Source organism: Hibiscus syriacus, unplaced genomic scaffold (genome assembly GCF_006381635.1).
Source record: "Hibiscus syriacus cultivar Baekdansim isolate YM2019G1 unplaced genomic scaffold, ASM638163v2 tig00117011_pilon, whole genome shotgun sequence".
Lineage (NCBI taxonomy): Eukaryota > Viridiplantae > Streptophyta > Magnoliopsida > Malvales > Malvaceae > Hibiscus > Hibiscus syriacus.
Window position 1 is genome coordinate 568,923 of NW_024063523.1, and position 122,049 is coordinate 690,971.

Below are 122,049 nucleotides of genomic sequence, written 5' to 3' on the forward strand. Positions count from 1 at the left end.
CCAGCTTAGCCGGACTCATATCAAGACGTGGAAAGACTTAGCCAAGTCTTTCTTGGAGCAGTATAAGCATATCAACGATATGAGACCAGACCGGGTCATGTTACAAAGCCTAGAGAAGAAACACAATGAGAGTTTCCAACAGTACGCACAGAGATGGAGGGATTTATCTGTGCAAGTTCATCCACCCTTTGATGAAAAGGAAACTAGAAAGTTGTTTGTACAGACCTTGAAGGCACCTTACTTCGAGCACTTGGTAGCAATCACGTCGGGAAGTTTCTCAGATTTAGTCATGGCCGGTGAAATGATCGAGTTGGCCATTAAACAAGGAAAGATTGAGGGAGGAGACTCCAGTAAAAAACCTCCCGTGAAAAATAAAGAGCGAGAGATCAACAATGTAAACACCTACAATGTCAGCAAGGGGGTTACGATCTTAAGCTCAAATTCCACAGCAGTTGTGCCATCCGGTACTTCTAGACAGAATCAAAGAGAACCAAGAAGTGAAAGGGAAAGGGAGCAGTTCGAACCCATTCCCATGACATATAAAGAATTATACCAACAGCTCTTCGACACTCATGCAGTGTCGCCTTATCCTATGAATCCAATAAGTCCCCCTTACCCGAAATGGTATGACGAGAGCGCTCACTGCGAATACCATGGCGGTGTGCAAGTGCATTCGATTGAAAGTTGTCTCGCATTCAAGAGACTTGTGCAACGAATGCGGAACAAGAATTGGATCACTTTCAACTCCGGAGCACCAAACGTCGCCCAGAATCCCTTGCCCAATCATCAGGAGACAGGAATCAATGCCATTACTACTGAAGGGGGCAGGAGAATTAAATCAAGTGTTTCGGAAATTAAATTTCCTTTGGCTTGGGTATGGGGCCAAATGGTAAAGGCAGGATTTCTTGCACCATATCTAGATACGACAGAAAATGAAGATGGTAACCATTGTTGTTACCACAACAAAGAAGGGCATAAAGTGCAAGATTGCCCAGAGTTCAGATTGTTAGTCCAGCTCATGATGGATCGAAAGGAGCTGGAGTTTTACGAAGAAATTCAAGAGTCCTTGGAAGCAGATGTTTTTGCCACTGGAGAATCATCAGACAGAAGATTTGGTAGGGGTAGTCCTTTGATAATTACCCCTAAGGCAAGCATGACAGTAACAACACCAGCTAAGGTAGTAATCTCAGCACCTCGGCCTTTTCAATATAAGGACAATCGGCAAGTGCCATGGAAGTACGAATGTCAGGTGAGTACTTCCGGAGGATGTAATAGTAAAGTGGGGCAAAGACCACTTGAGCCGTTCAAAGAAGATGTGCTAGTTGTCAATGAACCTATAAAGGAGGAAGAAGCTAAAGAGTTCCTCAAGATCTTGAAGCACAGCGAGTACAACATTGTAGAACAGCTCCATAACTTACCTACACGTACTTCAATGCTAGCACTATTTTTAAGCTCGGAAGCATACCGAGAAGCGCTGTTGAATGTCCTTAATCAAACGTTCGTGCCACAAGATATACCAGTCAGCAAGATGGATCGACTGGTGAACAATATTCAAACTGATAATCTCATCTCATTTTCAGATGATGAGATTCCATCAGGAGGAAGAGGCCGAACAAAGGCGTTACACATTACTACCTACTGTAAGGGGCACGCTTTACCAAGTGTCTTAATCGATAATGGTTCGGCCCTGAACGTGATGCCTTCGATTACATTGAAGAGGCTACCAATAGATACCTCTCATATGAGAGCTTGTCAGAATGTGGTCTGAGCATTTGATGGGACCAAAAGAGAGGTAATCGGAAAGATCGAGGTACCATTGACCATCGGACCAGCCACCTATGATGTTGAGTTCCTTGTGATGGATATCATGCCGTCCTATAACTGTCTTTTGGGAAGGCCATGGATTCATCAAGTAGGTGCAGTACCCTCCACGTTGCACCAAAAAGTTAAATTTGTTATTGACGGGGCCTTAGTAATTATCAACGCTGAGGAAGATATCGTGGCAAGCGTGACCACGGAGGCTCCATACATCGAAGTAGACGAGGAAGCGGTAGAATGTTCATTTCGCTCCTTGGAGTTTGTGAATGCCACATTCGTGGCGGAAGGAAAGAGAATCCCAAGACCTCGACTCTCCAAATGCACAAGGATGGAGATCAAGCAAACCCTGGGTCGAGGCGCCAGAACCGGGAGAGGTTTTAGGAAATATTTGCAAGGAATGATTAATCCTGTCCTTCCTATCTCAAAATTAGACCAATTTGGGCTCGGTTTTCAGCCCAGTTATCATGAAAAGAGAAAGGAGATCCAAAAGAACCGGGAGAGAAGGTTGGCCAGATTGACTGGAAACGAACTCCAATGGAAGCCTATGACATTCCCACCGCTTTTCAGAACATTCAAGTCAGGTGGTTATGTGTTTGAGACCACCATATCCGAGTTAGAAACGGCTCTGGAAGATCTGAACATCAATGCCGTGAGCACAGAAGATGTTGACAACGGAGATAGATCCAGGATATGCCCTCTGCCACATGGGTTCGTGCCTAGCAGTTGGTCGGTGGAAGAACTACCTGTGGTTTACAAGAATCTTTCAGAGTAATATTCAAACTATCCCTATTTGCCTATACCCGGGGCAATAGGTGATCTTTTGTAAGAGTGAATAAACATTTTGTTTAAGTTTAATAAAAGATGCATTTTTCTTTTCCATGGCAAACAAATTATTCTTTTATTTTTGAATTCATTATCTATCTCCTTCATTCCAGTACTTCATTTCCAGTTACTCTCAAAGTTAGTTCTTGACCGTTCCGTGTGGGATATTATCCTCTCACACATGCACATCTTCCTCCTTTCAGGTTCCCAGATAACGATAATGTGGGCACTGATGATCCTGATCCGGAGATGGATTTTGAATCAACCATTTGTCTTGGGGAATTTGATGAATGCGATAATGAAGAGGAGTACAACTTACCTACCGAATTGTTGAGAATGATAGAAAGAGAAGAAAAGCAAATACTGCCACATGAGGAGGCGATCGAAATCTTAAATTTGGGCACTGCGGAAGATCGAAAGGAGGTTAAAATCGGCACAACTCTTTCGACTGAAGCAAGAAAAAACCTAATAGTCTTACTTTAGGAGTACGGAGATGTGTTCGCTTGGTCGTATCAAGACATGCCGGGACTAGACACAGATATGGTAGTTCACAAACTGCCAATCAAACCAGAATTCAAACCTGTGCAGCAAAAACTGAGAAGAATGCGACCAGAAATGCTCCTTAAGATCAAGGAAGAAGTCAAGAAGCAATTTGATGCCGGTTTTCTCCAAGTAGCCAAATACCCGGAGTGGGTGGCCAACATAGTGCCTGTGCCGAAGAAGGACGGGAAAGTACGCATGTGTGTCGATTACCGGGACCTTAACAAGGCAAGTCCCAAGGACAACTTTCCTCTGCCACACATAGACACTCTGGTGGATAATACGGCCGGGAACGCCTACTTTTCATTCATGGATGGATTTTCGGGGTACAATCAGATCAAGATGCATCCCAAAGACATGGAAAATACCACTTTCGTCACAATGTGGGGAACTTTCTGTTACAAAGTGATACCTTTCGGATTAAAGAATGCTGGGGCAATATAACAGAGAGAGCTATGGTGACCCTGTTCCACGACATGATGTATAAAGAGATCGAGGTCTATGTCGACGACATGATTGTCAAGGCACAGACAGAGAATGAACATGTCGAGAATCTGAGAAAGCTCTTCCAGAGATTGAGGAAATTCTGGTTACGATTGAACCCTAGCAAGTGTACCTTCGGGGTGACATCCGGGAAACTATTAGGCTTTATAGTCAGCAGAAAAGGTATCGAGGTTGATCCTGATAAGGTTAAGGCTATCCAGAGTCTACCTCCTCCACGAACACAAAAGGAGGTCCGAGGATTTTTAGGAAGATTGAATTACATAGCCCGGCTTATATCTCAGTTAACTGACAAGTGTGATCCAATCTTTTGCCTTCTCCGAAAAAACAGCCCTGGAACATGGGATGAAAACTGTCAGATTGCATTTGAGAAGATAAAAGAGTACATGTCCCACGCTCCTATCCTAATGTCCCCTATCCCAGGAAAACCTTTGTTCTTGTATCTCTACATATTCGAGAGCTCCATGGGGTGTGTCTTGGGTTAACATGACGAGTCCGGGAAGAAGGAAAGAGCCATCTACTACTACTTAAGCAAGAAGTTCACCGATTGCGAGGTCCGATATCCTCCTATGGAGAAGGTTTGTTGTGCCCTGGTCTGGGCTATAAAAAGACTCCGACAATACATGTTGTATCACACCACTTGGCTGATTTCCAAGTCAGACCCACTAAAATACATGATGGGTGTACCTGCTCTATCCGAAAGGTTAGCCCGATGGCAGATGCTTTTGTCTGAATTTGACATCGAATACGTGAGCCAAAAAGCGGTAAAAGGCAGTGCCATATCCGATTTTTTGGCAAGCAGAACTGATGAGAGCTATGAGCTGCTGGACTTTGATTTCCCAGATGAAAACTTGATGGCCATATCTTTAGAAGAAGCAGATACTTCAACAGACAGCTCCTGGAGAATGCATTTTGATGGAGCATCAAATGCATTAGGACATGGCATCGGGGCAATCATGATCTCTCCGGAAGGGAGTCATTACCCATTTACCAGCAGACTAAACTTTGATTGCACCAATAACATGGATGAATATGAAGCATGCGTCTTGGGAATTCGGGCTGCATTGGGGCAAAATATAAAAGACTTTGCGGGTGTATGGTGATTCAGCCTTAGTAATCTATCAGCTCCGAGGAGAATGGGAAACTAAGGATATAAAACTGTTAGAATACCGGAGACTAGTGCTGGATCTACTCGAAGAGTTCGACGAAGTCACCTTCCACTACGTGCCTAGAGAAGAAAATCAGATGGCTGACGCTTTAGCTACATTGGCAGCCGCATTCAGGGCTGGTGGGGAGTCTGAAATGATGCCAATTAACATGCAGTCATTTGAATACCCAGCTCATTGTTACCAAATTGAAGAAGTGAAAGACACTAAGCCTTGGTACTACGACATTCTGCAGTATATCAAGCATCAGAGTTATCCAAAAAAAGCCACCAAAACCGGTAAGAGAACCCTTAGAAGGTTGGCAGCTGGATACGTCCTTGACGGAGAGGTTTTATACAAGAAAAGCTATAACCAAGTTCTGTTAAGGTGCGTCGATGCTGAAGAGGCAAAAATGATAGTGGAAGAAGTACATGATGGAGTTTGTGGAGCACATGCAAATGGGCATATGATGTCAAGACAAATAATGAGATGCGAATATTTTTGGTCCTCGCTGGAAAGCGATTGCATCAACTATGCTAGGAGATGTCATAAATGTCAGATTTATGGAGACAAGATAAATGTTCCACCCCATCCGCTTCATGTAATGACGTCACCATGGCCTTTCTCTGTGTGGGGAATGGACGTTATCGGACAAATCCATCCAAAGGCTTCGAATGGTCACCGTTTCATTCTCGTAGCAATTGACTATTTCATGAAATGGGTAGAGGCTGCGTCATATGCCAGTGTCACTCAATCCACTATTTGCAAGTTTCTGAAGAAAGAAATTATATGTCGGTATGGTCTACCTGAAAGGATTATCACCGATAACGCAACAAACTTGAACACAGATGATGAGTGCTGCTTGCGAACAGTTCAACATAAACATCACAATTCCACTGCTTACAGACCAAAGATGAACGGAGCAGTAGAAGCAGCAAACAAAAACATTAAGAATATAGTGGAGAAAACGACTGAAACTTACAAAGACTGGCATGAGAAGTTGCATTTTGGTTTGTTCGCTTATCGAACCTCGGTACGAACTTCGACTGGTGCAACTCCGTTTTCACTAGCATATGGAATGGAAGCAGTCCTACCCATTGAAGTCGAGATTCCGTCTCTTCGGGTCTTGACAGAAGTCAAACTAGACGATGCAGAGTGGGTACAATCCAGATATGATCAGCTTAATCTGATAGAGGAAAAAAGACTGAAAGCCATTCATCATGGTCAAATCTATCAGAAACGAATGATTCGGGCACATGAGAAAAAGGTGCGCCCGAGAATATTCCACGAAGGGGATCTAGTGTTAAAAAAAATTTGGCCAGTCCAGAAGGATTTCCGAGGAAAATGGACGCCAAATTGGGAAGGACCTTATGTCGTGAAAAAGGCTTTCTCCGGAGGAGCCCTCGTCCTGGCTGAAATGGACGGACCTGAATTGTCACATCCCATCAACTCGGATGCAGTCAAGAAATATTTCGCTTAGGATGAAAACCCGAGAGGGCGCCCTAAATTGAAAAAAAATGTTTAGGGTGAAAACCCGAAAGGGCGCCCTAAATTGAAAAGAAAAAAAAAATAGAAAAACAAACAAAAGAAGAGAAAATAAGGTGGGTTCAAGATGAAAACCCGCAAAGGGCGTCTTGCAACCAATGATGGGTCCAAGTTGAAAACCCGGAAAGGGCGATTTGGATATTAATGGTGGAAACATCCCGGCACATGAATCTTCTACGAACTCAACAAATCGGAGAAATGTTGCACCCTCCCAAACGTTGTCGCATTTTCAAAGATCCTTTGGCAAAGGCTGCATTCAAGGTCACCAAACGGCTTTTCAACTCAGAAGTGCCCACATTATCGAGATCTAAGACATTCATTTACACATCATCGTGTATTCGTTTTCTAGAATGTTTGCCATGTATTATTTGTTCTTCTCCTCCCTTATGAATAAAGGCAATCTTTCCTCTAATTCCTTCTGAGTATCTTGAATTAGATTTAAACCTAATGATTTATTTATTTTTTGTGAAAGATAATCGCATATTACTGTACAAAGATTCATTGAAAAGTACAGGTACCCAGAAGCCGATCAAGGCTCATGCACATGCTTGAGATGGTTGAGGAGCATCTCCCAAATAAAAAAAAAACAGAATGTGCACATCAGATTTAAACATTTGAAGAATTCAAGATCAGAGATCGAAACTTCAAGCTTTCAAAATCAAGAGTCAACAACGACAGGCCACCGGAGATCGAGATTTCTCTCCAGAGCCCAGAATAACATATGTTGCATATACATTTTAGGCATACCTAAGAGCATGACATTCATAACATCGCATATATGCATATCTTTGCAGGTTTTACCCAGAGTCAATTTCAACTTCACAACGAAGGATATTGGACTCCAGACAACGCAAGTTCAACTTCACGGCGAAGGGACCGCTGGTTGTCAACAGACATTTCTCAATTTCAGAGCCAATTTCAACTTCACAATGAAGGATATTGGACTCCAGACAACGCAAGTTCAACTTCACGACGAAGGGATCGCTGGTTGTTAATAAACAATTTCAGGGCCAATTTCAACTTCACAACGAAGGATATTGGACTCCAGACAACGCAAGTTCAACTTCACAATGAAGGGACCGCTGGTTGTCAATAAACAATTTCAGAGCCAATTTCAACTTCACAACGAAGGATATTGGACTCCAGACAACGCAAGTTCAACTTCACGACGAAGGGACCGCTGGTTGTCAATAAACAATTTCCCAATTTCAACTTCACAACGAAGGATATTGGACTCCAGACAACGCAAGTTCAACTTCTCGACGAAGGGACCGCTGGTTGTCAATAAACAACTTCCCAATTTCAGAGCCAATTTCAACTTCACAACGAAGGAGATTGGGCCCCAGAAAACACAAGTTCAACTTCACAACGAAGGGACCGCTGGTTGTCAACAAGTAATTTCCCGGTTTTAGAGCCAATTTCAACTTCACAGCGAAGGATATTGGCCTCGAAACAACGCATCTTGCATTGGATTTCAACTTCACGACGAAGGATATCCAATTCTCATGCTCAAATTCACGACGAATGAGCCATATACAATTCCAACTTCACAAACAGATTGACTCAACTTCACGACGAGAAAGTCATCTGTAACACATCAACACCAAAGTTTTCAGGTTAAGTTCCACCTTCACGACGAAGTATCTTGAGCCAGAAGATGATTCAGAGGCCACCCACCAAAAGCTTTGAGTTCGATTTCAACTTCACGACAAAGGATATCATGCTCATAAACTCCCAGTTCAACTCGACCTCGCGACGAGGGAGTCATTTCGCGATTCAAATTGACAAACCAGTTTCAACATCAGATTTCAACTCTACAACAGAGGACATTCAATATGGATGAAATTTGTGTCTATTAGTCTTTGCTCCATTTTCGTTACACGATAATAAGCAAAGAGGGGCAGCTGTAGACACGTTATTTCATCCCATCTCACATTCATTCATATATTACATTTATTTATTTTTTTTTATTATATGTTTCAGGCCTAAACAGATGGCCCAGGCCCAATACCAATGAGTCCAGCAAATTCATGTGTGACCCAGCCAAGACCCAAACCCGTGCAGACTTAGGGTTTTCAAAAAACCTAGTGTTGCATGCCAAGCCCCGTCCATCAGCGCCGTAACTGTCCCCGTGCAAGAATTTTCGTGTCCCACGTCTCACCAGGAGCCTATCCCCGGTTATCTCGACACTAGTTCCCGATCCCCTCGGCGCAAGGAAAGCACACGTAAGCACATGAGATACAAGCAAAGAAACGTGCATTAGTGGGACTCCAAACAACCAAACCGAGTCTTACTCGGATTCAATCTCTAAGGACAGTTTATTTCTTATACTATAAATAAGATGTAATCCCCATTGTATTTGGGTACACGGTGGATATACAAAATAACAACCAAAAATACGCAGACAAGCTGAACCAAATCGTTTTGTACCAACTTCAAGATTGAATAAAAAGGTAAGAATACTCTACCTCGTTCGTTACTATCGATCTCGCATGAGTGTTGTGATTTCCTACTTTTGCATGTTGTCTCTCTCAGATTTAAACATTGAAAGCCAATGACCGGAGTAGGGGTGTACGAAAATTTCTTTTCTAGATCTACACCCCTACGAGGCTTATTTTAGAAAATGGTGGTGTTTTTCGTGATGAGGGTGTTGTGGGCTTTCAGAAAAGTCAAAAAAAAATTCGAGGTTTGCCACCGATGAATGGCGGCCGACGAGGCGGCGCGGGGCGGCCAACGGACGGGTTCTGGAAATAGACAGCCTGTGTTCATCCACTGGGATGAACACGCGAGAGAAAAGGATGAAAAGGGGGAGTCTTTGGTTTCAAATGAGGATGAAATGAATTTTAAAACGTTTTGTTGGCTTAAATACTGAACCCATTAGAAGATCCACGCACGACCCGACCCATTATGAGGGGATCCGAGTGTTTCTGTTGTATAAAGGGTAAACTGTGCTTTTTGACCCTCCGGTTTCTAAAACTTCCAGTTTACCCCCCTAAATCCGATTTTTTTTAAACCCCATTTTCTTTTGAATTCGACCTTCAATCAGGGTTTTCTTTCAATTTAGTCATGTTACTTTGCTTTTTATTTATTTATTATAATAATTATTATTATTTTTAATATTACTTTATATATATATGTATTTCATATTTTACTTTTATTATTACTTTTTGTTTTTTACAAATTAATATATTATTTATTATTATATTACTATTACTATTTTTTTTATTTTATTTATTATTTTTCTAACTATATAATTATATATATATATATATATGTATATTTTATAGTATTATATGTTATTATTATTATGTACATTTCATCATTTTTATTCGATACCTTTTCTTTGCTTTGTTTTTATTTCTTTGATGATCATTTTTTTATTCATTGTATTTATTTATCATTGGTTGTATATAGATTATTAATATTTATTTATTTATTTATTTACTCTGCTTAGCTATATTCTAATATATATATATATATATATATGTATACTTTTAATAGTAATTTATATGTCTATTATTATTATGTGTACATTTCAATCATTTTATTCGATTACCTTTTTCTTTGCTTTGTTTTTATTCTTTGATGATCATTTTTTTATTCATTGTATTTATTTTCATTGGTTGTATATAGATTATTAATATTTCATTTATTTATTTATTTACTCTGCTTATTAACTTTTTTTTCTATTTTATCTTCATTCTTGTTTCCTTTATTTTTATTTTTTTCATTTTCGTTCTTTAACGTCTTTATTTTTAAGGGAATTTCAATCAATCAAGGGTAAGTAATTCGGATCGATGTTTTACCTTTTAATTTAACTTTCAATTTTCTTAATTAAAGACAACTAGAAATTACACAGTACCGAAAGGGCAGTTTAAGGGTGCTAACCCTTCCTTGACTGTAACCGACTCCCGAATCCGACACATCTTTGGTAAGACGCGGATCAGGTAAGAAATAAGGTATCCGATCAACCTATTTTGTTTAAAATAAATGATCGGTGGCGACTCCAATCCACATTTTTCAAGTCGAAGCCGAATTCCGGGCCCAACCGAAAGACGTTTCCGACATATAGTATTTATATTAAATGGGGTTTTTAAGTTATTAGTATTTAAAGATTATTTTTCTTAATTTTTTTATCTGAATTTAAGTTTCATATATTATTACAGTATTTTCATATTTTTTATAAATTTTATTTAAAAATACATTATATTATCATCATTGACACATGATATAATATTACGTTGTCGTTTAAGTATTAACTTGGAATATAAATTTTGTAGATATCAACTTATAAAACAAATATGCCCAATTCAGGCACAAAATATACATTGAAACCTGTTTTATTATTTTTCCTCCTGTGAATAAATATGGTTTTTGTTGTTATGTGAATAGATGAAATTATAAATAAATAAAATTCTAATTATTTAAAAATAAAAATAAAAACAGGTCAATTAAAATGAGTTATTCAATATTTTTAAATCAACCCAAATAGTTTTTTCAATTTAAATTGAGTTGAATTTTATAATTTGATTATCTAAAAAATAAATTAACAAATTGACATAAATATTTTTTAATTTATATTAATTTTAAAATTAAACATATTGACCTATCCTAAAAAATTAAAATACAAAATTTTCAAAGTAATCTTCAAATCAATTTTATCGTGCTAAAATTTCTTATTTTTCTTTTATATATATATATATATATATATATTGATATCAAATACATTTGTTCTAACATTTATTTAAGTTAGGGGCTGTTTGTTTACTTCAGAATGATTAAGCGCTGAATGATTCAAATGTTGAATGATTCAGAGGTTCTGTATGAATTAACTCTGAATGTGACATGTTGTTTGATAATGGCTCTGAATCATTCAGAATATACTTCTGTGTTGAATCATTCAGCATTGTTTTGTTGAATTAGTCAACACTGAATCATTCAGAGGTGCGAAACAAACGCGTTGAATACTGAACGGTTCAACATTCAGCGCTGAATAGTTCCATTAAGAAGCAAACAAACAACCCCTTAGATAATAAATAACGTTTAAATTTAATACATTTGTATTCTTTGAATTTAATTTGAATGAGTTTATTTAAGTTAAAAAAATAAATAAAATTTAGTTGGTAAAATAAAATTCATAAACTTAATTAATTTTATTGACTTTATGCACTTTTTTATTCGATTTGAATAGATCTCGTTATTCATTGCCAAAAAGAAAAGAAAAGGGGGGAAAGTCTTGTTATGCTTTTGGGTCCTAAAAAAAAGAAATGGAAAATTCAAAAAAGAAGGGGGAAAACAGATAAAATAAGTACAGAAATGTTGTTAGGTTATATGGTTGAGTTTATGGCTGATTTAGCCTGTTTTTTTATGTAGTTAATTAGGGTAAGTTAAAATTTATTTTGATATTTACGATATTTTTTACAATGTTATTAGAACTCGTCATGTTAAGGTGATGAATTTTAATAAAAAAATATTTTTTATTTAAATTTGTCACGTCGGAGTGGCGAGTTCGAATAAAATAAATTTTTTTTATTAAAATTTATCACATCGAAATAAAAAGTTAGAATAAAAAATATTTTTTATTAAAATTTATCATCTCAACGTAACGAGTTTCATATCATTATAGAAAAGATCATAAATCCCTAAATAAATTTTGACTTAGTCTAATGGACTAAATAAAAACCCATATAACTTATTGGTCCAATTTTGCCTCAGTTTATTACATCTACACGTGTAAATGATGAAATGAAGTTGTCCATTTTTCAAACAACTGTCAGATAACACAATTCTTTCTCTTTGGTCATTGGATTGTCACAAAGCCACAACTCACCGCTGTATATTTTGGAAATAAAATATATAAAAAATATATATTCCCTTTATTCTCTCTTTCTCGCTTGATTGGATTCCAAATAACTTACAAGTTTAACCAACTGTATACTAAAGATTACGATAAACTACAGCAATAGTCATCAAAGTTTTATTTATTTTATTTTAGACACTAAACTATTTTTTAATAAAAATGACACTAGTATTCTTATTTTTATTTTAGTCATTGAACGTTAAAAATTTAATGATAATGTTAATATAGTATTTTTACATTAATGGCATGTGTCATCACTTTATTAGTAAAATAAAATAAATAACTATAATTTATGGGAAGGATAATCAAATATTTAGGGACGGAGCTAGGATACCAATTCAAGGGGTAAAGTATAATTAATCATATTTATGGGAAGTATAATCAAATATTTAGGGACGGAGCTAGTATAATTAACCAATTCAAATAATTAGTATATCTAAGTAAAAAAGAAAATTACTTTTTTTTTAAACTAATAACAAATAAGACCTGATTTATAATGAATTATTATTAGTAACGTTTTATTTTTATTTGTGTAATTAAAATTCTCGCCATAGTCAAAAGACTAAAATGCGGTTCCTGACAAACCTATGTCATGATAGTATTTTAAATGGTTTTCGAACTGATGTTGTAACAAATATAATTAGATCATGTTAGCCCTAATTTAAAATAAGATTTAAGAAATTTATTTTTTTTAATATTTATAAATTATATCAATTTAACCTTATTTTAATTCTAGATAATGGGAAGACATGATAATTTTAAAATTTATACAATAACACATTTAGTTTTCATATTTATATATTTAATCAGGTTAGTCCTAATTTAAAATATGATTTTATAAATTTATTTTTTAATATTTATAAATTATATCAATTTAATATTATTTTAATTCTAAACAGTTTAATAAATGTAACCATCTAATAAAATAGCAATAAATATCATTGTATTGAAATTTTTTAAAATTTAGTGACTAAAATAAAAGAGAAAATAATAATTGAGTGGCGAAAGTTGTGATTTACCCATTTAATAACAACAGGAATTAACACAATCTTGATCAATGACGAAAACGTTGGTAAAATAAACACATTGTTCGCCCACTTCTATTATAAAAGTAGGACTTGCTTAGTTGTATTATTTATATCTATAGGGACACTTGTTTGCCCACTCCTTAATAGTAGAATTACAGCGCAATTACGCAAATTACTTCTACCTTTTTTATTTACATTCAATCTATTATTAATATGGGTAAACTACTGGTTCAGTATCTATATTATTAGTTTTAGTCTATTTTAATATATAAACTTTTAATTTTTTTCAAAATCATACATGTGTTTAGTTTTTGTTTTCTTTTAGTACCCGTCAAAAACTTAACATTAAGTTTTGATTTTTTTTTGAAAGTTTAGGTACTAAAACGGACCAAATTGATAGTTTAAATACTAAACGCGATAAGTTTTTTAACGATAATATACTAAAATGAAATAAAAACTAAATATTATATATAATTTTAAAAATTTTAAAAATTTAAATACTAAAACAAATCAAAACTAATAATTAAATGCGTAGTTTACCAATTAGCATTGACACTTTAAAATTGTCTTGACAGACATATGTTGCACTGTTACTTTAAATAATTTTCGTTATTGTCATTGCTAATTTTATTAATTTGATTCCGTTCTAAAAACAATACTTATATAACATAATTACTATACCCTTAATATATTGTTAGTTGTATAAATTATACCTCAAATTGATTTTTTGTGTTCAAAGAATTTTTTGTTAAAAATATGTGTCTATCGTTTTCAACGTTACACTTTTAGATGTCTTGACCGTAATAGCCGTTAAATTTGATCATTATCTGACATGTGTCACGTATATAAAATTTCAAATAAAAAAGATACACTTTTAGCTGACTAAATTATATCTCAATTTGACTTTTGGTACCGAAAGATTTTTTTCATTAAAAAATGTCTAATGTTTTCTCCGTTGCATTTTTAGGTATTTACCTTTACATTTTATTTTAATTTTAAATAATAAAATATTATTTTAAAAAAAAATCAGACCCTCCCTCGCGTCGTTCCTCTCCCTCCCATCCTCCACCTCCAATTACGACGAAGGGTCACCACTGGTTGACTTTTGTTCAGAGCAAGGCGATTAACTCAATGGTGACGGTCGTGTAACGTGCGGTCAGCTATAGTTATTGGAATTGTCAAAAAATAATGAAGGAAAACTTAGAAAACTGATGACCCTTGGGAACACTTTCCATGATGATTGGTGTAGTTTCACGGTGGGTGGGGACTAAGTTCTGGTCATGGTGGCAAGACAATTATGATGGTGTCAACAGTGATAATCACGAATCGATCATGACCACGAACCGAGCATGACCAATTGACAGTGAAATTTTGAGTTTTTTTAATTATAATATTAAATTTTAAAAAATATTTTTTGAAATTTTATATTCGTGACACGTGTCAGATAACAGTTAAATTTAATGGTCGTTATGCTCCAGACACCTAAAAGTGTGATGTTGGAAATGTTAAACACCTATATTTAGCTAAAATTTTTATAGGCATCGAAAGTTAATTTGAGGTGTAATTTAGGCACCTAAAAGTGTATTAAGCCTTAAAAAGCAAAAAAAAAAAATATTACGTCAAACACCTAACAATGTGATAGAGAAAACGTTATAAACATATTTTTAACGAAAAATTCTTTAGGTATTAAATGTCAATTTGAGGTATATTTTCGTCACCTAAAAGTGTATTAATCCTTATTAAAATAAGAATATAATTATTTTTTTTACATTTTTTAGTTGTCCTCTTGGTTTCAATGCTTTACCTTAATTAATTCGGACCAACCCACATCGCACACACATGACTTTGGCAGGTGAGTCTCCCAATAAAGATTTTTTTGTATATACAATGACTCGAACCTAAAACCTTACTTAAATAATATCAAGTTGTTTAGCACTTGAAGCAACCCGTTAGTAAATAATTTTTTACATTTTATATATTTAGAAAATCATATCTTATATTTTCTGCACATAAACATTCATGCATAAAATATTATTAAAAAAATTAAATAACATAAACCACAACAAATTGAAAAGAAATTGACTATACACATACATTGATGGTGACAACAATTACTTTATTATTATTTTTAAATCTTTGACAAATTTATCAATGGACAAGTTTACTTATGTAACAAGACATGTCGAAGTTGTGTTCCAATTTTAATAGAAAAAGGTAAAGGGAATTTCGGTGAGTGGTCGGGTTTAATTGTTGTAATCGTTTTCATGCAGTTGTAAATCTAAGAAGAAGAAAAAAGAGTTATTGACTGGAGCCGACGAGAGAGTTTATCCGTATAATTGCTTGATGATCAAGAAAAAAAAAAAGATTCCATCGATATAACGACACGTTGATTCTTTTCTTTTTTCTGATGCATGAGGTTAAAATTTTAGTCCTTATATTATATTAATTTTTTAATTTCAATCCTTCTATTTTAATTTAGCATGATGTGGTCATCATTTTAATTATAACAATTGATAGTGCTGTAATTTTGAACATAAAAATTATATTATAAAATCTAATTATACTACTACAATATTGAGAAGCGACAGCAACGTGTTAAGTTAATTAAATATTACAATTTTTTCTGTAGTTTCAAACGAGTCCTCCCATTTTGTGTGAGAATCTTCCTCACTGTGATCCCTTTGCCTTGAAGTACAACTACTGTCTTTGTTTTATATTTATAGCGTTGGTTTTGTAGTTATTTAAGGTATGACATGTCCAAATATTATTCTTATTTTATACATAATAATTATAAAAAAACATAATCTAGCTCATTTTGGTTAACTTAATTGATTAACTTAAGAGAGAAAACTCAATAAATTCAAGGTTTAAATTTCACCATTTTCAATCTCTTTTCTTAATCCATGTCAAATAATATTATGCAACCTTTGGAAAGAAATAGTCTATGTAATTATCTAAATTACTTGTTGGATTTCTCTAAGCCATGTTGTTGTGACGGTGAATTTAATACTATTCTTTTTAAGACCACAACAGCAATTAATTTATTTGATACATTTGCTAAGTACTATAGTTAATAATAATAATAATAATAAGGGAAAACTATATATTTAGTACTTAAATTATCAGTTTTGATCCGTTTTACTACTTAAACTTTTAATTTTTTTTTTTCAAAATTATACATAATGTTTAGTTTTTGTTTATTTTTAGAACCTCACTGTTAAAAACTTAATGCGTTTAGTACCTAAACTATCAGTTTTGATATGTTTTAGTACCTAAATTACTTTAAAAAATAAAAAAATTAATGCTAAATTTTGAATACGTGTACTAAAATGAAACAAAAATTAAACTTTAAGTATAGTTTTGAAAAATTAAAATTTAGATATTAAAACGAACTAAAATTAATAATTTAAGTATTAAAAGGATAACTTACTCTGAAAATAATAATAATAAGTACTAGTAGTAGTTGCTAAAAGAATACAAATTAGGCAGACCTGAATATAATATATACATTTTAAAAATTATTCAAATACAAAGCTGTACCCAAATCTTAATTGTATTTAAAATCAATTAGACACAACTTAAATTACTTAACCCCTATAATACACTAATTTAACCTACAATCTTATACTTATATTTGGATATTTGATATATATAAAATTTAATAAGTTAAAGAAAAGGATCAGCAAAAAGATGAAAAACCAGCGGAAGTGAAAAGGAGGCACAGAACTGTCCAATCAGATACAACAGCGTAAGCTGCAACCACCATTTCAGCGAGAATGAGTGGCTTTTGGATAAATATATTGTATCAATTACTTAATTTAAATTTAATAAATATATTTTAATCTCTTATAATAACAGCAGCATCGATTTATTAAATTGTTTTCTGGAACGACAATTGTATTAAATTATAAATGACAGAGTTAATACATGTGCATATACACATAGAAGCTTCCTCAATATAGGGTTTGATGATATAATTCCCCAAGCGGGACAGACTAGAATTCATGGTATCACGTGTCCACCCTTCGACTTGGTCTTAAATAATCACTCATTCCCTTCAAAATAATTGTTTTTTCCTTCAATCTCCCATCTTGATGATCAAATGGCAAACTTTTATTTCATTTCAGTGGCTCCTTTGTACTAGATTCCCGGATAACACACTCTCGGGAAAGTCTAAGGTGCGACAGTCATAATATATGACTAAGAAAATGTACTATTAGAAATGTTATTATTTTTTAATATTTCGGGTAAAAATTTACCTAAAACATTATTATTTCTACCGGAAATGTTTTTTTTTCGAAAATTTTAATATTGGGCACTTTACCGGAAATGTTAAAAAACATTAATGTTTTAGGTAAAAAAAAATATTTAGGTAAGTTTTTTACCGAAAATGTTAAAAAATATTAATATTTTCGATAACACATTTCTTTAGCCATATATTAAGGTTACCGTACGGTAGAACTACCCCAGCCTCTCCCTCTCTCATTCTCTCATAGGGCCTGTTTTCATTGTCAAACATAATATTTGCCCCAAAAATCATTATATAATTATTACTCCCTATACGAGTCACATTAAAATATATATGTACTACACATAATCTCGAGCTTGTGGGATATTATGTGATGGATATATAGAGGGGTTGATGAGAGCGATTCTCTCCTTATAAATTTTAAATTTTCATAAATTTTATATATATTTTATATTTAGAATTTAAATATATATATATTTTTTAAAATTTTATAAATTCTATCTTCTTTAAAATTTTATAATTTACCTTAAAATCTCGTATTCGTCCTTAAAAATATAAACATTTAGGAGTATTATAAAAGGACAAGGTTATGTGAAAGATAATCTTATGTTCCTCTCCCAAAAATTATTGATACATTCATTGTCCCATCGTATCACATACTAGTATATATATATATCAATTTAAATTCAATATTAACTTAGTATATATATATATTTGAGAAAAAGTAGATGTCAGTCACATGACTCCACCTGTGGAAGTTTACAAAGATAATCCACATAATTAACCCATAACAAGAGTTGGATTTGACCCATAGACTTTAGTTATCAACTATACGAAAGTTTCATTAGCATTAAGTTTTAATTTTGTAAGCAAAAACAATTCATTAATTTAATTTTTATCGACTAAATTTTACTTTATTGATGTTATTGTAATCACAATATCTTAAAGTCTATGAATTAAATAGTGTGTAACTTATTTTTGGAATTAATATTTTGATTTTAATCATCTTAAATATTTAAAATATTAAAACACAAATAAGAAAAATGTCTAAAGATAGAATTAGCTTTAAAAACACTGAATGTACATGGACGCAGTCATGTGAAAAGACAGATTGTATAAAGCGAGGGGGAGAACAAAAATTGTTGGGTTTTTTTTTGCAAAATTCTATATTGGTTGTGTATAAGAAGGAGGAGAAATTCTTTTGTTATAAATAAAGCTCTCTTCCTCCTTAGTTTAATATCCCACAAATATAAGTCTTTTTCACTATTAAAGGTTATTTGTACTCTTTTTCTCTTTGTAATATTTTCATCTACTAGTGAAATATTATTTTAGTAGTGTTCGAGGAGGTAGGCATAATTTTGGCCTAACCTCGTTAAATTTTAGTGTTCTCTTTATGTCTATTTAATAGCTATTGTCGGGTATAGTTGTTGTTAATTATTGTCCTATTAAAATTATTTGTCTTGGTTGTTCTGTCTAAGGAAAGTGGGTTTTAAGAGGGACCATCATCTTTCCTATGAATCTACCTTGGTGTGATTTTTAATACAATCGTTTTCACACTAGCCACCTAGATAATAGTTTTCAAGGTGAATTTGTTATTATTGGTGGAAATTAACCCGAATTCCACAACAATTGGTATCAACGCTCTTGGTTTATTTTAGTATGCTATGTGGTTGTGGCTTAGGCTGATCTTCCACATCAGAAAAAATTTCCTTGGGATAATTGGCATTTCGCATTGACAACTATTAAATATAATTTGTAGCAGAAATGGCAGACGCAACAAAAATATCCACATCATCATCAACAATTGTGACAAATGTTAGATTTGCAGTGTAGATTTTTTATGGCACCTGTCATTTCGGCATGTGACAAAGTGAGGTTCTAGATGCCCTATTTCAGCAGGGTCTAGATATTGCTATTGAAGGAGAGAAACCAGATGATGTTGAGGAGAAAAGAATGGAAGAGGATCAATAGATTGACATGTAGTACTATTCGATCGTGTCTTTCTAGAGAGCAGAAGTATGCATTTTCTAAGGAAACTTCTGCAAGTAAATTGTGGAAGGAACTGGAGGAGAAATTTTTGAAGAAAAGCGGTCAGAACAAACTCTACATGAAAAAGAGATTATTTCGCTTCAACTATGTACCAGGTACCACTATAAATGATCACATTACTAGCTTTAATCAGCTGGTAACTGATCTGATGAATATGGACATGACTTTTGAAGACGAAGATCTAGCTCTGATGTTGATGGGATCACTTCCTGATGAGTTTGAGTATCTTGAAAATACTCTACTTCATGGGAAAGTTGATGTGTCTCTCAGTGAAGTAATTGTTGCCTTGTATAGTTATGAATTGAGAAAGAAAGACAAACAAGAAAACACAAGTGTCGAAGTAGAAGCTCTAGTTGTTAGAGGTCGTTCAAAGAGTAAGAATAAAGGAAGGAGAGGGAGATCGAACTCAAAGTTAAGATTGAGCAAAGATGAATGTGCCTTTTGTCGAGAAAAAGGGTACGGGAAGAAAGAATGTCCCAGGCTAAAGAACAAAGGCAAACCTGAAAGGGGAAAGACTGTCTCAGAATCAAATGTGGTCGAGTATGATGATGTAGATTCAGATTTCGCATTCGCTGCTACGCCATCAACCAGCTGTTCCAGTTCATGGCTGTTAGATTCAGCTTGTAGCCACCATATGACCCCCAATAGAGAATGGTTCTTTGATTTTAAAGAACTAAAAGGTGGAATTGTCTACACAATAAATAATTCCCCTCTTGACACACTTGGGATTGGTTCAATTCGCTTGAGGAATCATGTTGAGTTAATCGATTGACGGAATTGGCCAAGAGGGGGGTGAATTGGCAATAAAAAATTTAGTTGAAGCTTTTGCAGAAAATTGAAAGAAATTGCACAGCGATTTAGAGTGGTTCGACTTTCTCAACCAAAGTCTACGTCCACTACCTTAGCTATCCACACTAAGGATTTTCCACAAATTCACTAATTTGTCTTTCTTTTGAGGACAAAGAGTAACCTTACAAACCCTCAAGAATTATACCCCAAATTCTTGAGAACACTCTCTCCCAAAGAGAACAATACAAATTTGCAAACTTACAAGGAAATCCTCACAAGGTAGATTGTTTGCACAATTCTATAACAAAGAAAAGAACACTCAAGAATGAATACAATTGAGCACAATAAGTGTTCTTGAAAGCAAAATGAATATTGAATGAAAAATAGGCTTGAAATGCTCAAACTTGAGGTTTGATGCGTTCTCTTTGATTTTCTCTTGATTCTAGTTGCTTGATGTTTCTTATTCTTGATCAATGGCTCCTAAGCTTGCTTAAATACACCTTGAATCACTTCTGAACGTTGGGGATGATTAGTGAAGATAATATAGCCGTTTTAGTGTGAAAACAATTAATAAAACAGCTTGGAGCGTGGGGGGAATCGGTACCCCCTACGGGGAATCGGTTCCCTAAGTGTAAAATTCAAATATTTCGACCGTTATACAAGGGGGAATCGATTCCCTCCGAGCATATTGGAATTCTCGGAGCCAAACCATTCAGGGGGGAATCGGTACCCCCTTGGGGGGGAATCGGTTCCCTCTGAGCAATCTGGAATTTTTGGCTTTGAAATGGTTCGAAATACTTTGTAAAATTATTTTGAAATTGTTTTAAGATTAAAACTTAATTTTACACTCGAGTAAGGATTAAAAATGATTTTTGAAAGATTTAGAGTAATGTTTTGATATTCGAATAATTATATCGAATATACTTAGAAAACCTTTTTGACAATCTTAAAATTCATTTAACTTAATTTGTTATATCGAAATATCAAAATGTTTTCAACAAATCAGGATGGATCAATCAGAACCTTAACAGGTGTCCATTATGTACCAGATTTAATGAGAAATCTCATCTCTATAGGAACCTTAGAGTCAAAAGGTTTAGAAGTGAAAGCAAAAGATGGGATTATAAGGATTATCTCTGGTGCACTGGTGATAATGAAGGGAATCCGGAAAAGAAACAATGTGTATTACTTTCTGGGTAGTAAAATTGTTGGGACAACATCAGTGGCAGCTTCTACTGATGAACATGAGTCAGAAGCAACTAGGTTATAGCATATGCGCTTGGGGCATGTTGGTGAAAAATCCTTGAAATTGCTGATAGATCAAGGATTATTGAAGGGTGCTCGGGCTTGCAAATTAGCTTTTTGTGAGCATTGCATCCAAGGGAAGAAGACAAGGGTGAAATTTGGAACAACAATCCATGATACTAAAGGCATTTTGGATTATGTTCATTCAGATGTATGGGGGCATTCCAAGACAACTTCATTGGGAGGAACACACTATTATGTCACCTTTGTTGATGATTTTTCCCGGAGAGTTTGGGTGTATACAATGAAGACAGAGGATGATGTGCTAGGATTGTTCCTTAAATGGAAAAAGATGGTGGAGACTCAAACAGGCAGAAAAATCAAACGTCTTCGTACAGACAATGGTGGAGAGTACAAAAATGATCCATTTCTGAAAGTCTATGAAGAAGAAGGTATTGTCAGACACTTCACTGTCAGAAGTACACCACAACAGAATAGGGTGACAGAGCGTATGAACCGAACATTAGTGGAGAAAGTTCGGTGTATGTTGTCTAATTCTGGGATAGTCAAACAATTTTGGGCTGAGGCTTTGGTCTATGATTGTCACCTTGTCAACCACTTACCATCGACTGCTATTGGTGGTAAAACACCATTAGAGAAATGGTTTGGAGTACCTGCTACAGATTATGATTCCTTACATGTGTTTGGTTCTACTGTATACCATGTTAAGGAGTCAAAGCTGGATCCAAGAGCAAAGAAGGCGATCTTTATGGGGATCACCTCTGGTGTGAAAGGCTATCGTCTTTGGTGTCCAGAAACAAAGAAAATAATCTTTAGTAAGGATGTTACCTTTGATGAATCTACCATGTTGAGAAAGGTGACTTTAGAAAAATTAGAGCAGACAGATAGAACTCCCAAACAGGTGGAGTTTGAAGGAAGCAGAATTGATCCAGCCAGTAAAGAAACTGATGTTGACTCTTCTATGGTAGAAGAAGAGTCATATGAAGAAGAGGTTCAGACCCAAGAACCTCCACAGCAACATGAATCAATTGCACTCAGAAAAGGAAAGAGGACCATTAGACAACATGCTCGTTATGCTGATATGGTCTCTTTTTCATCACCAATTGTAATTGATGACGTTCCTGCAACTTTTAATGAAGCAGTCCAAAGTTCAGAACATAAAAAGTGGAGGATCGCCATGAATGAAGAAATGCAATCCCTTCAAAAGAATCAGATGTGAAAACTAGCTAGTCTTCTGAAGGGAAAGAAGGAAATTGGGTACAAGTGGGTATATGCAAAGAAAGATGGATTTCCTGACAAGAATAACATCCGCTACAAAGCAAGATTGGTGGCTAAAGGCTACGCTCAAATGGAGGGAGTTGATTATAATGAAGTATTTTCTCCAGTTGTAAAACATTCCTCCATCAAAATTTTGTTGGCTTTGGTAGCACAGTTGGATTTGGAACTAGTTCAGATGGATGTAAAAACTGTATTTTTACATGAAGAGTTGGATGAGGAAATCTACATGACTCAGCCAGATGGATTCAAAGTTGCTGAAAAAGAAGAGATGGTGTGCAAATTAGAAAAATTGCTATACGAATTGAAGCAATCTCCAAGGTAATGGTACAAGCGATTTGACAAGTTTATGATAGGACAGAAGTACACAAGAAGCAAATATGATCATTGTGTGTATTTACGCAAGCTACAAGACGAATCCTATATATATCTTCTTCTTTATGTTGATGATATGCTGCTTCCAGGAGTCAGACAGAAATTGTGAAACTAAAGACTCAATTGAACAGGGAGTTTGAGATGAAGGATCTTGGTGAAGCAAAGAAGATTCTAGGCATGGAGATATCAAGGGATAAGAAATTGGGGAGGCTTTGTTTGTCTCAGAAAGAATATCTGAGGAAGGTACTAAAACGTTTTGGCATGAATGAGAAGTCAAAACCAGTTAGTACACCTCTTGCTCCTCATTTCAAGCTCGGTGCATCCATGTCACCTAAGGATGATGCAAAACGGGAATACATGTCAAAGGTTCCATATGCAAGTGCTGTTGGTAGCTTGATGTATGCAATGGTGTGTACGAGACCCGATATTTCATAGGTAGTTGGGGTTGTGAGCAGGTATATGCATGATACTGGAAAGGAGCATTGGCAAGTTGTGAAATGGATTCTGCGGTATATTCTGAACACTGTAGATGTTGGTTTGGTCTTTCAGCAGGACAAAAAAGATAGTCAATGTGTAGTTGCGTATTGTGATTCAGACTATGCAGGTGATTTGGACAAGCGTCGATCAACTACTGGTTATGTGTTTACATTTGCAAAGGCACCAGTCAGTTGGAAGTCCACCTTACAGTCAACAGTGGCTTTGTCTACTACAGAGGCAGAGTATATGGCAGTTACAGAGGCTGTGAATGAGGCAATTTGGCTTCATGGGTTGCTTGGTGAATTGGGAATGGAACAGAAGCACATCAAAGTGCATTGTGACAGTCAGAGTGTTATTCATTTAGCAAAGAATCATGTTTACCATGCAAGGACGAACCCCATCGATGTTCGATATCACTTTGTACGAGAGATTCTAGAAGAAGGTGGAGTCATAATCCAGAAGATTCGGACCACTGAGAATCCTGCTGATATGTTGACAAAAGTGGTAACTGCAGTCAAGTTTAAACATTGTTTAGACTTGGTCAATATTGTTACAAATTGAAAGATGAATTTGTAGACACTACTGAAGATTGGATTTTTGAGAGATGTATGTGAAATTTGCCAAGGTGGAGATTTATTGGTTTTTTGGCAAAATCCCACATTGGTTGTGTATAAGGAGGAGGAGAAATTCTTTTGTTATAAATAGAGCCCTCCTCCTTAGTTTAGTATCTCACAAATATAAGCCTTCTTCACTATTAAAAGCTATTTGTACTCTTTCTCTCTTTGTAATATTTCCTCTACTAGTGAAATATTATTTTATTAGTGTTCGAGGAGGTATGCATAATTTTGGCTTAACCTCGTTAAATTTTGGTGTTCTCTTTATGTCTATTTAATAGCTATTGTCGGGTATAGTTGTTGTTAATTATTGTCCTATTAAAATTACTTGTCTTGGTAGTTCTGTCTAAGGAAAATGAGTTTTAAGAGGGACCATTGTGACCCCTCCTCTTTTCTGGGAATCTACCTTGGTGTGATTTTTAGTACAATCGTTTTCACACTAGTAACCTAGATAATAGTTTTTAAGGTGAATTTATTATTATTGATGGAAATTAACCCGAATTCCACAACAAAAAGGATATGAGGATTTAACTTTAGCATTTAATGGTAGTTGAAATAAGATCATCTTAGATACGTGTGTAAATCTCAGAGAATGTTTCGTGAATTGAGGCGTATTTGAATCCAGAAAACAAGGAGAAAGAAAGAGGGATTAGATTGCAAAACAAAAGAGAGTATATTCCTCAAACTCAGCCTGCTACAGTGATGACGATGAAGCTGAGAGAGACGTGCGTGATGTGTTGGATTGTGGGGCATTTCTGATTTTATATAAAAAGGACAACAATCCCACCATTTTCCCCCATCATCTCTCTCCTTCCTCCTTAACTTTTGAGCCTCAGAGATATCTGAGCATTTGGAGCAAAAGCCAACCGTTTCAAGCCTTCCCTATTATGGGAAACCACCAACGTCAAATGAATTCAAGATTCAAACGTGTGTGTGTTTTGCGGTAGTAGTCCCGGCAAGAATCCTAGCTACCAGCTTGCCAAACAACTGGTATTTATCAACCTTCTTCTAAAAAATCTTCTTTGCCTGTTAAATTCTGGAGTGGGTTCTTTCCTTTTTACATGGACGCCCAAACTGAAGACCAAAGGAATTCAGCCTTCTTCATCCTTGAGTTACTCAAAGCAAAGCTGTTTTCGCTGTTCAAAGTCATCCTTTGATTTGATTTTTTTTAAAACTCTTTTTGTAATAAAATAGCAGCGGGGAAGGAGTAATTGCAGAGATTATATAATTTAAATTAGACACGTAAAGTTTTAATAACATGGATAAAATAAAACGTGTAGATTGAAAGGAACATTGACTTGATTTATGGAGGAGGAATAATCGGTTTGATGGGCCTCGTTTCTCAAGCTGTCTTTGATGGCGGCCGCCACGTGTTGGGGTAAATCCCATTTTTTTATTTTTATTTTTACAGTTTCAAAAAATTGTATCTAATTTTCTGAAACCCCTTTCTTCCAGGGTAATTCCCAAGACTCTGATGCCAAGAGAGGTAAAATCTGGGTTTCGGGTTTCCATTTGGTTATTAAGAAAACATACAGTATGTCTCCTCAAGATGTCTTGGTCGTTTGTCTTCCAGAATATAAAATGACATAGTAAGCGCACTTAACACAACTTACGAGACCACGAACTTTAGCAAACAAAAACAAAAATTAACCAATCTAGACATTGGCATCACTCCAATTCCAATGGATTTAATAGACTTCAATTTACACCCTTGCTTTGTTACATGAGGCACAATTTCAACATAAGTCATTTATTTATTAGCAAGTTGATTTGTGTATATAAACTATTTCATTGCTTAATATCTCATTAATGTGGGATATGTATTTTCTCATTTTCCTTACAAATGTAATTCACATGTACCCTACTTCGAGCATCAATTTCTAATTCATTACTCAATCGTTTTTAACATATGATATATCTTTGTAAATATCTCACGTAATAAAACATGAATCAATAAATTCATTATTCAATTCTTTATATTTACACTTAGAAAATATACCTCAAAAATTTTAATTAGAAAATATACCTCAAAAATTTTGATTTATCATGTTTTTTCAACAATAAACACACACAACAACAATTTCAAGCACGATATGATTATATAATATAGCTCAAATTCTGGTTTGTCCCTCTAAGATATTAAAATCTATGAGCATTTTCATTATGAGGGGTGACGGTTTGCTCTTTTTAAAATCCGATATCATATGTCGATTAAAGTTGATAATAAGATAGGTTATTTTCCATTACACTATTGACTAGTTGATTGGTTATATGCTTAAATTTAACTTTTTATTTTATTTTGATAATATCATTAGTTTTTCTAAAGCGCTGACATCTCTAATTGTTCGACATAAAATAATATTGGAATACACACATATATAGTGTGCTCAATGATATTTTAGAAAAAGTAAATTACAAGTTTATATATTGAATTTTACTCTCCGTATTTTTAATTTTTTCAATTTACTCAGTAAACATTATACATTGAACTGTTTTCTTCGATACAGCATGCATGATGGTGTGACTTATTTTAATATTTTTCAGACACAGGATTTATATTTAAAATAAAAGCTGCTTTTATTTGCATTTAAAATAAAAGTTGCTTTTGCTTCGGTCTTACTGCTTTGGTTTTTCTTCCATCGTTATATAGCTTGGTTTTCTCCAGCAACACTCACTCCCATTACTACCTACAGAACTTGAGCTTTCTCCTCTTGGGGAGGGGCTGCTTCTGCGGGTTTTGCTGTAGGAGCCTAGGAGGCCCATCATCAAATTCAGCGAGAATTTTATCCAAATCTTCCTCCTATTGAGCAGTCCTTCCACACTCATTCTTCTTCTTGTTCTTTGAAGTTTCAGCTGCCTTTCACTATTGTTGTTAGTTTTAGAATCACCAGCTTCGACATTACTGATTCCAAAACTCGACTGTTTAGTTTCCACCATGTCTGAAACTTCACTTTGCAGCTCTGCCAAGGCTGCAAATGCAGCACTGCTTTTCTTCTTATATGACTTCTTACCAGAAAATGCGATCATGGAAGAATCATCATCGTTATCATCAACAACAACAGTGGTGAATTCAGGTACAGGAAGGTCTCTTTCATCCTCTTCATCAAGCAATACTGCACTGAAGGAATTTCCAATCTTCTTAGAAGACTTTGATTTTTTCTCTGTCTTATTTGATAAAGAGAATGAAGGGACATCTTCTTCCTCATCTTCTTTTACACCCTTTTCGTTTTCAAGCTCGTCATCCAAGGCTACAAATGCAACTACGTTTTTCTTTTAAGATGACTTCTTCTTACCTGAAAATCCAAATGAATGAGCATCTTCTTCCTCATCATCTTTCACACCCTCTTCGTCTTCAAGCTCATCACCCAAGACAACAAATAAAACAATGTTTTTCTTCTTAGATGACTTTTTCTTCTTACCTGAAAATGCAACCATAGAATCATCATCATCACCCAAGTCTGAAAATGAACAAGCAGTGTTTTTCTTCTTAGATGCCACTTTCAAGCTCGAGAAATTGATATCTTCCTTGTTACCAATCCCAAATCGAGAACAACATGATTCAAGGTTATTGCTTTTGCCTAGATGAACACCGATATCCATTCACCGATGACAATCACCCTTTGCTCTCGAAGAATCCTCACGTTCTTGATTTTGTTCATTCTTCCTGGTCAAGGTTCACGTCGATGGTCAAGTTTCTAATTTCACCGATTCTACATCTCCAAGAATAATTGCTACTCACTTACCCACTTTTTATTGCCAGACCCCAAAAAGAACTCACTTTGAAAGCTTGTGTATTTATGTAGGAACCCAAATGGCCAGATGATACTTTCGTCTCGTTTTGGCATTTCACACACAAGCTAAGAGAACAAATACTGAAAGACAAAGTAAAGGTGCAGTTGCAGGTAGGGGACGTGGATTTGAACTTGTCCAAGGTGGTGTAGGTTTGCTGCCTCAAGAGCACTTCATTTGCTTGCCACATAGAAATGATTGAGTGTTCCTCGTATGGTCAAAATGACCATTGACTGATCAAAATGACTGTAAAGAATAGAGAGTTTAATATCACGTCATAACGCTGTTATAAGATTAACGATAGAGTGACCAAAAAAAGCTTAATGTTTAAAGTTTAGTGAACAAACTAAAAAAATTGAAATAACGGTGAGTAAAATAGGAGAGAGATAGTAAAATTCAGTGAATAATCATATAATTTACTCTAAAAAAACATTGCATTCAAAACAATTTATTTTTTAAAAAAAGTTTATATACCAATTAAACGTTTAAAGATATTTAAAATAAAAATAAATAATTATTTTAACTAGAATAGTCGACTATATTAATGGTTTGGAGTAATTGATAAACAAGTAGATGATCAAATTTCACTAGAATTAAAAAAGGAGGACCAAATTAAGTTAAGCTAAAGTATAGTGACTAATTATTCAATATAGTGACTAAATATTAAAATTTTAAAATAATAAGAGGACGACAGTAAGAATATGACCTAAAAGTAAATGTTATGCTTTTCTGTTGAAGTGTTATATTCCCCCTAAAAGGAACTAAAAAACCATTTTCTGTGTACAAAGTTGAATTAAGGCTCGAGACTTGGAGTATTAATTTTCAGCCGTTGACTTCTTTAGCACCAATGTGAGATTATAAACACGTGTATAATAGACTAACAATTCAACCACTGAAATCGTAACTAGAACACAAGAAATTTACATCAATCTTAATACCATTTATTCAATACCATTCCATGCCTACTGATTTAAATACTAATTCAGTAACATGAAAGAACATGCACTAATACCATTATTTCATTGGCCTGCAGATCGAGTTTTCCTTAATCTACCGCGCGTGAGTCGAATGCTTTCTTCCATGAGAGTTTCTTTTGGGGGAGGTTCCGTGCATTCATTCTCCGGAGGTGGCAGCAATTCAGTTTCCGTTGCTTCTGCTTCAGTTTCCACAGGCTGGCTGGTTGTTTCGGATGCAGTATCTGCTTTCTGACAATTTAAGGATGCTGAACGTGCAGGTGTTTTAGCCAACTGTGAAGGAACTTTTGAAGGTCCCACATCTTCAGCTACTTCCTTTTGGTGTTGGCTTGAAGATGTGCTCGATGCCGGTGATAGCGGTTGTTTAGCCCCAGATTGTGCTGATTGTGCTTTACTAGATGTTTGACGGTTCGGCCCACCAGAGGGTTGGGAAGCCCTAGCACCCTGTGCCTGAGAAATCCGAAGTTACGGAGGAAAGAAATAATCAGTACAAAAATAAAGTTCAGTAAAGGTTAATCAATTTTCAACTGATATACATCAATTACACCCATACCTAACAGTTTAATGCATGATGATGAGAGGCCATTTTCACAAAACAAACAATTTCTGGTTGCACATAACCAAATAAGATTGGTTTTAATTAGATAAATACCTGAGCATGGTGAGGTCTTGGAGTTGACTGTGAAGCAACATACTGCAGGATCTCGAAAATTCTAGTCTGGCCATAGCTTGCAGCTCTTTGCCAGTAAAGAACCGCCATATCTCCAGCTCTAGTCCTTAATTCCAACAAATTACGGTCGATTTCGTTTTCGTGTTTAGCAACATATGGTCTAACGAAAGAGTCATACACATAGGTGGTTCCCTGACATAAATGAAAACAGAGGGCCAATTTAAAAGAAGAATCAACACTTAGATGGCGGAGTAAATGTTATTAGTATTTCTTTAAAAGATAGTGCACCTACCCTAGTTTTAGGGTACCACAGATATATGTAGAATGCCAACTTAGTTTCACTGTACATTGGAACCCTTCAAAAAAGCAAAGAAGGAACACAGTGAGAAAAAATAAATTACATGGGCACATACATCCTTGTCGTTTTTTATACCTTACCATGAAATGAAAGTATCACCAATTCGCTCACAAACGGTTAAAACAGCCACCAATATCCTGAAACCAGAAAAAATGGGAAGAGAGGACAAAAGAAAAGTTACAACATAAATAACATTTGCAGCATCTTCACAAAAAAAAAAAAAAACAATAGCACGGTAAAACCAACCAGTACTGGCACCAAAACCTCAGTTGATCAATATCAGGCTTGTTCATTTCCACAGCTTTATAACACTCATATGCTGGATAAGCATAGCCAAAAACCATCCTGCCAAAGTATTTAACGGTGAAAAGGGAAACAATTCAAGTAAAAGAATAAATTAAAACTAAAATGTGAAAGAGAATCAATTGTAAGATGGCACATACACGAGTCCTCTGGTAAGAAGGGATCCAATCATTTTGTTGACTTCCTGATGAAAGAAAAAATTTCCTGAAGTTAAAAGTCAGTAAAAAAGATCAGCATTATAAATCCCAGAAAACATGAACAGTCTATGGAATGTAGTCAATTAAGCAAATATTGCACAAGTCTCTACCATAAGCTTGCAAAACACAAAACTAAGAAAATGATAACTGAGAATTGCTAATGGATTGCCAAATAGGAGGGATTATTCCAGTTCTCACAACCCAAATATGCAATAAATCCTAGCCAAACAAGGCCTGATCAAAGTTGAAACTTAAAAATGTCTTGCCCCCCATAAATCAAAGCGGTAAAAATAAACAAAAGATCTATAAAACTTCAGTCCACAAGCTAATGGTCGAGATCCTCTTAACTGCTTAAGGAAATACTCTTAAAAACTTAGTTTATAAAGAATTTTCAGATACTAGAAATGAAAACAACATAAAGCTGCTAGAAATGTCCATTGCCCTCTGTTTTCTGAGGAACCAACAGAGACGTAAGACTAACGTAATGCTACAAAGTTCAAAAACCACAATGATTCAACTAATCAACTCCACTAAATCTAGCTACAGCACGGAACGATCAAGTGTTAAAAATTTATCCAACGGATCGCGCGGAGAAGCATTGCAAGCGAACAAATCGTAGGAGCGAAATGCTACAATGTCGAGTTCATTAAATAAATTAAACGAAAAAGACGAAATTCGTATCCAGGGAAACTAGAAAATGATAATAAAAACGGGGGTGTAAAGAACCAAAAAAACTCCCAATAAAATATAATTATCCACAATGTATCACGAGATGAAATGCTGATCTCGGTACTAAAGATTCAATCACCCAGATATAGAGGGAAAATAACAGTGCGATTGGTACCTTTAAAGAGATTTTTCAACAGGGAACGAAGCTAAACAACAGCACAACTCTACTAAAATCTGCAAATGGGAGTCAATCCAAAGCACTGGAATAGAGCAAAGGATTCCAAGTAAATCACAAATGCGGTTTTGAGCAGATCTCCGGCGAACTGTAAAAGCACCGCCGCAAGAACCCGACGACTAACCGTTAAGAAGTCGGCGGAAGAGGACAGAGAGAGAAAAGACTTTTGGGCAACACCTAATTGCGTATCTCGGGTCGCAGTCGTTATTTTTCAAATTTTATCCCACCGGACTTGACAGGAATTTATATTTGATTTACAAAATTATTTCATTTAAAATTTAAAATTTATGTCCATATTAAAATGATCTACACTTTTTACTTTTCAGCTCATTGCATTAATCATATTCATAATGCTAATCTCCCCTCCTTTTCATTATAGTGCAAGGTACCAAAAAAAACTAAGATTTTGATATTTTATAATTTCTTGTATTTTATCAATAATATTTTATAATTTCTTATATTTTATCAATAATTTTGTTAGAAATCAAATCTAAGATAATTGTAAATTAAAGTCTAAATATAAAATTTTGGAATTAAAATACACACTTACCATCTCTTATATAATTTGAGATATCTAAGATTAAAACTTCAATATTTATAATCTAAATTTCGACGTCTTCATAAAATAAAAAATAATCATGATTGTTCTAATAACGAGTTACTTTTATGTTATAATATATAGATATACGTAGGCAATCTTTACTCTGAATCCAAGGGTTAAGAAGAAGATGTTGGGGAAAGGAAAGGGTTTTGGTCTATTTCGATGTGGGGGTTACTTTTATGTTATAATATATAGATATACGTATGTGATGATATTGAGCAATTGATCCGTAATTTCATTTGCGGTCACTCTGAAAACAAATACGGTATTAGTTTAGTTCGATGGGAAGATGTGTGTCAACCTGTGGATGATGGAGGACTTGGGATAAAAAAGATTCACACACTGAAAACACTGCCTTCCTCACGAAATTAGGCTATAAACTTATTGCTCATCCTTATCAACTCCGGAGTAGGGTTATTCGTACGAAATACAAAATGTTGGAGTTCGTTCCGCATTCAATATCACGGCAAGCTTGCTCCCGCCATTGGAAGGAATTTCGTTGGTTTGGCCGGATGTTTGTATTGACTTGGTCTGGACTTTGGGTAATGGAAAAACTATTGATTTTTGGAAAGATTCCTGGCTTAGGGAATTCATGTTTGAATGCACCATTTAGGCAATTGGCTCCTGTCTCAGTTGATTCAATGTTTTCGTCGCAGGGTGACTAGAAGTGGGAGGAAATTAATACATATTTATCTTCTCCGCTTCTTTTACATCTTACGGCAATTCAAGCTCCGGTAACTTATGGAGGGGACGATCAACCGAGCTGGATTTGGGAGAAGAAATAACATTTCTCGATCTCTAGTGCATATCAAAGTAGAAGGTCAACTACTGTAACTCATGATAAGCGGACTTGGAACTCCATTAAGAACTTCCAAGGATTGTTGCGGGTCCGTCTCCTACTTTGGTTAATCTGTAAAGGCAAATTGTTGACTAATGAGGAAAGACTGAGAAGGCATATAACGGATGATGGAAGCTGTATGCTGTGCAGTGCAGGGATGGAATCGCTGTCTCACGTCTTTAGAGATTGCATTGTGGCAAGGACTACTTGTTCGTCTTTGATCAAACCGGACCGAGTGAGTATGTTTTTCAGTATACCTATTACAGATTGGATCATGACTAATATCAATCAACCAAATTTCTTTCCGTTGGCTTCGGATGATTGGAGTTGTTGTTTGGTTTCATCTTGTGTAGCTTATGGACGAGAAGGAATCTTGAAATCTTTAGTCTAGAGATGATGGGGTTGTAAAGCGTGGTGCAGCGAGTCGAAGGCTACTGTTGGAAGCAGGACAAGCTCGTCAGTTAATGCCTAGTCCGTCTATGACAAGCATGAGGCAGCATCAGAATGTCCGATGGAGTCCTCCGCCGCAAGGTTGGGTTAAGTTGAACACGAATGGTACACATAGATCCGAGTCTGGCTTCTCTACTTGTGGTGGGGTTATTCGTGATGCTACAGGTTTATGGGTAAGTGGATTTTCGAAGGATGTTGGTCTATGCTTGGTTATGGACGCAGAGATTTAGGGAGCTTTCCAAGGACTTCGAATGGCTTGGGAGATGGGTGTCAACCGTGTTATAATTGAAGTCGATAGCAAGGATATAAGCTCACTGCTTAAGCAGGGTGGAAGAATGGAATTGCATTCACATTTAAAATCACACATTGTTGATCTGTTGAATAGAGATTGGCAATTGAAGTTCATTCATGTCCTTCGTGAAGAAACCAAGTCGCTGATGGTATGGCTAAACTAGTTTGGCTGTTCAGGCTTTGTATCAAGCCGAAGTAGGACATAATTAAGCATGTTGTTTTAGCTCTTTAGTTTGCGTTTTATTCACTTTATTATTCAAGAAAAAAAGCAAAAAGAAAACATCATCTTAGGAAAGACAATACAATAATAAAGCAAGAAATCATACAAGCACAATTAACTACACACCTACTATTTGTATTTTGTAGAAGAAATGTATATCGGCAGGGAAGGTTTTTATTCTCAAACTTTCAATTGGCTTCGTCACAATTTCTTTCAGTTCTCATAGTTCTCCTCCATACCTTCATCCTCGTACTCTCCCTCATCGTCCTCCACGGTCGCATCCTGGTATTGCTGATACTCTGCAACCAAGTCATTCATGTTGCTCTCTGCTTCAGTGAACTCCATCTCATCCATCCCTTCACCAGTGTACCAATGCAAAAAGGCCTTGCGACGGAACATTGCGGTGAATTGTTCGCTTACCCTCCTAAACATCTCCTGGACTGATGTCGAGTTCCCAACAAATGTCGATGACATCGTCAGGCTCCTTGGTGGAATATCACATACACTGGACTTCACGTTATTGGGTATCCACTCCACGAAGTATGAAGAATTCTTGTTCTGAACGTTAATCATCTGTTCATCAACCTCTTTGGTGCTCATCTTGCCTAGCTGAGGCTGTCAAGTAGCGACCGTGGCGAGGGTCAGCGGCACACATCATGTTCTTGGCATCCCACATCTGCTGAGTCAACTCCGGGACTGTGAGAGAAATGTAGTGCTGAGAACCACGGGATGTGAGGGGTGCAAACCCAACCATAAAGAAATGAAGACGTGGGAATGGGATCAGGTTCACAGCCAACTTTCGGAGGTCGGAGTTCAGCTGTCCGGGGAACCTAAGGCAGCATGTTACACCACTCATAGTTGAGGAAATCAAGTGGTTCAGATCTCCAACTGCAGGATAAAAAAGGAAGAGTTAGTTTCACGTTTATTGCAAACCATCCATCAAGATTAATATTTTTTCACTCACAACTCGGATTAGTGAGCTTCAATGTCCGGAAGCAAATATCATAAAGTGCCTCATTGTCAAGAACCATGCATTCATCAGCGTTCTCAACCAACTGGTGCACAGAAAGGGTGGCATTATACGGCTCCACAACTGTGTCCGAGACTTTTGGCGAAGGGAAAACAGAGAATGTCATCATCATCCTGTCTGGATATTCTTCTCTGATTTTTGAAATAAGGAGAGTTCCCATGCCAGAGCCAGTGCCTCCTCCAAGTGAATGGCATATCTGGAAGCCTGGTCCAGGAATAACATAAACAAGTGAGCTTCATCAGAATATTCAAAGGCGTATGACCATATTATTTAACCATTAAGATTTCACCATCACTAAAATGCAAATAATTAAAGTAACTTTTTAAGCTAACCCTTCTCTAAAACAACAGATCGCCCAATAGATAAGATTAACATGCTCCAACATATACTTAATACTACAATCAACAAAAGGAATTCATATCAACTTGAGCCAGATCCAACTGTTACGGATTATATATTTTGGGCACTGACCACAGAGTTACTATAATTATAATAGCAACAAACCAAATCTTTCACAGCAGTCATACCATTATAAGATGACGATGATAGTATTTGTCTTTTTCATATAGATCTGGATCCAGAAATATGGCTCTCTTTTCTTTTCGTACTTGCTACTTTTAATATTTTGCATCAAACAAGCCAATGTTACAATTTACCTTTTGATTACTGTTCTTATAGATTGATACAAAGTCACATGGTGTATGCATATATGGATGTTAGTTATGATTTCCCATGCTCATTTAGAGATCATTGTTGCTTCAAGATTAGATGTTAAATATTGGCCAATCCATAATAATAATGCAAAGACTGCATTCATATGACGATGAGCTGGTAAGGGTCCCCAATGCTCTAAATTCATTAAAAAAGGTTAACAAGGCTCCAAAAGTTTTGTCGATAGAATCAAAAACAAAATGATTTGCTGTTGGGCAATCAAAATCATACAGTGAAGATAAAAAAAGGAAAGTAAAAATCATATAGATAAACAAATCTGCTTATTTAACTATATATATAAAAGGTAGATAAAGACCCGTGGCCACTATAGCCTCCACACCATACAAAAAGATCTTACTAATAACAGCGCAGTCTAAACCGTCAGCCAACCAAAGAAAAGGTGGATCATGGAACAAAGCAGCAGTCATTTCATGTAATTTGCACAGTGAATAATCAATTATAATTTTGAAGATCTAGCTATTGTTTACAGATTGTAAGATAGGTAAAATTGAGATGATTTCACCTTGAAATGCTCACCGCCTAAAGTAAGGAAACCAAACGATCAAGAGAAGGAGCAGCTATGTCGTTATCATGAAAGTGCTATTGCAACTCAAACAGAGATAAGAGTTACGAACTTCGAGGCGAAAACAAAAATGTAAAACGGCACTAAAAAACACTTCTAGAAACAATTCTAAGAAAATCACCGCAGAATTACCGAAATCTAAATATCTAGGACAATAAACACTAGAAATAAGTTCGATTACTATGAAAATACAAAAACAGGGAAATAATGTGTATACCTTGCAAGCAATCACAGTTCTCTGCCTCTTTACGAACAACATCAAGAACAACATCAATCAACTCAGCACCTTCAGTGTAATGACCTTTGGCCCAGTTGTTTCCGGCACCAGATTGTCCAAACACGAAATTATCAGGCCTAAAGATCTGGCCGTAAGGACCAGATCTGATACTATCCATAGTACCGGGTTCGAGATCCATGAGAACCGCACGAGGGACGTACCTTCCACCGGAAGCCTCATTGTAATACACATTGATCCGCTCCAGTTGGTTTTCGGATGATTTGCCATCCGTATTGAACCTCCCACTAGGATCAATGCCGTGCTCATCGCAAATCACTTCCCAAAACTTGGAACCGATTTGGTTTCCGCATTGACCTCCTTGAACGTGAAGGATTTCTCTCATCGTCGATTGTTTTCGAAAAAGAAAATAAGGAGAATTAGAGGTACTAGGGTTGGGAGAGGAAATAGAGCGAATTGGTGAGGAAAAATTGAAGAAGGAAATGGTGATGATATAAGGAGATGAGATGATATTTTTTAAGTATTGTCTGTCTGTCTCTGAGTGGGACGTTTGATATATTTTGAGAGAGATGGTACGGACATCAACTAACCGCCCGCTCCCGCCCATCCAAAGGAAGGGGCAGCGTTTTACTCAAAAAAAAAAAAAGAAGGGGCAGCGTTGCGTTCATTAGGGACGTTAAGCGCAATTTCCCAAATTCGGCTTTTGAAGGATAAATCGTATATATGGTCCTCGTACTATATACATTTTACAAAATTAACAGAAAAATCGAGGATCTATGTTGATAATATATTTTTCATAAAAATAGTCTAGAAATAAACAAACAATAAGAGGACTAAATACACAAATCGGACAGTACTCATTTAATTCGAGCTTTTATCTAAGCTTGTTGATCATATTGTTTATATAAATGTGATTTCCGTTTATATCAATTGGTAAGTCGCGTTGGACCGAACTTCCTTTGGACGGAAGTATGATTTAAAAGTTACAAAAAGCTTTGCGTTTCCTTTCTGCAAAATTAAACACCATTTCCGAAAATGTATGAAATAAAGCTACCAAATAATGTTTCATTAAGCATTTTTTTACACAGCTTCGATGAATAAAACATAATCCATAATCCTTGCGAAACTTCAGCATCTTCATGTTGGTCTAGTGTTGAGGTTGAGACTCATTACAGAACCACTTGAAGTTCAAAGCCTCATCTGCCAAGAAGTCACTGGAGAAATCGATTCACATGAGCAAAACACGCAGAAACCCCAATTCTGAATCTATATAGACAGTAACGAAACTCACAATATTTGCACAGCCATTCGTGATGCTTCCCATCTTGGACTCCAGGGATATTCCGACAGAAGGGGTGACTTTTTCGGTATTCCTTGCGGTGATATATGCTGCAGTATTTCACAATGATAACACATGTAATTATCAAATTTGCAAAAGAACCGTTTAATCAGCCAAGAAAATAGTGAAAATGAAGAACTTCTTCAATAAGTAGAGGAACTGATACTGTGAAGAACCATAAAAGCCAGTTGGTCCATACAACTTATTCAGAAATATCATCACAAGTATAATTAACACAATTGTATCGCTATTCCAGACCCCTCAACACGATGAATTCAAAAATCTTGGATCAATCTGTCTTAAAATAGTATCTAAATACTCTACTCAAGAACCTGAGGACTTTACATTAGGAAAAGCAATTAGTATTACCTGAGAACTTTGAAGCATAAGAGCTGGCTGCTGCTTAGGAAACTGAGTTGAAATAAAAAAATGTACCTACAACAACAGTACTATCAAAAGTTAAATTTTGGAGGCCAAGTTCAGTAAAAAAATGTACGTGTACAACAAGCAAGATACAAAAACTAATTGTTCTAAAATAAAATGCAATCATAATGTCACTAAAACATTCTACATGATCTAGAACTTATTCAAGCTTAGTAAAAGTAATCCTTTATTAAGCTTAACCATCGCAAACACCAAAACAGAAAATGCTATAATCAGGAATTATCTAATGGTACCAGGAAAACAAAGGATCCAGAAGAAGCAAGAAATGTGGCCTTTCTGCAAAAGAGCTGCCACAGAAAGCAATGACGATCAAACAATCAAAGTTCAAGGATTTAAGACTTAATATATCAAGATAAATGGCACATTTAGTGCACACCGGATCAGCTTCCAAAGGTTTTCCAAACAATGGGGCTAATGACTCTATAAAGTGTCTTCTTATATGAATTAATGGAAAAGCTTCCACAACCAGGAGAACAAAGAAGATTGCAGATCATTCCTGCTCCTAACCACTCAACGTAAAGCCTAGAAGATGAAAAGGTGACCTGTTTCTGAAGAGATTCTTCTAGATGAGGAAGATATTCTTCTAGATGAGGAAGATATTCAGCCATGCACCTTCAAATGAGAAGGCAAAAAACAACTGAAATTTGTCAGCACAAATTGTTTTCCCTTTTAAGATATGCAACACATAAAGGTAGAATAATGCACATCACTCACATTGCATCCAAGCAAGAAGGAAGCTTGACATCCTCTATGGAAAACAGAGCTCTAAGCTCAGTAGTTGACATCAATTTCAGACGAGCTGGTAAGAGAGTAGATGCATTCTTTTTTCCAACAGGTATATTACCTGTAAGATTACAAAGCTTAATAGAGGTGGGAAAGAAATAGAGGGAAAAAGGGAAGAAAGAAGTAGAACAACAAATCAAATACATACAAATTACTTTTAAGAATTAAATTGCACATAAATGAGAAGGAAAAGAAGGAAAGGTAAACCTGTAAGTAAATCTTTTGTGGATGTCTCCAGGGGCATCCATGCACCATTTTGTTTATGTTCATATCCATGAGAGGCACAGCAAATTTGTCCTCCTCTGGCTAAGCTAAGATCCAAAGGCATAAGATCATGGATTTAATTAAAAATAAATTATTTTTAAGCACAAAAAAATTACTTATAAACCATACCATCAAAGGAATACCTTTTCAGCACCTGAACTAATTTGCATTTCAATTCCCTGCAGTACAGTTAAGGAATATGAAAAGAGGAAGAAGTTAAGGCACTAATCAATTATTCGTTTACAAATGCAAGTGTCTCATAAAATTGAAGAGCTTCAACAGTGGCAAACTGTAAACTAAGTTAAATAGAAAAAAAGAAGATGGGATAGGGGGATATATATTCAGATTCATATAATTACATTAAATATCAATGGCTTAGTGGAGTCTAAATATACTAAAATGTTCAATATGCAATTATGTGATGGGCAAATTTGTATCTTTCAGTTCCTACAAATGGCAATAGACATGCACAATAACTGAAAACCGAAGAATAAAGACATGTAAATTATGATTATATATGTGATGTTAATGGTCTTCAATGACAGACTTCCTGTGACAAGATAAACAAATATTGAGAAAAAAGGGTATTATAAAGGATATGGCTCTGTATTTGCACATTTATCTCCTCATTCATTACTCTTAACCTTGATGGGAATTATATAAAACTGCAAATTAGGTTGAGAAAACAACACAGTATGATCTTCTCTTTCTCCATCAGAAACCAAAGTTAAATGCCAAGAGATTACCTCTCGTGAACAAGTAGTGCTTATCTCAAATTTCAACCTATCATCATCCACTTCTCCAACACGTTTCTTCCGGTAAGCCGTATATTGGTTGGTCCCTATTTAACAAGAAAAAAACATGAACTTTTAGGGCTCCCCCCCCCCCCCCCCGCAAACCATAAAATTTTTTGCTTTCCATTACAATAGCAAGTTCCAGTAAACATCAAGCCTAAACTCAATTCTAGCATGGTCTTTATGGTTCCAATCAGACAACATGTTTAGAAACTTCAAGTCCCCCTCTCCTACACTGCCAGACATGTGTAATGTGTGAAAATCCTCGTCTTCGGGTCCAAATATTATATCCGGCGGAGCCAATGGGAATATATAGTACCCCCTGGATCAATGTAAACAAATTATCTATATAAGATCATCTAAATAGAAAGCAATTTCCTAACAAATCTTGCATTTCACAATTAAAAATCTTACAGACATTTAATATAGTCTAAGCAATATGGAATAAGCAATGTGAATCGATCGAGACCCCCCGAGTAGGTTTTGCCACCAGATAACACCTGCTCAACCCGCAAATCAAAACTACAAAGAGAAATTGAAATGTCCGTTACTGTTAAAATGGAACCCTAGTTCTTAATCGAAGTAATTCCGTTCATTGAAATTTGAAGGAAATATGGGAATGGGGTTAGATGGAATTACCTTGATTTTTTCGGGGAAGTAATTGACGAGATAATGGAGCTGAGCTGAAATGAATGGAGGGAAGCCATTGAAAGACATGCCTATATACTATAACCCGCTCAAAGAGATCACTTTATGATGATTCTCGCTTTGATGAAGCTCAAAGGCGATGATTTTGCGGCGCCGGATTTTGAATTATTCGCCGGCGATGATCTGGTTGACCAAAAAAGATAAAAGGGTGAGTGACCAGTGTAAATTGAAGAATAGGATGACAATGGGTACCCTATAATCGCCACCCGGATCCGGTATTACCCGACTATGGCGATCGGTGAAGCCGAGATGGAAGTTAAGAAAGTTACTTTACAGTAATTATTTTCCCATAATCTTATCATCTACACTTGTATATGTATATAGTGTATGTAAAATTTTCTTCGAGTGAATTTGGTTGATCAAATTTAATGTAGTTTTTTTTAAGGATTTGTGTTCGTAATGAATATATTATCGATGATTAAAAAAATTTAAATAAATAATATATATACTAAAGATAATATTAAATTAAAAATATTTTGATAAAAATCTAGCAGCAAGGCTTTTTTGTTTCTAAAAATATAAAATTTATTCTCTTACGAATAGATACATATTCCTAATGGACGTATGGACTCCTATAAACTAGAATTAAATCTGTCACAATATTCAATGAATTTTAATTAATCGAATGTATAACGGAGAAACCAAATCAACCAGAAAATTTGGAGCAATGTCTGAATCATTTGTTCATCAACAGTAATTGCTGGATCTCAGAACTTGTTATATGATTTATCTTATCTTTCATGGAGTTTATTTTCTCTAATTTCCAACCATCCTTAAGCCTCGCGATAAAGGTCTCAGCTTTAGCATTAACATCAGGGTCGTCCATCATGCTGTCCGTTCCCACATCATCTTTGCTTGATGAAACATCGATATCAGTTTTCTCAAATTCCGGTATTTTAAATGGCAGTGACGGAGGCGGCGGCGGCATCGGAATTGACGGTAACTGTCCACCGTTGCTCATTTTCTCTTGACAATAACTATTATTTACATTTATCGGCGATGGCGGCATGCCACTGTCGGTTGGGGCTCTTCTCCTCGAAGATTCAGGTGGCGGTGCTGATGGTGGTGGGGTTTGATTATTTTGGTTTGATAATCTTTTAGTAGAAACAAGTACCTGTGGCAGTGTAGGTGTTGGTGGTGGTGGGATCTCAGTGTTTTGTTTCGATAATCGTATTGATATAGAAAACGTTGACGTTGGAACTGAACGAATTTGTTTGCTTTTACCGCACTTTCTGAAGAGATCGTATTTTTGAAAGACCGAAGATGGAAACGGCGGTGGTGGTGGAGGTGGAGGAGGTATAATAGAATAATAGGAGGGTGGCTCGTGTGGCGAATGCAAGGGGCATTCTTGTTGATGCTTGTGATCCTTTAGCTTAAGCTTCTTCTTTCTCTTTCTTAACGAAGCAAGAACCATCTTTATTTCTTTGCTTGGATTACTTCTTCGTCCTTCCAATTTCGCATGCTTTACCTCTGCTATATTTCCCATTTCAACTAACGGCGGCGGAAGCGGCGGTATTACGGGCTTTGAAGACTTGATTTGCTTGAATCGATCAGCTTGATCTTTCTTATCCATCACATTCTCCCCTCCATCGTTTTGATAAGTTCGTCTTGGCTTATGGCGGGAAGCTGGAGGTGGAGACGGCGCCGAAAGCGGCGGAGACACGGAAGTGTCAACAGGACTGATCTTGGTTTCACATTCTTCAAAGTCACTTCTACACGTCCTACGAAGCTCATGAACTTGATCACTACAATTCGTCCAAGATCGATACCTGTTTAATTCGAAATCATCATAAAAACGAAACCGATCTTCATCATCATTCTTCCACACATCCTGTCTCAGATTCGGGTACGATCTGCTGCTTCTCTTTAAAGTTGTAACGCCGGTATCCGGTGCCGACATCAATCTTTCCGAATACTTAAACCATTGCTGCGAAACAATGTGGCTTGGCTTGTCAATTTCATTATCATTATTATCATTTCTGTTGATGTTGTCGTCGTTGGTATCTTCATCGTCGTTTCTTCTAGCAAAAACACCGCAAAGAATCGCAAACGAGACCAGAACAACGTTGAGCGAATCCCAGTTTTTCTTTTCTCCGACGGGTCTTAAAATGTGAGTTGCCGTGGAGAGAAAATGAGGGACGGCAAAGAGAGAGACGAGCAATGCGGTGATGGGTAAGAGAATGAGAACTGATGGGGTGAAAGAAATAGGAGATGGTGGCTGACGCCGGCGCGTTGTCGGCTGTGACCATGACGGCGGAGGATCTCCGGTTATTTCCATGGGAAGACTATTGCAGTATTGATTAATGAGATTTCCCCCCCCCCCTGTATTTTTCGTTTTAGCTTTGTCTTAGCTTGGGAGACCACCAAAATTACCTTTATAAACTACAAGGAGAATGCTTCACTTTTGAGGATATATAGATATTTTAGCAATGTATTATGTATAGGGAATTAGGTTGGATTGAAATTTTAATAATATATAGTTATTATGTTTACGAAATATTTTATAAAATTTAAGATTTTGTTCAATCGAGGATCTTTTATTGTTTAGATTTTTCATCAATTCACTCTCTTTACTCTATATATTTTTTAATTATTCTTCATGTTCCCAAGATTTCGTTTAAATTAATCCGAATCAATCCGAGTCGTACATCTAATTTTGATAAATAATTTTATTCTATAATTTTATTCTTTAAGTCTACGTACCCTTTAATTAGATCATTTTGACTCTTTATCTAAATCAATCAAAATAAATTATATAATATTTTGACATATCATATTATTTACGATAAGTATGATACGATCTAGTGATCATATTCTTTAGAATTTTTTTATAGAGTAGGGATAAAAAAATCTTGATTTAAAATTATCTAGAAGCTTCGTAAAAAATAATATAATTTTATTATTAAAGATTTCGACCGAACAATCAATAAATCTTTTAATAACCTCATCTTTAGACGATGATAAACTCAATGTTATTTAGAAAATATTTTATATTAAAGTTCAACGTATGAAAAATAATTATCAGTCTTAATTAGTCACCCACATAGACGAAGTCAAAAATTAGATATTGACAAAGGTCGAAATATTAAATTTTTTAAGAAAAATGCAATGACTTATTAGATATTTAAACTTAAAATTCAGAAGATAATTGTCTAATTTATCTAATATTTAAACTTATAATGACATAAATTGTTATTAGATGAAAAATTAAAGAACATTGGATTATCATTTTTTATTTGACCCCTACTTGATTAAATATTTAATAAATTCTTATATATTTTTTAATTTAAATATTTATTTTTATATAAACTAAAATACTATTAGATCAAAATCTATCGAATATAATTTTTTATAGGGGTTGGGGCCCGTTTGGGTCTTAAGAGAACTCCACCCCCGGCCACCCACCAAAATCAGGTGTGTAATCCGAATCGGTCATAATTAGTCAAAGTGAAATAGAGAAAAAAAATTAATTAAATTCTAAATATAATCTATATATGTATATTGATTTGTGGTTTAGAAAGAGTTGTCTTCACAAAAATTCCTGACTTCCTGCATGGGAGAACGAAAGCTAAGCAAATGCCTGGGGAATGAAAAATCTATAATCCATCCATTAAGTCAGACATGTTGGGCAATGCCCAAGTTAGAGGAAAACTCTTGCAGGAAGACATTTCTAGTTTCTTTGGAAGCCCGAGTGAAATGATATTTTATTTGTCAAATTTTTAGTGTATAATTATCACAAGTACATTAGTTAAATTTAGGATGAGTCTACATCGCATGTCATGCACCGATATACACATTATAAATTTATAAATAATCATTAAATTATATTAAAATATTCCTTTTGATCATTCGAATTTTAAAAAATTATAAAATGAGTATTAAAATTTGTATTTTGTTAAAAAGAAGTATTGACACTTAACCATGTTAAGGGCTAATGTAACATATTAAATTAATTAAAAAATATCTTATTTGCTCTATCAATTGTGACTAAAATTTTATTTTTGATATTTTTAAGTAATAATTCTAAAAAATAGAAAAATATTTGTAAAATATATGAATTTTTAAAATTTATTTTTGAAATTATAAATATATTTTTAAAATTGTATTTAAAATTATAAAACAAAAGTTAAAGAATTGAATCACATTGTTTAACCTGAAATGGTTGGACCTCAAAAATTACAAATTATAATTTTCAAATATAATCAAAACTAAATAAAAAAAATTATAAAAAATTTATGATTTAACGAATTCATATTTTCTAAAAATATAATTATTATTTTATGATTTAAAATATTAATTATAAAGTTATATTTAAAAAAATATTTTTATTATTTTAAAAATTTATTGTTTAATGACCATTTAAAAAATTTACCCTACAAAATTAGTGCTACATTTCAGTGTGTGATGTGTATTGTAGAATTTTCCTTAAATTTAGAGTTAAATTGAATTTAATTTTATTTAAAAAAATTAAAATTGTGCTATTTGATTTAACGAGTATTGGGCAAATAAAATGAATTGTTGGACAAATATATTTGAAATGATGATAATTTTTTTTAGAATTTTGAATATTGAAAGATAATATTTATCATCATTTTAAGATATTTATGAGAAATTTTCTCACATGAATACAAATTATGCAATGCACCAATCAATATTTCTAAGCTAAACCTTTTTTTTTTGTAAATAAAGAAGTAAAACTTAACAATTATCCTAAATTATTAAAACTGCAACCTTCCTCATCCAGCAACTCCTGAAAGCTTTCTGGGGGTGTTGACAGAGTATATAGTCGTCTCCACTTCTTTTCCCAGTTTGGCCATGTCATCTGTTAATCGGTTCCCTTCTCGGTATACATGAGACTTTAATCTCTCATTCCCTGTTAATTAACTGTTTTATGTAATGACCCACTGTAGTTTCAAGTAATGTCTATGTTTTCTCCTTCAAGTGTCTCAAAACTACCAAATTATCTACTTCTACTATCAGTCTCCTTACTCCATGATCCCAAGCACATTTAAGCCCTTCTAGGACTCCCCACAGTTCCGCCTCTATCGTTGAACGTACACCTATGAATTAATGGAACCCTTGTTAGTAATGCGGAAAAACATTATCTCATATTGGGTGGGAAATATTATTTGACTTTGATATTTATAGTGTTCATTCTTCTATTTTGTCGCGCTGCCGTCTGTCTCGTCTCGTGTTCCTGGCTTGTGACAATACGTGTCAAAGATAAAAGAAATTGTAAAAGAATTTGTCTGATATTTATAGGCCACTGTAAGATTTAATTTTCAGAGGGTAACAACTAGTTAATCAGCTATCGTTTTGATTTCTGAAAATTAAAATTTTAAATTGTCAGTTTATGAATTTATGTCTGTAAAACGTTGAATGAATCTGGATAATTTTGTAACTTTGTTCAGTGTGTTTATTGTGTCAGTTACAGAGTAATTACAAGAGTTACAGAGTTAATTACCTGGAGTTACAAACGACTGAGTGTTGAAACACGAACCTGGACTGAATTGAGGTTAAATTCATCCTTTTATTACAACAGTTTCAGACATTATTTTAATTTAAAAATTAATCAGATTTTATATATGATTTACGTTAGACAATTTTACCACTAAAGCTTAGCCTATAAATAGAGAGCTTCATATCACTCTCAATTCACTAAGCATTCTCATATCCTCTCATTTAAAAATATTTCGAATTATTCTCTTAGTTGCTATCAAAAGAGCAGTACCACCGGCAATCCACTCTGATTTTTGGTGTATAGAATTTGGAGCGATCTTGTTAAGCTCGGGAGACAATCCGCCTAAAGCAACGATTACATACATCGGAGCGAATTTTCCCAGCAATTCGAACCGTCAGCACCCCCTTAAAATTCGATCGCCAGGGTATTGCTTGTTTCATCCTTATTGTTCCTAGTGTCTTATAAGTTGCCAGGGTATCAGCTGTGGCCCATTGAATCGTCATTTCCTATTGGATCTTTATCTCTAAGAATGTGATCACCTTTTTACCTCTTGTATATTTGTTGGTTTCACAGAGTTCATTTCTCGGAAGTGCTGGCACCGATGGCCTCGAAAGAGCAGTCAACGTTCTCGATTCACTCGGGAGTTCCGTGGAGAGCTTGAACTCAGCAAGTAGCTTTGTTACCGGACTATCTTCAAAGGGAAATAAAATATCTATAGCGAAAGGAGCAAATCTTTTGCTGTCACTTTCAGAAGAAAACATTCAATTCCTCAGAAATGATGTCTTAAATTCTGAAGCAGTACAAAAGCTAGTTTCTACAGAGATGAACAAGTTGCTAAGCATTGTAGCAGCTGACAAGAGGTAAGTTACTTGATAGTTACTCTTTCTTTGTGCTTTTAATCATTGTTACTCATATTCGAGTATATGACAATTTCTGCATTGGCATTTCTAAGGATGAATTGGATGTTTTTTCGAGAGAAGTAATAAGGTTCGGAGATTTATGTAAAGATCCACAATGGCACAACCTCGGTCGATACTTTTCGAAGTAAGAACTTTTTTTGGTAGTAGCATTACTTTCAGTCTTACATTGCTGTTGCTGATGTTCACTGACTAGTACAACCTATCAGACTCGATGGACAATTCGCCAGACAATGAAAGAACAAACTTCTCTGGCTCAGCATACCTCTGTAAGTTAATACTCTTTTAGTTTGGGGTTTTGACCCTTTATCCGATATCGTCTCCCTACCTCGTACATTTGAATTTATGTAATATATGTTTACATGCATTGTACCATGAATTGAATGCATTAGACAGATTTGACCAGGATTGTCGGCGAAGGCTGGGAGATATGGAGTCAAATCTCCCTAAAATAGGTTAGCCATGGAGGATGTTACATTCATCTTTACCGATCTTTCTTCTCGTTTTGTGTGTGCAGAAATTCGATCCATTTTCGATTATATCTCCACCACATTTGTTAGAGACTGCTAACCTCAAATGCAGCATCCTATTAACATCTTTCTCTTTTCTTTTATTTTCTTATTGAAGAAGTGTTGAGCGCAAACCTGTATCTGCTACTCACATTTAAGTCTGTGTACAAGTAAACAATAGCAATGACTGTAATTCTGTTGTATTGCAGATTGTGGAGAAGTTCGTCGATATTGTTACTTATATGCATCAATTAATCTCTGAAGCCTTTAGAGGTAATCATATAGATTCAACCCTTAATCTCTCATGCAACTGTAAGCATGAAGAACATCATTTCATGTCGTTTCATGGCATACTCAAACATCAGTTAGAAAGGAGACTACGGAAAATCCTCGAGAACTCGGTGTTGCTGGACTTTCTTTAGAGTATGCTAATCTTATTAATCAGATTGATAACATTGTAAGTTTGTCTTTCTATTTGTTCCTTTTACTTCTACCAGATATCTTGGCCTACCATATTGGATTAAACTGAAGTTATATGCCGTAGGCAGCTCGCCTGGCCTCGCTTCCCCCTAATGTAAGGGACACATTATACCACGGACTGCCACCCGCTGTTAAGGAAGGTTTAAGGTCCCGAATACAGTCCATTGACACCGAGGAAGAGGTATTGTTTTCGTTTGTTCTACAATAACTTCGTCCCGAGTTATTTTTCTGCAGTGTTCGATTTCAGAGGTCAAGGATGAGATGGAAAAGACACTGTAGTGGCTTGTTCCAGTTGCTACAAACGCAAGTTACGCAACCAAGCAGACTAAAACTAGTTTTTCTAAAGTTAATATGTTATGTGTTTGATGTCATTTTGTAAGTAATTTGTTTCATTGTTTTCCATTTTCTGCATTGTACAACACATCACATCAAGGCTTTGGATGCGTTGGAGAATGGGAAAATACTAGTTTAGTGAAGCTTTCTCTATTTCTTTCAATTTATGTGCATATCAATGAATTGGTATAACATCGTAACGATGTTATCATGGTGTGTGTTTTTCTCCTCTGACAACATCAAATTCGGAAGGAATGCAGCCCCAAATATTACCCTCACTCGGCTACGAACACTTCATCTTGCAGATAAACATAAAACGGACGAATACATCCTCGAATTGGTGGTATGACTTCATCATTTCTTACTCTAAGATGCAGCGAATTCTATCGCTAAAAGGCATTATAAAATCTCAGAGGACCAAACTCTCTGAAGAAGAAAACTTATTAAATGAGACAACCGCGATGAAATCTCAGAGGACCAAACTCTCTGAAGAAGTTTACTTATTAAAAGGGACAATCGCGACTTATTAAACGAGACAATCGCGAGGAAATCGATCCCGATGATCAGTATAAGTCAGGAACTTCCTTTAGACAAAAGCAAAGGCATCAGAGCTTTGGCATCAAGTAGGAGTGTTGGTAACTCTCCTCTGAGGAGTTTTAGGGAAAGAAAGACCCTGAAAGTTTCACACACGAATATATTGGACGTCTTGGATGGCTTACTCAAGCAACATAAAGGGTGTCATTCAAAGAATTTCACTTTAACCATTTTGTACAAATCGTTAAATTATTTGGAATTTCAAGAATTTTTGTAATTATTATTAGTCCATGTACTACTACTAATTTATTTGTTTTAAACCCTAAATGCCAAGCAGGCATAGAGGCGTAAATGGCAAACGTGCTACTGTTTCAATCTGATTTTCCTTCAAGATTGGGATCAGGTGGAAACAGAGGGAGTGCCCGAGTGTCGTAACCAGGCGATGGGGCGAACACTCATCCCACATATATTGTGAGTATAGACCACTCATCATATCCCGTTTACTGCCTGAAGGATCATGCTTTTCTTCGGTGTCGCACATCTATTTTATACGAGATATCGGTTCATATCTTGTCTCAGTAGGCGGTGTGGGATTATCTGTCCAACGTGAATTATAAAACCAGCGTGAAATAAATAAAGGCTTCCCTTCATATATATGGAGAATCGTGTGACCCAAAGGTGGGACACACCACAGTCCAAGAATTAGAAGCCTAGTTGTAATCAAATTCGTGTAGACTTATTAATATTAAGTTTTTTTTATTAATATAATATACTTATAAGTTATAGTACTTGTTCGAAATATTATTACTCATTTGACAATAAATGTTTAAATACTTTACAATCTCTAGTATTCGAACATAAAACCTTTAAGAATACAACAATTTTTTTTACAATAAAGATAATTTAATTTGGGCTATTATTATTAAGTTTTAGTTAATTTTTTTTGAAAAATTACATGATTATATATATATATATATATGATGCGCAAGTTTTAATATTCATATGATTTGATATAAATACGGTGTAAATTTTAGTTTATACAGTTTTATCCATTTTAATGCCACGTGTACATTTAGAATTTAAACTTTATTATCTATAATTTAAAATTTAAAACTTTTAAATAATATATATATATATAACACATTTAAACTTGGGCTTAGAGGAGTTGTCCTCTAGCTTAAATCATAATATTTTTATATAAATAATATAAAGTAATTCAAGTTATGAATGACTTAATATCTCTTATTACATTGCATCAAATACAGCTAGATTTAGGGGTGAACATTAAATAAGGCGAGTAAATTTTTTTTGAGTTATTCGAGTTGATGAATTATACTTTATAATTCGAATTTGACTTGAAATCTTTTTGAGAAGTTATAAAATTCGAGTTGAATCGAGTCGATTAATTTGAGTTTTTGTTTAAATCCAATTATAAATTGACATAATCTAACATATGAGAGGTAAAAAAAACTTAATACTACAAAAGTGTGCATTTACAAATCCAATCTCACCTCTTTATACAAAGAGTTAGTAGGTTATAACCATCTAACTAATCCCAAGATAGTCATATAATATTAACACCCTAATACACTTCTTGCTACTTGTCTATTATAGAATTTAGTTTGATTAAAATTTTCCTTTGTTTGATGCGTTAATATTACAACTTAATACACTTCATGTTACTTGTCTCTTCTAATCTTTAATTTGATTAATATTTCTTCTTGTCTATTTTATTAGGTAATTTGCAGCTTTCAAGCGTTATCCTTGACTTCTTCGAGAGAGAAGACTCTCAACTTATATCTTAAATATTTTAAATTTTTGACGAGTCTTAAATATTTGAAAAAAATTGATGAGAGTGGTTTGGTGAGAACATCTGGAACTTGATCAATAACAGGCACATAATTGATTTGAATGGAGTCATTCATCATTTTTTCCTCGAACAAAACACAAATCTAGTTTAGCATATTTCATTTTTGCATCATGTACTGGATTGGCTAACTGAGCGAAGACATTAGTTTCATCACATCAAATAATTTGAGAAGAAATAAGATTTTGTTCCAAGTGCAATGAATAGAAAATATGTTGCAAATGACTCTGATACCATGACAGAATCTAAGATATGAGAAGTAAAATCTTAATACTACAAAAACATTTCCTTACAAATTCAATCACACCTCTTTATACAAAGAGTTGACAAGTAAAAACCACCTAACTAATAACAAATTAGTTATATAATATTAACGGTTTAATACATTTCCTATTACATCTCTCTTCTAAAATTTAGTTTAACTAACATTTTTTATCTGGTTCATTAATATTACAACCTAGTATGTTTCTTGCTACTTACCTCTTTTAGAATTTAATCTGATTAATATTTTCCTTTGTCTGTTGCATTAAGTAGTTTGCAACTTTCAAGCGTTGTCCTTAATTTCTTCAAGAGAGAAGACTCTCAACTTATATCTTAAGTATTTAAAAATACTGATGAAAGTAGTTTGGTGAGAACATCTTCAACTTGATCAATGACATACATAATTGACTTGAATGAAGTTTTCATGATTTTTTTCTCGAATAAAAGACAAATCTAGTTCAGTGTGTTCTATTTTTACATGGTGTACTAGACTGATTGCATGAATGATGACACTAATTTATCGCACCAAATAACTGAAGAAGAAGGAAGATTTATTTCAAGTTCAGTGAGTTAATAATAGGTTGTAAATGACTCTGATACCATATAGAATTTAATATATGAGAAGTAAAAAAATTAATATTACAAAAATGTGTCTTTATAAATCCAATCACACCTCTTTATACAAAGAGTTGGTAGGTTATAATCATCTAATTAATAACAAATTAGTTATACAATATTAAAGATCTAATACAGATCCTACTACATGTCTCCTCTAGAATTTAGTTTGATTAACATTTTTCTTTGTTTATTACATTAGTATTACGACCTAATATGTTTCCTACCACTTTTATCTTCTAAGATTTAGTTTAATTAATATTTTCCTTGTTTGTTGCATTAGGTAATTCTCAACTTTCAAGCGTTGTCCTTAACTTCTTCAGGAGAGAATACTATCTCAATTTTTGTCTTAAGTGTTTGAAAAAAAATCGATGAGAGTGGTTTGATGAGAACATACGTAACTTGATAAATGATAGACACATAATTATTGAATGAAGTCATTCATGATTTTTTCTCGAACAAAACACAAATTTAATTCAATAGATTCTATTTTTGCATGATATATTAAATTGATTGCATATGACACTATGGTTGTTCCACCAAATAACTAGAAATGAAGAAATATTTATTCCAAATTCAATGAGTAAAGAATAAGTTGTAGATGCTCTCATACCATGACAGAATCTAAGATATGAGAAGTAAAATACTTAATACTAGAAAAGTGTGTCTTTGCATAACCAATCACACCTTTTTTATACAGAGAATTGATAGGTTAGAACCATATAATTATACCAAGTTAGTTATAGATATTAACAACCTAATACACTTCTTACTACCCTTCTCTTCTAGAATTTAATTTGATTAACATTTTTCTTTATCGATTGCATTAGTTTACAACATAATATGCTTCATGCTACCTGTCTCTTTTAAGATTTAATTTGAATAACACTTTCCTTGTCTACTGCATTAGGCAATTTAGAATTTCCAAGCGTTGTGCTTGCCTTCTTCACAAGAGAAGACTCTCAACTTCTACCTCAAGTGTTTGAAAAAATAACCACTGAGAGTGATTTAGTGAGAACATCTGGAACTTAATCAATAGTAGGCACATAATTGACTTGAATGGGTTCATTCGTCATTTCCCCCCAAAACACCACAAATCAAGTTTAGCATGTTTAATTTTTTGCATGATGTACTGGACTGGTTGCATGAGTGATGATACTAGCTTTATCGCATCAAATAATTGAAGAAAAAGGAAGACTTATTTAATGTTCAGTGAACGGAGAATAGGTTGCAAATGAATCTGATACCATGACAGAATCTAAGATATGAGAGGTAAAAAAAATTAATATTACAAAAAAAGTTTCTTTACAAATTCAATCACACCTCTTTATACAAAAAGTTGGCATGCTATAACTACCTAACTAATACCAAAATTAATTATACAATATTAACGACCTAATACATTTCCTGCTACATGGTTGGTTGTCCCTTGTTCCCATATGTAATGGGGTAAGGGGAGGTAAGATAGTAGGTTGGCCCAACACCAGGTTGAGAGCAACTTCCGTAGAAGACCTCCGAATTATGAAATGTCATCCGTGGGACTCGATCCATAACATTTCTTTGTCTGCTGCATTAATATTACAATTTAATACGTTTCTTGCTACTTACCTCTTCTAGAATTTAGTTTGATTAATATTTTTCCTTGTTTGTTGCTTTAGGTAGTTTATAATCTTCAAGCGTTGTCCTTGACTTCTTCAAGAGAGAAGACTCTCAACTTCTATCTTAAGTGTTTAAAAAAACAATGAAAGTAATTTGGTGAGAACATTTTTGATCAATAATAGACGCATAATGGACTCGAATGAAGTCATTCATGACTTTTTTCTCGAATAAAAGATAAATCTAGTTCAACATGTTTTATTTTTACATGATCTACTAGATTGACTGCATGAACGATGACACTAGTGTTATCGCGCCAAATAACTGAAGAAGAAGGAAGATTTATTTCATATTAATTGAGTAGATAATAGGTTGTAAATGAATGTGATACCATGATAGAATTTAAGATATGAGAAGAAAAAAATTTAATATTACAGAAGTGTGTCATTACAAATCCAATCATGCCTCTTTATATAAAGGGTTGGTACGTTATAATCATCCAACTAATAATAAATTAGTTATACAATATTAAGGATCTAATATATTTTTTACTACTTGTCTCTTCAAGGATTTAGTTTAATCATCCGCCTAATGCACTTCTTACTACTCTTTTTCTAGAATTTAATTTGATTAGCATTTTTCTTTATTTATTGCATTAGTATTACAACATAATGCACTTCCTGTTACTTGTCTCTTTTAAGATTTAATTTGATTAATATTTTCTTTGTCTGTTGCATTACGTAATTTATAGTTTTCAAGTGTTATGCTTACTTTTTCAGAAGAGAAGACTATCAACTTCTTTCTTTAAGTGTTTGAAAAAGAACTAATGAGAGTAGTTTGGTGAGAACATCTGGAACTTGATCAATAACAAGCACATAATTGACTAGAATGGAGTCATTCGTCATTTTTTCTCGAACAAAACACAAATCTAGTTTAGAATATTTCATTTTTTGCATGATGTACTGGATTGGTTGTATGAAGATGATGTTGTCGCACCAAATAACTAGAGAAGAATAATTTTTTCCCATCCTCATTGAGTATAAAATTAATTGCAAATGAATCTGATGCCATATCAGAATCTAAGATGTGAGAGGTAAAAATTTGTACCTTTACAAATTCAATCACACCTCTTTATACAAAGAGTTGGCATGTTATAACCACCTAACTAATACCAAATTAGTTATACAATATTAATAGCCTAATACACTTCCTGCTACCCGTTTCTTTTAGAATTTAGTTTGATTATCATTTTTTTGTCTACTGCTGTAGTATTACAATCTAATGTAAATATTTATAATATTATAGTACTATTTGATTCTAAATTAAATATTTTTTTTATTGTAATACACAATACATTTATATTTATTCATATTTTATATGTGACATATATATATCATGCAAAGTTAAGAGATTCAACTCAAACTTGAAAATCAATATGCTAATTACTAAAATTTTCAAGTTATTCGAGTTAATCGAGTTTTATTTCATAACTCGACTTGAATTTAAAATTTTATTTAGTCGAGTTTATGCAATTACAACTCGAAATCAATTCGAGACGAGTTTGATCGAATCGAAATAACCGTTAATGTGGCTGGGCGGGGGACCAACCCTCCCTTCACTCATATCTCAACACCTGTCCCCGACGTTAAACGGTGTCACTCGACCTTCACATATCAACGGTCAATTCTTCAAATGATTTTGACATTATCCAATTCCCTGTCATTCCTCTGGATCATTGATGACCAAACGGTTGATTTATATACGTGTAATGTTAAAACTTTTCTCATAAGTATCCGTGAAAATTTAGTTTATCAAATTAATTATAATAGTTTTTAAAAATAAATTATATTCTTTTTACAAATGAACTTCTAATTATATCAGATTTTCTTTTTAAATATGATCATTATTAAGAAAAAAACTGAACGCGGGGTGAAATGAATGACACAATAACAGAAAAGAAATAAACACTGACGTGGAGCCGGAAGAGATGCTGATAATGCCACAAACAGATTTAAGATATGGTGGGAATAGATAAGGCTTATCCATCCAAATTCAATGACCCAAACCCAACCTTATCCTGAAACAATTAACATGTCATGTTTGTTGCTTGAAGTTAATGCACCCATTGTTTCCCCAATTTCCTCGTCTTCTCCACCAATTGAAAAAAAAAATTGTGGACCGATAACGCTGCTGTAGTGTAACCCTTTCAACAAGCAAAATTGGACACGATGTGACCAGCTAGCTATAAAAATAGCCGCTTAATATATCTCCAAAAAATTGAATTATTTTTTTATTCAGGTAAATATATATGGAAAATATAATATATATATATATAATTGAATTATCATGCCAAAATTCCTATTGATATTTAACATTTTTTTCTAACTTAACTTATAATTTAATAATAACCATAGAAATAATTTTCTATAAAATAAAAATATTTCAAAACTTTTCATCCGGATTTATCATACAAAGAGGAGCCAGTAAATATTCTAGCACATGGAGTCAAAAAACTTAGAAATAAGACGATTCCACTTGTAAAAGTTTTTTTACGGAACCATAAAGTTAAGGAAGTAACTTGGGAACGAGAATAAGATATGAAGAAAGGGTTTCCTCATCAGCTTATTTCAGGTATGTAGATACATATGGAAAATTCAATGACGAATTTTCTTTAAGGGGGAGGAATTGTAATACCCAAAATTTTGTCTAGTGACTACAATCTAAGTTTTAAAAGTTTAGTGACTAAAGTGTAAACTTTAAAAAAATTCATGGACCAAAAATGAAATTTTGAAAAGTTATATATTTTAGCATGTAAATGAACATTTTGGCCTAAAACAAGAATTTTTGTGGGAATCAGATTTTCGGTTCGAAATTTGTGTTAAAAGCGATAAAGTTCAATATTGAAATCAGAATTTTACGAAAATTTTGAAGAATGTTAGAAAATGATTGGAAATATTATTTTTCATATTTTAGATCAGATAAATTTAGCACATAATAGTGTAATTTTTTAGTTTGGGCCGAACATTGAAATTTTAGTAACTAAAATGCAATTTTTAAATTTTGTATGGCCAAATTAGAAATTCAAAGCCAAGTTAATTCATCTTTGACTAATGAATATTTGAATACCATGGCATTTGGAAATTTTCAAGATTCATTAATGGTATTTTTGCAATTTATCATTAATTGAATTTTAAATTCAATTAAATTATATAAATACCATGTGTATTATTTATTAAATACTATAATAATCAAGACAATTAGCATATTTTCAGTTTCGTTTTTGCTCTTGGCTGAAACTACAAGCTCTCCTAAGGTAAGAATTTTATTTTGATTTTTCAAGTTACATGATTAGTTTTTGGATTAAGCTATTAGATAGAGAATTAACCTACATGAAATTCTCTATCATTTGGTACCAATATAGTTTGGTGAAGATGCTTGTGTGTTGAGATTTGATTATTAGGATTTAATGAGGGTTTGGTGATCTTGAAGAATTGATGAAATATTTTTATGTTTTTGATGTTGGTGATTATTTTTAAAGCATGTATAATGATTAAATTTATTTGTACATGCACATATAAGGTTTGAATATACTAGGGTTTGTAAAAATGATGGGATTTTGATTCAATTTGATGTTGAGATGATTGGAAATGCATGAAATAAATCATAGGAGGTTGAATTTATGCTTGAAATTGAACAAAAAGTCCCTCTTAGGTGACCTGAAGCATTCAAACATAGGGAAGAAATTGGGGGCGGGGGGGATGTTGAAAATTTTCCTATGGTTTAGAAATGATATTAGAAGTATTCTATGTGAATTGGAGATTGATATGAATCAATTTGGAACCTTGAAAGTGTAAAAATGTAACACCCCAACCCGTACCCGACTCGGATACGAGTCCGAGATGTCACATTAACTTTTAAAAACGATATTCTTACAAAATATCAAAACATTTGAACTCATTTTAAGAAAATACCACAAGATTCTATTAAATTATACTTCAGTATAAAAATTCAAGTCAAAAACGTATCTATAAACAGTAAAATACGATATGAACAGTAACGTGAATAGTACCATGAACAGTGAAAATTTTCGAATATAAATTGTGTATCGATGCACTACTACAATGCATCGATGTATTGCTATAGTAACTTTCGTAAAAATATGTATAATCTCGTAAAAATCTAAACTTTCATCAGTATAAAATTTATCAATTACATATATGCATTTAAAACATTACAAAACTCAATCAGAGCATATCCAATACAAATCCTTTTTATTACATGCCAACTAAATTCTTTCTAACAAAATACATGTAATTCAATCTACATTTCTGATCTGATCTTTAGTAAGGAGAACTAGCATGTCTTGTTCCTCTTTACTTCTCTTTTCGCTTTCCAAACCTACGTGTGAAACAATCACACGCTAAGTCGATGACTTAGTGAGACATATAAAACATATAATAAAAACCATAAAACATTTCATAAAGAAATGCACTTAGCATCATATAATTTATATCAAATGCATGAACAATTATTACGATAATATCATATAAAAGCATATATCATTTTTGTAACATATACCCACATGTACATATATCCTTATCAACATGTTTAACATTTCACATTCATTATCATTAATTCTTATAACTTAACGGCCTTACATAAATCCTGTGATCTATTCCATATAACAAATCACATATAAATATAATGTTCAATATACTTATTAAATCTCTTTATTATCCCATGTACACTATTGAGAACTTAAGGTATGTGAGTGCATTGAGGTTGTGCACCATTATGCTGTCACCACAGCTCATATAAATATCCCGAAGGACCTATCCAGAGATCATACAGAACCTCGGCAACTGTCCATAGGTCCCGAAGAACCTAGGTAAACTGTCTATATGATCCTTAGAACATAGGTATATTGTCCATATGTCTCGAAAGACATAGGTAATTCTGTCCATATGTCCCGAAAAACATAAGTAATTATGTCCATATGTCCCGAAAGACATAGGTAATTCTCGACTCTTGGCATGCCAACTATACCACTAGCTCTCATATCACATAACATGGGCATTATCATTTATATCATTTCACATATTCACATGCACATACAATCACGTAGTTTACTTTCATGTAATTCATATCACTTATGTTCACATAGCTCGTATCACTTTGCATGGTTTCACATAAACATATATATACATCACATAACACCTATAAGCTCATATATTTCATAGTTCTTTCACATAGCTCACTATCATATTTTCATATCATATATCTTATAATAGATTCTTATATCATCTCTTGTTTCCTTTCTACCTATTCACAATCACACTAGCCTATACTCGTACAAATCATGTCACACATACAATAACATAAGTACAATTTAAATTGCACTCACCTTAGCCTTGCTTGCTTTGAATAAATCCTAATCCTTCGATTGTTCCGGAATTTGTTTAGGCTCTGTATCTACATAAATATAATTTCCGAGATGATTATCAGAAGCCTAAATCTTATAACTTGGTGTTAATAACTTAAGCTAATTTAATGAACCAAAATTCCATTTTTCCTATAGGGAGTATCGGTACCTCCCCCTAGGGTATCAGTACCCCTATTGAAATCTATAAATTTTGCCCAAAAAATCACAGTTCATGCACGAAAATTCACTATTCAAACCGGAAAATCATCAACTCTTCATTCAATTCTTCTATTTTAAACTCCTATCATGTTATTAAACCAAACTACCAATACATAAACCAACTTATATCCATATAAACCATCTTTAACCTCACAATTCCTTTCTCCATATAGAATCGAGAATCATACCCAAATTTTCAATATATTCTAATTTCAATTCTATCACTTCATATCTCTTAATTCCACTTATGACAAGTCAAATTTGACTTCCACTTCTAATTATGAACTATATTCCAAGATTTCATTCAAGAACTCAAAATCTTTAATCTTCTCTAACTAACTCCTTTATCATTTGATTTTAAGATAACTTAAGTTTTCCTTAAGCTTAGTTATCATCTAATGATCAAAACCCAAACTTTAAATTAACAAATAATCAACAAACAAAGAAACTCTTACATTTGCCTAGCTTCCACGGGGGGAAGAAGATGAAGAAAAGAAAGAAGAAGATAACTTTTCCCCCCCACGTGAATCATTCATATAAAAGAGGGGAAAATATCTTTCTTGCTAAATGACCATTTTGCCCTCTCATTCTTTTAATAATTACTAATAACTCTTCAGGAATTATTTTTAAATAATTCATTGAACTATTCAACTTTTCCACTTAAATCACCAAATTTTGAAATTTTACAATTTAGTCACTAACATGTAGTTTGGGATGTTACAAAAAAGGCTAGTTTACAAGTTTTAAGAATTGTGGGACATTGTTGTTTAAATGTGAGTTTTGGGGTGTTTAATGTTAATTTTTAATATTGAGATGATGGAAAATTAAGATTGGAAAGTTGTTTGGAACCAAATTTCAAAATTTGGTAAAATTTGGGGTGAAATTTAAAAGTCCAAGAAAATAGGGGACTTTTTTGCAAGTTATTAAATGTAAGAGTATCATTTGGGTAAATTATGGTAATGGTGGAAATTTGTATTGGTTTGCTGAATTTTTGGAATTTAATATTGAATTGGGGTTGAATTGCAAGTTTATTAAATTGGATGGTTAAAGTTGAAAAGTCTAAGACAGTTTAGGATGAATTTGTAAGCTTTTGAATGTTTTATGAAAGTGCTGGAATTTCATCTGAATAATTTGATATGATCATACTAGTGAAGAGCTATTATGAATTTAATGGAAAAATTGAGGTGAATTTTAGAAAGAATTCAAAATTTGTGGTTTAAATGTGTAATTGGAAAAAGTCGAGGGATTAAAAGTTGGAATAAGTATTTATGGAAGTTAAAGAGTGTTTGAGAATTTTGAAATTTTGGTGAAAGCGTGACCTAAGTTTGTATCGATTTAGTATCGATTTTTATTTTTTATACTTTTATATTTTAAGTTTAAATTATGTTAGTATGATACTAACATATAGTTGAATATTTTATATTATTATGTTATGTTGTCAGACTACGATAAACCTAGATAAACGAACGACCCGAAAGGAAAGGAAAAAATACACGAATAAAGAATTAACATATAAAGGTTCGGTAGTGAGACAAAGGTGAGTGTAATTTATTTATTTATTTATTTATTGAAACATTTTTAGTCGATTGAAATCAATAATCTTCTAACATTTTTCTTATATTATACGACCTTTAAGAAAAGAGCAATCAATTGAGTGTCAACTTCCTATAAGAAAATGGACTACCATGACGCAATAATAATTTTTTCTTATTCGTTTGATTATAACCTAATTGTTAATGTTAATTATTTATTTTGCATTACTTAGTTTTTATATCAAGTATTTATTTTTACGAATAAAATATGCAAGATTTGAGCTATATTCTATTATTGTTTGTCTATAACTAGACTTGAAAATTGTTAAGTAGAAACAAGGGAAAGAATCTTTACGTTTTTATGATGTGGATGGCGTCAATTAATTGTTTTTAAGCATAGACGACGTCTGTGTTCTTGTTCTGGTAAACATCGACAAAGATCTCTTTCAGACAAATCCGAAGCATTCAAACTTTTTCGTTAATATATCTACTTTGATCAAACATTAATTTTTTTTCTTTTAAAGTGTTTTAAAGTTTGAGGTAATCTTAATATCTTATACCATCCCAAGATCATTTCCATTTATGCTGATGCAAGGAAATCGAAAATCAATAACCAATTCCCACTAACTGGCAAATGGAAAAGGCTGTTAGCCAACTTAATTATTTGTTTAATTAATTTAACCAGAGCATCCGTTATATCAAATAATTTACTGTACGTATGATCATGAAATAATATTTAATTTTAGGATAAACTACACGAGAGATCACCAAACTATGGTCAATAATCAATCTGACTACCGATTTTTTTTTGTCTCAATTAGACACCAAACTTTTTAATTGATTCAATCAGACCATTATCCGTTAAAAAAATAACGGCGCGTCCAACGTGGTTGTTATAAACTAATGGAAATGTTTTTATATTATTATTAATGCCAACTGAGAAGACACATTTTTCCACACAAAACCCATTAGGTTCGGGCCAGAGACATGTGACCAAATCACTGAGGCAATTCACTGTGAGAGTGACTAACTCACCCATGTTTATACATTTTTGGCCGGCATACTCTGCCGCACCATCCTCGCCGCCACCTTTGTTCCTTCCACCGCTTTCTCGGTGGTAAAATGTGCCGCAGTCCACCCGGCTACTATGGCTTTGTCCTTCATATCCACAACCACTTTCCCCGCCAATCCAGCTGCCTCCTTACCGTAACATCTTTGGCAGCAACTTCCTTTTCTTCGGTATAACTGGTGACGATTTTAGTAACATCAACTGCGGTGTTTTCGCTTTCACCGCCGTTTGCAATGTGTAATCTTTGGTCTGTTCCATTTTCGGCACCGTATAGTCCGCTGTAGTCCTGCCTGCACTCGATAGAGTTCTGTCTTTGGTCTCGGTTCCTTTCTCCGCAATGTATTGTGAAGTCTTTTTGCACCTTCGACGATCGTGTCCTTCGTTTGTCCACCCATCTCCGTCGTCTGCTGAGCAGCTCGACGAACAGTATCCGTCGCTTGTCAACCCTTCTTCGCCACATACTGAGCGCTTTGACGAGCGGTTTCCCTTGCTTGTTGACCCTTATCTTTGGTGTACTCGGCTGCGGTATTAAGCGCTTGGGCGGCTGATTCCTTGGCCTTGTTATACCGTTCTTCGGCAGCGCATAAAGTCTCCATCGAATTCTGTTGATCTGTTCCTCTTAGCTTAGATATCTCTTCTAGAGATAGTTTCTCTTGTTTCTCGCCACCCTCTTCTTTATCCATGTTCATCGATGTTTCCATGCTATGCCTTGTCTCTTTATCGCTCTAGCATTTTCCCATAGACTCCATTGAAGCACCTGCACTCTGCTCACGTTTGGCCTTGGACTCCATTGAAGCACCTCTCTCTTGTCTATTTCCATCGATCTTCTCGTGTTTGAAGCCCTGAGACTTCATTGAAGCACCTCTGATCTGTTGTCCAGGCCCACCTCTCACTTCGAATTTCCCAATGGCGTAATTAGGCTCTCTCGCCCTCTCTTCACCATGTTTTCTTCTTTCGGTTCCGACGTCATCTCCCTCCGTTTCCGCCACTATCATGGTAGAAACATTAATGTCACAGACTTTCCCTCTGAATTCATGTCACTCCCTGTGAGGGGCTTGCCTCGCAATGCCGTCATCCGACTGTTTCAATTTCTCGGCAAGGGAGTCGAAGTGAGTTGCCATCTTAGGGACTCAGTTTTCCTCCAAGTGAACCTCTCTCTCGCGTGTGGTGTTCTCTCTACGACTCAGTTGATCGGGCGCCATTATCTCACTGATTGGAAATCTTTTTGCTGATTTGATGTTGGATTTGTGTTGTGAGGCTGAAACGTCGATTGGGGCTTGAAATATAAAGAGAAAAGGTTGTGGAGAATATAGAGATACGTGCTTGAAATTATCTATTCTTCTTCCTTCACTCTTTGTTTTAATTGACGTGGCGTAGCGCATGTCCATGACGTGGTGTGGTGCATGTCCAACCTGGAAACAATATGCTTATGGAGCAGCCACGTCGGACGCGCCGTTATTTTTTTAATGGAGAGTGGTTTGATTGAGACAAAAAATATTCGGTGGTCAGATTGATTATTAACCATAGTTTGGTGGTCTCCCGTGTAATTTACCCTTAATTTTAATGATTTTATAAAAAATAAAAAATATAAATTAAGAGTAATATTTTATACACGAGTTCGAGACGGATGAGTGAGTTATTGACAGCTTGACAACTCCTGGTCGTGTATTAAAAGATTCTGAAACGCCGACGATTCTCTGAGTCAGCATTTGATATAACGGATAAACTAATACCTAGTAGTAATTTGTTAACCCAACCGATCTAGCCCGTGTTCACTCGGCTCCATAAATACCCCTTGATCAATCCCCTACTTAAAAAAGTCTCCAACCAAACAACAAATAACAAACAAACAAACAACGAGAATGGCTTCCTTCACCTCTTCCTCTGCTCATTTTCTGTGCTCCAAAGTTTCCATCAAGGAACAAGCCTTCATGCCTACACGTGTCCATTTCCGACAACTACGCATATCCGCCGCCTGTTCGTCAACGGCCGAGAGACCGGTTTCCCACATTGCTTGTCCGTCATCGCTGTACGAGGTATTGGGGATTCCGATTGGTGCCACGTGTGACGAAATCAAGGCTGCTTACCGGAGACTGGCGCGGGTTCTACACCCTGATGTCTCGGCTAATGGTCGAAAAGCCGCCGCCGCCAACGAGTTCATCAAAGTACACGAAGCTTACTCTACGCTGTCGGATCCTGAGAAACGGGCCGATTATGACCGAACGTTGTTGTTCAGGTCAAGGCAGTCTTTTTCTCTTTCTGTCGAACCGATGACCGGTTCAACGTCTTCTCAGTCTTCTGGTTATACGAAGCGAACATGGGAAACTGATCAATGTTGGTGACATTTTGGATGGACTTTGAAATTCAGAGATGGCTTTCTCTAATTTTTCATTCTCTTGGGAATTTTGGCTTTTGGGAATTACTAATTTTGCCTGTAAATACTAAATATATATAGGAACTAAAACAGGCCGATTTTTTAATAGCCTGAGTTAATAACGGTTGGATTCTTGTGATATGATTTTAGTCTTCTGTTTCTTATTCTTCAAAACCCCAATAAGAATCCCAATTTTTCAGATTGTAATTGATTTCTAAGCCTAAATTGCATAGATTCTCGAAATCAAACAATTCAGACCGGTAATGGGATATCAGAATCAAACGTATAAAAAAAGATCTAATCAGATATCTGAACTTTTAACTTTAATCATCTGGAGTTAAGTTTCTGATAAACAAAGAAGAAACGAACGATTCAATCTGTGAGGTAGATCAGAATGCAGTTTCTTAGCTTCATACCTAAGCCCAACTGTAAACATCGTCCAGTAAAAAAATACCCATTCTCAAGATTGGGCCAACAGGGAATTATCTGTACGAAATGATAATAGGAGGATGCGTGTCGTAACTTTAATGCTTTTACCATATAAACGTTGTCTTCCATCAGGCCGCCTGGCAACTGTCAACGGAGCTGAACTCGTGCGTTGGTCGAACAGAGCATGGCACGGCTTATACGGTCTCTAAGGCAATGGCCTCCATTGCAGCTGCAGCAGCAGTGGCAGTACCTCTGCTTCTCTCGGATACTATCAGTGTCAACTAAACCCCCTTCCCATTGTTTCTATTTCGCCACTTCAACTTCCTCCCTTGGGAACGCTCGTCATCGCACACGCGGAATCAGATTGTCCAATGCCCAATCTCCATCTAATGTACAAGAAAGCGAAACCATCGACGACTTGGAATCCGATGTAAAGAAGAGCCGCAACCAGAAGAAGCGCGAGGCTCGTCGCGCCGTCCGTTGGGGCATGGACCTCGCTTCCTTCTCCAACCCTCAAATCAAAGGTATCCTCAGGTACAATTCAATCCCAAAAAAAACATATATCTGTTTGAGCTTTTGAAATGGTATATACCGAGAGCTAACATCTTTTATTTTTTTAGAGTGGCTTCTCTTGAACAAGATGTTTTCGATGCTTTAATGCTAGTTAAGGTGCTTAGAACATTGCAATTTTTTTGTAATTTCAAACGTCTTCTGTGTTTCGTTGCAAAGTATGTTAATGAACACAAGGTGTTTGCATTTTTGTTGCAGAGACTCGGCCCTGATGTTCGAGAGGGAAAGCGAAGGCAGTTCAGTTATATTGGTAAGAGAATTTTATTCGACGTTAATTGATTTGCATTCCTTTAACTTATACGCAGCTTTGTTCTTGTGTTTTGTGTTAGGGAAACTGCTTCGAGAAGCAGAACCCGAATTGATGGAAGCTTTGATTCAAGCTACAAAAGTAGGTGACCAGAAAACATTGCAGGCTTTAGCTGCTTCAAAGACACAAATCACTGAAGAAGAAGAAGAAGAAGATGATGATGATCCATTCGAATATACTGTAATTTAAGTTTGATTTTAAGGCTTATAACAAGCTTAAGCTGATTACACTCGCATAAACCTTTGTCTTACCTATTTCTTTTACGTGTGGTAGTCACAGGAGTTTGTCAATATTACAAATAGATGGTTTGAGGGGTTGATCAGCAAGGACATTGAAATTACAAATGAAGTGTTTTCGGTTAGCAGTGTCGATTTTGATCGTCAGGTAAGCAAACCAAGTTAAATGTTGCTCATTTGTTGCCAAATCTCTATTAGAAAAAACTGTTTTGATCAGTATGTGTACCGTAGGAGGTTTGGGGCTTGTTAGGCTTGCAATTTCGTCTAAATTATTTGCCTTTAAATCACTTGAACGACTGCCCTGCACGAACAACTTATATTTCTCTGTTCAACTGTTGCATCGCGCAAAACTGAAATTGATGCTCATTTTTCGTTTTGCTTTTATGTCCATTCATCAAGTTATGTCTTTTTCTCTTTCTTTTGGATGAGTAAAAGATTTTATCTAAGAAGCTATTAAACTGCTACTGGTTCAGAGTCCTCTACATACAAAACTCAAAGCATCCCAACTTAAACGTAGAGGAATCTAAACCCTGAATTGGAAAGATTTGATTGAATCATTTACAGCGCTCCTTAGTCCTGCTAGCCATAATTATACTGCAGCCTCAATATAGCCAAGTAATACTCACTTGTTGTCGGTTCTGACCCAATTATTGTACATATAGGCCAAAAGTCTGATATATATAGGGAATTCTCAGCTGTCCTTTAAATAATTGAATTAAGAGCCTTTCTTTTGAGCCTGGCAACAGCCGAGTGCAGTTCATCATCCAATCTATTGCTCGTCTGTTTGTCAAACAAAGCTGCCTGATATATCGTGAAATGGATTATTTTATCGAGTGGTGTTGCTTTGACAGGAATTGCGTAAACTTGTTCGAAAAGTGCAGACGAGTCAAGAACGAAGCTGCAATTCGACTGAAGAAGACAAGGCAAAAATAGAAGCAGCGGTAAAGAGAGCCAAGAAGTCCCTCACTCGTTTTCTTCGTACCCTCGCCAAGCATATGGCAACAGAAGATGATTTTGATTAATTTGTTCTGTAATATCATTATTATTATTTTTGGTTTGAAATGTAATATCTTTATTTTGTACCATAACTGATAATTTAATAACTGTAGTTGTAGTTCAACTTTAAAAAATATGATATTCGAAAGCATATTATTAAGAGCCATTCTAAAATATTCACAGAAGGACCAGATGAAGCTACAAGGGATCTAGCCAGCCAACACTAGACTTGGTTTTCGGCATCATTGATTACCAGTAATGGTATTTGGGTTCTTTTTGGCAGTGCCTATATGTGGCAGTGTTGAAAAATAACACTATATTTGTTATAGCGCCTTTTATTTCTAATCCACCATACTATTCACAAAATTTTAAATGCAAACAAATAGTAAAATAAAAATCAAATGGATCTGAATTTAAAAAATAGTTTTAATATAAAGGATGATATGTTATTTTAAATAATTTAAATTTCAATAATATTATTTGAACGATATGTATGATTTTTTTTCCAAATACACAATAAAATAAAAAAAAACAAAAAAGATATTAAAGACTTTAATTGGATCTCTTTAAAAAAAATCTCAACCAAACACCGCAATTCGTCTCAAAATCCGGTCGAGTAGACACCAGAGCGACTCCAAGTTTGGCCCACGTTGACGTTAGTTTCCGAAAAGCTCAATTTCCCTTATAAAATCCCATGTATCGCCATTGAAGAATCTCACACTTCCCCAACATCCATTTCTGGACAAGGAGGAGACGACTGTTGGATTTTGCCCATACTTAACTTCTCTTCTTCTTTCTCGCTGTATAATAGGATTCTTCTTACAAAACATTAACTTTAATGGCTCAAATTACACTTGTTGCCGCTCTCTGTGTTCTTGTTCTGTCACATTCCTTCTTACCGGGTATTTTCATTTTGGAAAATATTGAGCACGTTCAATCATTTCTATCTTTAGTATTAGAATTTGGTTTCATTTTTCTTTTTTTGATTACATTGTAAACAGGAGTGAAAGGAACAACCTTTACCATAGTAAACAAATGCGATTATGTGGTATGGCCTGGAATTCTCTCGAACGCCGGCGTTCTGACGCTCCCCACGACGGGTTTTACTCTCGAAAGAGGCGAAACCAAAACCATTAACGCGCCGACATCATGGGGCGGTCGTTTTTGGGGAAGAACCCATTGTTCCCAAGATTCCTCCGGTAAATTTTCATGTCTTACCGGCGATTGTGGATCCGGGAAGCTTGAATGTTCGGGGAACGGCGCTGCTCCGCCTGCCACTTTGGCCGAATTTACTTTGGACGGCGCCGATGGTCTTGATTTCTTCGATGTCAGTTTGGTCGACGGTTACAACATTCCTTTGTTGGTGGTTCCCCACGGCGGCACGGGGCAAAACTGTACCTACACCGGCTGCGTAGGGGATCTCAATGACTCGTGTCCATCGGAGCTTAAGGTAATGAACATAGAAAACGGAGCAGGCAGCGTCGCATGCAAGAGCGCTTGCGAGGCCTTCCGCCAGCCTCAGTACTGTTGCAGCGGCGCGTATGGAACACCCGATACCTGCAAACCGTCTTCGTACTCGGAGGTGTTTAAGAGAGCTTGCCCACGCGCCTACAGTTACGCCTATGATGATAAAACCAGTACCTTCACATGCGCTAAAGCTGATTACACGATTACTTTATGTCCTTCGCCCAACACTAGGTAAAACTTTTTAAACTTTTCGCAGTTCTAAACGTTAATGTCTTAAAAGGGAAATCATCGTCATGAAAACAACGTGTTCCGTCGGGGAAAAAAAAGGTGTTCATTATAAACGTTGGAGTAAACTTTTCACGTGGCTCTGGATAAGTCAATAATTTGCCATCATCTTATGTCGGTCGGCTCTTTTTACATTTAACAAGTTTTCGTGCCGACCCATCTAGCTTATTTTGTCGACATATTTTGCTGTTACGTTAGTGTTCGTATCATTATTTTTTTTTTGTCGGGCCTTTTAACGGTTAGTTTTGGTACGTAAATTTGCAGCCAGAAATCATCAGAAGGGCAGAACACGGAAACAAGTGCAGCGACGACTTCACCTCTAATATTCAACAGCACAATGGTGTACGAAGGTGCGTTCGAGGGAAGCGCGGCATCATCGTGCATATTCGGCCACGCGGTTGTAGGAGTCATCGGAATCACAATGGCGATGCGTTGGGTCTTCTAAGTTTATGTGTAGGATAGGGACCATGAGATAGAGCCCAAGGACAGGCTAGACCTAGGCCTCAGCTAACGCTATCCCGTTGCGGATGTGGATGTCCGTATCATCATGGGCCATGGCCCACGTTGATCTGGCTATTACGTCGGTTGAGTTTGAAGTAAAAAACATACGGTTGAAGAGGCTCTTAGTTTTAAGAAATATGTTCTAGCTTCTCTTTTTAGGTTGATAAACATAGGAGGGATGGGATTGGGATTCATTTCATTGCAGGTTTTTTACTTTTCTCTAATATATAAATTATTTACTAATATTTAATAAAATAATTATTTTAGTCATTACTTTTTAAGTATGTTTGATTCTTGATTATTTATTTTGAGATAAAATATTCTTATGATTGGATATAAATCGTTATTTGACTAATGATCAATGCTTATGTGCACGTTAACGATATTAGTTACCTATTTTTCAACTAACGATTAAATCAAACCACGAGAATATTTTATCCTAAAACAAAAGAAATAGGATTGAAATCGATTAATTTTAGGAATTTTTTTTATAATTATATCTATATATTTTATGAATTAATACTTACACGAATTAGAAAGTTCTAAAAGTATTAAATTATTATCAATTATTCTAATATAATATTAACAAATAAAAAAATAATCAAAAACAAATCCGTAACATCATTTAACAGTGTATTTTTTTATAGTGCTTGCTGGATTTCATAGTCAACTTGATAGGATATTCCAACGAACAAGTGTTATCAATTTCATTATTGATAAACCATTTTTATCAACGGCATGCTGCGTGCAACATTTTTCTGTGACGGCGATAGATTTGAAAATAAGACGAATTGTTACTATTATTGAATTTACAAGAGGCTAATCAATTGATCGCACCTGTGACGTTTCAAGACTATGAGCTCAACTATTTCCAATAAATGTTTTCTTAGATTTTAGGGTTATTAGCTTGGTCCATGGTTAAGAATTTTGCTGCTTTGATTGTCAATAGTTTGAAAGTAAAATAAAATACATAGAGAATATTAATTTGTTCAACCAATAGGGTGGTTACAATCAATACATAGAGAATATTGCATGTTGGCACATTTTTGATTGAATGGAGAACAAAACGGTCAATATTGTCAATGGCAGCGACATGCTGATAACTTTACAATAATTGATGCATTATTGATTCATGCGTAATTTGGGGAGGTGATAGAATGAGACGTCTAGATTTTGTCAGTTGTAACTTCACTTTATATTTGATACGTTTCAACTGTGGATGTATTGTTTTAAAATTTTGTAAACTATCATCTCCACCCTAATTTGAGTTTTACTAATTATTTCTTGATCTCAAAGGTTGCATCGTGGCTTCGAACCACCAAATCAGCCTTAGCTTTGCCGTATTGGAATGGAACCGGAGGATCGACCCTTAAGTATTCATAAACCACTGATTTGGTCAAAGGCATCTTGTTCAGGGTAGATAACGTGACCCCACCGGCTCCGGCTTCGACTACGGCCCGGATTTGATAGGCTAATTGCTTGTGTAACTTTGGTCCCGCCAATGCAACCCACTTGATCAGCCCCGGGAAGAGGACTTTCATGCCACCGTAAGCATTAAAACCAGCAACGAAAACCAGGTTATGGCAAGTTTCGCCTCTTTCGATCCCGAACTTATTTTCTGCTTGCCCCAAGGCGTATAGCTACGCGTATGATGATGCTACGAGTACGTTTACATGTACGGCAGCTGATTATACGATTACATTCTGCCCTTCATCAACAAGGTATAAACTAATTATTTCATATAAATTTATTTTTAATGTCTTTTCTGATGGAGACATGAGAATCCATGAAAAAAGGTGTTGAAATGAAGCAACTTTATTCCCTCAGAATCTCCTTTTCTGATCAATGATGAAAAGCTTTCAATTTGCTGCAACTTTATTCTTACACAGTCAAAAATCTGCAAAGCAATACGGTCGTGACTACGACGACGACTGGCACAGCAGAGACAGCGACGACATCGGGGGCGGTATAAATAAAAGAAGAAAGTTAAAGATTCAAAACAGAGAGCTGAATATTATTTATGTGATTTTATTCTTAGGATAAATAAAAGAAGTAAGTTATAAATTTAGTAGTGTTCTAGTGAGCTTTGTTCTACTATATTATCTACAACTTTGAAATTTCCATGGAAGTTTTGTTGTATTTTATAAATGCTGTCAAGATTAGGGTTTAATGTAGTACAATGTAGGCAGATCAAGTATAACAAGATCTCTTTAACATTTAATTTGAACTTTATTCCATTATAATTAAAACTAAGATAGGGGCACACAATGTGCTGCGTTAGGTTTATGTGATCTTGGATACTGATTTTCTTGTAACTCATTTCTTTGCAACTCTTGTGGTATCAGGACTATGTCCCAACTGTTTTCGACAATTTCAGTGCAAATTTTGTCGTGAATGGAAGCACAGTCAACTTAGGTTTATGGGATACTGCAGGTAATTTGGGATGGCTTCTAAATGCATACAATCCGTTCGTAAATATATATACACACATGTTCTGCTACTGATCATGAGTGCTATCTTGCCTTTTTTTTTCCCTGATGAAATTATTGTCTTGGAACAGGTCAGGAGGATTACAATAGATTAAGACCACTGAGCTACCGCGGGCCAGATGTCTGTATTCTTGCATTTTCTCTCATCAGCAAGGCCAGTTATGAAAATGTTGCCAAGAAGGTTTAACGATTGAATTGCATTCTGTGAGACAATAACTCCCTGCAGTATGAGTTGTCTGTAATGTCATTTTATACTGATCATGTGTTTTCTTACTTTCCTTTTCAGTGGATTCCTGAACTAAAGCATTATGCACCTGGTGTTCCGATAATTCTTGTTGGAACTAAACTCGGTATGATTCTTATCTCCCGGGATATTGACATCCTTACATGTGCTTGCCATGGCTAGGGATGCACAAAGTCGGATTTAAATCCGATCCGGATCGGATAAAAACCGATCCGGTTTTTTCACCTAGCCAAAAAACCGGATTTTAAAAAAACCGGTTCGGATTCTAACCGGTTTGGAGGGCCGGATGGTGTAACCGGTTTCGGTTTGAAAAAAAAACGATCTTTTAAAAAAACCGGTTTTTAATCCGGTAAAAATTTTACTCCATCCAAATAATCCTTCAAAGCTAATTTTTTAAACCCATACCGGATTTTTTCCGGATAAAAACCGATTTTTTATCCTGTTTTTTTCAAACCGGTTTTTAATCCGGTAAAAAATCTGGTCATCCAATTTTTTCCCAAACCGGTTATACTATCAGGTTTTAAAATATCCGATCCGGTTTTAAAAAAAATCGGTTTTTCCCAAATCCAGTTTCGGATGTTTTTTTCACAAAATCGAATATTCGGATTTTTTGTGCACCTCTAGCCATAGCCATGTTTGTGAATTGCGGTTGTTTCGATCCCTTAAGCAACTGAAAACTTTCTCAGATTAATACACTGGAGATTCTGAAATTCTTTCTGCTTCATGAAATGTTCTTATGTTTTATACGCTTTAACGCTATAGATCTCCGAGATGATCAACAATTCTTTCAAAAACTATTAGTCATGCATTGCTTCATTTTGAAGGGAGAGGAATTAAGTAAACAGATAGGGTCTCCTGCCTACATTGAGTGTAGTTCAAAAACACAGCAGGTTAAGTGCTCTTTATACATCTCTATTTTTGAGCTTAAGATTTGGGTTTGAAGTCGGTTCCTGATGAAATCCCGTGGGACAACTTTAATGGAGAACGTGTAGGCAGTGTCCGAAGAAAAAAAGAAGAAAAAGGCACGTGGTGGTTGCTCAATATTATGATCGATGGAAGCTTTGAATCTGACAAATATAGATCTGACTTGACAGCTTCTTGCTGCTTGCATATCAACTACTGTCAGCTTGACATTCAAATAAGTAGAAAAGCCATTATGTTAGTCTCTCAGTTTAAGGTTACATTGTTGGGGTTCCTTCATGAAGAAGAAAAAGGATCAGGTGTTTTTCCTGTTTTCGTTTTGTGATTTACTTACTGTTAGATTTAATAAGATTGATGATGACAAAGTATTGTTAATGGCGTGGGTCGTAGAATTTCCATTCAGTTGATAAGCCATGTTTCTGATATAGGGATTAAGATTTTGCTGCTTAGTTATGAGGGTTTTTTTGCTCTGATTAGTGTTAAAATTTAGTTATGATATAAAGATATCTGAAGTAAAATTCAAAACAAGATCTTAAAATAAGTAAGAATCCTGCAAATATGTATAACGAGGTGTTTCTTTATGGCTTTATTCTAATTTGCAATTTAAAAAAAGTGTTATTTGAAAAACGATTTGGCTCATTTCCAGCACCTCAATCAGATAACTTAGCAACGGTTGGATATAAAAAAGAACAAACGTGAATTCCGACCCCAGAATAACTCGAGGATTTAAAGTTTAATGGATTCGAATTTCTCGCCCGTTATACCGCCTTTTTGTTTCTGGAACTGAATGTAACGCAACGTGCTGGCAAGGAAAGCATCCGAAATGCTATCAGGGTTTGTTGAATCACTCTGTGTCTCGGTATTAATTAATTCTATCAGGCCTTGGATAGCGGAGCTGGTGATTTGCCGATTCCCTTTTTCAAAGAAATAGAGGTACCTAAAAGAAATCTCGACACAAAATTCTTGTTTATAATCTAAAAGCTTAAGTTGTGTAGTATGAGCAAAGGTTTAATCTGGTACAGTTATAAGCACTGACTTGTTCAAAATCTCAACGAAGAGTGTAACAGGCCCACCGCTACCTCGAGCGGCATTCGCCATTTGCTGAGCGGCATTTGCAATTCTCAAAGCTCGCTTTAGGCAAAGCAGAACCCTGCAACATCGCCCACCATTTTTTAGTTCCTTACTTTTGGAAGGAATTTAGTCTATAAATGGAAAGATAACAAAAAAAGGTATCAAAGAGAATGAGATTTGAGGTCACACCTCTCCCCATCCTTTATGCCGTCTTGATCGTCAACCCAGAAAAGATGGGAACATGCATAAACAGCTCTGCACTGATCGGCCTTCTTCAATAGCCGAGCTGAATACTGATCATAGTAAGACATTTTAGTTGTATAAACAGTTCAATGAACCACGATGAATAAGAGAAGAGGCACACACAAAAACAAAAGAAAAACAGTACTCCTGTGGCTTTGTGTGTCAAAGTATCTCGGTTCTCAACACCAAATACATTCATCCTCTGGAGTGTCCCAATTATCAGATGAATAGCGGTCACTTGGGCTTTGGAGTCCTATGAGCAATAAACATTTAGGAAATATGAGCAATAAACATTTAGCAATAAACATTTTGGAGTCCTATGGGCTTTGGAGTGTACATTAGACTGACTTCAACATTAGCTGATCAGAGTAATACAATTACCGCAATTTCTTCTTCATATAATACAAACGCCTGAGTGAAGAATTCATATGCAAGATGTTCAAGATCACAGCAATTAGCCGCCTGATAGAAGGAAACAGAGATTAGGAATTTCAACATAAAATCCAAGGCTCCCTTCACAAAAAAGGATTATAGCCAAATACAGTCTTGCAATACTGTTCATGATGCTTGTGTTGTCAATGTCATAATGGTGGAATGCCAACAAGCTGTCATAATGATGAGATATTTTTTATGACAATGACCTCTTCGCATCATCTAAAGCAAAAATATTGATCGCAAATGGAATTATATAAAAACTTTGTGAAATAATTAGTCATGGCCACAAGATTATCATGAATAAAGCTGATTGTTCTTAAAGCGAACTGTTCATCAGAAATCTCTTACTCTTGTGAGCGGCATTATTTATTTCAGTATGTATTTTCCCTACTACAAATTAGAAAAATATCATCGTGCTCTTAAAGTTCAACAAAACTTGTTTTTATCCAAAAGAATTTCTGGGGTTTAATAGTTAACAAATGACTTTATGCAGTAGTTGGTATAAATCAAGAATCAAGATTACCTCAGCACATTGCAGGTACAACCTTAATGCAAGTTCAGGTGATGGAACAGCTGATAGAGAGTCAATCATCTGAAAGAACCATTAGAGTCATCTTTTGCATATTGTGATATACATGCATAAGAGTATGAACACTGCAGAAGAAACAGTTACAAATCCATTTAAATAGAGAAACCTGCGTCAAGAGCTGAAAAATTTTCTTAGGTGTCACTGGCATATCTTCTCCCACTATATCCCCCTCCAGACCTTGCAATTGCCTAACCAACTGTACATGAGCACAGTACAATAAGTCTGAACTATATATGCTACTACTATAATGTGTTTATGCACATCTTTTTCATTTTTTTAGGAATTCGTTTTAATAATTCTAAATTTAATAACTGTGTATAAAAAAAAATAAACCATGCTTTTCATGAGAAAGTGGGTAGGCGAATGAGGTGAAAGGATCTAATAAGAAATAATGATTACACCTCAAAACCCAACTGCCTGCATGTATAATCTTGTAGATTTTGACAAATAAGCATTAAATACTTCATCGTAGTAGATGGAAAAATGATGAGACAGAAGTACATAACAATATGTAAAAGGAGAAACATACCCTAAGTGCTGAAAAAACAAGTGAAGAAACTGTAAAGGGTAGGCGTTTTGGTCCACCGGCCATAGTATGCTTCCTTACAATACATATAATCTGAAGGCAGTTGATTATAATATATGTTCAGATGGGAAATAATTTGGATCATTCATAAACAACATAACTAAAAGAAAAACATTGAAATTAAACAAGAAACTATCCTAAATATGTCACAGCTATGATATTTTATGGGAATTGAAGAGGCATGAAACCTGTCACAACTCACAATTAGAAGATAATGAAGTTCCATCTTCACATCCTATAATACTATTGCATTTATACATTGTAGTCAGGATCTTGTCCTGGTAATGAGCAGAAAAATAGCATAAAAAGAAACATTGGAAAAACTTACCTTGAACATTTCCTCTGGTTCATCATTATAAAGCATGTGTATGAGTCGAGCAACTGAATTTTGTTCCTCTTTAAAATCCTCCTCATCAAGCTATTGCAAGATACATAAAAAATGAAGATCACAAGAAAGGAATGAAGATAACTTATGTACATCTACAAAAACATGATAAGGAAACTGAGCAACAGGAGAAAGAAAAAATATAACATGGATTATCAGGAAAGGGGGTAGTGAAAAGTACTGAACTCAAATCTATCAAATTTTAATAGAATAGCAGGAAAATTCTAGATTTGATATGCACCTCTTCCACATCAGCACCATCAATGTCCTTAATGAGTCCTTTTATTAATTCAAACAAAACCTCAACCTACAAAGACAATTATCAGTTTATTCAATAAAAGAAGTTGATACAATTAGATGAATAAAGAAGACCGAAGATGCACACCTTGTCTGCAGTTGAAATGCAAGAGTAGTTCTTCATGATGCTTTGAATGATAACCATTGCCATGACTTTATTTGTTCCAATATCAAGATGGTCCATTACACGTGGATAATTAGAAAGTGTTAAGGCTGTTACTATATCATTGTATTTCTCCAGTGGAGCACTCAAAAGTGCAACCACTTGTTTCATTGCCCACCTATCTTCAAGTTTTGGTATGTTAGAGAGCTTCTTAACACAGGCTCCCTGTTAGAAAATATCAAGAATAAGAACAATCAATATTATTCTGATACATTTGCCAATGGTCAATTCCATAAAATAGCACAGCCATAGTTGCAATACTATAGGAGATATTATGTAAATAGAGTCCTCGTCTGAAACATACCAGCACTTGATCCACATGATCAAGTCGATCAGGATGAACACGAAGTGTAAATGTAAGAAGAGATACATACAAAGTTATAGCTCCAACAGCAGGCATGTCTACCTGAGCTTCTATGACCTGCCATTGAATCATACCCAATCATCTAGAAGAAAACAACTCATGATTACACATTAAAGAAATCAAAAATAAAAACACTAGTGTACTGGCGGGGAAGTAAAGGAGGGGGTAAGATAAGGAGTCATCATCTACAAAAACATTGGTAGTAAGTTCAGGGGCCGTCACCTGACTTGATTATGTAAAACCATTCACATTTTCAATTGATTAATTCCTTTATTACGTTGAAACAATCATCAAGGTAATTTGCAACTTCAGCATGGGAGTACTAGCTGATTTACCTTCCCAATCGCATTGCTCAACTTAGAGAAGGCTTCCACTTGTAGAAATTCAGGTAATACCTGGCATTGAAAAGTTCACTCAACCTCTTGCAAAAGCATGCTGAATAGAAGTTGTTATGCTTATAACTTACATCTGCACTTGAGGCAGCATAATTTGAAAGCCTGTCCATTAGTCGAGACAAAACAGTCTTGACATCCACTGTTGGCTGTTAAAAATAAGGAAATTGTATTTGTTGAGGTTAGTGCCCTAAAATATTAAAGACAATAAAAAAATAAAATTTACTTAAGCACTGAACCAAAAAATTGGTTTCAATGAACAAGATTCACCCAAACATTAGGAGAGTGTTGCATACAGCAGAAGACCCTGTCCTACTAGGCTATTTATACCACAATGCATGCTCAACGTATGAAACATACAGTAGGTTTATGAATTTAGGCTTGTAGAGAAAATTAGGTAGTGAAAACGCCAACTGGAACAACATTTTAGCTAGCAAATGATAAATAAAGCAGCCAGAGGAAGTGCAATTCTGTTCTCTTGATAACAGGAAAATAGTAGCCAGTCACTATATTTTCTAGTTACACATACTGATATAAAGATCATGTAAATATTGAGAAACGGAAAGCATGATAGCAAAACCTTGAGGTGGGACACTCATTGTAAAGATGCCATAATGGGACAACTAGAATAAAGCCTAAAGCTAACAATTGTGTTAAGAGGTATGTGTTAGGTGCCCAGGAAGGGAGGGAAAGACACTCGATACAATAAGAAGATCAATATGCATCACCCACCTGGAGCTGGGGGCAAGCACTCATCAATGTCTCAAGTGTCTGCAAGTGATATTCATCAGGGAACACCTGAATTATGCAATCCATCAGATAATATTGGGCAAGATCATCTTTGCAATTGACAACCTGTAAAAGAACCATATAAAATCTTTTAATGCTACAGACCTCTGACTTGTTACATTAAGAGGGGGGAGGGGGAGTGGAGAAAGAAGTAAAATTACCTGCTCTAAGACTCTGGGAAGAACTGTTTCTTTGTACATCTCAAGGTCCACCCCTTCTATCTGACTGAGAACATGGAGGTTTTTCCCTACCTAACAAGAAAGTTCAGAACAGAAGGATTAATTCCCCTCAATGGGCATCAAACACACAGCATCAGAGTTTAGCAAATCAGAAATTTTAGATTATTGATATTACAAGATCTTGAAGTTCGCTCCTTTCCTTTTCCCGCTTCTCTCTAACTCTACCAGGTCCCTGCAGACCAGAAATAGCAATTGAAGGCTTCAACTCAGGATGACCAAAGAGTATGAATGATTCACAAACACCATGACACCTGCATGGCCAAAATTTATGCTCTCACAATTTATTTTCACTTGTATGGCATGCATGTTCTGTGGTGCATTGCGTATCTTAAGAAAATAATATCAGATATTTAACAAACCTGATGCTGCATTCGCCCCCAAAGTTTATTCATCTCAGTGAAATTCTGCAGCACAAATTCCACAGCATCCATCACAGAGTCAGCATCACTGCAGGAAGACAGAACCATGTCCTAGCAATTGGTTAATTACAAATGTTTCCAAATTCTTTTGCACGTCTAAATGCATAATCTAATTTAGACATACCAATTATAATTCACTGATCAGCATGTACTCTCTTCTAAGAAAATTATACATCAGCTCCTATAGAGATTCAGCAATATTTTATGATAGATAAAAATAGAACAGAATCATAAGTTTAACAGAGCAGGCATACAGGAACAGTGTAAAAGCTACTGCTTATTAACTGTTTTATTCTCTTCAAATATTTAAAGAGAGAGAACTAAAAGTTTTACCTATCGACTCCAAATAAAATAGCCATGAAATTTGAATTGGACAGCTTTTGAAATGAAAATTTCTATTCAAGTGGGAAAAGAAAAACTAAGCAAGAGATCTCACCCCTCGTACTCGGAACCAATATCTGGTAACTTATCTCGACTTATTTGAGCAAGGTAACTCCTTAAAAAGAGTCCACGTATAGGATGTTGAACTCCACGACACATTTCCACAAGGTCTTTAAGAATTTCCTTAGCAGGGGCTTCCTTGGATTTGATATAGATAGATCCTACCGTACATAGAAGATACCTGGTAGATTGCCAACTAGAACTTCATATACAATGACAATGAAGGTCTAAAATTCGAGAATATTCACATTGACATTACAATTTAACTATTTGGAGCTTATCTAGTACCGAAGCTGAAATTCCAGCACAAAGCACATTTGCAGTTTTCCACTTCGTTTTCCTTAACAAAAACTAGAGTCCCGTTTTGATGACTGGTCCAAAAATTATTGGGAAAAGAACCATAGCCAAATAGAATGAGAATGGATGCCCATAAATGTTTGGAATTTGAAAATGATACAAAAAAAGGCATAAATATACTAAAAACGTCCATAAAGTAAAATTAAATAATTAGCCATGTCTTTTTTATTGCAATGGAATTCAATACTCTAATATATATATTTTCACTCAGTTGAACCTTGATAGATTGGTTAACACCGTCATCAACTTTTCATCTAAGACTGGGAGGGATCAATTAGCTGAAAGTACAAATGTTCAAGGGTTTAATTTGAAAAAGGCTCAATGCAATAAAATCACAAGTATTGGGATGACTATTTATTTTTGTTTAATGCTTTTCATATTAAGAAAATATATACAGAGAATTATGCTATTAATTATTAAATTTGAAGGAGAAAAATCGCTTACAATCTAGGCAAAATATTGCCGGCATGTTGAACTAGCTCGTACAGATCAACCACAGAGACACCATGTTTGCTATCGTCTTTGAAGAACAACTCCAATCTCTTCAATTCATCAAAAGCTCGCATATCTGAATTCCAATCATAGACACGTTATTAAAACAAATCAATCACAATTTAAAAAATTTCAAACACGGCCGACTCAAGTGATGAATCAAAAGAAAAAGGAACAAATGAGAATTACAAAGCTCATAGTATTTGTGAGGAGGGAGTTTGGAGGTCCGGAGCTCCGATAGCATCTGAGCCGAGTACTTGAGAGCTTCCCTAAGATTATTAGAATCCTGAGATAAGAGATACCCAAAATCAGCACCAGTGAAAGAGGATAGGCTATCTTGATCCTCTCAAATTCAAGGAAAGACGGGAAAGATTTTGGAGATACCAAAGCTCGATGCATAAAAAAAGCGTAGTGTTGAATACCGGCAATGCCTTCCGCCAGCCATTTCTCTTCGTCCTCTATTCCGTTCAACATCCCTGTTCTCTCCCTCTCTCTCTCTCTCTCTCTCTCGCTAAAGGTTTTCCAATTTTATTTTATTCTTTTCTAATATGTAATTTATATTCTTTCTTTAATGGAGTGTAATTTACATACAGTCGGACTTGGATAGTTGAGCACTTGGATGTGATATTATAAGGGTTAAATTCATCCAGTCGTACCCGTACTATTCATATTGTGAGGATTTAGTCCCTATATTATGAGAGCTAGAAACTAACTTATCAAGTGTAAACTGCTGCATTACACTCCTCTTGAAGGCTCGATAGTATTTATTTCGGGGGCCTGCTGAAGATTTTATTCTCTATGGTTCCCAGTTTTGCAATTTCTATCATTTTTTCAATTGTTTTGTTGATATGTCTGAATATGTATTGTAATCGTTTAGTCTCTATTTAAGAGGTCAAAAATGTGATCAAGAAGTGGACTAGACAGGTTTGGATTTTCCCCTGATGTGATCAAGATGCAGAGCCTTTTGCCTCTTTTATCTCCGTTCCTTGCAGCTGATTATGCTGACTGCAATGCCTAGTACCTCTACTTCATAAGCCTCATGCTACGTTTAATAACTGTCTGGATGCTCAGGTTGTCTGGTTCAAAGCTATGGTTGTTTCAATTGAGCCATATATATATAATATAAATATAATTTTAATTTTAATTTTTTGATTAGGTTAAACATCTTAATTCTATATTTTATTTTATTTTAATTATAATTATATGAAGTAATAAAATTAATTATTTTATTTTAATTGGATTGAAAATTAAAAAGAGATAAATTCGTTAACAACCAACCATTTGATCTAGTAGGATGATGCCCTTTAAGTAAGATGAGGAGTCTGAATCATTACATTGTACATTGAGTTGGAATGATAGCTTTCATAATGGATTTTATAATATTTTTGATCTGGAATAATCGATCAATAAATTAAATATTAATGTGTTTAGCAAAAAAAATCAATATATAAAATCAAATTAACATTAAGAATAACAATTTGGACATTTTAATGATGTCGATAAGTAGTAATGAATTCAAAATTTCAAAAAATATGATTTAAAATTTTAATATATTTTTTAAAAAAATTCTAAATATATAATTTTTTTTTCATTTTCTTAATATATTAAACTAACTTTTATAATTTTTTTCAAAATAGTAAGATATACTTACTGAATTTTTTTACAAAAATTCTAAATATATAATTTTTTTTCATTTTCTTAATATATTAAACTATCCATTAAGGTAGCCAATTCACTTGGCATCTCTTGGTAAAGAAGTGTTCCTATTGGACATCCTCTAGCCATTGCAGCAAGTTTATCCGCCACCATATTGGCTTCTCTTCTAATGTGGTGGAAGTTCAAGTCCCAATCTCTATCCATGAGATCATATATCAACAGAACGATTGTGTTGTCCTCAGTTCCGTTAGGCAGTCCATCGAGTGTGTTAATCGACGTCTCACTATAAGAATTCACTACCAATCTTCGAATACCTAAGCTTCAAGCATAAACCAAGACATCATGAATCGCTCAGAGTTCTGCAGTTAGTACCGAGCAAATGCCTAAGCTTCGAGAGAAGCCAAACATCCATTCCCATTAAGCGTTCCGCAACACCCCCCCTGCGACAGCCATATTCTCTTTACCTCCCACCGCTCCGTCAGCATTTGCTTTCACCCAATCTGAATCAGATTTGTTCCATCTATCAATGGATCTGTAAGCAATTTTATTAACAATATTAGTTTTATTTGCAGCCACAATCGCATTCTTAAGTTTCACACTTGAAGAAACCAAGTCTTCACGTTCAATGTAATCAGATTGGAGTACCATATTGCATTGACACTTCCAAATTTTCCATGTAACAATAGGAAATAATAAGTTTCAGTGTAATTTATTTATAGGGAAATCAACCTGCCCCTTCATGTTATGTAGGATCCAGGAGTCACTGGGCATGTTCATAAACACCTCAAATTTGTTTGCATCAATCAGTCTCTTCCATATTGTAATAGCATGAGGACATCGACAGAGAACATGGGTCATATCTTCAACATCATTTTGGCATAACAAGCATCTGGCATTAGGGGCTATATGGCGTCGGCATCGTTCCTCATTCGTTAATAATTTGTCATGTAAAGCAAGCCATAGGAAAACCTTCACTCTTTGCAGGATTTGTAAATTCCAAACATTCTTCCACACATCTATGCCAGCATTTTGCGTTGGAGAGGATAGGAATTTATAAGTTGACTCCACCGAAAAGGTATCCATACCAAGAGATGGATTTGGAGGAGAAATAGTATCAATCTTATGGAATAGTTGTTTAGGAATAACAGCATGTAATCGATCCTAGTCCCAAGCTCCTAAGACAGTGACCATCGAACTAACCGACATTGGAGGAGGGGGAATTATGCAAGCAATAGTTAACCAGCAGATCATATTTATCAACCCAGTTGTACCAAAAATCAATTTACACACCATTGCGGATATTTCAGCCCACACTATTGCAAATATCATCCCAAACACAAGTCAAACCTTTCCACAATCTAGAGCAGTTTGGTCGCTCGATGCTAGCAGGAATTACATTATTCCATCGGTATTTACTATTAAGGACTTTGACCCATAGTTTATCAGCTCCTTGCACCAAAAGAATTCTAATTTTCATTAGGAAAGCCTTATTTTGGTGATCCAGGTCCTTAATTCCCAAGCCGTCTTCTTCAACTGGTAGCTTCATTGTGTCCCATTTATTTAACGCAAGGCTATTAGATCCTCCATTTGCATTCCACACAAATCTACGAATAAGCTTTTCCAAAGTATCACAAACCCCTTTCGGGAGCCAAGTGGACTGCATAGCGTAACTTGGTATTGCTTGCAAAACTGCTTTTGCCAGAGTTATACGGCCAGCTAAAGATAGAGTCTTGGCTGCCCAACTCGAAAACCTTTGCTCCACTTTCTCAATAAGATACTGGTAGCGGCGGTCACCCTGTTATGTAAAAGTTGCACTCCCAAGTATTTCCTCGAATTTGGAACTTCTTCAAATCCAAATCCTTGGCTTATCAAATCCTTCACATTTACGTCACAGTTCTTGGAGAAAAAATTGTCTTTGGTGTACTAACCCGATGACCAGAGCAAGCACAGAAATTTGCCATAATTTCTTTTATAACCATCACTTGATCCATGGACATTCCGCAAAGAGAATAAGATCGTCGGCAAAGAAAAGGAGAAGGATCCAAGGTCCATTGCGAGAAAGCTGAATCTATCGCGAAGTATTAGAGTGGACTCGTCGATTAATAGCATGAGAAAAACGTTTCATGCATAGAATAAAGAGGTACGGGATAAAGGGTCGCCTTGACGTATAGGTTTGAAGCTCTCCGAAACATCTCTATTCCATAAAAAATGTGTAGAAACCATCGTAACATAGAGCATAATCCATCTGATGAAGGTAGATGGCAGTCCCACATCCATAAGGGTTTCCTCTATGAAGTCCCACCCCAAGCAATCGTATGTTTTCTCAAGGTCCACCTTTATTGTCATCTATGTCTTAGAACCTTTCTTTCGGTTCATGGAGTGAATTACTTCTTGCGCCAGAATAATATTATTTGTTATGTTTCTTCTAGGAACGAAGCTCGATTGGTTTTGCGAGATCCAAGCTGGTAACAATGGTTTAAGACGGTTTACAAGAAGCTTGGTTATTATTTTATAGGGGACAGTGCAAAAACTAATAGGTCAGAATTGTGATATTCTTTCAGGAGCCTCAACCTTAGGAATGACCACCAGCAAGGTTTATTCGCCCATTCCGAAAGGACACCTCATTGAAGAAAATCATGAACAAATTGGTATAAGTTGTCGCCCAAGACAGACCAATTTTTCTGGGAAAAAAATTATGCATGATACCCATTAACCCCAGGAACTTTAAATGGATCCATCATAAACAGGGTTTGTCGCAATTCCTCCAAATTAATGGTACTTATCAACTTGTTTAGCCAATACATGTCCACTTGTTTGAAGCCCCCAAAGAAATCATTATGTGTTGGTTGTCTTGTTTCTGAGGTGAAAAGTTTCCCAAAGAATTCTGTCAGATGTTTCTGCTAAACATTACAGTCATCACACCACACACCGTTCCCCAATTTCAACATCTGGATGGTGTTACGTCTTCGCCTACTTATAGTTGTTGCATGAAAAAATCGTGTATTAGGGTCGCCTTTCATGATCCACCTATTTCTCGCTTTTTGATACCACAAACTCTCCTCTTGTTCAAGGACTGTATTGAGATCCTTCTTAAGAGAATCATTTAGCTCCATGAGAAATAGAGAATCCGAATGTTCCAAGGCCCTTTCGATTCCCCTTATCCGAGCAAGGAGGAGCGTCTTCCTTTTTCCCATATGACCAAAGACATCACTGTTCCATTTACGGCACTGACCTTCAAAAGATAAAAGATTTTTAAAGATTGGGGTACTCGTGTTCTACGCACCAACCAGGAATTCACCAAAGTTTGGATGCTCGTTCCATGCTGAAAGAAAACGAAAAGGGCGGTTGTTCTGCTTTGCTTGGGGCTCCTTGGTATTGAGTAAAAATGGCCTATGGTCAGATCCAATATTTTGCAAATGCATAATCTCCGTCATAGAAAAAATCTCATACCAACAACCGTTGCACAAGCACCTATCTAGTCATTGTTTGAGATCCCCACGTTGCTAAGTAAAAAGGGGCCATTGAAGCCCATATCAAGTAATCCTGACTGAAATAAGAAATTACAAAACTTTGGACAAATTACGGTTCTTCTGTCTGAGCCACCCTACCTTTCCTAAGTACTGCAAATAGCATTGAAGTCACCACCAAGAACCCAAGGAGTATTAGTATCAGGTTCTAAATCTCTCAGTTGGTCCCAAACCTAACTACGCAAACGGGTTATTCGGGCTAGCATAAATGAAAGAAATAAAACAGTTTCTCTTATTCACTGTGTCAACACAATGACTATGAAGAAATTGTTTCGTGGCTGTGAGAAAATCCATAGACATCTTATATCATCCAAAGAACCCAAATTCCACCAGAAAACCCATTAGCCCCCACTCTAAAAGATGAGTCAAAACCCGACCTTCGAATAAAATCATAAGCACAAGTTCCACTAACACGAGGTTCTATTAAGGCAACAATATCAGGGTTGTAAAGCTTCACCAAAAGTCTCTAGTAACGTTTGAAGATAAGGCCCAAAATGCCTTGGGTATTCCAGAAAATAACTTTAACCATAGAATAAAATATGGAAATAAAGCCAAACCACACAGCATCAAGCTAACTTGGTTCCCGATGATCCACCCTCAAAAGACGTGTTCGCTCGCCATCGAACAGAATTATGAGTAGCAATCTGTTCTTGTGTAGTGGTGCCCCTCATCATCGAGCTAGCACTGGCTTTGGTAAGCTCATTATCCATCGCAACAACCCAATCTAAGAGCACAAGTTTGGAGGGAATTTTATCTTCTTTTTTCTTTGTTTTAAGGCCTTTCTTAGTTAACGCCTTTGTTGCCGACATCGATTTTACCTCGTTATTTGATCTACCTACCTGGGATAACTTTAAAGGAGCTCTTCCATTATTATGCTTTAGCGCTCTCGTACGTTCCTCAGCACTAATTTGGATAGCAGTATGATTACCCTCATTCACAAAGGAACTAACTTGTACAAGCTTCTCTTTCGATGCAAGAACAGCCAACTCCAGTTTTCCGGTGTGAGAATTTTCCTCGGTTTCCATGGTTGAGGTCATACTCTGAACATGGTTTGTTTTATCGCTCTCAACTGGAATGTTTGAGACCGCCCTATCATCCATAATAGTTGCCTCAATATCTCTACTTCGGTCTTTGGTGCTTGTTACTGTAGCAACTTGCTCAATAGCTTTCCTTTTGTCCTCTAGTTGATTTCTATGACCATTAAAATCTCCCAGCTATTTGTTATTCGTGCTCTTATCATTATGCGGCAAGTTCTCTTCACTCTCAAGTGAAGCTAACGCCTCAAAACGAGAGCCTCCTGCTTGGTTCGTCATCACATTAGTACTTCTGTCCATATTAATAGGCTTTTTCGCCTGCGATAATCTTTTGTTACGTTGCATCACTTGCATCCACGACCCATAGGGTACCTCTGGAACGTTAGATTCTCCATTTAATTTCGAGTTTCCAGCATCTTCATCGTTCACATCGATTTTACCTCGTTATTTGATCATGATGTTAATATACATACACTTTTTCATATAATTATATTAAATTGTGTATATTAAATAGAAATATATATGTAATTTTAGAGATGAGTAATCAACTTTGATCACCCAAGCATTATAGCTGGTAGGGTGATTATTACAGGCTGCTAAAGTCTGAGGTAAAATCTAATTTGGGTCAAAGTGGATGGCCTATTGCCTTCCTAGAAGCAATACGATTCCACGCTTGATTTCAGTCGCATTCTGATTAATCACATTACGTTGGCGGCAATTGCTTATTGTTAAAACTTGGTTGGTGAAATTTGGTACACTTTGTTTATTAAATTCTTAAAAAAAAAAGTCAAACGTGATATCGTTTGAATTTTACTTGGAAATATAGATGATTGATTAGATTGATCAGTAAGATAACATTTTTTTCAAATATTTATTAAAAATATTCATTGTTTCTTTATCAGCTTATTTACCCACATTGCCAAATTTTTTTTTTAATTTTTATGAATGAATTATCACTTCACATGTTGCCCGTTCCTTTCTCTTCTCGATGAAATAAGGAAGTATCTTAGAAATTTCTTTGAGATTATATAAACTTTAGTGTTTGCTCGACTCTTTGAATGGGAAAAAAAGAATCAGTCAATAAATAAGAAGGTTTGAAGAACAGCGAATTTGGACGACGATGGTGATTAAAACGGAAATTACAGCAAACAGAGAGATTGGCGGGCTTTTAAATTCTGCACTTTCTCGAAATGATTTGGTTTCAATCTATGTATTTCCAGATTCAGGTATTTTTCGACTGCTTTGATTTATACAATAAACTGTATAAATGCAGTCATCTTCTTCCACTTTTGTTCTTTCTAATTGAAAATAGCTTTTTAGACCATCATTTGCTTGGAGCCTGGATGACAAAAGAGTACAGGAAAACTCACAGGGAAGTCGATAGAATGAAAACGGTATTTCCTTTACCATTGATTTGTCCTTTTAGCACTGTTTTCTTCAAAGAAATTAATCCTTTAATTGTTTTATTGATTGAATTTCAGAATGATCTTAGCTCTTCAAATTCACAAACAAGTTCAAAGCGAAAGGTTATAAAAAAGATCGCTGAGCGTTGCGCCGCCATGGCTGTATTTACAGGAACAAATCCAGAGGAGACCTCGTGGTAAGTTGACTTATTATTGATGAAAGTTAATCCTGGAGTTCTTTCCTTTGATGCTAAAGCACAAAAAAAATCTGTTTTTGTGTATGTTTTTAGGAAGTGGATATTGCTGCAAATTACTGCTCTTCTTAGTGTTGAAAAGGGAAAGACCATCTTCGAAATGCTTCCATTTCACCGTTTACAAGGTTTGAACCAAAGGGATATGTCGATTTCGTTTTGATTCCTAGAGTACTTTTCTTATTTCTATTGGTTTTTGTAGGTTTCAGGTTCAATTTGACACCTGAGTTGCATCTCGATAAAAGCAGTGCTATATTAAGACACGTAGATCAGGAATCAGAGTCTGAAGAAGTTGAACCTCCTCCTTTTCCGCCCATCTCCACAGTAGCAAGTGATGATAATCATAGTGACAAGGCCGTTTTGTTGAATTCCATATCTACAATCCGAAGAGAACTGTCAGAACCATGCCTTGGTTGGCCTCTACTTCGAAGAAAATCTCCTGCAATCCAGGAGTTTAAGAAACATGAAGGTAGGGATACATCTGTTGTGGAATGGATAATGAGCCTACCTGATCGAGTTACCTTGGCTGTCAACCAGATTTCTTTGCATTCGAATCAAACTAGCTTCAATGACAATCGCAAGAATGAATATGGTGCAGATGATTCAGTTTCTTCGAATGCAGAACCAAATCCAAAGCCTGGTTGGCCTCTTCTCCGCATTACAGCTTCCACTACTTCTGATTCTTGTTTATCAGAATCTGAATCTACAAAGATTCCATTTCCGATGGTTGAGAGGGTGATGAACACTGCTATTGAATCACAGGAAGACGACTATGGTGTACAAATAGAAAATTCGTTGCCAGCACTAAGAAAGATGCCGAACAACTTGGCGCTTCGTTGCAAGCAGTTCACACTCAGGGAGCTTAAGCAAGCAACTTCTGGCTTCTCTCCAGGTTATCTTTCAACACAAGCTTCTTTTGGAATTAAGCATATACATATAATTCTAAAGGCTTACAGACAGACAGCTTTTGTTCTTATTTTTTTTAAGTGTTATCTCATTTTCAATTCTCTTACAGAAAACTTGATCGGAGAGGGAGGATGCAGCAATGTATACAAAGGGTTTCTTCCCGGTGGCAAGCCAGTGGCTGCTAAAATTATAAAATCGTACAAAGAAGCTTGGAGTGACTTCTCCTTAGAAGTTTATATTGTTTCTTCATTGAAAAATAAGCATATAACGCCCCTAATTGGAGTTTGTGTTGAAAATGATTATCTCATCTCTGTCTATGACTTCTTTCCAAGAGGGAGTTTAGAGGAAATTCTCCATGGTAATTACATAAATCTCAAGGTTTTTTTACATTTTTCAAAAGATCAAAAATACAATGAAGTTACAAGTTTTTCATTGTACTTCTTTATCCAAAACAGGTCAAAGCAGGAAATATGTGTTGCCATGGGAGGTCAGGTATAAAATAGCTATAGCAATTGCTGAGGCTCTAAATTACCTGCATAATGAATGCTCACCGCCTGTTATCCACAGAGACGTAAAATCATCCAACATTCTTCTCTCTGATGATTTTCAGCCACAGGTTCACCCCCCTCCCTTTTTTCGTATGCCAATGATAATATTCGAATTCAACATAATGTTCTGTATGAACTCGTCATTTTGGGATCCCGTCACAAGATTTAAGACAAGATTAATTGATTAAGTAGCAAGCTTATTGACCACGAATGCTTTTTTCACTTTATCCTTGCAGTTATCTGATTTCGGACTTGCCATCCGGGGAACAATGGATTCAACCAACATGATTGATAGCAATGTGGTGGGAACTTTTGGATATATAGCTCCCGAGTATTTCATGGAAGGAAGGGTAAGTAACAAGATCGATGTGTACTCCTTCGGCGTTGTGCTTCTAGAATTACTATCAGGAAGGAGACCGGTTAGTTCAAAAGATGTGGACCAACAAGAGAGCTTGATCCAATGGGTAAGAGTTCCTACTTTGTACTCATTTTTCACTAGTTGAAGATATTAGAAACCTCATATCCTTTAATAGTTAAATAACAAAATTATGATCTTAACACAGGCCAATGCATTATTAGAGAGAAGGGATCTCCAAGGATTTGTTGATCCAGTATTAGACGGAGATTTCGACGTTGCTCAATCGCATAGAATGCTTCTCGCAGCCACCCTCTGCCTGAATCAGTTAGATATACATCGTCCAGAAGTGAGCCAGGTAAACACTCATGCCATCTGTATCTAAGCCTCCTATTGATCGGAATATCACTTAGGTGCCTTCCAAGCTAATACCAATTTTTTCAGAGGGTTGAGGTCGACAATACCCCATACTAAAGACCAAACCCTGCTTAATTACTGAATTCCAGTAACCAAAAGCCCATATATTTTCAATCATTTCTTAATGTTGTCCTAGTTAAGGGCTAAATCTCCTGCTTGAGTTATATTTTCACTCATTTCTCATCACCATCTTGGTTAAGAGCAAGATCTCTTGGAAATACAGTACTTTAACTCAGTCGCTCTGTTTTGTGCTTAAAACAGTTCACTGATTCAAACATGTTAACTATTCAGATACTGCAAGTATTACAAGGGAACAAGGAACCAACAGAGGGCTCTGATTTCCATGCCGCTTACATGAAAGTGTCAAAAAACCAGGAAAATGATGGACTTCGCAAACTACAAAGCTATCTTTCAGTTCCATTAAGTGACGATGATTCAACATCAGAATGCAAAAAGCATACGGGAAGATGCAAAACTGGAAAAAAACGACGTTTAATGCTCAAGGAATATCTTAAAAGAGAACAATGATGTAAATGAAAATAGAGAAACAATCAAATGTCAAACAAAAAATGCAGAATATCTTGTTTCTATTAGTAAATCCTCATACTGTACATGTTAGAGTTGGCCGACAAAAAAGGTGTACAACTTGGCCATTGTAAGTTTGTAACCTCAATCCCACCAAGGACATGGATCATCATCGCCACCAGATCTTTTGGCCGCAAGTTTCCTGAACTTTCAAAAAGAAGCCAATTGTCATCATTATCATCATCATTCAGCACAGATCTTTCCTCAAGCAAGTTTTTATATTGCATCACCGCCTTGAGAAACTTTTTGCCTTCAGCCGAGGTCCTAGAATAAGTGGGACCTTGATCCTTCCTTGCAACAACTTGCCACAGTTTCTGTTCAGACACTAGCGCAACAGAACAATATGGATCAGGAGAGGGACCTTGCTCGTTCCTTGCAAAACAATGCCACAGTTTCTGTTCAGACACTACAACAACAGAACAATATGGAACTGGAGAGGGACCTTGCTCCTTTCTTGCAACACCATGCCGGTTTCTGTTCAGACACTAGCGCAACAGAACAATATGAAAGGGACCTTGCTCCTTCCTTCAATCATCATGATCAGGTTTCTGATCAGGCACCAAAGCAACCAACTAATCAGAACATGATTAGAATCCAGCCTTCCATTGCTAGAAGATAGTTTTTCACCAATCAATGCATCAGAGGGGAATCAAAATGGAATTGTATTAGGCAATGCATATATCTCAGCCTTAGGAAGATACTGTGACTGAGGCCATGAAATCAAAGTAGCACGACATGAAACATCATTGCCATCAGATCTTTTGGCTGCAGGTTTCCAAAGCTGCTTTTTGGGAAGAAGCCAATTGTCACCATTATCATCATCATTCAGCTCAGGTTGGAGAACAGGAGGCAACCAATCCTCAAGCAAGGTTTTATATTGCAATGCAACCCTAAGAATCTTATTGTCTTTGGCCAATGTTCTAGAAGAAGAGGGACCCTGCTCCTTCATTGCAACATCGGGCCTCAGTTTCTGTTCAGACAAAAGAGCAACGGAACAACTTGGAAAAGGGAAGGGACCTTGTTCCTTCCTTCCATCATCATGACACAATTTCTGTTCAGGCACAGGAGGAACCAAACCAATCGGATCTTGATTAGAAACTACCCTTCCAGGTTTTTCACCAATCAATGCTTCAGATTGATGAGGTTTTTTCAAAGAAAATTTTATCTTTATTTCCTTCCCTGTTCATTGAACAATACACAAATCAACATCCCAATATATTTATGTACACATTACTCTAAGAAGCCTAGAGCAGCAAGTATATTTAGCCAATCGAATAACAGTGATAAACACAACTTACCATCAACCTTTCATTTACTACAGGACACCATTTCCCTCTTCCTCTTATGGCTGCTTAGTCTGCCATCAGATATGTAGCAAACTGGTGGCTCGTTTTCTACAGTAAGGTCACTTCTCTCCAATTGGTCTTCATCGTTATAACCATTTTGAAAATCATCAAGCTTCTTAAATTTCTTGGCGGGACATTGAGTTTTATCAATTCCCTTCCTATCCTTCTTTTTATCATCTTCTCCCTCTTATGTAATTTCTGTTCTGTTTTTGGTAGAACCTTTTCTCTATTGCACAGCACAATATGAAATTTAGATTGGAACACAATGGAAGACCAAAGAACAACAGTTCTTACTATAAAACTGAAGTTTAGGGTCTAATTTCATTTTGTTATAGGGCTTTATCAAAGATCAATCACACAATAACAATCGAAAGGATTTTCAATCATATAAAAATCAAACCTCGATGTTTAAAATAGGACAAATTCTTTCAATAAAAAACCCTAAACATACGAGCTTCATTGACATGTTTGATCTACAGCACATTTTTTTGTTATCCCAAACTCTAAACTAAAATATTTCAATTAATAAAATTAAACTACAATAGATTTTCTGTACAGATCTTCCTCATTCAAAAAACCCTAAACACAAAGCGTTTCAGAGAACTTATCTGAACGACTACCATGGTTCCATGTACAGATCTTTGCTGTTCTTGATTACAGAGCATAATAAATCGAATACGATTAACTCTGCAATTACATAAACACAAACCATAATCAAGTATCACAATCGCATGCAGTTGAGCATCACAAGTGAAACTCACAAAAACACTTGCTCAACGAACCTAAATCGATTCGACAGATCCCCGCTTTAAATGGCCGGGACGAGGGTAAGGGAAACAGCGTGAAATTATTGGCTTTTTCTTTTCGAAAATCCAAAGAACTTTTTCAACAAAACTATGAAGCAGTAAAGCCAAGATAGTTCAATACCAAGAAAACTTATAGATCTAGAAGCCTTAAGAAAACGCGTAATGGAGGCGGCTACAAACTAGGTTTTTTCCCTCCGATCTTATGAAACGAGCTTGGCCTTATATAGCGTTAGAAAGTTAGAGTTCGACCGACTTTACTGCGCTAGTTGTTAGAGGTTTCCAATTGTTTATCGATATTACCCTCCCTCGTTGCCGATTTATAAAAAATGTCCCTTGGCCTTTTCGTAACTTCAATGTCAAGTTGCGTAAACAACTTGCATTCCGTTTTTTATTCGTTTTTATGACTGTTTGAATTTTGAACTTTTCGAAGTAAATTTGCTAACCTCTCGTTATTTTTGTGGATGAGATCTCGAAATTTCGTTCTGATTCGTGGGCGTAGAAAATGCCACGTGGACGATGCTTAATATTTCACCAAGAACAGGGGGAAATCCTGGATGTTATAAAACCTGCAACAGAATTAGAGATTCGGGTCAAATAACTAGAGATTCCCGGCAGCACAGCTATATCCCGCGGCGGCGCCACCATGCTGCGGTTTTCTCGATTTGCGTTGATGAATATAGTAGATAGTCTTTTCGTCTTCAAATTCTTTCATTTTCTTGCAGAAACTCACCTAACCGATTGCAATTTCCACTAACAGATTTGCATGAGCCACTGTAAGCATAAAATGACAATAAGTAAGAAGAAAGATTGAATATAAATTTTTTTAGTAATTGTTTGAATTGAATTGAATATAAAAAATTAACATGTGATTGTATTATCATTGAATATGTTAAAACTATCATTAATCACTTCAAAATATCTATATGTTCAATTTAAAAAATATCATTTTCTTAAGGGTAAAGTATAGAAATGGTGAATGAACTTTTTTAAAGTTTTCATTTAGGTCCCCCGACTTTTAAAACTTGCAATACAGTCCCCTAACATTTAGTCCGTTTACAATATGGTCCCTAACGTTACACTACCGTTAGTACGTTTGCAATATGATCACTGAACTTTTTAGGCGCTTGCATTTAGGTCCTCCAACTTTTAAAACTTTCAACACAGTCCTCAATTTTATTCTATACCCCAAATTCCTTTTCAATCTCGAATTTCCTTTTTTGCTTCTCTCTTCTCATTTCCAGTGTCAAATTTTAGTTGGGATGCATGGGAAATTCTAATCTAACTTTCAATTATGTGGAGGTGTTGACTTGAATAAGAGTCCATTGAGAGAAGACCCGACCAATGGACTATCGGAACCATCAACGATTCAAGGTGTAATGTTAGATACAAGTCATCTCAGGTGAAGCATAGATGTTCGATGAAATGCTTGTAAGAAAAAAATAGGGTTAGAAATGCAGAGTTGACAAATACTACTAAGATGAACTAAGTATCATTGTTGAAAGTCACCAACAAAGCTGGAATTATTTTGTATAAATGACATATAATAATTTCTTCGTTTAATCCTTGTGGTTAAAGATTTTCCAACATATGATCAAATATAATGAACTCTCAAACAGCGCATTCACCTCTTAGTCTCTTTCTCAACTCAAAAGGCATCATGACAGGGTCAAGTATCTGCTCCAAATATACTACCCTGTCATGATGTCTTTCGAGTTGCATGCATGCAGAATTGTCTTCTAAAGCTTAATTCAATACAATTTAATTGTAAAATTTCCAAAACATGTAAAAAAATCCAATTCGTTCACGATATATCAGTCTCATAATCAACATGAACTTATTAAAAAGAATACGAGCTCACATGATGCCAAAAACCACAAGTTGAATCAATACAATTCCCAGTAGACTAGTACCAGCAGTCTCACGGATTGAGCATGGCGATTTCACTATGTCGATACTCACAACCAATTGCATGATTTAAAGAAAAACCAAACAAGAAGATCAAAAAAATTTAGCCTATGACCATATTTCACTTCTATTCTGATGGACTGAATATCTTTCATAAGGAGTACTAAAAGTTTTGATTAAGAAGAAAGAAAGAAAATTAGATGGCTTTGGTTCAAAACTAACACTGAATATCCAAAAACATAAAAATTTCAACAAAAAACACATAATGCGAGCTGAAAATGAGAAAGAGGAAATCTTACTTCTGGATAGCCCAAAAGAGAAAATAAATACCTTATTGCAAGTGAGAGGAGAGGCTAAGAAATAAACGCAATCGGTGTTGCGTTCCAACAATTCTTCCTCCATTTTTTCTTTCTAAATAACAAGCTGAAAGACAGATCACTGCTTGGGTTTACAATTTAAATGGCGGAAAATTGAAGAACAAAAACCAAACGAGAGTGCATGTGAGCGAAATAGACTGAGAGGTGAATGCTCTGTTTGGGATTTCATTATATTTGATCATCTGTTGGAAAATCTTTAAACACAAGGATTAAACAAAGAAATTATTATGTGTCATTTATACAAAATAATTCCAGTTTTGTTGGTAATTTTCAACAATGATACTTAGTTCATCTTAGTAGTATTTTTCAACTCTGCATTTCTAACCCCATTTTTTTTCTCACAAGCATTTCATCGAACATCTATGTTTCACCTGAGATGACATGTATCTAACATTACACCTTAAATTGTTGATAGTCCCGATAGTCCCTTGGCCGAGTCTTCTCTCAATGGAACCTTATTCAAGTCAATACCTCCACATAATTCAAAGTTATATTAGAATTTTCCATGCATCTCCAACTAAAAAGTTATGCTGGAAATGAGAAGAGGGAAGCGAAAAATGAAATTCATGATCGAAAAGGAATTTGGGGTTTAGAATGAAATTGAGGGCTATGTTGTAAATTTTAAAAAGTTGGGGGACCCAAATGCAAGGGCTTGAAAAGTTCAGTGACGAAATTGCAAACGTATTAACGGCAGTGTAGCGTCGGGGACCATATTGCAAATGGACTAAATGTTAGGGGATTGTATTGCAAGTTTTAAAAGTTGAGGGACCTAAATGAAAGCTTTAGAAAAATTCAATATCTATTACTATACTTTACCCTTTTCTTAAATACTTAAAATCTTATTATATAGAATATTTTTTTTGCATGAATCAAATTATCTATGCGATTAAAAAAATCATTATTATCCTTGAAAATTACGAGTTCGAACACTAACGACAGAAAGGATGATTGAGCGATAAGTCAAATGGTTATAATCACCTTATCTAGCTTAATCGAAAAATAAAAATGAAATTTTAAACCGCTAACGATAAAATTAGTTTGTAATTTTTGGTGCTTACGAATCTTTGGTTCTCTAACTTTATTTTATTGTGATGGTTCCCTCGTAAAAAAAACACCAAAAAATACACATAAATGGTCTCAGCATGTGAATATGATATCAAATGAAAATCTCTCTCGATCATTCACAAAACCATGAACCAAACAAGAGTTTCACAACACGGTTCTGTTTCTGCAGTTCCACTAAATCCATCAATCTTTTTAAACTTTGAAGATGATGGATGCGGAGATGAGATCTTTAGAGAAATATTTTAACCTTTTAATTTTTTTGTTTAAATTAAAATTAAATAAATTGTTAAAATTTGTGATTAATTTAAAAATTAATCAAAATTGATTAAAATTAATCCAAAATATATTAATTTTTTATTGGATCTAAACTCTAGCAAATTATTGTGGTTGAGCCAAAATCAACGATTTAATTGTATACTATTGGGATCAAAATTTGTTCGCCAACCTGCCAAAAAATGACAAAACTCACCAAACATCTGATTCCTTCGTCGCTATAACGTCCGGCTCTTTCACGTCCCGATCCAGTGCATTTCTCTTTCAAACTTTCTCTTGGTGAAAAGTCTCTTAGTACAGCCTATAGTTGTATAACCTGCTGTCACAAAATATGTATGCCTACGTCGGCTTTCTATCTCTCTCATAAGTTTTCTGTCCATTTCCCCCGCTGTATGTATAACCATCCACGGCTTTCTTTCACTATTGTCTGCTTATTTCCAGTTAAACAAAGATGAATGCCTGACGATAGTTATTATGGCCGCTCAACCACAGTTTTGCGACGAAAACACGGGTTCGCCTTTGCCTATTCTTCCTTCATCTGAAACTGGTTTCAGTCTCCAAGAGCTTCCTTTTCAACAAAACGCTTCCATGGCAGTTTCTCAACCATTAGATGTTCAACTAGAGATTCAAAGGAAGGAACTTGATTTCTTTCTTCAGTTACATGTAAGAAATTAATCCATCATTTATGTCAGCTTGTCAACTGAATCATATAGTTTTATTGAAAATTCTCTTTTCCCGTCTCAGAATGAGAGGTTAAGCGGCTTGCTTCAGAGTATCGAAACAAAGGCCTTGTATTTGATGCAGCAAAGAGAAGAAGACTTGGCACGAGCCATAAAGAAAAGAATGGAGCTTGAAGAACGCTTGAGAAGAGTGGAAATGGAAAGCTAGTCATGGCAAAGACTTGCGGAAGCCAATGAATCAATGGTTATGGATCTAAGCAAAAGACTAGTTATGGAAAGGAGTTCAGCTGAAGATGAAGGAACCATTTTCCGTGGCTCGTTCAACAAAGACCGACAAGAAGAAGAAGAAGAAGAAAGGGACAATAAGATGGCTTGTAAACACTGCAACTCCAGGAGCTCGTGCGTTGTCTTTTTGCCTTGCAGACACCTTTGCTCGTGCAAATCTTGCGAACCATTGCTTGTTTCTTGTAATGTCTGTAAATCTGTAAAGGAGGGGAGCATTAGGGTCTTTTGAGTTTAACAAAGGAAAAAGAAACTCGTTCATACTTGAACTGTCATCGTGTGTTTTCGTTTATAGTTACCTTTTCTGGGTTAATTACTCTTCCTGATTTGGAATGCTCCCGAAAAGAGAAAAACAGTGTTTTAAAAGCTTAGATTTCTTTAATGAGATTGATTTCGATTCACGAGAAATGGATGACAGCTCTGTTTAGGTTTTAACAGTACTTTTTGTTCAGCTGGCGAACGAAACTATAAGGCATTTTTACTCAAAAATGACTCAAATATTTTAATATTATTTGTTATGTATAATTTATTTAAGAGAAAATAACTTCAGTGACCAAAAATGTCTTATAATATACGATTTTAATCAATTTTTTTTGATTTGTCAAAATGACCAACAAAATCGCAATGCGAAATAAAAATCGCAACGCGATCTCCAGAATCGCAAATCAGTTCCCAGAATCGCAACGCGATTATGAAGAATCACAATGCGATAGTACAAATTCGCATTGCAATTTTCCAGAATCGCAACGCGAATATGAAAATCGCAACGCGAACATATAAATCGCAACGCGATTCTGACTATCGCAACGAGTATCTGTAAAATCGCAACGCGTATCCGTAAATCGCAACGACAATACGTAAAATCGCAATGGGTATCCGTAAATCGCAACGAGAATACGTAAATCGCAACGCGTATCTGTAAATCACAACGAGAATACGTAAATCGCAATGCGTATCCATAAATCGCAATGCGAATACGTAAATCACAATGCGAATACGTAAATCGCAATGCGAATCTGTAAATCGCAACGAGATTCTGACTATCGCAATACTGAATTTCAAATTCGCAACTCGATTTCTGAATTCGCAACAAGTTTTAATTTCGCAACACAAATGTTTTGGGTATATAACTACGCAGCAGCAACAACTCATAACCTAAATCCCTAAATCGCAACTCATTTAATCTCCATCTATCACTCTCTCCGGCGACATCCGTTCTTATATCCAACGACATACTTCCCCATCCGGCAACAGGTTTTAGTTTCGCAGCTAGTTTGTTTAGTAAATTAATTTACAATAATGAAATCATCTAATGTTGATCATGTTTAGATAGATTTGTGTTTTGGAGGGTCATGTGAGAATGTTCATGGTGTTTTACAATATATGCATTTACCCATGAATCTTCAACTAAAATTGTCATTAAAAAAGTTAACTTATAAAAGTCTAATGTTATGTGTTGCAAATAAATTGAATTTAGAGCCCCTAAGTGGATTTAGGCTATCTTATCAGAGAAATGGTAAAGTTTATTTGTTAACCGACAATGAAGATGTTGAACGATTCATTGCTTACATTAGTGTTTCAAGTGATGATGTTACATTGTATGTTGTTGAACCTAGAAGTAGTGAAGTTTGGTCAGTAGCGGGTAATAATCAACTAAGTTTTTCAACCCCAGTTTATGGTGCTCAAAATTTAAAGGTTCCACCACAATTTCATCACCAAGCAAATATTGTTTCACCACATTTCCAATACCAAACACAATCTCAAAACCCACAACCTTTCCCTAATCCAAATCCCAATCAACTTTCAGCACCAAATTCCGGTTTTCGTATTGACCAGTTAGACGATGATGAGCCAACAGAAAAAATTGTGAGTACTAGTCAGTATTCGAAATTTGATCTTGGTCAATACCCGGACTTTGATCTTGGTCAATACTCGGATTTTGATGATTTTTCAGAAGAAGAAACAGATCTTGTGTGTAATGATTTTGATATTGGTCAATACCCGAATTTTGATGATGAAACAGACGTTGTCGAGGAAGATGTTGTTGATGATAATGAGGAGGAAGTTACGACTGTAAATGAACATGTTGAACATCCATTCTGTAATTCATATAACACTGAAGAAGAAGAAGAAGAAGAAATCCCCAAAGAAAAGTCCCCGAAGAAAATGCCACGGGAGTATAACTGAAATATGCCAGAATTACTTCAGATACCGGAAGAAGAGTTGGTAAAGATAGCAGTTGATTGTTACACAAAAATTATTCGTATCAAGAAAGATGATTGTTTTGATACAAAGGAAGACTTGAAGATAGCTTTGTATACGAAATGTGTGGAAGATGGCTATCAACTAAAAGTTAACAAATCAAGAAAAGATCGTTTCGAAACAAGGTGTATGATTGACAAAAAACTGTATGTGGCGTATGATTGCAAAGAGGATAAAAGATTGCGAAATGTTTCAAGTTAGGACTTTTATTGATAAACATACATGTTCAAGAACCCAAGTTTTTCCTCACCATAGACAGGCAAACAAAAAGGTGTTGGGTGGTTTTCTGGCTGAGTTAATGTTTTTGAATGGTAGGGTATATCGGGGACATGAAATTATGACTGACATGAATGCTCGGTTCAAGATTAGTATCTCATATTCTCAAGCTTGGAGAGCCAAATGTTATGCCTTGGAATTGTTGAGGGGGTCGCCAGAAGCATCGTTTGCCCAACTGCCGGCTTATTGTCACAATTTAAAGCTGAAAAATCCTGGGTCGGTAACTCATATCAAAACAGATAAAGATGGACGCTTTGAGTTGCTGTTTATCGCCATTGGTGCTGCGGTTAGTAAATCAATATAATTTTGTTGACTCATTTTTTGTTAGTTACATGCATTTCACATTTAAATGATTATATTTCTTGTGTATATGATTTTGTAGATTCGTTCGTTTATTAATTGCATGCGCCCAGTTATTATAGTTGACGAAGCACATTTAAAAGGTCGATACCTTGGAGTAAACTTATTAGCAGTAGCCATAGATGCTAACAATGGGATACTACCAACAGCTTACAGGGTTGGCAAATCTGAAACCTCTGATTCATGGACATGGTTTATGGGGCATCTTAGGGATTGCATAGGTCCTATTAGCAATCTGATAATCATATCCGATAGGGCAAACTCAATTGACAACGCTGTTAGAAGGGGTTTCCCAGATGCTTTTCATGGACTTTGTGGTGTTCATTTGTATAGAAATCTAAAATCAATGTTTGTTGGTATAAAAAAATCACAAATGGACATATTGGAATGCTGTAAAAGCTTATCGGGAAGTGGATTTTAATAAGCATATAAACTGTTTAAGACGTGTTTTACCTCAGTGTGCTCAAACACTAGAAGATGTCGGGTTTGAAAGATGGTCAAGAGTATATCAACTTGGAGAAAGATATGGTTTCATGACGTCTAATAGTGCAGAATCAATCAACGCTCTAAGTCGTCATTCCCAGAAATTACCCATTACTATGTTAATGGAGTTTTTTCGAGCCTGTATTCAACAGTGGTACTACAAGAAAAGAAACCATGCAGGTATTATTTCTTTAAATTCGTAACTTATCATATATTTTACTAAGTATTATTTATTTAAATTTACAGGAACATTGGAACATCGTGTTACACCATGGACAGAAAAAAAGATAACGAAACGTGTTGTGAAGTCAACATCATGGAGAGTTGAACCATGTTCAAACACTTTGTTTGAAGTACTGGATAATAACTTAAATGGGCTTGTCGATCTAAATGCAAAGACGTGTAGTTGTATGAAATGGCAAACATCTGGTTATCCGTGTGGCCATGTTATAAAAGTTTCTCTTCATCTAAACCAAGAAGATTCAAGCGCATACGCTATGGATTGCTACACTACATAAGTATATCAACAGACTTATGGCGAGATTGTCTACCCTATTCCACATCCTTCTGAGTGGGACATACCAGATGACTTACAAACAGTTTTGCCACCAGCCATGGACAGAAGGCTACCTGGCCGACCAAAAAGTCACGATCGCATACCGTCTAAGGGTGAAGAGAAGAAGAGATCAACATGTAGTCGGTGCAAGGAAAGTGGTCATACAAGGTTGACATATGGATCACCAGTGCCATCACAATCATCTTTTCCTCTACCAAAATATGGATCCTCATCAAAATCCAAAGCTCATATGGTGTCAAGCAAAAGGCAATCAAAATCGCAATCATCTTTAAAATCCCAATCACAACCGGCTTTACCTTTTGAGACTGTTAACTTAGGTGATTTTTAAATGCAAACGTTGTATTATGTGGATTTTATGTGTGAACTTTTAACATTTTCAGTTAGGCATGTATTAGTAACTTGAGTTTGAAAATTGCTATGATTTGTTCAGTTGTTATCACTTATTAGGCATTCATTTGACTATCGCAACACGGAAATGACGTTCGCAATCATCTTAATGTCTATCACAACGCGGAAATTACTATCGCAACGAGAGAATCGCAATGCGAAATGAAAATCGCAACGCGGAAATGACTATCGCAATGCGAAATGAAAATCGCAACGAAAGAATCGTAATGAGAAATGAAAATCGCAATTAGGGAATCGCAATGCGAAATGAAAATCGCAACGCGAATTTAGTTTCGCGTTGCGATTTTAATTTCGCATTGCGATTCTCTCGTTGCGATTTTCATTTCGCATTGCGATAGTCATTTTTGCCTTCAACATAATGCAGATTGAAATCAACAAAATCAACCATTACATTTCAATCAATTAAACAAGCACAAATAAGAATTATGTTCACATCAATTAAACAAATCAACTTTTACAAATCATCTTTTACAAATCAATTAAACAATAAAAAAATAAGCAATAATTCTTATTTCCTCATCTACTATTGAATCAACTTTTGCAGCCATACATCATTTTCACGCAGCTCACTTCTGAGATTAACCTGCAGAAACCAAACATTTGCTCAAACAACACTTTTTACACATCTCAAACCTACAAACAACAAATTATTGAATTCTAGGTACTTAACCAAACATTTTCAAACCAAAAGCCTATAAACTTACCAATTGTTTATGGACACTTTCATAACGCGGATGCATGTAGGCAGCGTCTCGCATATATCGATCTAGCCATAAAATGCCGAAACCACAAGCCTACTGCAATTCTATCTCTATCGGTGGGAGGTAGAAAATGTGTACTTCCTGTCGTCAAACGCTCCAAGCACATGCATACGAGAGGACCACAATCCCCTCTGGCTTCCTTTGTTTATTGTGGTGCGGTCTCGTCTCTTCTAACTGTAATATTGAGCTTCTTTGGCTTCTTGTTTCCAGAACGAGTCCAATAATTTATTGCATCCAAGAATTTAGCCAAATGAGAGCTCCATCCCTTAATAATATCTCTTAAATCAGCCAATGATATGTAATTTATCATGCTGTCATATACTATTGCCTTAAGGGATGGGAGCTGAAGCTCGACGAGAAGCCAATGTTTACTTTCCAAAACAGGGATAAACACCTGCAATCATAAGTAATAATTCATTCATTTGTGCACTTATTTATGAATACCTTTAAACTCAATCTAAAATAAATACTAACCTTATCGACCTCCCACCATGCAGGATAAAGTTTAGCTTGTCCATTGCCCAACGCAAATGATTCATCTCGTTGATTCTTCAAGTGAACGGCGTTAAAAGACGTCGGCATAATTGTATATCATGTATTTCTTTTATTTTTCTTAAGTTTCCTAATTATTAGAAGACGTGACACCCACGCATCGATTTGTTGTTTTACAAAAAAAGACATATATTAGTGACTTACATAAATTTAAAAAAAATAATCAAATTGAAATATAAGAAAAATATAAGACTTACCCCTCCATCGAAATAGCCATTATCTTCGACCCCTAATAATTCGCCCCACCAAGACCGATCAAGCAACAAATAGATATCATCGTTGAGCTTGCATATGTCAGTGAAACACCCCTGGCTCCGCTCATGTAGATAAAAATCAACTGCGGTCTTAGCCCAAAGGATGTTATCCAGAATTGTGTCCGGTAGTTGTCTCCTCTCCACTTCAGATACCGGAATGGTACTGGCCGGTAACTCATACGAGAGCCAACTCTCATCCATCATGTCCGGCATGTCAGAGGGTTTCTCAAGAATCTTACATATGACGCCATGTGAATCGGGCTCTTGAATGGTGGGAGGGACCTCTTCAACGATGACTGTGGCCTCTTGAACGGTAGGAGGGGACTCTCGAGGAATGATAGGGGCCTCTTCAATGATAAGAGTAAACTCTTGAGGGATGACAGGCGAGTCGGGCTTCTTCTTGCGGTGTCTTTGCACTATTGGGGTGTACGGAGACTTAATAGCACGTGCACGCCGTCTGATGCGTGAACTCCATCGTGCAAGAAAAACCCGACGTAAAGCATCCACCTTATCGGGCCGCTAAATAATTAAATACAAAAATCAGTAAATAAACAGACATGATATTTAAACAGTGAAAACAAAGACAAATATGTTTCAAACTTGCATTGTATTCACACAAGTCATTATTCTATCATAGTTCACAAAATGCATCAGATAACAAAGACAAATATGTTTCAAACTTGCAACACTGTCAAGTTAGTATTTGTCTTTGTCTATTGGTTGAAGTAATGCAATTCATTCAAGTTTCAATTTGCAGAAGAAGAATAGTTTCTGGAACTTAAAATCGCAACGTGAAAAATGACTATCGCAACGCGAAATGAAAATCGCAACGAGAGAATCGCAACGCGAAATGAAAATCGCAAAGAGAGAATCGCAATGCGAAATGAAAATTGCAACGCGATTATAGTTTCGCGTTGCGATTTTGGTTTCGCGTTGCGATTTTCATTTCGTGTTGCGATTTTCATTTCGCGTTGCGATTCTCTCGTTGCGAATTTCATTTCGCGTTGCGATAGTCATTTTTCACGTTGTGATTTTAAGTTTCGTGTTGCGAAAGTAAACTATTTCTTCTTCTGGAAATTGAAACTTGAATGGATTGCATTACTTCAACCAAAAGACAAAACAAAGACAAATACTAACTTCAGAGTATTAAAGAATACACAGTTTAGCAGAATTGGCAGCAACCGAACAAATTTACTTTCAACCAAAAGACAAAACAAAGACAAATACTAACTTCACAGTGTTAAAGAATATACAATTTAGCAGAATTGGTAGCAACCGAACAAATTTACTTTCAACCAAAAGACAAAACAAAGACAAATACTAACTTCACAGTGTTAAAGAATACACAGTTTAGCAGAATTGACAGCAACCGAATAAATTTACTTCAACCAAAACACAAAACAAAAGACAAATACTAACTTCACAGTGTTAAAGAATAAACAGTTTAGCAGTATTGACAGCAACCGAATAAATTTACTAAGCAATCTAAGTGAAATGGTTAATCTAAGTGAAATTACGAGTAAATTTATCATCAAGTTAAATATGAAAAATCTTAAACTTACCTCGTTGCGTAGAGTATGAACCTTATTCTGCAACGATACTACCATCTCACGTAGAGCGGCAACCTCACGACGTAAAGTAGACACCTCCACACGCCATACACCATCGTTATCGCGTAGAGTACCGATCTCCTCACGCAAGGCATTGACCTCATCACGTAACTCCCTTGACTCATCCCGTAGAGGTGGAGGTGGAGAACAGGGAGATAGAAGTCGTGGCATCTTTGCCGGTCGCCTATCATGAGGTGATGGTGGAGAAGAGGCTCGATGATGTGACGGGATAGGTGATGGCTCTCGTTGTAGAGGTGTATAGTCGGGTCGATCAGGTGATGGCTCTGGGTGAGGTGATGGCTCTCGAAGTGGAAGAAATGGAGGTTGCTCATCATTCGTGCCATAAAAAAAATGCTGACTAGCTTGCCACCAATCAGTGGCAAGCTCAGCCTCCGTGGGTGTCAGTCTCTGTAATGGAGTGTTGGCCTCCTAAAAATATAAAAACTCAAACAAAGTTAAACGTCTACTATTAATAACTTGTTTATATATGATAGTATTTGTGTTAAGTTACATTATTTATTGTCGCATATGGTATTAAGTCTTCCCAATCCTCTTCCAGGAAATAGCCCTAGGAATATCATTTGATGTTTTTAATGCATATGTCCGCATGCTGGGGAAAGCCTCGAATATCCAAATCTACAAACAATATAATAACAAACATTAGTAATTGTTAAATAATTAATTATAATTTTGAAAACATTATATAGAAATTCTTACCTTAAAGGCCCAAACAAAGCCTGACAAAGTGTATTTCGACCCATCGCCACGCAAACTTTTGCGGTCATCAAAGGCAGACGACAACTTAGTCCATGTAGCTTTCTATATATACGAACACCACGGAAACAGATTCCTTGCATTTAGGTCCTCTACCAATAATATTAGCTCCTGAGGAATAGGTTGTCTGGCCTCTCTGCCTAAAAAACCGGCATACAAAAGTACTAGAAGGCATACTCGGACAACATCGACGTCATTCATCCGAGTAAAACCATCTTTCTTATTAAACAATTTCTTCATGTCTTCGACGTGTAAGTTCGGCTTCTCTATTGACTCATCAGGAAAAACCCGAGATAACCATGATGGGCGGGTGATATGACGAGTGTACCGGCCTACATCATCGTGTCCGAATCGTAGACCAATGATTAAGCAGAACTCCTTCCGCCCAAAACAAGTATACGCCGGTGGAAAATGAAATCATATCTCTTCCTCACCACGTTGTATACTTTCGGGTAGATCGCTAGTCATGGTCTGAAGCCACAAATGGGTCAAATTAGCATCTCCACCCAGATGTTGTACTCTCAACCAAGGCCCGAAGCAGGTTTCCTTAAACAATTTTCTTTGTGCAGGTGAAAGCTTCGAAGCAATTGTAGTGGCTAGGCTAACTTTATTCCTTAATGTCAATGAAGCCGAAAAAAATTTCTACAAAAACAATAAACATACCAAGTTAGATGTAGCAAAAACTACACTGTGAAGATATACTAAAAATAATAAACATAAAGAGTAGTAGTTTATTCTTGAAACTAAAATTTGCAGCACTGTTTTGTCTTTTGGTTGAAATGAAAATCGCAACGAGAGAATGAAAATCGCAACGCGGAAATGACTATCGCAACGAGAGAATCGCAACGATAAATGAAAATCGCAACAAGAGAATCGCAACGCGAAATGAAAATCGCAATGCGATTTTGGTTTCGCGTTGCGATTCTCTCGTTGCGATTTTCATTTCTCTCGTTGCGATAGTCCTTTTCGTGTTGCGATTTTCATTTTCATGTTGCAATTTTAAGTTTAGAAACTATTCTTCTTCTGCAAATTGAAACTTTAATGGATTGCATTACTTCAACCAAAAGACAAAACAAAGACAAATACTAACTTCACAGGGTTAAAGACTAAACAATTTAACAGTATTGGCAGCAATCGAATGAATTTAATAAGAAATCTAAGTGAAATGGTTAGTCTATTATTGAAATTACCAGTAAACTTATCATCAATTTCAATATGAAAAACCTAAAATAATGCAAAAATTTCAAAATAAAAATAATTAAAAAAACTAACCATCGAAGGTTGATTTTCCATTTCTGAATGATTGTGAGGGATTTCTGACCGTGAATGGTTGTGAGGGATTTCGCCGGAGATGGGGACTGAAATCTTCGGAGATGGGGACGGATTTCGCCGTAGAGAGTGAGAGATGGAGATGAGACTGAGTTGTGATTTTTTTAGGTTTTAGGTTATGAGTTGCGATTACGGGATATACTGTGGACGGTTCAGTGTTCCGATAATTAATATTCGTGTTTGGAATTTGAAAATAAAATACACGTAGCGATTATAATGGCGCTTTAAAAATCGCGTTGCGATTTACGGATACGCGTTGCGATTTTACGTATTGTCGTTGCGATTTACGGATACGCACTGCGATTTACGTATTCTCGTTGCGATTTACAGATACGCGTTGCGATTTACGTATTCTCGTTGCGATTTACGGATACGTGTTGCGATAGTCAGAATCGCGTTGCGATTTATATGTTCGCGTTGCGATTCTGGAAAATTGCAATGCGAATTTATACTATCGTATTGCGATTCTGGGAACTGATTTGCGATTCTGGAGATCGCGTTGCGATTTTTATTTCGCATTGCGATTTTGTTGGTCATTTTGGCAAATCCAAAAAAAGTTGGTTAAAATCGTATATTATAAGGCATTTTTTGTCACTGAGGTTATTTTCTCTTTATTTAAAGAGAAAATAACCTCAGGGACTAAAAATGCCTTATAATATACGAATTTAACTAACTTTTTTTGGATTTTTCAAAATGACCAACAAATTCGCAACGCGAATTCCAATTTCGTAACTCAGTTCCAATTTCGCAACGCGAATATGTAAATCGCATTGCGATTTTCCAAATTCGCAACGCGAAAGTCAATTTCGCAACGCGAATTTGTAAATCGCAATACAGAATTCAAATTCGCAATGCGATAGTTAAATTCGCAACGCGAAAGTTAAATGTTTTTATGCGAAACACAATATTAATTTCGCAATACAAATGTAAGCAATATTATCGCAAATCATCTCTAACCTAAAACCCTAAAGCACAACTCAGTCTTATCTCTCACTCTCTACGGCGACATCCATCCCCATCTCCGATAAAATCCATCCCCATTTCCGACGAAATCCGTCTATCTCCATCTCTTAGAGCAACCCTCACAACCATTCACGGTCAGAAATGGAAAATCAACAACCGAGGGTTAGTTTTTTAATTATTTGTCTTTTTGATCTAACACCCTTTACAAAAATGACTCAAAAGTGTGTCATAGAGTGAAAACACATTTCTGAAGCACGTCTTCGATGATAAATGTTGACATGGCATGAAGTGGGAAGACACATTTCAAGAGGCACGTTTTCTAGGTTTTTCTTGTCACATCAGGTTCTCTAAAAGCATATTAAAAAATATATATTTAAAAAACTTGAAAAAAAATTATAGGGATTAATATCATAATTTAATACATATTAGTTTCATGAGTTGAAGAGTATAACGTGGTTATTTTATATAGACATATTGGAGTGTTTATGTTATGTTTCTTGATAATGTGAGATAAATACTAAAAGGTTTATTCCTTAACTTTTTTATCTGAATCTACTTGTACACTATTGTTAAATTACATTAGGTTAATATTTATTATTAAGGTTTATTAATTAAGATTATATATTTTTTATATGTTAATATATTTAAATACTTATTTTTTATTTATGAATTCAAAAAATTTATGTAACACAAATTTAAAATATTTCCTTGACATATAAATGTATTATTTATTAAATATGATTAATTAGATCTAAGTTGAATATAATATAAAAATATAAAAATATATATTGTTTGGTGCCATGAACATGTAAGATGTGAGGTTTATATAATTTAAGATGTGAGGAAATGAAAATTCATTTATGGTTTGATCCTACACAAGACTACCATAACTATGCAATTTTATAGACCCCTACTGAGATTATGTAAGTGTGATCTAACTTGTTTGTAATTTTAGAAGCAAAATTGATATTTCTAAATTAGATGGACTGATAATAGTATCTAGTACATATAAAAAATATATAATCTTAATTAATATAAACCTTAATAATAAATATTAACATAATATAAATTTAACAATAATTTATAAGTAGATTCATTAGATACAGAGATAAAAAAGTTAAGGAATACATCTTTTAGCTTTTATTTCACATTATCAATAAACATAACATAAACACTTCAATATAGCTATATAAACTAACCTCATTAAGCTCTTCAACTCATGAAATTAATATGTATTAAATTATGATGTTGGTCCCTATAATTTTATTTTTTATTTTTTAAAGCATATTTTTTAAATGCTTTTAGGGAATAATCTGATGTGGCAAGAAAACTCTGAAAATTATGCCCCTTAAAACGCGTCTTCCCACGTGGTGACTGTAAACATTTCTCCTGGAAGGCACACTTCAGGGGCGTTTCATGTAACGTATCTTATTATAAAAGGTGTTAGATCGGTAAAATTTAAGAAACAATGTATAACAAATAATATTATAATATATTGGTGAAAATTTGGGTAAAAACACCAATAGAACTCTCTCATCGTCATCTTAATTGATTCCAATTTTTATTTCATCCAATGTATGATCCTGATCCATTGAAATGACATGAGATGTAAAAAGAGTGGCAAAATGAAAGACTGGGAAAAAAACCTTGAATCTAAAGTTATGGATAAATCTCTTTATCTTATTGTTTGTTTCCTTGTGAGGAAGAAAAAGGCATTTTTATCGAAATATAACCATTAGACTCAATAATTACTTGTCAGATACTCTATCTCCAAATATTACCAATCTAGCACCCTCTTCCCAATTATTTTATTGAATAGGTGGTCAAGTGCAAGAAAAGATCATCGGGATTTACCCGATGAATTGGAAGAAATTAGGCTACTCATTGATTAGAAAGCTAGTACAAAGGTATGCATTTAAATATTATTATCTATTTTTAATTATCGTTATATAATTAGAATATTATTTTGATAATAATTATATGTATTTGTTTTAGTTTCAATGGGCTTCTTATTATACTGAAGAAATGAGGATTTGCATCCCACATCACTTGAGAGGTCTATTAGATGTCTGAATGACAGTGGACCCTCTGATATGTTATGGTATAGTCGAGCGACATCCTACTGATCGTGTGCTCTATTATTTTGCTTTCGTAAAATCTATTCCGAAATAACCTAAGAATCTCGATGATATGCATATCATCGATAGATGGTGCAAAAAATAAGTTGATTGGCTGCTGAAGCACATCAAGTGGGTAATGATATAGGAGGATCGACGTGGACACATTCCCCGTACAGAACCCATTTATGTGGATCATTATTCGATTGTAGATAATTATTATGAGTGGTTTAACACGAACGGGAAATCACTCATACTTTTCGAGGAAACACGAGGCGGGGGCATTCATCGGTATCGACAAAGACAACTACCGTCATAATATCATCATCCCCCGACTCATGGACGGAGAGCAAGCACTTCCAGATCGTCCTCAGTTGTAGCACTGGAACCATCACAGCAGTCACCGTCTACATCGGTGTATATTCCACAATCATTTTATATGACACTGCAGTCGGGTTAGATGTCACCGCTTCCATATCAAATGACACTGCAACTAGTTCAGATATCACCGTCGTAGGGTTTTATGACCCCTCCTGGCGAATATTATACTTCCATGCTTGTAGATCTAACATGGGGTACATATGTTGTTTATTTGGCGGGTAAAGGTGTACCACATACACAGACACATCCAGCGCAGTTTTTGCACTCATTGATGTTAGTGTTTTTGTAGTTTTCACAGTTTTCTATGAGCGGTGGGTATTCAGCCATACATCTCCAGGGTCCTTATTCTATGAAGGTTCTACATCGTCATCCGTCTCTCGTCAACAAAATATGGTTGCTCCTAATGATGATGGCGATGATGAGAGTGAGAGTGGGAGTGGGAGTGAGAGTAAGAGTGAGGAGGAAGAACAAGTTATACGAAAAAATCCTCATCGAAACAGACAACCACCACCTTACGGAACACATTCAAGACGTATACATCAATAGAATTGTTTAGTTTGTAATATTTTTATTTAATTTTGTTTGTTTACCAGCAATTGTAAAGTTTTTATTTAATTATGGAATTTTTACTTTTTTTGTTTGTTAATGTTTTATTATTTAATTGTTCGAATTGTATCGTCTGTATTTAATGTTTCTATTTAGTTATTTTTATTGTTTGAATTGTATCGTTTTCTTATATTTAGTTTGTAATTTTTTTATTTAATTTTCACTTGAGTAGCCCATTACTCGGTGATTTTAAAATGACATTAATTGGAAGTGAATTTTAATTAAATAACACAAACTTAGATTTCATAAAGAACTATTACATCATCACATCATCAATGGTTACTTGATGACAAAAGAGATTGACATTTTTATCCTATTGTGTCCTAGGTTCCTACAATGCCTACATCTTTTGTTTTCGTTAGACGTCTCCCATATATACATATCACAATGAATTCGAATGAATTTTGGATGACTGGACTCCCTTAATAAAGACGAATATGGTATAATCGGAAGCTAATTCTTAACCTCATCAGAGTCTTTCTCATTACCTATGGGGGGGTCTCAAATTCATATACCTTAAATACTTCTGAAAGTCGGTATACGGGATCCACAAAACGATTATAGTCTTGTAAGGTATGAGAGCAAGCTGTTATGACATAGGAGTATGGATACTTCAGAGCTTGAAAAAACCCACAGTCACACCACATGTCGTGTAGATTAACTCTAAATGAGTTAGCTTGAATCCCTTGAAGATGACACTGTATCTCTGTAACACGAAGTAATTCATGGGTTCTAGAGAAAATTGATACAAATATTCCATTTGATGCATCAATTCTTTTTTTTTAGATCTGTAACTAATCTTAAGTGATAGACATAACAGTTTTGCATTCAAGTTTGAGCTTGTCCCCCAAGCTTGGCAAAAAGTGCTCCAAAACGAAAATAGGTCGTTTTAACCAAAGCCATTGCTGGTAAATGTAGCCTCAACCAAGTTGGTCGTCATATGTCCATATCGATATCCACCATCATATGCATTTGTCCACATTTCTTTGTTGACGAGGCTGATGTAATTGTATCCTTCCTCGTTATTTCCTTGCAAATCTTGAAGCATGGACTCAAATGTTTCAAGTAATAGTTCGTAATATGAGCGTCAAATGTAAAACTTACTATTAAATTTCCATAAAAAATAAAAATGATTGAGAACTAAAATTAGGCATTTTGACATACTTATGCGCAAAAGTAATAGGCCCTCATTATTCTTCTTGAACTTTCCATGATAGTTAGTAGCAATGCGTCAGATACAGTACTGATGTTAGACATAGGGTGGTTGCCACATTGGACCTAAATAATCCATTGTTGCTTTGAACCGAACCCCGCGATCTGAAATGACATAAATTTTTCCCCTCATTACAACATGTAAGCGTAAGTTCCTGAGGAAAAAAGCCCAAGAATATATATTTTCTCCTTCAACAAGGGCAAAAGCAACTGAAAGAACGTTGCGATTACCATCTTAGACTACTGACAATAGTAAAACTTGCTTGTATTTTCCGTACATGAATGTCCCATTAATTTGGACCATGGGCTTGCAGTATTTCACAGCATTAATACAATATGGACGTAAGTCCAAAAAAGATGGTAGAATTGGTATCGATTGCGAATCACTCGATCATTGTGGTATGCATGACAAGTTCTGAAGTCAATAATTGACCCATGATTCAATCTACACACTGCCCTAAACCAACTTGGTAGTTCATTGTAAGATGCATCATACTCGTCGTGAAGTTTTTTAATAGCATTCTGCTTTACCTTTCATATTTTCCTATATGAAACGGTGTACCCATATTATGATTGTATAGCTGAAATCAACACCAAAATAACTATATGAGAGCTTGCTTTGACCATGGGCATGATGGCTTGGTAGATAATATCGGAGTCCAAGTTGGGATGATCCTGGTTGATCCCTCCAACACAGTATGTGTGAGGACCGTTGTATATTGTTAGTTCTCATATATTGTTTTTCCTCTTCCTCTTCAATACACGAACCATCCTGTTGAATTCGTTATCACATTGGACACAATAACATACATAATTTTTTGTGGTGGAACAGTTGACTCTGGACCGAATAGAATTACAAATGTTGTAATTCTTAATTGCCATCATTACTTTTTCTTTGGATGGAAACTCAATTACTTTATATAACTCACCATAATTTACTGATAAGTCAAATTCGTAGTCATCAATATTAGGCATATCTGCAAATTCTGGCCCGTGCATTGCATTATAGTTAGCTTCATACATGTATGCTGGAGGTTCAGTGTGTACTGTATTTGTGGGAATTTCATCTACATCATCATCATCATAGTTTATATTGAACTGCGGTGATTCTAGTTGAATGAATAGTCCAGTCTCAACATCATCCACACATGACTCACGAAGATGTTCTTTTGGTTGAGATGAGGGTTCCTCCATGATGTCGACATTTAGGTCGAACGAGCTGGTGTTTGAATGTCTTCCCCTTGAACTTGAAGGCATCCTGATATTGAGGTCGAAAAAGCTCGGAGTTGAATGTCTCTCCCTGGTACTTGAAGGCATCGTGTCAAATGGGTACTGCACAAATTGTTGCGTCGAGGGCATCTTCGTATTCAGGTCAAAGAAATTGGTAGATGAATGCATTTCCCTTGAACTAGAAGCAATGTTGTCATACGGATTGTTTGTGGAGCCATCTCGGTACATATTATAATAAGTTGTTGAAGAATGTCTCCCATTGAATATGATGAGATGACACCATTATGTGGATTTCCCATTAGCGAGTTAAAATCATTACATATTACTTGAGTTGGGTTGTCAACTTGATTAGTTTGTTGAGCCAACCCATAGTGAGAGCATAATGACATACCACGAACCGCATACACTTTAACAAATATCGCATACATCTGTGTATCGATGTCTGAATATTAATTTTGAGAATCAACCAACATCGTCATCCTTGGAGAGTTCAAACGATGTATAAGTTAACGGAAATATTGCGGTTGGAAATATGTACTAAAGGGAAGACAATCTTCTAGTGCTTCCAACATAAACATTCATTGAAATTTGAGTGATCATTTTTTCAAGAGTGATGTTTCTCTTGAATGATATTCTTACAAAATGATTTGATGCGAAGACGACGCCGATTTCATATTCTCGAATTTCTCCATCATAGTAAACAATATATGAAATACACATAATTTTGAGAGTTTGAAAGATTGAGAGTCTTATATCCGCAAAAACAATAGTTGAAATATGCATAATTAAATAAATAGTATATAAATTAAAATATAAACTAATATAAAAAAATTCACAATAATTTAAATAACACAATTTCATATTGTTACCGTATCGACAAAATGTTTCGAGGTATGATCTCGCTTTCCAATTTTACAATCGCAAAAAATAATATAAATAATTAGTACAATAAATTTTGTTCAAATAATTAAATATAAAATAAATATAATATAATAAAAAATAATTGTACCTTATAAAAATAATAACAAAATCTACTTAACTTGATAGAAAGAATTGATAAAAATGAGAATAAGAAGTAGTTTTGGTGTAGTGATGTTTGCATTCAGAGGGGTTGTTATTTATAAGGAAGAGAAACGTTTAAAAGCCAAGTTTTCAAGCTCAGGCAATAATTGAGTACCAATAATTCAACGTGCATAATAGAAGGCGTTGATCATGATCCGTGCCTTCCCTTTACGTCGAACCAGCTCAGACAGAACCCCGTAAAGGCACGGATGACGATCTGCGCTTTATTGCCACTGTGTCAGAAAGTGTTGAATCGATAATATTTGGGGAGAGGGTGCCTGAAAGATAATTATTGGGTATAAGAGCGATATTTCGGTAAAAACGCTAGAAGAAAGAGATCGAAATTTTTTTTACCACCCAAACTTGACTCACTTAAAAAATCGATTTTTAATTTTTTTATTATTTATGTTATTTGAGTTAATTTGAATTATTGATTTGGTTTTTGAGTTCGAGTCGAATTATAATTTATAAATTTTAAATTACTCAAAAACTGAATATTTTACTAAGTATTTTGACAATTTTCTAATCTAATCCTGATTTCATTATTCATTCCATTCTTCTTTCATTTTAAGTTCATTTTTATCAAGTTTGAACCATATACTCCTAAACCATCATACAATACATATGTATTTTCAATTTCTCTTTCTTATAACAAGTTTTCTATTTTTCAATTTAGTCCCTCAATTTTTCATAATTTTTTATTTCTTCAATTCAACATTTATTTTAAGTATTGTTTTTACAAAATTTGAACCACATGCTCATATACCACTATAGAATATCTATGTAACTTCAATTTTTTTGTAACTAAAAATGCACTTTTTTTTATTTAGTCCCTTAACTTTCGATTCGATCTTTTAATTGCAGTTTTTTACAAATTTTTTATTCCCATCGATTTCCTAACTTCTTTATACTCTTATCAATATTTCATCTTCAAAATACCTTTTTTTTAAATATAATATTGTAAATATCATTATAATGTGAAATGAATATGATATATATATATATATATATATATATATATGATTAGAGAAAATTAAAAAATAAGAACAAATCCTTGCCATAAATAATTTGTTATGCGAGGGAAAGAAGGAGCTCCAGCTGGAAAATCCAAGGGAATGAGTGAGCAATAGAAAGCTGCCATGTTAGAACCAAAGGACAACCTACCAACAGAAATCGATTTGGAAACTAGATCGAGTAATATTTTTTTACCACCATAACTTGACTCGATTTAAATTTTTTTTAATTTTTTTTATTTTAATTTTTCAAGTTAACTTAAATTATTGATTTAATTTTTTAGTTCGAATCGAGTTGTAATTTGAAAATTTCAAATTACTCAAAGAACTGAATATTTGACTAAAATACTTTGTCATTGTTATGATTTAATCATTATTTCACTATTCTTTCAATTCTTTCTTCATATTAAATTTATTTTTATCAAATTTGAACCACGTGCACATAAAAGTATAGTATAATACATATATACTTCCAATTCATTTTTCTTATAATAGGTTTTCTATTTTTCAATTTAGTCTCTCGATTTTTTATAATTTTTTATTTCTTCAATTCAACATTTATTTTAAATATATTTTTTTGCAACATGCTCATATGCCACTATAAAATACCTATGTAACTTCAATTCTTATTTTTTTACTAAAAATGTACTCTTTTTTTATTTTGTCCATTAACTTTGTATTTTATTCAATTTAGTCTTTTAACTGCAATTTTTTTTACAAATTCTTTATTTCTATCAATTCTCTAACTCCTTTATACTATTATCAATATTTTACCTCAAAATACTTTATTTAAAATATAATATTATGAATATATTTTATAATTTTAGATTGTGTTTGATATTATATATATATATATGGTTAGAGAAAATTAAAAAATCGGGGCAATCCTTATCATAAAACTATAAATAATTGTACTAAAATTAGTATAGAAACTCGAATAACTCGACTCAAATTTCTTAAACTTGACTTGATTCGAAAAGAATAAGTTAAATTCGATTGTAAAATACGACTTATCAGCTCTAATTTTTTTTGACTTCATTCAATGGAATGCTCACCCCTGCTCCAAACAAAACAAGCTCAATAAAGTTGACAAGCCGGGTTTCTTTTCTGTTGTTAAAATAAATCCCTCCAGCTAGGGTTGTAAATGAGACGAGAAAGATCGCGAGTTACTCGATATCGACTCGTTTAAAGCTCGATCAACACTCGAATCGAATGAACTTGACTCGAATTCTAAATGAGCTAAAACGAACTACTTAATACTCGACTCGAAAAGCTCGCGAGCTACTCGAAAAATATGTTATATTATAATTTTAGATTTTTTAAAATTACATTATTAAAAATACATTATTGATAATTATAAAATTTTAAAAAATATATTTTTAAATGTAATATAAGATTTTTGTAGGTTCAAATTCGAGCTTGAATCGAGTTCAAAATCTAGCTTTAATCGAGCTCGAGTCTCGAGCTTCAATCGAGCTCCTGAAATATTTTTGAGTTCGAGTCGAGTTTCAATATTATATTTCGAGTTCGAGCTGAGCTTGATAATTTTTAGCTCACGAGTTTTCGACTTGAGTCGAGCCTAATTTTAAACTTTTCGAGTTCGAGTTGAGCTCAACAATACTCGAGCTCAACACGGCTCGTTTACGGCCCTACCTCCAGGCTATGTTTCTTAGCCCTTTTGCCTCAACATTGTTGTATTTGACTATTCTCCAGTAGTATATATATATATATATATATATATATATATATATATATATATATATATATATATATACATTTTTTATTAAGTTAAAGGTTATAAAGTAGTATATGTTTTAAATATTTCAATTATTTGACAATAAACGCTCAATCATTCTATTGCAGTTGTTGATACTCGAACTCGTGACCATTAAGAATAACGATCATTCATTTAACCACTAAGATAAATGGATTCTTGTTTTTTACAAATTTACATGATACAAATATATATATTAAAATATTTAAAAAAATATTAACAAAAATATAAATTAGTAAAAAGTAGTTTATAAAAAATATAATTGAATGAATATAATAAATAAAACAAAAGGTTAAGAGGTTATTTTATTTTTTTAAAAAGGAGAAATTTTGTTGTTAAAATAGAATTTAAAGTTATGTAGGTATTTTATAGTGATAAATAAATAGGTGATTCAAACGTAAAAAAAATTAAATAGAAAATAAAAAAATAGAAAAATTATATAAAATTGAGAGTCTAAATTACAAAAAATGAAATTATTTAAGTATGTGTTTCAAATTTGATAAAAATGAAATTAAAACAAAGGGAAATTTGAAGAAACAACAGATCAAAAATCAAATTGTAAAATAATTAAATAATTTTATTAAATATTATAATGATGCTATTTTAATTTTTAATTTTTTGATTTTCAAAATTTTGAAAAATAATTTTTTAAATAAAATATAAAATTTAAGTTTTTATTAAATCAAATAATTTGATTTAAATAATTTAAATTTTTTAAAAAATTATTTTTTCCAATAGAGTTGTATTTTGTTTGCATTAATTAATAATTTATTTACAAGATAAAACATTGCGTAGAGTGTTAGTTATTCAGTTTTAGATGCTTTCAAGAGGTAGGGGTGTTCATTCGGTTAATTTGGTGGCCGAACCGACCGAACTATCATTTTTGAATTAACCGAACTTTTTTTTTCTTTAATCGTTAATCGAACCGAACTTTTTTTCGAAAATATTAACCAAACCGAATAAATTTCGGTTAATTTTTGAATTAACCAAATTTTTTTAGAATTTTAGAATTTAATATTTTTTAATTAAAAAAAACAATTTACAATTAATTTAAATAATATCTAATTATAAATAATATCTAATTAATTTGATTCAAACATTTTGTATTTAGTTTTGATATTATTTTAATTAATTAATATTGATTTGGGGTTTAAATGGATTTTAAATAGATTGAGCCTCTTAATATAATTATATTTAAAGGTTAATTCGGTTAATTAACCGATTTCGAATCGAATTAACCGTTAACCGAATTCCAAAAAAATCCTTAACCGTTCCCCGACCGAATTAATTTGGTAGCCGACCGAAATAACCGAACTAATTCGGTTCAGTCGGTTAATTCGGTTAAAACCGAATTTTGAACACCCCTATCAAGAGGCTCGAACGGCCCAACAATATTCGCCATCAACTGTGAGATATACAATTTGCCAGGAATCTTATAATCCAACGGATGATCATCTGTCCTTTGAAATTTCGCGCTGCACACATATAAAATCGGGCCACTCGTCCATCAACCAATTTATCAAAACATTGAATTTCTCATATAATTTTCCCAGTTTCCTTCCCTCTTGAGTTCCCGTCGACTCGACTTTGCACCACCACAAAATGCGATTCAAAAAGAATTGATTTACAATCTTGGCAAATTCTCCATCGGCAAAACAGAGTGTTATGGAATAAGAGAAATAGATTGAGGTTCGAGAAAAGAATGAGAGAATTGAGAGAAGGAAACAATCATTCATTTATTGCATGAGGAAGAAAATGCCTCAAGTCAGGTCTTATTTAGTTACAATGGTTGTACGGTAATTCTAATAATGCCAGGTGGCTTTCCTTTATAACAGATTCTAACAACTCTACTTATCCATTCTTTTCTTCTGCAGGTATTGGCCTTCTGACTCGGATTGCTCCAACTCTTCCTGGATCTATTCAGCCTGCTCCAACTCATCCGGTAAGTTAATCATATGCCCTTCACGTGCTTCAATTCCCAATTTACATTTTCCAATTCCTAACCCTTGCGCATCCATTCCCAATTTCTCCCCTCACTCATCTATTCCCAAATCCTCATCTCCTCGCCGTTCTTCTTATTCTCCGACGATAACAATACCCGTCCCACGAGATGATCCTTGTCCCCAAGGATCAAAATCTGAGAATTGTGCTGAAAGTATAATATAATTTACCATCGTAACATTTTTCAGTTCTAATTTCATCCACGGTATCTGATTGTGCTCCCGCTCCCTACGTTTGTTGATCCCTACAGAACCATAGAACCTTGCTGCCAGCTTTAATCCCTTTCGAAGAGCAAGTGAGGTTTGATGGTAAGACTGGAATTTCAAGTAAACTCGGTCCTCGACCTTCAAATTTCTATGAATTTCCATTTTGCTTTGTGCCTTCACACCCCATGCCTTTAACCTTTGATTCATGTTTTCCTTGGGTTTGAGAATGAAGTGAACCATAGACTGCCCATGGTTTTTCCTTTTTATAATTGAAGCTAACAACTCCCATAGTGCCTTCCTGATACTGTCAACTTTACTCAATATGTCTTCTGCAAGCAAAATGGGAAGAACAATTTCCATCGATTGGCTTGCATCTGATGCTTTAGTAAGGGACACATCACAGAGCCTTATTGTTAGTGAGGCTCCAGCACAACATAGTTTGTCACTAGCATTTCGCACAGTTTCTTTGATGTCATCCATAGCATGAAAAGCAACCACCCATATTTTCTTCAAATACTTCACAACCTGATCAAATTTTTGACCTTGGATAATATCTGCAAGGGCAAGGCACAATTCCTCACGAGAACGCCAAAGTATGGATCCACATTGTATTAGAAGATCATCAAAAATAAATTCCATATTTTTATCAATAGTTCTCTTAAGATCAGCCACTAGTGATTTCCATAAATGTGTCATAGCATCCTGCACATTTTTATCAGGGTCATATTGGTAACGAGCAAGCCTTGGAATCAATACTCTTAAATGTGGTTGAAGAGCATCACCGGCTTGCTTGGCTATCTTAGAAAATCCAAAAGCAACACCTCTCTTGGAATTTAGTGAGGCTTGATAATTAGCCATATCCATAAATTTATAAATTAAATCTTGTTGTCCCATCTCATTTGCAAGATTACAAAGCTCCTTGTAAGTGCTAAGTTTCCCCCCACTAAGGCTTTCACCAATAGTGACCTCTTGAAATACCTCCGAGTCTTCAACCAACTTGATCGCTTTTTTCCTCTTTCCATAACCAGTCAAAGTGGTAACAAGTGCATCAACCAGGTTTTTCTTCATTTATGTGTCACCCAAAAGAAAAGTTGAAGGCATGGAAAGTGAAGTAAAGTTGGTCTTGAGAATCACATCAGAAGTTACGGGAACACCAACCCAGAGAAATTATAGAGCTTCTTCAGCTGCAATTAAAATATCCTCAACCTTTGAACAACAAAGGCTAAAAATCAAATCAAGCGCAATTTTCATGTTAGAAGCAGAAGTTTCTTTCACACACATATGCCTGATAGAGATAACAATTTTCTGGACTGCCTTAGTGTCATCACCAGAGAGTAGCTTACTTATCTTTTCATTCAAAAATTCCAAAATGCTAACACCCTGAGTTAAGGTGATGAACACATGAATCGGATAAGAAGCATATGGACCAATTTCCCTCAATCAGAACTGGGAATTTTGATGCCACGAATTATAATATTGACAGTCACCAGCACTGTAACCACGCCATTGTCCATGGACATAATATTGCATCTCAGGAGGATAGACCCGACATACATATATTGACCTGAAGTGAATTTGGAAGTCTTGCCATGACATCCAGAATATACCATCTTTTGACTGAGGAACATGCTTCAACTTGTACCTCATCCTATCCGTCCATTCCGAAGATGAATCAGACCAGAGACCATTCTATTCAACTTCATTAGCGTAAGGGTTTCGAATTTGAATAAGCTTGTGTCCATCCACCTCTCTTACCTGCAATAACGAGTACACATGTCCTTGTACAATGCCACTGGAAAAAACCTTCACATCAGAGCTTGATGGACTTCCATCACCAAGAAGAAATCCTTCTTGTTTAAATCGCAACAACTGAGACCATAATCTACCACTGGCAAGATCTAACTGGGCCTGGGAACTTCTCATGTCGATCTCCTCAGCAACACCTCCAGTAAGATCAACAAGTGCATCCTGAACAAGCCCACCTTCTAGTGCCTCATAAGAACTATACAATTTTGCATATACCTTCTCCAATATAGAAACCCATAATTCATTAGCCTTCTTACTGGTCGCAAATATTGGTTCGCCAAGTGATTCACATGGAATCCAGTAATCAATAACAACAGGGACCCATTCACCCTATAAAGTGTTCATAACCATAGTATGCCCAAGGATCAATATGTTATGGCCAAGCTGGTGGGCTTCTTCCCACGAAATTTCCAAAATACATTTGGCATGAAAAGTAAATGGAATCTCCACAGCAACAAAACCACTGCCCTTTCCAATTATATTCTTGACCTCTACTAGCGCATCTTTAAGATTAATTCCCATTAACAATAATCTAAACTTGTAAGGGTCATCATCTTCCGCATGGTTCTTTATAGTCTCAATGGCATTGAAATAACCTACACTCACTGTTTCATCATATTGAAAATCAAGTACCTCGCTTGTGGTTCCCGTAGAGACACTTTTGTCAAGGACTTCGCCTACTCCTTTGGAATCATCAACAACCATTCGCCTGTGAACCATGAGTTCTATTTCTCCATCTTTAATACTTGATCCTCCTGTGGCACGATCAACCAACACGGATAGTTCAAATTTCTTATCCACCGTATAAATTCCAAGGTTAATTGGATAGTAATTTCCTGCTACAGGTTGCTCTTTGTCTTTGTAGAGTCTGGTGACCTGGG

General features: G+C 35.1%; 11 protein-coding genes, 2 long non-coding RNA genes, 1 other non-coding gene and 2 pseudogenes across 20 annotated transcripts; 8 read left to right on the forward strand and 8 right to left on the reverse strand.

Moving 5' to 3' along the window:
• Positions 1-28,976: 28,976 nt before the first annotated feature.
• Positions 28,977-31,712, reverse strand: LOC120195299 (putative HVA22-like protein g). 3 transcript variants are annotated; one of them, XM_039197366.1, is made up of 7 exons: positions 31,490-31,712; positions 30,588-30,634; positions 30,391-30,489; positions 30,225-30,281; positions 30,079-30,142; positions 29,769-29,978; positions 28,977-29,575 (listed from the first exon to the last, which is right to left on the reverse strand). In XM_039197366.1, the coding sequence occupies exons 2-7, from the start codon at positions 30,617-30,619 to the stop codon at positions 29,162-29,164; spliced, it is 876 nt and encodes a 291-aa protein (XP_039053297.1). In that variant the 5' UTR covers positions 30,620-30,634; positions 31,490-31,712; the 3' UTR covers positions 28,977-29,161. The 3 variants fall into 3 exon arrangements, with proteins under 3 accessions (XP_039053297.1, XP_039053298.1, XP_039053296.1); XM_039197367.1 differs by having other exon boundaries at positions 28,977-29,566; positions 30,588-30,631; positions 31,489-31,712; XM_039197365.1 differs by having other exon boundaries at positions 30,588-30,631; positions 31,489-31,712.
• A 2,303-nt stretch (positions 31,713-34,015) lies between these two features.
• LOC120195298 lies at positions 34,016-36,983 on the reverse strand (annotated as a pseudogene).
• Positions 36,984-37,611: 628 nt separating this feature from the next.
• Positions 37,612-39,401, reverse strand: LOC120195279 (BRISC and BRCA1-A complex member 2-like). Its single transcript, XM_039197351.1, has 8 exons — positions 39,281-39,401; positions 39,005-39,134; positions 38,833-38,902; positions 38,667-38,768; positions 38,524-38,577; positions 38,216-38,281; positions 37,799-37,896; positions 37,612-37,721 (listed from the first exon to the last, which is right to left on the reverse strand). Exons 1-8 carry the CDS (start codon positions 39,399-39,401, stop codon positions 37,655-37,657), a joined length of 708 nt encoding a protein of 235 aa, XP_039053282.1. The 3' UTR covers positions 37,612-37,654.
• A 900-nt stretch (positions 39,402-40,301) lies between these two features.
• On the reverse strand, positions 40,302-41,059 carry LOC120195302. The gene is made up of 3 exons (XR_005523040.1): positions 40,771-41,059; positions 40,550-40,653; positions 40,302-40,453 (listed from the first exon to the last, which is right to left on the reverse strand). It is a non-coding gene; the product is annotated as an uncharacterized LOC120195302 (long non-coding RNA).
• Positions 41,060-41,515: 456 nt separating this feature from the next.
• On the reverse strand, positions 41,516-43,117 carry LOC120195281 (histone-lysine N-methyltransferase SETD1A-like). Its single transcript, XM_039197352.1, has one exon. The coding sequence runs from the start codon at positions 43,115-43,117 to the stop codon at positions 41,516-41,518; it is 1,602 nt and encodes a 533-aa protein (XP_039053283.1).
• Positions 43,118-48,144: 5,027 nt separating this feature from the next.
• On the forward strand, positions 48,145-48,505 carry LOC120195301. The gene is made up of 3 exons (XR_005523039.1): positions 48,145-48,183; positions 48,271-48,387; positions 48,441-48,505. It is a non-coding gene; the product is annotated as an uncharacterized LOC120195301 (long non-coding RNA).
• A 963-nt stretch (positions 48,506-49,468) lies between these two features.
• LOC120195324 lies at positions 49,469-49,571 on the reverse strand. Its single transcript, XR_005523043.1, has one exon. It is a non-coding gene; the product is annotated as a small nucleolar RNA Z279/snoR105/snoR108 (small nucleolar RNA).
• Positions 49,572-61,548: 11,977 nt separating this feature from the next.
• On the reverse strand, positions 61,549-62,898 carry LOC120195264. The gene is made up of 3 exons (XM_039197345.1): positions 62,724-62,898; positions 62,659-62,669; positions 61,549-62,619 (listed from the first exon to the last, which is right to left on the reverse strand). The coding sequence occupies exons 1-3, from the start codon at positions 62,773-62,775 to the stop codon at positions 62,380-62,382; spliced, it is 303 nt and encodes a 100-aa protein (XP_039053276.1). The 5' UTR covers positions 62,776-62,898; the 3' UTR covers positions 61,549-62,379.
• A 583-nt stretch (positions 62,899-63,481) lies between these two features.
• Positions 63,482-64,192, forward strand: LOC120195263 (chaperone protein dnaJ 11, chloroplastic-like). Its single transcript, XM_039197344.1, has one exon. It carries the CDS (start codon positions 63,517-63,519, stop codon positions 63,994-63,996), a length of 480 nt encoding a protein of 159 aa, XP_039053275.1. The 5' UTR covers positions 63,482-63,516; the 3' UTR covers positions 63,997-64,192.
• Positions 64,193-64,438: 246 nt separating this feature from the next.
• LOC120195262 (UPF0307 protein SG0165-like) lies at positions 64,439-66,652 on the forward strand. Its single transcript, XM_039197343.1, has 6 exons — positions 64,439-64,991; positions 65,078-65,126; positions 65,226-65,277; positions 65,357-65,514; positions 65,608-65,718; positions 66,422-66,652. Exons 1-6 carry the CDS (start codon positions 64,642-64,644, stop codon positions 66,590-66,592), a joined length of 891 nt encoding a protein of 296 aa, XP_039053274.1. The 5' UTR covers positions 64,439-64,641; the 3' UTR covers positions 66,593-66,652.
• A 520-nt stretch (positions 66,653-67,172) lies between these two features.
• On the forward strand, positions 67,173-69,086 carry LOC120195261 (thaumatin-like protein 1). The gene is made up of 3 exons (XM_039197342.1): positions 67,173-67,468; positions 67,568-68,264; positions 68,583-69,086. Exons 1-3 carry the CDS (start codon positions 67,405-67,407, stop codon positions 68,761-68,763), a joined length of 942 nt encoding a protein of 313 aa, XP_039053273.1. The 5' UTR covers positions 67,173-67,404; the 3' UTR covers positions 68,764-69,086.
• A 2,000-nt stretch (positions 69,087-71,086) lies between these two features.
• On the forward strand, positions 71,087-72,551 carry LOC120195282 (rac-like GTP-binding protein ARAC11). The gene is made up of 6 exons (XM_039197353.1): positions 71,087-71,095; positions 71,165-71,252; positions 71,380-71,489; positions 71,595-71,658; positions 72,315-72,442; positions 72,536-72,551. The coding sequence occupies exons 1-6, from the start codon at positions 71,087-71,089 to the stop codon at positions 72,542-72,544; spliced, it is 408 nt and encodes a 135-aa protein (XP_039053284.1). The 3' UTR covers positions 72,545-72,551.
• Positions 72,552-73,086: 535 nt separating this feature from the next.
• LOC120195259 (vacuolar protein sorting-associated protein 35B-like) lies at positions 73,087-80,283 on the reverse strand. Of its 5 annotated transcripts, none has more exons than XM_039197337.1 (22): positions 80,120-80,283; positions 79,925-80,021; positions 79,688-79,811; positions 78,882-79,067; positions 78,386-78,473; positions 78,142-78,198; positions 77,949-78,038; positions 77,731-77,853; positions 77,073-77,147; positions 76,942-77,001; positions 76,547-76,663; positions 76,168-76,407; positions 76,024-76,089; positions 75,726-75,815; positions 75,341-75,430; positions 74,918-75,007; positions 74,746-74,814; positions 74,169-74,249; positions 73,933-74,040; positions 73,734-73,837; positions 73,510-73,623; positions 73,087-73,410 (listed from the first exon to the last, which is right to left on the reverse strand). In XM_039197337.1, the coding sequence occupies exons 1-22, from the start codon at positions 80,207-80,209 to the stop codon at positions 73,200-73,202; spliced, it is 2,370 nt and encodes a 789-aa protein (XP_039053268.1). In that variant the 5' UTR covers positions 80,210-80,283; the 3' UTR covers positions 73,087-73,199. The 5 variants fall into 5 exon arrangements, with proteins under 5 accessions (XP_039053268.1, XP_039053269.1, XP_039053270.1 ...); XM_039197338.1 differs by having other exon boundaries at positions 79,925-80,004; positions 80,120-80,278; XM_039197339.1 differs by lacking the exons at positions 79,925-80,021; positions 80,120-80,283 and having other exon boundaries at positions 73,088-73,410; positions 78,882-79,047.
• A 6,614-nt stretch (positions 80,284-86,897) lies between these two features.
• On the forward strand, positions 86,898-87,608 carry LOC120195318. The gene is made up of 3 exons (XM_039197383.1): positions 86,898-87,178; positions 87,273-87,346; positions 87,434-87,608. The coding sequence occupies exons 1-3, from the start codon at positions 87,073-87,075 to the stop codon at positions 87,554-87,556; spliced, it is 303 nt and encodes a 100-aa protein (XP_039053314.1). The 5' UTR covers positions 86,898-87,072; the 3' UTR covers positions 87,557-87,608.
• Positions 87,609-87,650: 42 nt separating this feature from the next.
• On the forward strand, positions 87,651-90,375 carry LOC120195316 (probable serine/threonine-protein kinase PBL7). Its single transcript, XM_039197382.1, has 8 exons — positions 87,651-87,734; positions 87,809-88,282; positions 88,355-88,498; positions 88,622-88,870; positions 88,968-89,128; positions 89,297-89,524; positions 89,624-89,773; positions 90,124-90,375. Exons 1-8 carry the CDS (start codon positions 87,710-87,712, stop codon positions 90,358-90,360), a joined length of 1,668 nt encoding a protein of 555 aa, XP_039053313.1. The 5' UTR covers positions 87,651-87,709; the 3' UTR covers positions 90,361-90,375.
• Positions 90,376-96,485: 6,110 nt separating this feature from the next.
• LOC120195317 lies at positions 96,486-97,393 on the forward strand (annotated as a pseudogene).
• The last annotated feature ends 24,656 nt before the right edge of the window (positions 97,394-122,049 follow it).

Bases quoted from the DNA above. Each gene is read 5' to 3' on its own strand.
- LOC120195299 (XM_039197366.1), bottom strand. From the start codon at position 30,619: ATGATTGGATCCCTTCTTACCAGAGGACTCGT. The intron at 30,490-30,587 runs GTATGTGCCATC...ATACTTTGGCAG, and splicing joins CTTCTTACCAGAGGACTCGT to GATGGTTTTTGGCTATGCTT. The intron at 29,576-29,768 runs GTATTTATCTAA...CCGTAACTTCGG, and splicing joins CAAGACCTCACCATGCTCAG to ATTTCTCAGGCACAGGGTGC.
- LOC120195279 (XM_039197351.1), bottom strand. From the start codon at position 39,401: ATGCCTTTGGATCTTAGCTTAGCCAGAGGAGGACAAATTTGCTGTGCC. The intron at 38,282-38,523 runs GTACCATTAGAT...CTGTTGTTGTAG, and splicing joins CTGGATCCTTTGTTTTCCTG to GTACATTTTTTTATTTCAAC. The intron at 37,897-38,215 runs GTAATACTAATT...GAAATACTGCAG, and splicing joins TTATGCTTCAAAGTTCTCAG to CATATATCACCGCAAGGAAT.
- LOC120195281 (XM_039197352.1), bottom strand. From the start codon at position 43,117: ATGGAAATAACCGGAGATCCTCCGCCGTCATGGTCACAGCCGACAACG.
- LOC120195264 (XM_039197345.1), bottom strand. From the start codon at position 62,775: ATGGCAACTCACTTCGACTCCCTTGCCGAGAAATTGAAACAGTCGGAT.
- LOC120195263 (XM_039197344.1), top strand. From the start codon at position 63,517: ATGGCTTCCTTCACCTCTTCCTCTGCTCATTTTCTGTGCTCCAAAGTT.
- LOC120195262 (XM_039197343.1), top strand. From the start codon at position 64,642: ATGGCACGGCTTATACGGTCTCTAAGGCAATGGCCTCCATTGCAGCTG. The intron at 65,127-65,225 runs GTGCTTAGAACA...TTTTTGTTGCAG, and splicing joins ATGCTTTAATGCTAGTTAAG to AGACTCGGCCCTGATGTTCG. The intron at 65,719-66,421 runs GTAAGCAAACCA...TTGCTTTGACAG, and splicing joins GTGTCGATTTTGATCGTCAG to GAATTGCGTAAACTTGTTCG.
- LOC120195261 (XM_039197342.1), top strand. From the start codon at position 67,405: ATGGCTCAAATTACACTTGTTGCCGCTCTCTGTGTTCTTGTTCTGTCA. The intron at 67,469-67,567 runs GTATTTTCATTT...CATTGTAAACAG, and splicing joins GTCACATTCCTTCTTACCGG to GAGTGAAAGGAACAACCTTT. The intron at 68,265-68,582 runs GTAAAACTTTTT...GTAAATTTGCAG, and splicing joins TGTCCTTCGCCCAACACTAG to CCAGAAATCATCAGAAGGGC.
- LOC120195282 (XM_039197353.1), top strand. The intron at 71,253-71,379 runs GTAATTTGGGAT...GTCTTGGAACAG, and splicing joins AGGTTTATGGGATACTGCAG to GTCAGGAGGATTACAATAGA. The intron at 71,490-71,594 runs GTTTAACGATTG...TTTCCTTTTCAG, and splicing joins ATGAAAATGTTGCCAAGAAG to TGGATTCCTGAACTAAAGCA.
- LOC120195259 (XM_039197337.1), bottom strand. From the start codon at position 80,209: ATGTTGAACGGAATAGAGGACGAAGAGAAATGGCTGGCGGAAGGCATT. The intron at 77,148-77,730 runs GTGGGTGATGCA...TATTTTTAACAG, and splicing joins GTGCTTGCCCCCAGCTCCAG to CCAACAGTGGATGTCAAGAC. The intron at 77,002-77,072 runs GTAAGTTATAAG...TTTCAATGCCAG, and splicing joins ATGCTGCCTCAAGTGCAGAT to GTATTACCTGAATTTCTACA.
- LOC120195318 (XM_039197383.1), top strand. From the start codon at position 87,073: ATGGTGATTAAAACGGAAATTACAGCAAACAGAGAGATTGGCGGGCTT. The intron at 87,179-87,272 runs GTATTTTTCGAC...ATAGCTTTTTAG, and splicing joins CTATGTATTTCCAGATTCAG to ACCATCATTTGCTTGGAGCC. The intron at 87,347-87,433 runs GTATTTCCTTTA...ATTGAATTTCAG, and splicing joins AAGTCGATAGAATGAAAACG to AATGATCTTAGCTCTTCAAA.
- LOC120195316 (XM_039197382.1), top strand. From the start codon at position 87,710: ATGCTTCCATTTCACCGTTTACAAG. The intron at 89,525-89,623 runs GTAAGAGTTCCT...ATCTTAACACAG, and splicing joins AAGAGAGCTTGATCCAATGG to GCCAATGCATTATTAGAGAG. The intron at 89,774-90,123 runs GTAAACACTCAT...TTAACTATTCAG, and splicing joins ATCGTCCAGAAGTGAGCCAG to ATACTGCAAGTATTACAAGG.